This window comes from Pecten maximus, chromosome 13 (assembly GCF_902652985.1).
Source record: "Pecten maximus chromosome 13, xPecMax1.1, whole genome shotgun sequence".
Lineage (NCBI taxonomy): Eukaryota > Metazoa > Mollusca > Bivalvia > Pectinida > Pectinidae > Pecten > Pecten maximus.
This window is the reverse complement of record NC_047027.1, coordinates 17263745-17407923: the sequence shown is the minus strand read 5'-3', so window position 1 is coordinate 17407923 and position 144179 is coordinate 17263745. Positions and strand designations below refer to the sequence as shown.

General features: G+C 36.0%; 2 protein-coding genes and 3 long non-coding RNA genes across 8 annotated transcripts; all 5 read right to left on the bottom strand.

The window, feature by feature from the left end:
* Positions 1-12377: 12377 nt before the first annotated feature.
* Positions 12378-14847, bottom strand: LOC117340196. Of its 2 annotated transcripts, none has more exons than XR_004535393.1 (3): positions 14493-14847; positions 12843-12959; positions 12378-12540 (listed from the first exon to the last, which is right to left on the bottom strand). It is a non-coding gene; the product is annotated as an uncharacterized LOC117340196 (long non-coding RNA). The 2 variants fall into 2 exon arrangements; XR_004535392.1 differs by having other exon boundaries at positions 14488-14845.
* Positions 14848-49962: 35115 nt separating this feature from the next.
* Positions 49963-52531, bottom strand: LOC117340151. The gene is made up of 3 exons (XR_004535370.1): positions 52407-52531; positions 50941-51049; positions 49963-50211 (listed from the first exon to the last, which is right to left on the bottom strand). It is a non-coding gene; the product is annotated as an uncharacterized LOC117340151 (long non-coding RNA).
* Positions 52532-59597: 7066 nt separating this feature from the next.
* LOC117341493 lies at positions 59598-61474 on the bottom strand. The gene is made up of 3 exons (XR_004535646.1): positions 61352-61474; positions 60731-60863; positions 59598-59908 (listed from the first exon to the last, which is right to left on the bottom strand). It is a non-coding gene; the product is annotated as an uncharacterized LOC117341493 (long non-coding RNA).
* Positions 61475-87472: 25998 nt separating this feature from the next.
* LOC117340510 (cytochrome P450 4F6-like) lies at positions 87473-110265 on the bottom strand. Its single transcript, XM_033902269.1, has 11 exons — positions 107726-110265; positions 106789-106987; positions 105907-106034; positions 105415-105539; positions 92243-92369; positions 91723-91858; positions 91245-91368; positions 90352-90547; positions 89208-89290; positions 89010-89075; positions 87473-88143 (listed from the first exon to the last, which is right to left on the bottom strand). Exons 1-11 carry the CDS (start codon positions 107879-107881, stop codon positions 88041-88043), a joined length of 1443 nt encoding a protein of 480 aa, XP_033758160.1. The 5' UTR covers positions 107882-110265; the 3' UTR covers positions 87473-88040.
* Positions 110266-121485: 11220 nt separating this feature from the next.
* Positions 121486-142400, bottom strand: LOC117340860 (cytochrome P450 4F6-like). Of its 3 annotated transcripts, none has more exons than XM_033902635.1 (13): positions 142228-142400; positions 139197-139355; positions 138255-138453; positions 136169-136296; positions 135645-135769; positions 134497-134559; positions 133418-133544; positions 132893-133028; positions 132357-132480; positions 131606-131801; positions 124006-124088; positions 123808-123873; positions 121486-122989 (listed from the first exon to the last, which is right to left on the bottom strand). In XM_033902635.1, the coding sequence occupies exons 2-13, from the start codon at positions 139350-139352 to the stop codon at positions 122887-122889; spliced, it is 1506 nt and encodes a 501-aa protein (XP_033758526.1). In that variant the 5' UTR covers positions 139353-139355; positions 142228-142400; the 3' UTR covers positions 121486-122886. The 3 variants fall into 3 exon arrangements, with proteins under 3 accessions (XP_033758526.1, XP_033758524.1, XP_033758525.1); XM_033902633.1 differs by lacking the exons at positions 131606-131801; positions 132357-132480; positions 132893-133028 and adding exons at positions 125361-125556; positions 126113-126236; positions 126650-126785; XM_033902634.1 differs by lacking the exons at positions 131606-131801; positions 132357-132480; positions 132893-133028; positions 133418-133544 and adding exons at positions 125361-125556; positions 126113-126236; positions 126650-126785; positions 127174-127300.
* Positions 142401-144179: the final 1779 nt, after the last annotated feature.

The following is a 144179-nucleotide window of genomic DNA, read 5'->3' as shown; positions in this document are numbered from 1 at the left end:
CCCCAAAGTAACCGATGATGTAGATTTTAATTTGATTGCAGATCAAATAAATGAGCTTGGAAACTATACATGAATGATTTGGTTTGGTTTGGTTTGGTTTATTTTGTGTAACGTCCTATTAACAGCTAAGGTCATTTAGGGACGGCCTCCCGTGCGTGCGACATACATGAATAAGGTTTTCGCTCGCCCTACAAGATTTTCTGAAAACTAAGTAAAACTTATGAATCCATCGATTGAGTTGTAATGGATATCAACATTAATAGTAAACAGTCCTATAAGAATTACACAATACCAGGCCATCTATCGGGATATTTCAATTAAAATCCTGTGTTAGAATCAGTAAAGGCAATCATGAATTTATCTGCACCATACTGATTGTTCGTCATTTCCTTACCTGTTGATAGGACGTTAAACAATACTAAACCAAACCAAACCAACAATCGTCCTTTCTTTTAGAACTTGTCAACGATATTAGGGTCTTAAGCGTTGGTACATAGAGGGGGCGGATGTAGCTCAACAGAGGTCTAGTAAATGTATATAAAACGTTGATTCATTTAAAGAGCTGCGTTCAGCACACACAATGTACATAATGTTTGTATATTCTGAACTGTCGACATGCGTATTACGGCAAATGTTCTTGGCATTTATCCTGGTATTGCAGAGTAATACGTTAATAGATTTTCATATTAAATATTATGAAACGATGTTTCTTTTAAGAAGCGCTCAAATTGAAAATTCGAATTTCATAAATTTTCATATGAAATGAAAACAATTTTTAAGATACATTTTATAACATTATTGAGAAAACAGAATACATCGTAAAGGTTTTTAAAGCTAAAATGGAGGAGAAAATCGAACGGCAGCAGCCATATTTATTGCGCGATTTCACGATCTTACGTCATTGTCAATATTATAACGTAACAATCGATTTCTGACTGGCAAAGCCAATGGAAAATGATCCAGGATATATTACACTATAGGGATGTACTACACCGGAAAATTGACTGGATAACAGGTAGATAATGTGACAAAAACATACTGATTGAAACAGAAAAGTGTACATGTTGCATAAGTTCAGTGAAAAGGATTTTTAATACCTACATATTTTAAGTAGTCCGTAACTTCACCGAAGCTTAAATATCTCTAAATACGAGATGGCAAGTCTGTGTGTACAATCTGGAAATTATTGTAAACGGAAAAGAAACTTTTGTGAAGCCTGAAATATCTAGCTTGAATATCACATAAACGTTTAAAAGCAAAACTCAAATTATTTATACAGGTGATATGTGACAAATGAATATCTTAAGGTGTCTGAATTACTTTCATCTGAGATTGGTTAAAAAATACTATCTAATACTTCTAATATGTCTTAAAATGTGACCGATATCATTTTGACACAAACTCTGTCTACAAAAGGTCGATAGTTTCCATGAAGGCGAGACCTTCGAAGGTTGATATGAAAGTTTGTCTACCTTAAGTAGTAATATTCCCCCCGTGTTTTTCATTATACCGAAAAAAATTAGTTTAAATCAAGTTCAATCAACAAGTCAATTAGACCTTTTTAATTTAATCACATTATATGTACAAGTTTATTATATTTGAAATTTTAGTTTTTTAACAAAACTGACAAGAACGACAACTCTTACTAGAATTAGAGAGAGGGTCGTCATGGGGACACGCGCTCCATGGAGTTATGTTTTATCCCCCTGTCACACGCGGCGAAGGGAAATATGTTTTATTTCCAGGCCACGTGATGCGTTTCGGTTAATTACGGGCACTGTTATAAACATGAGGTATAATAATAAGTATTGAAACTAGCATTTCTATCTTGCAACAAAAATGTAAACAGATATAAACTGATACCAAAACGATAGGTGAGGTCCATTGTATAAGTTAGCGTAAGTACATTAATTCACAATCTAATTAAAATCAAGATGGCCATTCTCACTCCGTTACATGAACATCTAACAACATCCCATAAGGGTCACAAGGGGTATACAAAAATCGGATCGCCTTCACCCGATGATGTTTCGGACCGAATTGGATTTGGTTTTGCAATGTTAAACGTGCTATCAACAGCTTATTTTGGAATGAATTATTTCATTATTCCCTATATCTCACCCATCAGGCTAAAACTTTTCTCAAGGATGTTTCAGACGAAATACTTTCATTCCTACAGAAGATATATTTAACTATCAAATGATTTTTTTCCTTATTGGGTCTCGCCCCTCAGGCCCCTTGGGGGACCCGCCGTTTATTCAAAATTAGTTCCGCTGCATACAATGATGCTTCAGACGAAATGTTGACCATTGTCTTGGATCATTTTGGCCAATGCTTTCCTGTATTTCACCTATTGAGTCCCGCCCCACCAGCCTAAGAGGGTTCTTGCCAAATTTGGTCAAAATAAATTCAGTCCTTTATTATTGTAGCGATTTGTGTCTGACGACGGAGGCCATGTCATAGTATATCGAGCTAAAAACGACATTATTTCAATCAAATAACTAACCGAATTTCGTATATTGAAGTCGTTGTTCAAGCAACTCTCTAAAACGCTATAAATAGACATAGCTGTTCATATTCGAGACATGATGCCATATATGTTGAAGTTGCAAAGGTATTATTTCAAAGATATATATACCAAGTCATATTTACTACCTCAGCAGCACTAGCAAGTGGTGTAATAAGTACATGTACACTGTACGTAATAGTCCTTGCATGCTTTGATTTCGTAGTATCATCCGCCTTGTCTTGTTTCTTCAACGTCGAAGAAGATGATTATCATTTGGAAAAACCCTGTTGTACTTTCCTTGTTCCTTCTTCAAAGGTATTTATGCTAATCGTTAACATCTAGGTTTGCAGACGGATGGGGAATTATAGCACATTAAGTTATATTGGGGAAATCGGAATTCAAATACATACAGATATATCTTCTAGGAGTGACAACATCATTGTATGAAGCCTGCATATCCGTTTAGACCTAAAAAGGTTCATCAATAGTACAAACACATCTAATATACATGTTTGTAAATAAACTGACAAAGAGTTTTCTTCCTGATCTGTCGAGCTATGTGCTGGAATCTAAAAATGGCGACCTACAACCCTCCCTGTGTTCCGTCTGTCAATTAAACTAACTCTTCCCTCTGTAATTGACCACAGATATATGTTAGGTCATAAAGGTTTACCACATTAGTACGTAACCATGTAGTGTATGCCCTGAAGCTACATAAGCGCTGCAGATACCTGACAGTTGTACACTTCAACGTAAAAACATCTTCGTTTATGATATTTCAGTATTTGAGCAATAAATTTTTTCCAAATTTTAAGACATTATAATGCTCAATGGTCTAACTATATTAAAAATATTTTTGAAGAATGTAATTTATTAGATGTTTTTGAAAACCATGAATTTACTAGTATACGCTGCTTGAAAAATACTGTTTTTCATACCCTAAGAAATTTGTTCATATGTAATTGGAAAAATGACGTTTTCAATTCTCCGAAAGGGACCAATTACAGAATTTATAAACATGATTTAAGTTTAGAAAAATATCTACTTGACCTCCCTCCTAAGCTAACTAATTCCTATTGTAAATTTCGAACTTGTAACATTAAATTACCAATCGAATACGGAAGATGGAATAACATCCCATCCTGTGTAACCTGAATGAAATAGGAGACGAATTCCATTATCTATTTAATTGTAGCGATCATCAAATAGCATTAAACAGAAAAATATATATATCTAGATACTATTATGAAAGACCAAGTACATTCAAATTTAATACACTTTTTAATTTTGTAGTAGACGATGAATTGAAATCACTTGTGAAATTAATTAAAGAAATAAGTATACGACTGAACAATATTTAAGATAATCTCTTGCTTAACAAATGTATCGATGTATTATATCATATGTCCTGTACAAATTTTGTATGTATATAATTCTCTACACTTTATATGTTTATGAGAATAAAATATTGTCATTGTCATTGTCATTGTCATTGTATAGATGTTATATGGGATTCAAAAAACATTTTCTACATGTGCAACAAAACCACATCAATACAATATAACATATTTGTATCGATGATATATTAGAAGAGTAGAGTCATATTTTGGTTATTTGTGATTACTTACACACCCCAGTGTCGGACAGACTAGCAACACTGTAAATCGCTATACGTCCCTGGTAAATCGCACTAATGTGACGTACATTTGCACCCGTCTAAATATTTTAATATTGGTTTCATTGGCAGTCAGCGCAATACTGAAAGTTACATTATACGTGTATGTCCACATCCTTGATACTATAGGGAACGCAAATCGACTACATTAGGGTCACCTACAGCATCAGGAAGTTTCCGCCGTGTCTTCTGTTTAGGAGAATTACAAAATTTGATTTCAAGTTTCAAGCTTGACCACGCAATTTTGTCGGGAAAACCTCTCTCAGATATCGCGCTTATAGTTGTGGCAGTTATTTGATAACTTAAAAGTAAAGGATTTTGTGTTTACAGGTGTGCAGTGTGATATATGTATGCGTTATCATATATGACGAAACATAGCATATCTAGACTGTTTATCAACAGCGGAATCTTGGTGTTCAGCGAAATCCAATTGGCATTGTTCATTGGGTGATTCATTTGATACATATATAAAATAGTAATAATAACAACCTGTTACGAAAACCGTTTTGCCTTGATGACGTTTTAAACACCAACACGATCATGTACAAACAATCGCTTGGGTCTTCCACACCCCTAGGAAGTCTGGACTCTGGGTTACACCTTTGACGCAGTTGAGAACGCCATCCCTTAAAACTATATGAAATATCTGTACATCAACTAATAAAGCTATTAGCGAATAGAACATGAACATTGATTTGATCAAATTCAACCCGAGCGTTTTCGCTATATATTTTAACTCTATTAAGCTACCCTCTCTTTACGCGACCAGCGACCACAATTTTTCGTTCCCGTGATAAAAATAACTCTCCAATAAGCGACCAGAAGTCTCCAAAATGCCTTACATAACCATTTTCGCCTTAATAACACCCAAGTAGTTTTACTTTTTGTGCAAAAGGACGGGAGATGAGGCGAAGTGACCGTCTGGAATTCTGACGATTTTCAGACGTTTTATATACGATATATCAATTTGCATGCGAAATATAACAATGAAGGAATGCATAAACAGTTAACTTACTGTTAAATCGTGATTTGCTATCTTTTTTTGAGACATTAAAACAGATATTTGCCAAGTAGTAAAATAATTAATACGGCAGTTTCACTCTCAAGGGAAACCAATGTGCTTCAAGTATAAAATCATAAAGAGAAATCTCAATTCGACACGAAGAATGACTAATTACCGCAAAGGCAGACGGTATGTGTGTTCTAAACGTCATTTTTCTGTATATTTCGGCATTACGTGCATTACTGGTAGGCACAAAAACTCATATAATCCTCATTCGGGCATAGATTTGATCAAAAAACGTTTCTGATGTCCGAACGAAGGAATGCCTCTTTAAATATCGGTTTGGTTTGGCTTTATTTGTACGTCCTATTAACAGCTAAGTTCATTTAAGGACAGCCTTCCGTGTTTGCGATATGCATGCGTGTGGCGTGTGTATATGTGTGTTTTGGGAGGCTGCGGTATGTTCGTGTTAAGTCTCCTCGTGATAGGCCGGAACTTTTGCCGATTTATAGTGCTACCTCACTGAAGCATACTGCCAAAGACACCCAGCAGGACACCCCACCCGGTCCCATTATACTGACAACGGGTTAAATATCGGTCTTGGACACAGTGGTAGTAGATTGTCCAGCAAGGCTAGTGGTTAAAAATGTCGGTAGTGCAGCTGACTAGTGGAAATCACGTTTTACTTTGCATGGTAAAGTTGTCGGGCTAGTAGATATCGGTCCCAATTCCGACAATATCTACAGTTCAAACCACTTACCAGTTTGGCATTTTTTGGATTTTGCTAAAAAAAACGTGATCGCACTCTTTAAGTTTTCACACGACCATAAGTTACTGAGTATATATTAGTGCCGAAGAAAGCATATCAAATAAAACTGATTTTAGAAGATGTTTTAATTATTAGTTTGATTAAACAGGTTGGATGGATGGCAATTAGACACACGGAACTAATGGCATTTGGAGAAAAAAAACACTATGTGTCGACTGTCATACTATCTCTGGCAACGCTGTTAATTCAGCGAAAGCAAAGACCATATTAAAAGATATGAAATCGCAAAAATTTGTAAAATTCTTATACATGCTTAATGTCGCCAAGATCTTGTCAATGCTAAGTCATAGCAAATATACACGTGTACGCTGTATTTTCCCTACAAGATAAGTTCTTAATAATAACACTGTCTTTTGAAACATTTCTATGAAAACCTTCGATTAGAAGGGTGAATGATTTATTGCATTTTATATCGTCCACAAAAGTTCTGATTTCAAATAAGATGTTTCACTTCCACATCATAAAAAATGTGAGTTCCTGGAACAAATTGTACTTTTGCCGCTAGAACTGGGATGCTAAGCTACTCTACCTTTTTAATGTCAGATTCTTGTATGACGAGGATTTTCTTTTGGATAAATTTCCCTGATTGCCGATGATTGGTTTGGCTTGGATTATTTTGTTTAACGTCCTATTAACAGCTAAGGTCATTTAAGGACGGTCTCCCGTGCGTGCGACATGCATGCGTGTGGCGAGTGCGTGTGTGTGTTTTGGGAGGCTGCGGTATTTTCGTGTTAAGTCTCCTTGTGATAGGCCGGAACTTTTGCCGATTTATAGTGCTACCTCACTGAAGCATACTGCCGAAGACACCCAGCAGCACACCCCACCCGGTGAAAGGATATCTTCCCTCCATTGCCGATGAGAGTGTTCACTCCACGCCAAACTGTGTGCCATATTCGCCGATACGTCATTTAACCATTGGAACTCCCGGTCCAATTCGCAAATATAGATACATTCATCCTTTGTCCTTAATAGGTTTTACTTGTATCGTTTAGACTGCAAACATAAATCAGTTCTGCTAACACGACCTTATGTGACTCAGGTTGCCATTGAACACCTAAAACAAAATATTGCTGTTTTCCCATGCACCAGACACTTCAATCTTTTGTCATTGATAGTGAAAAAACAAATTCTGTATCGTTCGCGGATATCAAAGACGCACAACCTAGGAATTTGTAACCGTTTTTATTTTTTACGAATTCGGTGACTTTGGGCCATTGGCGAATTATAGTGCTGTCACACTAAAATGCCAACAACATCAAGTCACTGTATACATAAATACAATGGGGAAATAGGCATGAAGTCAGCAGGAAGAATAATCCAGAATCTATATCTGAATTTAGTACTTTCAACTTCTCTATTGTAATTTGATTGGGTTTTTTTTTTTTTAAATTTCACTTGCCTAAAGTTGTGCAGAAGTAATCCTCCTTATTCCTTACAAATAAGATGGTTTAAGTGATATGACAGGGGTAGAATTAGTATGACTTATTCGTATAGCAATGTAATGATAATTGAATTAATGATAACATTTAATTTTAATATGTATATCATATAGTTCCTGATAAATTGAAAGTACTTCATTGTTCATATTGATTATGCTTTACCGTTTTCCTCCAATTTAATGAATGACTTCTAATGCAGAAATAAAATGTGTTATTGATTTTCTAATCGTTATGAGTACATTGTATATTATCAATATGGAGGATTTATGATTGATTTAACACTTTAACTGTTATAAATTACACGATACGGATATTTATTTAATTATTTACATATTTCTAATCGTAAAATCGAAATGATTCCTTTTCCTGACTACGATAAAACTTTCATCAACACTTCCTCCTCGTATTTCGAAATAGTTTGAAGCTCTAAATCACACTCTGGTTACCAGTAGTTATTTCCTATAAAACGACCTATCAGCGCCACCATGTGACAGTTAATTGCGAAATGATAAAGGTTAATGGGGGAGGTCAGGGGTTTAGGTACATTCCTGATAATCCTTAGGCTAACACTATCTGTATGACGTAAGGGAAAAATTCAGATGGTTAACGAAGAGGTGCAGCCATAGTCCAAAATCCATTTAGTAATGACATGACATCCGATAGTGTAAAAGCAAGGTGCAGTAACGACAATTATCAAACTTGTTTATTTGTTTTAAGATACTGGTAAATGGATGTATAAAATAATGAGGAAATTAGCGTGTAGACAGTCAAATATCCTAATCGTTAGTAATATAGCAACAGTTAAGCGGCAAATGTTATACATGACTATGCAAAAGGTGAAAAATTCATTGGCAAACTACCGTCAATTTTTACTGTGAATGTAGAGTGGTTATACAAAAACAAGTCTTAAATCATATAACAAATAACCTTCCCATTTAATATGTACCTCCCAGTGTATGTCCACTTCATCATTTATCTAAATCTGGCTTTCTGATCACAGATAATTATCATTATCATATGGTGGCTCGTTGGGGCCAAGTATCAAATCTCGCATTCTCGCACTCTCGACCTTAGGTCGAGAACGCGAGAATGCGAAAACGCGACGGCGAGAGAGCGAAAACGAGAGAATGCGAAAGAGCGAAAACGCGAGAATGCGAAAACGCGACACCGAAAACGCGAGATTAATCTCGCACTCTCGCCGTCGCAATTTCGCTCCCTCGCCGTCGAGTTTTCGCATTCTCGCGTTTTCGACCAAAGGTCGAGAGTACGAGAGTGCGAGATTATGCTTTAACGGCCGCCCTCGCACTCTCGCTTCCTCGCATATATATATATATATATATAACCAACGTAATGTATATCATTATGTATGTTCCTTACGAGAGTGTGAGGGCGGCCGTTAAAGCACAATCTCGCATTTTCGCACTCTCGACCTTAGGTCGAAAACGCGAGAATGTGAAAACTCGACTGCGAGGGAGCGAAATTGCGACGGCGAGAGTGCGAGATTAATCTCGCGTTTTCGCCGTCGCGTTTTCGCATTCTCGCCGTCGAGTTTTCGCATTCTCGCGTTTTCGCTCCCTCGCCGTCGCGTTTTCGCATTCTCGCGTTCTCGACCTCAGGTCGAGAGTGCCAGAATCCGAGATTTGATACTTGGCCCTAACGAGCCACCATATTATCATATTCTTTTCAACAGGTCATTAGTTCTATAAATTGTGAACAAAAAAGGTGTACTTAATGAAATCAACAAACGAATTATATAAATATGTAAAAATATGTTGGAACAACCCACGTTTGGTTTGATTTTGTGTTATTTAACGTTCGATCAACAGCTATATAATGTCCTTTTAGGACAAACTACCTTGTGTGCGAGATGCATGTGTGTTGTGTATGTGTGTGTACTTGTAATAGTGCGAATCTTGTGTCACAGTTCTACCTAATTGAAGCATAATCCAAATAGAACACCCCACACGGTCACTACTGACAACGGCCGAACCAGTCGTTCCTGTCCTAGAAGGCTGAGCGTTAAGCAGGAGTAGCAACTAGAAATGTTATAGCTTTCCTCACAGGGGCGAATTTTAAAGTCAAACTTAGCAATCCTAAATGAGTTTATCATTTTTATCATTTAATATCTGGGAACCTTCTCAGTTACGTCATCAACTCATCATTTAGGTAATAAACATCTCAAATAGAACGTGAACCTACCCTGCGCGCGCCGATTATAAACAGAGAAGCATGGGTATGTTTATAAAAAAAGTTTGACTGCCCATTCATGAAAGCTGATCACGTTAAACCTATCTTTAATTTTTGCCTAGCAGACTCCCGTTGGCTCTGTAAGTCGGAGATAATGTGAGTTTATCCAATCTTTTCATTGCCTTCGTGGCAACAACCAGAGCATCTGATCGACTTTGGCTTCTGGTGTGTGGTTTTGATCGGAATCTCCTACAATATTCCTCAAATGAAATATAGTCCACACGCTCATTCCTTGAAGCATTTTTTTTTGGAAAATTGTCAGACCCACGGACGCTGCGCCCTGATTTATGCTCACCGGGCAAATTGAGCTAGTAAAATTCCAATTGATTCATGCAGCATCAGTTCCACGGTACGTTTTCTGAAGTTGAATATCACAGATCAATATCAATTCACCTCTCGAATAAAAAGTGAACAAATAAATGAAAAATAATGTCGAATTTGATGTTAATGTCGAAGACATAAAATTTTTATTTTTTTTTCAACAAGACTGAGTGTATTCTAATTTAAGTAAGACAATAACTATCGAGTCTGTTAAAGCTTCGTCAGCTTAATGGTGCTTCGATTGACATCATTGTTACTTTCCTGTTAATTAGGGAAAATGTTATGTATGTCTTAGATATCAATTGATGGTGATCAATTAATCAAACAGTAAATTTGGTGCAAGTTTAAGTAAGATAATAACAAGTTTTCAGAGACGCTAGCGAATTATTTTACATGTCCTACACCGACAAGTTTAGAGGATGTAGGTTACTTTATCACCCTGTAATATCATTAAACTTAAGTCGTAGACAGGTAGGAAGTATCGCGAAGTACGTAAGATAATGTGAACGTCACTCCTAAGTGTGACAAATTACAACTGAAGATTTGGGGACAAAGGCCATGGAAACGCACGCATGATGCTGTTGATATAGAAAACAGTTTACAACATAAGCGGAAAGAGAATGTCTGTGACGTAAATAATACCATTTAATGGTGTTTTTTTAGCTAATATATTGTAATAAGACATCAGACGTACTTAGTTGAGCTTTCTCCCATGTGAGGCAGGATTTGGACACTGTTCCCTGGTCGAGACATAACAGTCTATGGTAGGTGTTACCCCTACCGCGACTTCAGTTACGTCCGTTATAAACTTCCTTTTTTATTTTATGCTTTACAAGTTCAGTAAACCCCGCTATAAACTTTTTTATTTTACCTTACAACTTCAATTACGTCTGTTATTAACTCTTTTTTAATTTTATGTTTTACAAGTTCAGTAAAGCCCGTTATAAACTTTTTATTTTTACTTTACAAGTTCAGTTAAGCTCGTTATATATTTGTTTTAATTTTTACCTTACATCTTCAGTTAAGGCCGTTTTAAACGTTCATTTGTAGTGAAACAGGGGCGTGTCGGGCCCAGTTTGCGTACGTCAAACTGCACCCGACTCGCCCTTGTGGACCAACAACCCAGGTTCGATGGGTAACTTGTATCTTTCGCATAGAGAGAGAACAAACGCCTTGAACTACAATTAACCATTTATTAATGATGACATAAACATTTACAACACGAAATTACATAGAAACAGACAACAGCATAGGCCTAGCTATATCTAACATCCTAACCTAAAACCAACCCCCATACCTGTACGACCTAACTAAACCCAACATCCCGACTAATACTACCCACCCAAAACCATAAATACCCTAACGCTACATTAGAACTGGCGAGGAAGACGTGACAGCACACAGGAAACTAATCCATCAGACTGCCCAGTATACGATATACTACCCTGAATTTATCCCACTTTTTAACAATACAAAAAACTATAAGGACCAATCACGACAGAGGATACACAGGCACGACAGACACTGACGAAAAAGCAAGCGACTACGAACAATGCACGACAAAAACATCGACCAGAGACAGCACACGTGAACAGAGGACTAGCAAAGGTCAAGGTGACACAGGTAGATAGTACAGACACAACATATAGACATGACATATAGTTATCGTTAAGCTTAACCCTGTTAGCTTAACCTGTCAGTACATACAGTATACGATAACATCCCCCGCTACAGTAGTAACACCTGACTTCCCTGCATGTAGGAGTTGATTCGATTTCAATGAGGTATCCTGTATACATAGCCTTTCGTGTTAGATGTCAATCATAATTAGCCACTTGATCACAGATATAGGTTGATTAACAAAAAGGTCATAATAACTAGCATACGGTACTACTATTATACTAAAAACAGATTTACTGATAAAAATTAAAATTATAGAAGGCATGCAAATCAAATGGTTATAACAATCTTTGCTCATCATTCTGTGTGTGCATGTCTTCCTGGTTGAGAAATCCTAGACTTAATTCATAGACAATAGACATGAAGAAATATAGACAAGTGAAGAAAGTCCAAGTTCCCCAAAGGAACATAGGTATTGATGAAAATTTCAGTTTGAATAATCCAGTTTGGCAGACAAACAAGTTGATTGATATAAACACTTGAACTTTGTTGGTTACATGTTTATTATGGATTATAAAGAATTCTCAACTATATTTATTACATGGCCAGGCAAGCCATATTTGGTATGTAAATGATATATTTATGTACCATGTTTTTGAAAATAATAATTCACTTAAGATCAAAATTACATGATTCAACATGAAAGCAGTTGAAAAACAACACCAACACAAATATTGAGTTATGTAATTTTAATCAATGACACAGAACAGTGGGAGATGGTAGCTAAGGGAAACTATGCCTAAATCTGCTGTCTCTGGTGGCAGGGGATGGCATTTATCCTCTAGTATTGGTCACACCACAAATATCCACATAAATAAAGTCCTAAAGCTGATGTACCTGAAATTTGAAATGGGAGAAAATCAATATCATAAGCATCCAGATACATGTATATACACTAATAAAATATCTTATTTGCAAGGCATTACAGATTTATTCTAAAGAATATGGTAATATATAATGCTCACTTCAAAATTTCAAATGAAACAGTCAATAATGAAGTATAGGAAATGAGCTCACATACATATAGAAAAGCAGAAAATAATGATCAATTTAAACAAAACCAAATATCCTCAGAAGCTATAATATAATAAACATTTTAATTGTAGTGAATTTGTAATTAGATAAATCTATTAGCTTACCTTTGATGTCATATATTAGGCAGAATCATCACGAAGCCAATGTTCACATTAAATTTTGTACACCCAGCTTGCTAGTAAAATTGAGACAGCTCCAGAACTTACAAGTAAGGGGAATACCTGAAACACAAAATGAACTTTATTCAAATGTTGTTGATTGCTTGTTTCACATGGTCCTGTTTAAAAAATACAAAAAAAAAAAAAAAAAAAATTGAGATATCATTAATGTGGAATATTTTAAAAAGCCTTAAAATGAACTTTTAGAAAGTTAAACAAACATGCCCACCAACCAAATCTGCATTTCAAATATTCATAACATTCTGAAAATCCAAATAAGCACACCAATGAGTTTCTTCTTGCCCTACTGCCAGACATTAGACATTTTGATGGTAAGATCATTATGTCTCATAAAGGACATCTCTCCATCTAAGTGTCTTATGTTTGGTGTTTAGGTCAGAGGAAACTCGGGTTACTCTCAAACAGAGAAATACACGTTATAACCCTGCTTCAGTGTCCCACTCCTCACTAATAATAACTGTGAAAACTTGTAATTACTTATTTTTTCTGTCTTGTGTGGATCCTTAGAGGATTAATCATAATAAAGCATAAAATGATAATTACTAGCTAACCAGCATTATATCTGCCAACACAAGTATCTGCCTATCTTTGATTTATTCAAATTATTTGCTTTCAACAATGTTCCCAGCCTTTACTGGCATAGAATACTTACTGAAACATGTACAACTACACATATCTCTACACCTGTATACATGTATACATGTATCAGTCTATTTCACATAAAAAAGTCTGACACAACATATAATGCTTGAATTCTGACAAAAGCTGGGGGGTGTCACATGTTGATCCTCATCCATTTGTAGTAAGCACAGTAACAATAAAAACACTTTATATATATGGGGGTAGGGATATGAGCCCTAACATGAATATATATATAAGAACCCAACCTATATCAGCACACCATGATCCAAACAGTGTAGAATTCACAACCAGCTAAACTCAAGAACAGCAATTTGGTATTTGCAGTAATCCTCTATCACCTCTTTTATCAACCATACCATGTGACTTTTTTTCTGAATTTATATACCACTGTTGCAAAACTGAAATTTTATGAATAGGTCTCACTTTTTCATCTCCCATGTATTTTTCATTATGTGAAATGCAATAAAAGCAAATTCATCCAATTTTAGTTGATACATGCATGTATAGAAATTTGGCAAAAACATTAAGAACGTTTTACTATTTGTACACACAAACATATTTAATATACTGATGTAAAGTCAAAATTAGAAATTAAATTCATAGAGATAAATACTGATAATTCTGATACAAAATACTGTAATGATAAAATTTATTGTAACCTCCCCCCCACCCCCCCAACAAACAAAGAAAAAAGAAGAAGAAGAAGAAGAAGAAGAAGAAAATCAAATAAAAAATAAATGAAACAAGAACTAAATTGTTGTTTTAATGTGAATATTGTTTTAACTGGTCATATTTCATTTGGAGCCAATATACAAATGTAGGCCTATCTTGTAACACAATAAATGAAATATTTGTAAAAAATGCATATAAGATATTGCTTGTACTTTTTGTATTCTCGTGTCTATAGAACTTCACTTTATGTACTTACCTTACCTACGTTATGTTCATCTGTAGGCCTATCTATGATTGTTTGTCTGTTTGTGTCCATATACAGGGTACGTCCGCAGCTCTTCATAATGCCCAGTGTCACCTCACAGTTTGTTAGTTGAGTTGACAGTGCATGGTCACTGCATATTGTTTTGGTGACGACTTGTATCGGTAATATGTTCGGTCCGCGAAAACAATCGGCACCAGGCACATGTCTATCCCACCATTTAGAAACCGAAAGTGATCATCTAGGAAATACCCGATTACTATAAATAGATTTTGCTGTCGTTGGCTTTATTTTTATTTATTCATTTTTTTTATTATTATTTGTATTCAAAATATGTGCTATCACAAAAGTGCCACAAAAGTGATGTTTCTGATGAAACCAAGACCATATATTGCGTTATGAAAACAGCAGAAACTAAAAGTTGTCGATCGTATTCGCGCAGGTGCTTGCGTTATCGACTCCTCTTGCACGACGTCAAGTTACTGTGGTGTTTCGTTAAAATAATACGGATTTATGGAAACTTTTAATCATTTATTTGGTACTTTATGACTAATAGAATTGTGTATTTTGGTCAGTTTTTTCTTGGCTTCAATTGTATATGTCATGATTACTATTTTTTATGCAAAAAATCATTAAAATTTGTCGATGTGTGCTGCGTACGGTATAGAACCATACATCACATGTACTTTATTGACAAAAAACATCACTTTTTGGAGGATTCCTGTAAGATAGGGGAATATACATAATATTGAGAGTATTGACTACCACTGTTGTGAATTACAGGCATTATTTCTCGTTATATTTTAAGTAATGTGAGATACAAAATCGAATCCGCGCTTTGACGATTACGCCGGCTGAAACACGACGTCAACAATTCAAAATAGTCGAAAAAAAGGTTGGCTTGTTTTTTCAACTCATAAAATGTATCAGAAAAGTTTGTCAAATGAAATTTTACAAAGAACAAATGTTGTTGGATATTTTCTCCCGTTTTACTAGGTATATTCGGTATCTCAATAGGTAAACAAACAAGGGAGATACGACCATTTCCCTAACACCGACGTGCTATTGGCGTAGTTTGGCGTAGTTGGGAGTTAAGGGGTTAAACATATTGAAATTGATGAAGTCTTAAATCAGTAGATTTCTAAAATTAACCAATAAATAACAATAAAAATGGAGTATAAGTGGAGGTTTATTTTAAAATATGTATATGAACACCTAAATCGAGGGCCGTTGTCAGTATAATCTGTCCTGCGTTAGGTGGGGTGTCCTGCAGTTTGTCTTCGGTAGTGTGCTTTTCAGTGAGGTTGCACTATAAAGTCGGCATCAGTTCCACACCACAAGGAGACGAACATACCGCAGCATTCCAAAACACACACATATTCACCACAGGTATGCATCTCATACACAGGGGAAGCCGTCTTTAAATTACCTTTACTGTTGATAGGACGTTAAGCAAAGCAAAATTTAACTAAACTGGTCATCTCAATTTCTATATTATCCCAGAACACTTGTTTAATTTTATGGTTTAATGCATCAGATAATATCGTTGATTGATATAATGGTTACATTTTACGTTTTGTGGCGCCTTGAAATTGTAAACAACAATTTTTTATGATTATCGAATTCACCAGACAAGAAAAGATAGTGAAATATTTATATATGCATTTTTACGACTAGGAAACAAAAAGACGAGAGTTACACAATATTGTATAGTGCATTTGCCAAACACGACCGATTGTGTATTATCACTGGTGATCGTACAGGATTTTAGGTATGTAATATATTTCTAGATCAATTATGTCTATCATTTAAGTGTACAAAGGCAAAGCTCATGTTAGGTATACTAATAAAATCTATTTTAAACATCATTTATATCACAACTCGTAAAAAGATGAAAGTTGTTCGCATATAATACTCCAACATTCACTAGTTACGGAACACGATGTATTTGAATTTGTTTTAAAAAAAAACAGACGATGACATTGCTGGTTTTCAAAATATTTTTAAAAGATTCATAAGCAAGGTTTTATCATTCAAAGAAAGCATAATAAATTTGCATTCGGAAGTTGTTTCTGGGAGGGATTTGAATCCAAGATCCATTTATAAATATATCAAAGTTTTATTGAGGTGTATGTGAAGTAATATGTATCTTTACTACTTAAAAACTACAGCAATTTAATATATTTTTGAATCGTGTTAAGCTGACTCTGCACCGGTCTCCATAAATGTATATTACTGTTTAGAGATAAAATCAGTAGATCTGATAGAATAGTTTAGTTTTTATGAGGCATAACTCGGTTTATAATATACTCTCTCTCTCGTTCGTAAATAACCATGTGATATGTCCAGTAGAGACTACTTAACGTCCTATCAACAGCTAATGTCTTGGATGCAATGTTCGGGGGTGATTTGGGAGGCTGCGGTATGTTATTGTTTAATTGTCTGCTTGTAGGACGCTCCGCCCCTACAGCAGGCAAACCAGCCGTGCCACGACGACTGCCGAAAGGCCTTTGGGTCGGGTTACCTAAAGTAGAATTGTTCTCTATTTTCTGAACGGTCTCTTACGACCTTGCTTTTCACAATCTCTAGCCACTAAGAAAGGGAAATGTTATTATCGTTGAAAATTATAGACTTTTTTATATACGCTTTTGTTTTTTTACCAACAACATTACTTTCTTGGAACGAACTAGACGTTGAGACGAGATATTCGTTTTCAACTTTCAATTAAAATCCACGAATAGTACTTCAACATAGAGCACCATCTTCTTACAGCTTTAGAGACAAAGTTGAGGTACAAATATAGCCCGATAAACTACAGTTTTAGAGTAAATCTGAGTGAGAAGTCGGAATGTCATTCCTTGTGAGAATGTCTATGTGTTCTGTTTCATATCTCATCTTTATGAATTGCAACGACGAACTCCTGCTCAAATATTAATTTGAATCAAATTAACTGCCCCTAGGAAATAAAAATATGTTAGTAGAAACAAAATAGTATATTGTTTTTTAGAAATCCAGAGTTTATGGACGAAACTGGCCTTGTATTCAGCTATTTGAAACACTGGACGTTGATATTCAATATTAAAGACTTTGATCGGTCAGGGATTATTTCCCATAATTGTCCACGCTTTGGGAGAAATATCCAATTCTATATTTAGCTATAAAGAACATGGCTGAACTCATCAGTTTTATTATAGGGGTTACGTTCAAAATATCAGACAATATCATTTTTGTATTTTGATTGTGTCTAGAGACAAGCATACCGTTCAAGTCGAAATTGGCCTGTTTTGTACAGAAGTGTGTTTGAGAGGTCTATTACCATAACTATAAATAGACGATAAATAGAGTCTTACACTTGTGACTATGTCACAAGGGATGTCACAAGGGAATTAGTGTGCTCGATAAATATCAAATTATTGAACTCATTAAATAAATTCCGTGACTACCCATGTAAGTTCATCTAAGTTGTTCGAATTACGAATGTGTAAAAATAGAATCAACACGTGTTCGTATCGAATTTGTTCGATTCGTTTATTTCATAATTATGAATTGATAAACTCATTTAATAAATACAATATTTCACAGACTATCCGTGAGAAAGCATAAACACACCTTACCTGAGATGAATCCAGAAATCAATACCTTGTCGCGTTGTGTCTTAAGTTTGTTGCTATGTTTATAGTTTCCGATGACAATAAAAACCACACCTCTCTTATTGGTAACTCGTTAACATAGAAAGCCTGCTAACTTTGAGCAGTACATCGGAATGTCTAGTATTCTAAACATGTGAGGTGTAAAAAAAGGCACCCATTGCAAATATAAGAAGCTTATTACTATGTTTAACAAATATTTGTAAAGAGGGATTACATACACTTACAGAAGACATATTGAAGATCTATAATACTGAATTGTGGTTTACACATTCTTTATTTAAATGTTTTTATTTCCTTTTAATATTACCTCTGTATGCATACCTATTAATATATTGATTTAAGATCGAAAGCGATATAGATTTATATTTGGATTCATGTGTATGATAAGGGGATCCGCTTCAACTACATTGAACAACTGCATTTGCATAAAATCTAAAGTACCAACGCCCGGAATGTGGACGGAGTATTTCACGGTTTGTATGTGTATATTATTTCTCCAGGGTAATCTATAGCAAAGTTTATGTGTACCTACATGTACACAGCTGTTTCCAAGGGTGCTGTCATAATTATATCTATATATACCTTACAAAGTAATAATAAGTAAACAGTTTCATCACGTGAAAGCAGGACTCGATTTTAGTGGATTATATAAATAGTTTACATCGTAATAATAAGTAAACAGTTTTATCACGTGATAGAATGACCCGATTCTATTAGTTGAATCAGCGTTTGATTATTTTCAATATAAAAAACACAGTATTCAAACCAAACAGAGGCAGTATCTAAGACGTAGATTTTAATAAAAATAACGATTGCATATGCAACAGTGATTTGGTAGGATGTATTGAATAAGAACATATACGAGGGCTTCCCCTTATATTTACAATATTACGGTGTTGATTTTCTTCCGTAGTTGTAAATAATAAGAACCAAAGTCGATATTTCTTATTATCAGAAATGCATCCCGCTTTGGTGTCGACACAAAATTCGGTTTAGAATCGTTCAATCAAGGACGGGCTTCACTGTGTGTACGAGACGCATGGGTATAGTGAGTGGATGTTCGTGTTTATTTCCTTGCGCTGCCCTGCAGGTAGGGCGTAAGAATTGCACCTGCTGCCCCCATTGCATGATCGTAAGAGGCAACTAAACTTGGGATCTTATCTTTTCTCTTCTTTCTTAACTTTCTTCTTCCTAATATCTCCCTTGACAATGCCTCACTTTTGGCCTTTTGTTGAGCGTTCGCCCCTGTGAGGAAGGCTTTGGGTTCTGTCCCCTGGCCGAGACATACCAGAGTCTTTAAAAACGGTAGTTGCTGCTCCTGCTTAGCGCTCAGCAAATGAGGAGTGGGACGACTGGTTCGCCCGTTGTCAGTATAATGTGACCGGGTGGGGTGTGCTGCTGGGTGTCTTCGGCAGTATGCTTCAGTGAGGTAGCACTCTAAATCGGCAAAAGATCCAGCCTATCACAAGGAGACTTAACACAGACATACCACAGCCTCCCAAAACACACATACGCACTCATCACACGCATACATTTCGCACGCACGGGAGGCCGTCCTTAAATGACCTTAGTTAATAGGACGTTAAACAAAATAAACCAAATCAAACCAAATTATTTCCTTGCGATCAGTAGAAAGATAAAACAACAGATGGAACGAAGATACGAGATTGGTGCATGAGGAACACAACATCCATGTATCCGTATCAATTTGTTAAACGGTATGAATACATAATGTAAAGAGCTTCTTAATATCGTAAAATTAAATAAAATGCCTCCATCGCTCACCTGAATATTTCAGTGGTTACGGCAAAGTGCTCTAATTTATATTACAAATACTTTTTCCCAGTTTAGGATTTGGCACTCTGTGCCAAGCAAACACGCATATACCTCACACATGCATGTCGCACAAAAGGGAGGCCGTCCATAAATTACCTTAGCTGTCGATAGGACACAATGCTACCAAACAAAACCAAAACTAGGCACTGCAGTCGACACTTTAACTAACACTTAGCTTTCTGGTTCCGATATTTAAAAGCCAATTAAGTTGAAGAGCACTTGAACGTTCTTCAAAGAATTTAAATATAATATCTCTTATGGATCAGCCCCTCCAACCTAAGGGCAGAAGATATCAAATTCATTGTTTAGACATAATAAGTTTCTGTTAATAAAAGGACCGAACCGATTTCTTGTTATAATTCCACTATTTGGTTCCCCGCCCCTCGTGCCCATTCGGCCTAAAGCAGCAAATTATACAAAATTGTTTCTTAGGCCCATTAGGTCCAAAATAGAAACAGAAGTTTATACCAGCATTGATTCTTAGGACCCTTCGGGCCCAGAACAGTTGTAAATACATAAATTGTTTCTCTTCATCATAGTATGTCAGCCCAAATATGGAACAAATCATTCCATTCCCTAGGTAGGGAGGAGGGGGGAGGTGCGGCAGAGACATCGTTGATACAAATTCAAATCCCTTCATAGAAGGATGATTCAGACTTTGTTAAAACACAGTCTTTCATGAGAAGTAGCTGTCACTGGTCATTCGGACTAGGCGAGCTAAAATAATTGTTCGGTTGGTTATTTTAATACATTTGTATATTTTGTACAACTGTATCTGCATCATGATTCACACGAACCGTTGGTGATGTAATAAGTGTGTCAAGAAAAAATAAAAATATGCTTCAGTAAAAAGAAATTTGCAGATATGGGACAGACGACAAAACAGGGATAGAGAATGGAAGTCTTTATGTTACAATGGGCTTAGTGTGGTTTTCTATTGTTTAATGTCATACCAATCCCCATCGATGTAGCTCCGAATTCCTTAAAACACCAATATTGTCTTGATTTAATAGGCTAAGGGCATCACGCGTCCTATGATGAGTCTTCTACACGTGAGTCAGACACTAAAATGAATATAATGTTTACTTAATCCGAATTTATCTCAGATGTGTCATAATGATACTCCGACCATATCAATTGTTGTTGGATTTCAATTCGACGGTGTATACATACCTTACTACATGTATATTTTTAACTTGTATTTGTATTATTTCCTATTTGCTAAACTCATGAGTACTAAGAGTCGATAGGACTCTGATGGACACTATCAAATTTGGCGCGAGATAGAACTTGAACCTATTGTGACGTCACTATTACTATTAATTTAAGGGTTAACTGTAATATTTTTTTTACGTTATTGAGCAATAACACAAAAAACTGCGGTGTACTCTGAATAAACCGCGAAGCGGTTTATGAAAAGAGTACACCCCAGTTTTTTTGTGTTATTGCTCAATAACGTAAAACAAATATTACAGTTAACATGTTAAACTTAATGAAAATGTTTCTTATCGTTGTTAATTAAATTATAAGGGTTAACTGTAATATTTTTTTTACGTTATTGAGCAATAACACAAAAAACTGCGGTGTACTCTGAATAAACCGCGAAGCGGTTTATGAAAAGAGTACACCCCAGTTATTTGTGTTATTGCTCAATAACGTAAAACAAATATTACAGTTAACCCTTATAATTTAATTAACAACGATAAGAAACATTTTCATTAAGTTTAACATGTTTATTTTGCTCCAGATATTTAAAAACACATCGATAAATACAAAATCCCTTGAACAACGATTACTCCGCTGACGTCACAGCTTATTTTTTTTTATGTTATGAGATGATAACATAATTTTTTGAGCCAATGAAAATGCTTGTTACAAGCAAAATTAAATTATATTGAAATTATCGATGTAAATTGTAAGTAGGATTTACTTTTTTTTTTAAAAGTATTGCCTTTTTTGATGGCATTATTGACTGATAGGTTTGTCTCGAGATAAAACAGTACCCTCGCTAAATATGAAGCGTTCAATGATTCTGAGGGTGTAGTGTAGTGTAGTGTAGTGAAGAGTGTAGTTTGGAAATCCAGAATGATTCGGTTTGATCGTAATTTAACTCTAGTCTCACAATAAGATCATTTCCGTCGAAAAGGTATGATGTTTAACGTCCTATCAACAGTTGCAGTCATTTAAGAACGGTCTCTTCTGCGTGCGATGGTTCTGTATTTTAAACGTCCTTTCAATAGCCAGGATTATTGTGCGAAATGCGTGAGTGTAGGGTGTGTGTATATTCGCGTTTTCTCCATGTGATAGAGCTTCTTCAATAAAGCATATTGCCGGAGTCATCCGGCAGGACAACCCACCCCGCTCTCGTTATACTCAAACACGCGAACCAGTCGCCCGACTCCCCCGGCCATATTATACTGACAATGGGCGAACCAGTCGTCCCACTCCACCCGGTCACATCATACTGACATCGGGCGAACGTTTTGTCCCACTCCACCCGGTCACATTATACTGACAACGGTCGAACCAATTGTTACACTCCCTATTCGACATTAGTTCCGTTAAGCAATACTAAACCACACCAAACCTATTGTAAAAGTTCTTCGACAATAATTTTCTTTTGTGCATGTGAGATTTAGATAATCGAGTACATGTTTAAAGAAAGAACGATATTGACAGCGGAGTAGGCTTATTGAACAGGCAAGGGGTTGTTGGTATAAATGATAATGAAACATGTATATTTTTAAAGATATGAGTTAAAAAATATTCACCTGAATTGTATCGGCGTTCTTTTTGTTTGCCCAAAACGGTAAATTTAACACAAATATGTAAAATAATGGAAAAAAATAATTTGTAACGACGTGAGTAAGTAGCTACGTTGTAGTAAAGTAGGATATAGTCTAGTTTGAATCCATGTCGATCAATACTTATTCAAATATGCCCTTTCAGGTGTTGAAGTTTTTGTGTAACAATAATATAAACATTAGTAACCAGGCAGATTACACTGATAATGGAAAAAACGAGAAGTCTTATCATTTAATTCCGTTCCGCATCCTATTTAAGTATATTTGTTAACATCAGAAAAACGTCAATCGGGCTTTAGTATTTAAATTTTCATTAAAATCATTACTCATTTATGTACTTTTGCTAATGTATACAAAAGTGTGTCAGAAATATGTTTACTGTTTGGCGTTACCAAGGTTACATTTGGTATGTCGAAGGAATCTCTTGCGAATCGGTGTCAACAGGTACGTCTATCACGTGATTTCCAAGATAATGACGTCATGCACGATTGCTGCTGAAACTGTACCAAACAGTAACGGGCATGAATACATTGTATATCAATTTTAATGTCTCCAAATGAACCTCAATATTGATTACGGGACTGTCTATCGCCTATTGTCTAATAATTTTTTTTAGAGCGTATCAACTGCGATGAGTAGCTCTTAACGACGGGTGGCGACTTGATCGAATCCCTCTGATAGCAATGGGTATACCATGGGAGGAGGGGTAGGAGTGTACCCACAATATTAACGTGTATGGGGTATACTATGAGAGGAGGGGTAGGAGTGTACACACAATATTAACGTGTATGGGGTATACTATGAGGGGAGGGTAGGAGTGTACCCACAATATTAACGTGTGTGGGGTATACTATGAGAGTAGGGGTAGGAGTGTACACACAATATTAACGTGTATGGGGTATACTATGAGATGAGGGGTAGGAGTGTACCCACAATATTAACGTGTATGGGGTATACTATGAGGGGAGGGGTAGGAGTGTACACACAATATTAACGTGTATGGGGTATACTATGAGGGGAGGGGTAGGAGTGTACACACAATATTAACGTGTACGGGGTATACTATGAGAGGAGGGGTAGGAGTGTACACACAATATTAACGTGTATGGGGTATACTATGGGAGGAGGGGTAGGAGTGTACACACAATATTAACGTGTATGGGGTATACTATGAGAGGAGGGGTAGGAGTGTACCCACAATATTAACGTGTATGGGGTATACTATGAGAGGAGGGGTAGGAGTGTACCCACAATATTAACGTGTATGGGGTATACTATGAGAGGAGGGGTAGGAGTGTACCCACAATATTAACGTGTATGGGGTATACTATGAGAGGAGGGGTAGGAGTGTACACACAATATTAACGTGTACGGGGTATACTATGGGAGGAGGGGTAGGAGTGTACCCACAATATTAACGTGTATGGGGTATACTATGGGAGGAGGGGTAGGAGTGTACACACAATATTAACGTGTATGGGGTATACTACCCACACTATTAACGTGTATGGGGTATACTATGAGAGGAGGGGTAGGAGTGTACACACAATATTAACGTGTATGGGGTATACTATGAGGGGAGGGGTAGGAGTGTACACACAATATTAACGTGTATGGGGTATACTATGAGAGGAGGGGTAGGAGTGTACACACAATATTAACGTGTATGGGGTATACTATGAGAGGAGGGGTAGGAGTGTACACACAATATTAACGTGTATGGGGTATACTATGGGAGGAGGGGTAGGAGTGTACACACAATATTAACGTGTATGGGGTATACTATGGGAGGAGGGGTAGGAGTGTACACACAATATTAACGTGTATGGGGTATACTATGAGAGGAGGGGTAGGAGTGTACACACAATATTAACGTGTATGGGGTATACTATGAGAGGAGGGGTAGGAGTGTACACACAATATTAACGTGTATGGGGTATACTATGGTAGGAGGGGTAGGAGTGTACCCACAATATTAACGTGTATGGGGTATACTATGAGAGGAGGGGTAGGAGTGTACACACAATATTAACGTGTATGGGGTATACTATGAGAGGAGGGGTAGGAGTGTACACACAATATTAACGTGTATGGGGTATACTATGAGAGGAGGGGTAGGAGTGTACCCACAATATTAACGTGTATGGGGTATACTATGAGAGGAGGGGTAGGAGTGTACACACAATATTAACGTGTATGGGGTATACTATGAGAGGAGGGGTAGGAGTGTACACACAATATTAACGTGTATGGGGTATACTATGAGAGGAGGGGTAGGAGTGTACACACAATATTAACGTGTATGGGGTATACTATGAGAGGAGGGGTAGGAGTGTACACACAATATTAACGTGTATGGGGTATACTATGAGAGGAGGGGTAGGAGTGTACACACAATATTAACGTGTATGGGGTATACTATGAGAGGAGGGGTAGGAGTGTACACACAATATTAACGTGTATGGGGTATACTATGAGAGGAGGGGTAGGAGTGTACACACAATATTAACGTGTATGGGGTATACTATGAGAGGAGGGGTAGGAGTGTACACACAATATTAACGTGTATGGGGTATACTATGAGAGGAGGGGTAGGAGTGTACACACAATATTAACGTGTATGGGGTATACTATGAGAGGAGGGGTAGGAGTGTACACACAATATTAACGTGTATGGGGTATACTATGAGAGGAGGGGTAGGAGTGTACACACAATATTAACGTGTATGGGGTATACTATGAGAGGAGGGGTAGGAGTGTACACACAATATTAACGTGTATGGGGTATACTATGAGAGGAGGGGTAGGAGTGTACACACAATATTAACGTGTATGGGGTATACTATGAGAGGAGGGGTAGGAGTGTACACACAATATTAACGTGTATGGGGTATACTATGAGGAGGAGGGGTAGGAGTGTACACACACTATTAACGTGTATGGGGTATACTATGAGAGGAGGGGTAGGAGTGTACACACAATATTAACGTGTATGGGGTATACTATGAGAGGAGGGGTAGGAGTGTACACACAATATTAACGTGTATGGGGTATACTATGGGAGGAGGGGTAGGAGTGTACACACAATATTAACGTGTATGGGGTATACTATGAGAGGAGGGGTAGGAGTGTACACACAATATTAACGTGTATGGGGTATACTATGAGAGGAGGGGTAGGAGTGTACACAAAATATTAACGTGTATGGGGTATACTATGAGAGGAGGGGTAGGAGTGTACACACACTATTAACGTGTATGGGGTATACTATGAGAGGAGGGGTAGGAGTGTACACACAATATTAACGTGTATGGGGTATACTATGAGAGGAGGGGTAGGAGTGTACACACAATATTAACGTGTATGGGGTATACTATGGGAGGAGGGGTAGGAGTGTACACACACTATTAACGTGTATGGGGTATACTATGAGAGGAGGGGTAGGAGTGTACACACAATATTAACGTGTATGGGGTATACTATGAGAGGAGGGGTATGAGTGTACACACAGTATTAACGTGTATGGGGTATACTATGAGAGGAGCGATAGGAGTGTACCCACAATATTAACGTGTATGAGGTATACTATGGGAGGAGGGGTAGGAGTGTACCCTAAATATTAACGTGTATGGGGTATACTATGAGAGGAGGGGTATGAGTGTACCCACAATATTAACGTGTATGGGGTATACTATGAGAGGAGGGGTAGGAGTGTACACACAATATTAACGTGTATGAGGTATACTATGAGAGGAGGGGTAGGAGTGTACCCTAAATATTAACGTGTATGGGGTATACTATGGGAGGAGGGGTAGGAGTATACACACAATATTAACGTGTATGGGGTATACTATGATAGCAGGGGTAGGGGTGTTCACACAATATTAACGTGTATGGGGTATACTATGAGAGGAGGGGTAGGAGTGTACACACAATATTAACGTGTATGGGGTATACTATGAGAGGAGGGGTAGGAGTGTACACACAATATTAACGTGTATGGGGTATACTATGATAGCAGGGGTAGGAGTGTACACACAATATTAACGTGTATGGGGTATACTATGAGAGGAGGGGTAGGAGTGTACACACAATATTAACGTGTATGGGGTATACCATGAGAGGAGGGGTAGGAGTGTACACACAATATTAACGTGTATGGGGTATACTATGACAGGAGGGGTAGGAGTGTACCCACAATATTAACGTGTATGGGGTATACTATGAGAGGAGGGGTAGGAGTGTACCCACAATATTAACGTGTATGGGGTATACTATGAGAGGAGGGGTAGGGGTGGACACACAATATTAACGTGTATGGGGTATACTATGAGAGGAGGGGTAGGAGTGTACACACAATATTAACGTGTACGGGGTATACTATGAGAGGGGGCGGGTAGGAGTGTACACACAATATTAACGTGTATGGGGTATACTATGAGAGGAGGGGTAGGAGTGTACACACAATATTAACGTGTATGGGGTATACTATGAGAGGAGGGGTAGGAGTGTACCCACAATATTAACGTGTATGGGGGTATACTATGAGAGGAGGGGTAGGAGTGTACACACAATATTAACGTGTATGGGGTTTACTATGAGAGGAGGGGTAGGAGTGTACACACAATATTAACGTGTATGGGGTATACTATGGGAGGAGGGGTAGGAATGTACACACAATATTAACGTGTCATAACAATTTGTGGGCAGAGATTAGTGTTCAAAGGGAGGTAACCGCAACTTAAGTTCAGATTTTAATTATCGATTGATGGCCATGAAACACATTAGGAGAACATTGATCAATTATAAAGCGTGTGAGGAATCTGTTAATCCCTAGATTCCGTCCAATTAATGTGTACTGAGGGCGGGGCAGAGTATAGGTATGTGGCATACCGGCCAGACATCTACACACAAAATCTCCAGAAGTATAAATGGACAATTTGATTGATGAGGATCGCTATGGAATTGAGTACCACCCGTAATACTTAACACTAACTATTCAAACTGATCTCTGTATTCAGAGAAGATTAGTACAGGAATTGTTCGCAACGTTAAAAGGGGAGACAATTATTGATATTCAATTAATGATAGAAATCAAACAGTTACAAATGGGTGTGTCTTTTTTCCCTCAAACCTTAACCCAATTTTACCTATGTTATCGTTATTTGAAAATAAATTCTTTCCGTTATTTAACGACATATTCTTTAGTCGAGAAAAAAAAAAGAATTAAATGCTTGTCAATATCTTTTCATCTGTCACAAGTCCTTGATTTAACAATAGCTTACTGTCAGTTTCCTGTAATTAAAACGTCATCAGGTTCGATCACAGAACGTGACTTCATATAAGTAACTTTTAAGTTCAATATTTCGTCTGGTGACTGGCGTAATTCCAGACGAGCATTACTAGCACCGTTAAGTGTTTGTATTATATATAGGGAGAAGAATTTAATTAAATTTAAAGGTATTTTCGGTGTTCCTTTCAGCTCTTTTCTTTTGTAAATACAATATTATGGTACTAAATATAATTACAAATATATACATGTATGAGGGATTAATAAAAAGGTGAAAATATATACTGCAGTAGTTTATTTTTGGTATGTTTACGTCATCGGTCTGCCAATTTACCATTGTATCTCTGTACATCGTTAGTGTGTATGATTAGTGTAAACAAAATCTATTGACGGTAAAAAATATCATGATACATACTACCATTGATACAATAATCGTTATAGACATAAAGCACGTCCGACACATCGTATTTGTCGCAGCTTCACACGGACATTGTGGAGATGTTGTAACGTGCAGAGAGGGAACAACCGAGCGGTCACCCATCCAAGAGCTGACCACGCTCGACGTTGCTTAACTACGATACACAGACACGACACTCAACCGCACAGCCACAAAAGCTAGCTATTGGACTAATCAGCTGAAATGCCCATATCCATGAACCATCACAATGTCCATATTGAAATGATTGTATGCTTGTTGTATCGTATGTGTTGATCACACAGGTCACCTCTTAACCTACCCATACAGCCCTCTATCAGCAATAACAGTTATCTTTTGTAAATTATATAAGATACCAACATTATATCAAAACAAGAAATATCTCTAAAAAAAGATAAACGGCATAATTTTAATCCTGGTTGTTATAATGTAAAACTGCAAGTGAAATGAATTAACGAACTAATGCGTTTGAGCACGGATAACAAAATTATATCAGTCTGAATCATTTTTGGTGATAATAAGACTGCATTTGAATCAGGAATATAATTTTACTAATGTGTCATTTTAAAAGATACATCCACTTATTCAGCTTGCATTCAATCTTAACTTTGTTTCGTTTTTAAAAAAGCATATATGCATTTTGCATTTACCGCTTCATTGACCAATCACATATATTGTACTTCATCTTGACCTGTAACGCCGCCTGTCGCGTCATATCCGGGACCAAACGAATATTATACGGCTATGCCGAAAAATAAATAACACACACACACACACACACACACACACACACACACCATCCACCAACCCACCCCCACCCCAAACACAAATAATAATAGACTATGAAACAGGCAAGAGGTCTATCGACCCGGTTACCTGACCAGAAAAAATTATAGTACTAGTGCAGTAATGCTAACCAGCAGTATAGTGGTGCTAAGAACAATTGGGATTCAATACGTGAACTTGGACCAGTTTGCTAGATAGCGCTTGACAAGGTTTGATTTGGTTTGGTTTGGTTCGGTTTGGTTTTGTTGAGCGTCCCATTAACAGCGATCGCCATTAAAGGACGGCCTCCCCCTGTGTGACCTGCGTATCGTGTACATGCGTTTTGGGATACTGTTGTATGTTCGCGTTTGTCGCCTTGTGATAGTGTCAATCTGATGTCGACTTTATAGTGCTAGCTCAATGAAGAATACTGCTGAAGACAGCTAGCAGTTCACCTCATCCGGTCGCATTACACTAACAACGGGCGAACCAGACGTTCGACCTGAAAAATAACAAGCAATACATGTCACCTACCGGGCCCAGCTAAAATGATAACGGTGACCTTGACCTTGTGATCTTGACCCCAAAACCCTGAATCTTGATTTTGCCGGATATATAACGGTTATATCATTGTTTGAACTTTGATAAAAAAAAATCCCTCGCAGAATCAAGCCGCTAAAGCACTGACAAATTGTTGAGGAAAACCGTATTCCTATTGGTGACTAATAACACTTGGTAGATTGAACTGAATCCCACTAATGGAAATTGAGAAGTTTAAAATAGGTGTACTGTCCTTTCACAAGAAGACGCACACACAAACACACACTCACACACACCACAATCATCAACTCGCACACAGAGGAGGCCATCCTTAAAAAATGAGGACATAAGGGAAGTTTGGTTTGGAAAATCACTAGGCATAGGAGAAACGAATGGTGTGGCTTCCTGTGGCCGAGTGTTTATGGGCCCCCTGGGGCCCAATAGGCGAAATAAGGCCATGATAATAAAAATCCTTCTGAATTAAGAACGACAAGTTTTAGTTCACATCTAGTTTAACTCGTCGTTGGGAGAGTCCGTCCAAAAAGCAGAAAAAATCTGTATGTAATATAACTTAAATGAGAGCATTTTGATATGCTATGATGTCGCCGCTTTTGACCTCTTGTCTTGTAAAAATAAAAGTTTTTTGAGTTATAATTATATAAACAAATTGTCTTAAAGTTATTTACATTGAATACGAGATTTTTTATGAAACTCATACCGAAGTTTTATTCGGCAGGGGTTAGCATAATAAAATCTTATATAAACTGAAAACGCATTTAAAATCGTATATTATCGTTAACGTCTAGGATAATTAAAGCCATTATCACGCTGTACATACGAGTAACTCACTTGCGATTTTGTAAGTTTGGCTTGGTTTGTTTTTGTTTAACGTCCTATTAACAGCCAGGGTCATTTAGGACGTGCCAGGTTTTGGAGGTGGAGGAAAGCCGGAGTACCCGGAGAAAAACCACCGGCCTACGGTCAGTACCAGGCAACTGCCCCACGTAGGTTTCGAACTCGCAACCCAGAGGTGGAGAGCTAGTAATAAAGTGTCGGTACACCTTAACCACTCGGCCACCGCGGCTCCTCGTCTTTGGGAGAGTCGAAAAGCAGAAAAAATGTATATGTAATATAACTTAAATAAGAGTATTTTGATATGATATGATGCCGCTCCTTTTGACCTCTTGTCTTGTAAAAATAAAAGTTTTTTGAGTTATATTTATAAAAAAAAGAAAATGTCTTAAAGTTATTTACATTAAATACGAGATTTTTATGAAACTCATACCGAAGTTTTATTCGGCAGGGGTTAGCATAATAAAATCTTATATAAACTGAAAACGCATTTAAAATCATATATTATCGTTAACGTCTAGAACAATTAAAGCCATTATCACGCTGTACATACGAGTAACTCACTTGCGATTTTGTGAGTTTGGCTTGGTTTGTTTTTGTTTAACGTCCTATTAACAGCCAGGGTCATTTAGGACGTGCCAGGTTTTGGAGGTGGAGGAAAGCCGGAGTACCCGGAGAAAAAACCGGCCTACGGTCAGTACCAGGCAACTGCCCGACGTAGGTTTCGAACTCGCAACCCAGAGGTGGAGGGCTAGTGATAAAGTGTCGGGACACCTTAACCACTCGGCTACCGCGGCCCCGATTTTGTAAGTAATGTGCGATTGAGTAATATATAAAGCAACCTAGAAATAAGCATGGAGGCAAACAAAGGCAAGCACTATTTCATAACTTTATACAATGTAAATATTTGTTACTTTTTTGACCACACATTTTCATCTACGGACAGTTATACGTTGGTTATAGAATTTAAAATGAAAAATAGTGGCTTAAAGTGATATTGAAACCAAAGAGAGAATAATTACCCTTCCTTTCTTCGTTTATACCAGATTTTGTGACTGTTTTGGCGATTTTTATATCATTAGAAGTATACATTCGCAGAGACTGACGGTATACCAAAACATAAATTGTTAGTGAACAAATATGATAAAATGCATTGTAATATAGAAAACGAAAAATGAATTAAACATCAATGTAATCAGTTCACACTGAGAACCGTCGAGTAAAATATTAAGCGGTTGAGAGTAAAGTATCCATGTGGTTTCAATTCGATTTTCGTAATATTTCTTATGGTGGTAAATTCGAATGCTTTGGATTGGACACCCAAAAAATCCATCAAGTGCCGTTAAAGCAAAGATATTCTGCAGACTCTGTCATTTTGTGATATGTAACATCTTCTTGCATCATCGGGCTCGTAACAGTTGAACTGAACGCGCTGTACCAGCGTTTTTCAAACGTACCAGTTAAATCCATGATGACGGAACTGTGATTCTTCATTCGATATGAAAAAACTTTTTGTTAGAAACAAGACGGACCATGTTCCTTTATTTGGGTCGTACCAGTCGTACTGAATAGGAACGCAACTTCATCGCAAGGGAGTCCCAAGATGGCGGCGGTCTCTACAAACTACAATACCTAGATAGTTCCGTCGTACATGTATATCAACACGTCTAATTTATAAAATTTCCTCACAAATGAATATTTTTCGTCTCGTTTTAAACAAAACGAGCATTGATATGATGAATGAAGCATCACAGTTCGGCCGTTTTTTATCCAAGTGGTACGTTTCAAGAACGAACCACGTGAACCGGTTCGGTTCTACTGGTACACCGCGTTCCATTACGAGTACAGCAGATTCGTACCGGCACAACTGGAACGAACCCGATAAAGGAACACACGGAGTGATTACTTTCATTATATGTCACACAAATGTACCTTGTTAAAAACGAGAATGGAACTCTTCATTTACTATGAAAACTGATGAGTAGATCAGATATTGATTGTACACCTATTAAGTTGTAATAACATGACATATGTGAAGCCAGCGACGGTCGGGGTTGAGGTCAAGAGGCTTTCCGTTTTCATTTTATAAAGACAATATATATTCAATAATTGCGCATGGAAGCTGTTGTTGACTATTACTAGTTTTGAGGAGGATCGAGAACAAAATCTGCGTGTTGATATACCTAATCAAAAGGTAAAACTATGGATGAAGAAAGACACCAATCAGACGCATGCTACGGGTTGTTCCTGTTAGCTAAGTTTTAAGTTTTTAAGATAAGATGAGATAAGATGAATCTTATTACCAGTGCAGGACCTTTTGATCCTCTATACCGGACTCCGAAATATGATTATTACAATAAATAAAATCAATAAATCGTGACAACAGTTACTATTCCTATATAATTTCATACTTATAGTTATGTAAAGTTCGTACTTTTCCCAATGATTATCTAGTCTGTTTTTGAAAGAATTTACTGTTGGTGCTAGGACAACATGTTCTGGGAGATCGTTCCATATTCTAACAACGCGCAGACCAAAAAAGTGTTTCCTTATATCAAGCCGAGAATGGTGCGGATATAACTTTTTATCATGTCTTCTTGTTCCTTGTCTTTGAACCTCGTCGCTGCAGAGCTTGAGAAATTCCGCAGCTTTGATATCGCCGATATTGCTAGTCAATTTGTAGACCTCTATCATATCGCCCCTCATCCGTCTGAAAGCGAGTGTAGGTAATTTGAGCCTTTTCAGTCTATCGGAATAAGACATGTCCCTAATTCCAGGTAACTGCTTGGTTGCCCTCCGTTGTACTGCTTCAATCATATCAATGTTCTTAACTTTATATGGGTGCCATACAGCATTGCAATATTCGAGATGGACTCCAACTAGAGTCTTGTACAGCAACGGGAAGTTGGATTCATTTAGAAAATTAAAAGACCGTCTTATTAATGGGTACATTTTTAAATTCATATTTAAAAATAATTCAGTATTTTGATGAATACCGCTCAAAAGCGCTTGTTTTATGACCATCTGATAAATGCATAACACTTTATTCGAAACTGCACATTATATTACTAATTGTATTCCTCAACCACAATTTACTTAACTTAAAACGTTCACTATAACTTTAACAAAGCAATTTATTTACATATTTTCAAGATTCTAAAAGCCATGTAACTGTGATCGTTTCAAAGTAAGAAAGTTGAAAATTAAAGAGTCCATATGTTTATTATAAGTTTTTGTCTTTCTTTAGCTTATAATATACGTAGAAACCAAAAAATAAGTTGAGAAAATATACTTCCATGTGCATGTAAAACCTTTTCTGGACGCAAATGCAAGTGTATAAATAATATCCTAGAAAATTGCGGTGACAAATTTCAAAGCAATTAAACCTCAAAAACACATAAATCAACGGTAACTCTTACCTCTTAAAGATGTATACACACTATTTCTCAGCCGCTTTACATGTTACTCAACCGCAGGAGTCTCGTTAAAATACAGTATGTCGGTGTACTGCCAGTGAGATTTGCCTCCCTTTGAATATAAAGAGGACATGCCACTTACAAATATCGCATTCTAGCCACTTTGGAATGGAATACAATTAGGTCATACGTGATAACAAGCTTATATAACGTTTATTTTTTGTAACGATGATCAATCTTTATTTAGTTTATATAGTACCTGTCAGTTTCACTGTGTTTATGAGTGAACACGTAAAATTCAAAGCTTTGTTCAAGCAATTTTAGCTCACCTGGCCTTCATTCGCAGTCCTTCCGTCAACCTTTCCTATAAGAACACTAATGTGGACTGGTAACAGCGGTTATACATACTCCATCTTTATTGCGAGTACTCAACACGAGCAAGAGCAATGATAGCTAACTGAATGCGCCGAGCGGAGCGCAAACTAACAAAACTACAAACACGATACACACATGCAGATTTTAACTAAAAACTAAATTAAAATGAAAATCAGCATCATCATTGTAAACATTTGTACCAGTTAACACAAATCTGCTCTCGTTACCGATCATAATATATCGTTTCAAAATGCACTGGTGAAATAGTATACGCTGATTAAGTCCTATATGGGACAAAATCACAATATAGCTGTTGTTTGTCCATTTATTATAACTAAATCGTAATTACGACAGACTAAGTCGTAAATACGAGATAACTAAGTCGTAATAACAACATAAGAATGGACTTCATGTAGCACTCACCGTCTTTTATAGGTTTGTGACTTCCACATCTACGGAAGCCAGTTAGGGTCACAGCGAAAAAATATATTATGTCGTAATAACGACTTAGTATCTCGTAATAACATTTTTCACTGTGACCCTAACTGGCTTCCGTACTCATCCACTTAAATTATGTAACATAGAGGATTCCATCATAAACGTCACCAACCCAGACTGACCCACCATTAGTTTAATTTCAAGTCGTCTGTCTAACGCCTGTAAATCTGACAAACAGACGCTGTGCCGTTCCTCAAAATTCGCGAATTGCGTATATTTATAAATAGCATGCTTGGAAACAGGTCAAGGTCAAATTCGATTTCAGCAGGGTAAACGTACCCCGATTGGCACCCTTAGGTTTTGTTTTTGTTTACCGTCCCATTAACAGCCAGGGTCATTGAAGGACGTGCAAGGTTTTAGAGGTGGAGGAAAGCCGGAGTACCCGGAGAAAAAACATCGGCCTGCGGTCGGTACCAGGCAACTGCCCTACGTCGGTTTCGAACTTGGAAATCAGAAGTGGAGACCTAGTGCTAAAACCACTCGAGCAGCGCGACACTCCGATAAATCAAGCAGAAATTACAAGAAAATGAGGGCATACCTGTCGATAGGTGTTCGTTTGAAAATGTAGAGAAAAAGTCAACAATTCATGGCAAATCCATGTTTTTCAAAAGGTTATCTTCTTTACTATATAGGCATGTAACTTTCGTCCACTAAACTCACGTGTTAACCTTACGTCGCTGACTGTTTCATCAACCATAAGAGTCCGGGATCTAAAAATCCAAAATATTATACATTGTAAGAAGGCTTTGTCATTATATTCATTTCTATACCCGTGCATGTGTTGTATTCACAGCTCTCCTATGCGAACGATTACACGTGCTTCTCGCTGTTAGTGAACATATCATTTTCAGATAACAGCTGTTAAAATTTAAATTTGGGTATACTTTATTATATTGTATTAAACAATTACGTTTTCAGCTGCTGTTGTCTTTTTAAAATTTCCCTCAATAATTTACTGGGCGGCATATTTACCCCTATATTACTTGGCCGTCCACCTTTTGCAACAATAAATCTTGCAAAAACTTGAATCACCTTAACTTGTAGTGGACGTGATTGCACACTGTAGCCTCTTTTCGGGTGAAACCTTTTGTGGGTTGACGCATTAAAAACATGTCTCTTCAGCGTGTTGACTCTAATTTGTGTACAAGGGTTACTTCCCTTAGTGGCAATCCTTTTCAAACATCTGTCAAAGCATCATTTTTCCTTTAACTTTTCTTGGAAATATTAAGAAATTAGTGAAATAATTAGTTTCGTAATGGTATTTTTAACTACTACGTTAAATGTTCAGCTTACCATTTTTTACAGAGCTCAAGGTACTTTCACAGATTTCCAAATTTGAAATAGTCAGCGTAATTCTCAAGGTATTATATTCAATTTCAAGAGAAAATCAGAACAGTTTTAAAAGTGCATTGCTCACATCTGAAATAAGCAGAAGTGTAAAGAATTCGGGGCACACATACCCATCGTACAAATGCAAGATGTTAACAAAAAGTACTTTTGTGTTTGTTGTTGTTTAACGTCCATTCATTTAAGGACGGCCTCCCGTGCATGCACGAGATGAGTTTGGATATGTGTTTTGCGAGGCTGCGTATGTTTGTGTAAAGTCTCCTTTACTTGGTCTTATTGGCTTGTGTAATACAATCAGGGTTTTAGTAAAACAACTCGAATATCTATTGGACTGAGAAATTCAGTTTCCTGTTTATTTATTGCATTTTCAAACCTATCTAACGAGATCTGTAATACGATGAAGCAGATTGAGAATGGATCAAAACAAGAGTTATACAGTAGGTCACATATATTTTGTCCAACATACTGCTACATAAAAATATATCCGTTGTAGGACGTTACAATTATCCCAAATCAGTGGTCTTCTGTTACGTTTGCTGGATTTGCCATGGGTGGTAACCAATTTTAATTGTGTGCCATTCCCGGTACCGTGCCAGTCTGTTAACGTGACTTTATGCTGTAGATGAGTCCTCTTACTTTCGGACTACCTTCAATGTTGGTTTAGTGTTGCTTAAAGTCCTATCGACAGCGAAGGTCATTTAAGGTTGTTTGTGCTTGTCTCCATGTGATGCCGACAGATGCCGACGTTACAGTGCTACCTCATTGAAGCATACTACCCAAGACACTCAGCATGTCAACCCACACGGCCAGATTTTACTGACAACGGGCGAAGCAGTCGTCCCACTTCCATGTCAACCCACACGGGCAGGTTAAATTGACAACGGGCGAAGCAGTCGTCAAATTTCCATTTTAACCAAGACGACTAGCATATATTGACAACGGGCGAAGCAGTCATCCCACTTTCAAAAAATCTGAGCGCAAAGCAGGAGAATAAACCATCATTTTTGATTGTATGTCTCGACCTAAATGACCTTAGCTGTTGATACTAAACCAATCCATATCTGTACCCCTTACACTCTGCCTGCCTCTTACTGGTAGCTTACATGCAGTGCAATAATGTACGAACTTGCGTTCCCCTGTTCCTTTCCTGACAAATTCGTCTATTCTTTCAGAACTCGTCATTCAGGAAAATTAAAAAAGATACAATATCTATGGATTGGCTAAGTACTATTCGTATTTGATCGATATTCATGGAATTTACAGTTACCACACGGAGCGGTTAATCTTAGCATCCGATAAGGAAGTAACTGCCCCGTGTGGTACATTATATGGCTTGAAGCCTTTCATGGCGTGATGAATTGCGGACGATTACTCTCGCTTGAAGTTGTTGGGGATGGGAAAACTCGACTGGATGACACTTGCTGATTATTTTAGAACTAGATTGTGGGATCATGATTCGAAAGCACTCCAAAAGAAATATTAGTAAAAGAAAGGATTCAGAGCGAAAAAGACTGGATATATGAATTTAATCCTAGTTATCATGTGAACAAATGCTGAAAGTGGATTTGATATGGACCACAAATAGGCAGTTACTAGGTATTCTTTTAGGATCTTATATTCATTAGAAATGATTGAGTTTCAACAGATGAATTGTGGTGAATTCTACCCGTTGGAATTTAAACGCGTGTATCTCGTAGAACGTTTTGTAGTCCGTTTTTTGGATTTTACAGTTTTTCAAGAGGCTGCTCCTGAGGGAAACGAATATGATACGCTATTATGTGATGTATAGCTTGAATGTCAGAAATCCGTTGTTTATTGTTCATAGACCTAGCAACAGCGATGACCATTTAAAGGCGGATTCCATTCGTACGAAATGTAATATATTCAAGAAAACATTTCCTTTTAGACGTAAATTGACAGTACTTTGTAAGTTTAAATGACTAAGATGATAACAGTATATAGGCTATAGATGACCAGATCCGACAGTTTCTTCTGAAACTGCATTTTATGTTTTGTTTTGTAGGGGTTAAACGTCCTCGACACAGCTAGGTAATATGAATGAGGATCCCAAATGTTGTAATGGGGACAGAATATCTATTTTGGTCTCTTCACTTCACTCAATAGAAGATGGAAGACAAATCCCAATTCAAAGAGTGGACCACTTTTGGTCGCCTTTTACGATCTACATGCGATGGGATACAGCCGGCCATATTTTTTGGCTCTCCAACATCTTCTGAACAGAAGATAAAGAGAAACCATCCGAACCCTCCAGGGAGGAGGGCATAATTAAGGGATTTTTTTTTCACAAATCAATACGCAACGGCTATGGTCGTATTGTGACGTAATATTTTTTGCCCATTTTTGGATTTTTCTTCAACCAATCAGAAAGCAGCATTCTACGTAGAAAAAAAAATTACCAAATGAAAAAGATGTGATCAAACAACAAAACCAATTAATCACAAAGCACAATAATGTTATGTAAGTACCATTTACTGCTATATGGATATCTTAATCCACAAGCAGGATTCATCTTTCCAAATATCATATTAGTCAGTTATTGTAATATTCTACTCAAACGAACAAAATAAAATAAATCATCAGTTTTAGAAAAACAGTATTTCTTTAACAACGTGTAGTCAATGCGACCTTACGTTACTAACCGTAAACAAATGACTGTCATGGAGGCACAATGAATCCTCAATTGTTTTGTGGACATTTCATTCGGAACCTACAAACTTTCCAAAGTAGAAACTCTTTGAACAGATTCTGTTAGGACTGAAATCTTGATTGGACAAACCAGCCTTTCAATGTACTAGGAATATTTTTTAGTATAAACCTGGTGGTAATGCCTGAACTAAACTACAGAGCCAAACTTAATGAAATTAATAATTCTCTAAAACACTGGTATAAAAGAAGAATAAGTGGATTAGGTAAAATTACTGTGATAAAGTCACTTATCATTCCCAAACTAACACATTTATTTACAAGCATTCCAAAACCTGACCATAAATTGAAAGAATTGGAGAATATTTGCTTTAAATTTGTATGGAATTCTAGAGATAGAGTTGCCAGGAGTCAAATTGTACAGGACTACAAAGATGGTGACTTTAGAATGACACATAATTCTTCATTTATAAAATCCCTGAAATTAACTTGGATACGTAGAATTGTCAACTCGGATGCCTGATGGAAAACATTGCTGTTAGATGTATGTGGCACAAATATTAACAAGTTGTTAGTGTTGGGAGACAAATATTATATAAACCTTTCAAGGAAATAAAAAAAATCCATTCTGGAAAGAAGTAGTTTCAACCTTTGGGGAATATATTAGAAACATTGAGATAAAGCCACATGACCTAATGAAAATGCCAATCTGGTATAATACCAGTATCAAAGTGAATAATACCCCGGTTTTTGTATCAAACTTGATTTGATAAAGGAGTAAGATATCTGTCGGACTTGATTTGTGAAAATAATAACTGTTTATATTCTTAAGGAGAGCTTTGATAAAAAAATATACGATTTTCCCCCACCTCATACACTGTTTTACGGGCTGAGACAAACTATTAGAAATATAGGGTCTGAGTTTAGTCAAAACCACTCCATAGCCGACTTTGCACATCATTTTATTCCATTTTATTTGGAAGCTATTATAAAAAAAACAAGAAATGCTGTAGAGATATGTACGACATTTTTATTTCTAGACACAATTTAATACTAAGTCATTGAAAAATGGTCCAATATATTAGAAACTATTGAAATTGAACTAAAAAAATTCAAATAACAGTTTTTAAAACAACGAATGATGTCTCGTTGAGATGGCTCCAATACAGGCTTATACATAGAATATTGGCAAAAAAAGACAACCTTACAAAGATAGATATATATGAGGATCCGTCTTGTACATTTTGTAAAGAAGAAGTCGAAACACTTTTACATATGTTTTATGAATGTTACATGAAAATTGGATATTTGAAAAAAACTTCTATATATTTAATCTGTCAAAAAAACAAATATTGTTTGACAAAATAGGTAAACAATATGACATACATAACCTGATTATACTCATTGTTAAACAATATATCTATAAAAAGCGTGTTAAAGGGGAACAACTCATGATTGAAAGTGTAAAGAGAATACTTGTGGACTATTACAATATGGGAGAATATACATCAAACATAAATGGTAGGTACACTTTATTCACTCACAAATGGAGGCTTTTTCGAAATCTTTTTGATCAATAGACAGAAAGAATTGAATCATGCATTTTGTCATCACCTCTGACATATTATTTTATACCATATGCTGCCTTCTATGAAAGGTTTTTTCCCATGTATTATTCACCTTTTAGTTATAGCTAAGCTACATACTCTGTATTCAAGTTATACATTGTATATATATACAGTCTGTGTGTGTGAAAGTTGTCTTTGTTTCTTTCTGTATCATGTAATTACGTTATGTGGAAAATCTGAATAAAAATGTCAAAAGTAAAAAAAAAAATTCCAAATTAGATTTTGACACATGTAATAACATAGCTAAATTCAAATTTAAAACATTCGTGATTATGGACAGGTCTATTTGAGTGTCAACAATCATCATCGTTACTGACGTCCAACCTTCAGGTTGTTACCACATGCGGTGATCAAATTTCTATTTCCGCAGTAGTTTTGATAAAAGAGTCTCGGAATCTGTTACTATAAACTTGTAAGTGTCGGTTCATGAAATCTCATATCAAATAAAAACTTCAATAAGTATTTTATATATTCGTGAAGAAAGACGTTTGATGTATGTTGCGTAAACATTTTTTATACAGGTTGTAATGAGGCCCGCGGTATCCAACTGCATGTTCATTGTAGAAGCTGAATAAAAATGGCCTCCTGAATAATCTGGGTTTTCTTCCGTGTCTGATATTTAGGGGACATTGAAGAGACCAACACCGATCCGCGATAGTCTACCCAATACACTAAGGATCTTAAATTATTCTTCACTGCTCTGTCTTTCTATGGAATATGCTATCTTTTCTTATTCTAGGTGTCACCATGACACCCGTTCTCATGTCACCCTAGCAGTTACGAAGACAACAAACAACACATCACACATGCTCATTTCATTCCATTGAGATGTACAGTTGCTCTGCCACGACAAGTGATCAATTTTGCGATTGCCTTCGAAATGGAAATACGATATTGTATTTGTATAAAAAAAAGCTAGGTTAGGTAATGAGGGCGAGTCGACTGCCCTCAGTACAACTAGTATGTTGCTACATTCCTATGTCATTGATGTGTATCAAACAGTTACCAATCCCTAGTATACATGATATGTATACTTACAGGATAAAGAATCCCTACTTTTCCAATTGTAAAATATTTTATATTGAACGTACATAGCCGCATAAAACGTAAGGGATTATTGAGCGCCTTACCTAATACTACTCCATTAAATAGTCAAAATTCAGTTTCCGTGACAAAAAAATCCACTTTCGGTGCACCAAAATTAACAACATTCAGTGACAGTATAAATGCATGTGCTTTTTCCTTTCAAACATGATTGTTTTTTACAGTTATGTCACGGCTATCCTAAGTTGAAAGAGGACAAGCTCTCGTGATGCGCATAGGTGACAGCGCTCAGCTACAGGTTGCTACTCACTTCCGAGTTCACAACTCGGCTATAAATCGGTAAGGTATTCGTCTAAACTCCACGAGAAGAGTTGATGACAGACCGAGATCTGGATGTCCACATGTTATGTCGCGACATAAAGATCGGCTCATTACGTATGTCCATTTGTGTGATAGGAGATTAACGATAACGTTTGTTTGCTACTGACACTTGCGTCGTATGAGATGGTTGACGACACATAAGCCCAGACATTTCACAATGAAACGCCGGAGGTTCATGATTTTCACGGACTGCCCTGCAAGTAGGGCTTACGAATGGTACCTGCTACCCCATTAACATGATCGTAAGAGGCGACTAAATTTGGGATCTTATCTTTACTCTTCTTTCTTAAGAACTTTCTTCCTATTGTCCCCCCTGACAATGGCCTTTAGTTTAGCGTTCGCTCCTGTTAAGGTTTGGATTCTGTCAAGATATACCAGAGGCTTTCAAAATGGTAGTTGCCACAACAGCTAAGCGCTATTCATTTTGGAGGTAGGACGACTGGTTGGCCCGTTGTCAGTATAATGTGACCGGGTGGGATGTCCTACTGGCTGTCCTCGGCAGTATGCTTCAATGAGGTAGCACTATTTAATCGGCAAAAGTTCCGATTATCTCAACGAGACTTACTACGAACATACCACAGCCTAAAAAAACACACATACGTATTCACCACATGCGTGCATGTCGCACGCAGAGGAGGCCGTCATTAAATCACTTTAGCTTTTGATAGGACGTTAAACAATAATAAACCGATCCAAAATCTTCATGCATCTTGATTAACGATATTTTGATCAGATGGCCGTCAACGTGAGAACGCACGTTGCGAGAGTTTGAATGATTCAATCCAGAACATAATTCCTATTAAATGTCCACAATATAGCCCTAATTTGTACTCGAATTGAACACTCGTGGGATGAATTAGACAGTTGCGTTTGTTTATTCTTTCAGTATATGTTGTCCTTTAAGCACTTCTGTCCCCTGAGATAACAACAGTTGGAATTAAGATTCATTTTAGCTTAGCTGATGTCGTGACGTGGCATCCGTCTGTCAACTTTTCCGAAAAATCGCTATTTCTTATGAACAGGTAATTGAATATTGAACAAATTTGGTCTGAAACATACTTGTAAGGAGAAGGGTCTTTGAGTTGGGACCAGATAGGGAAAGATTTGATCCATATTTGGCCTGAAACACCCTACGGTAAAGGAAAATCCATTTTGTATAAATCGTTGACTCAAGTTAAAGTTTAAAGGTCATGTCAGGGTCAAATTGTTTTTTTTAATGATACATTTTAGTTTAACATTATTAAGCAAAAATGATCGGATAAAACGAAAGTGTAAAGGCTCAATGGTGAGGCCAAATTTTCCATTATTTAACAGATCAATATTATGTACCAATGTAATTATAATCTAGATGGTCATTCTCACTACGCTACATAAACATCTAACAACATCCCATAAGACGACGGGAATACAAAAATAGTAGACGACGGGAATACAAAAATAGTAGACGACGGAAATACATAAATAGTAGACGACGGGAATACACAAATAGTAGACGACGGGAATACACAAATAGTAGACGACGGGAATACACAAATAGTAGACGACGGAAATACATAAATAGTAGACGACGGGAATACACAAATAGTAGACGACGGGAATACACAAATAGTAGACGACGGGAATACACAAATAGTAGACGACGAAAACTGACAAATAGCAGACGACGGAAATACACAAATAGTAGACGATGGGAATACACAAATAGTAGACGACGGGAATACACAAATAGTAGACGACGGGAATACACAAATAGTAGACGACGGGAATACACAAATAGTAGACGACGGGAATACACAAATAGTAGACGACGGGAATACACAAATAGTAGACGACGGAAATACATAAATAGCAGACGACGGAAATACACAAATAGTAGACGACGGGAATACACAAATAGTAGACGACGGGAATACACAAATAGTAGACGACGGGAATACATCAATAGTAGACGACGGAAATACACAAATAGTAGACGACGGAATACACAAATAGTAGACGACGGGAATACAAAAATAGTAGACGACGGGAATACACAAATAGTAGACGACGGGAATACACAAATAGTACACGACGGGAATTCACAAATAGCAGACAACGGGAATACATCAATAGTAGACGACGGGAATACACAAATAGCAGACGACGGAAATACATAAATAGTAGACGACGGGAATACACAAATAGTAGACGACGGGAATACACAAATAGCAGACGACGGGAATACACAAATAGCAGACGACGGAAATACATCAATAGCAGACGACGGAAATACATCAATAGCAGGCGACGGAAATACACAAATAGTAGACGACGGGAATACACAAATAGTACACGACGGGAATACATAAATAGTAGACGACGGGAATACACAAATAATAGACGACGGGAATACATAAATAGCAGACGACGGGAATACACAAATAGTAGACGACGGGAATACACAAATAGCAGACGACGGAAATACATCAATAGCAGACGACGGAAATACATCAATAGCAGGCGACGGAAATACACAAATAGTAGACGACGGGAATACACAAATAGTACACGACGGGAATACATAAATAGTAGACGACGGGAATACACAAATAATAGACGACGGGAATACATAAATAGCAGACGACGGGAATACACAAATAGTAGACGATGGGAATACATAAATAGTAGACGACGGGAATACACAAATAGCAGACGACGGGAATACACAAATAGCAGACGACGGGAATATACAAATAGTAGACGACGGAAATACATAAATATTAAACGACGGGAATACACAAATAGCAGACGACGGGAATACACAAATAGTACACGACGGGAATACACAAATAGTAGACGACGGGAATATATAAATAGTAGACGACGGGAATAGAAAAATAGCAGACGACGGGAATACATAAATATTGGACGACGGGAATACAAAAATAGCAGACGACGGGAATATACAAATAGCAGACGACGGGAATACACAAATAGCAGACGACGGGAATATATAAATAGCAGACGACGGGAATATACAAATAGCAGACGACGGGAATACACAAATAGCAGACGACGGGAATACATAAATATTAGACGACGGGAATACAAAAATAGTAGACGACGGGAATACATTAATAGTAGACGACGGAAATACACAAATAGTAGACGACGGGAATACAAAAATAGCAGACGACGGGAATACATAAATATTAGACGACGGGAATACAAAAATAGCAGACGACGGGAATATACAAATAGCAGACGACGGGAATACACAAATAGCAGACGACGGGAATATATAAATAGCAGACGACGGGAATATACAAATAGCAGACGACGGGAATACACAAATAGCAGACGACGGGAATACATAAATATTAGACGACGGGAATACAAAAATAGCAGACGACGGGAATATACAAATAGCAGACGACGGGAATATATAAATAGCAGACGACGGGAATACACAAACAGCAGACGACGGGAATACACAAATAACAGACGACGGGAATACATAAATAGTCGACCACGGGAATACAAAAATAGCAGACGACGGGAATATACAAATAGCAGACGACGGGAATACATAAATATTAGACGACGGGAGTACACAAATAGCAGACAACGGGAATACACAAATAGCAGACGACGGGAATACACAAATAGTAGAGAACGGGAATACACAAATAACAGAGGACGGGAATATACAAATAGCAGACGACGGGAATACACAAATAGCAGACGAGGGAATACACAAATAGCAGACGACGGAAATACACAAATAGCAGACGAAGGGAATACACAAATAGCAGACGACGGAAATACATAAATAGCAGACGACGGGAATACATAAATAGTAGCCGACGGGAATACACAAATAGCAGACGACGGAAATACATAAATAGCAGACGACGGGAATACACAAATAGCAGACGACGGGAATACACAAATAGCAGACGAGGGAATACACAAATAGCAGACGACGGAAATACACAAATAGCAGACGAAGAGAATACACAAATAGCAGACGACGGAAATACATAAATAGCAGACGACGGGAATACACAAATAGTAGACGACGGGAATACACAAAAAGTAGACGACGGGAATACATAAATAGTAGCCGACGGAAAAAAACAAATGGGACGACGGAAATACACAAATAGCAGACGAAGGGAATACATAAATAGTAGACGATGGGAATACACAAAAAGTAGACGACGGGAATACATAAATAGCAGACGAAGGGAATATACAAATAGCAGACGACGGGAATACACAAATAGTAGACGACGGGAATACATAAATAGTAGACGACGGAAATACATGTACACAAAAAGTAGATGACGGGAATAGAAAAATAGTACACGACGGGAATACATACATAGCAGACAATGGGAATACATCAATAGTAAACGACAGGAATACACAAATAGTACACGACGGGAATACACAAAAAGTAGACGACGGGAATACATAAATAGTAGCCGACGGAAAAAAAACAAATAGCAGACGACGGAAATACACAAATAGCAGACGAAGGGAATACACAAATAGCAGACGACGGAAATACAAAATAGTAGACGACGGGAATACACAAATAGTAGACTACGGGAATACATCAATAGTAGCCGACGGAAACTCACAAATAGTAGACGACGGAAATACATCAATAGCAGACGACGTAAATATACAAATAGTACACGACAGGAATACACAAAAAGTAGACGACGGGAATACAAAAATAGTACACGACGTGAATACATACATAGTACACGACGGAAACTCACAAATAGTAGACGATTGGAATATATAAATAGTAGACGACGGAAATACACAAAAAGTAGACGACGAGAATTCATAAATAGTAGCCGACGGAAAAAAAACAAATAGCAGACGACGGAAATACACAAATAGCAGACGACGGAAATACATAAATAGCAGACGACGGAAATACACAAATAGCAGACGACGGAAATACACAAATAGTAGACGAAGGGAATACAAAATAGTAGACGACGGGAATACACAAATAGTAGACGACGGGAATACACAAATAGCAGACGACGGGAATACACAAATAGTAGACGACGGGAATATACAAATAGCAGACGACGGGAATACACAGATAGTAGACGACGGGAATACACAAATAGCAGACGACTGAAATACACAAATAGTAGACGACGGGAATACACAAATAGTACACGACGGGAATACACAAATAGTAGACGACGGGAATACACAAATAGTACACGACAGGAATACACAATACAAATAGTAGACGACGGGAATACACAAATAGTAGACGACAGGAATACACAAATAGTAGACGACGGGAATACACAAATAGTACACGACAGGAATACACAAATAGTAGACGACGGGAATACACAAATAGTAGACGACGGGAATACACAAATAGTAGACGACGGGAATACACGAATAGCAGACGACGGGAATACACGAATAGTAGACGACGGGAATACACAAATAGTAGACGACGGGAATACACGAATAGCAGACGACGGGAATACACGAATAGCAGACAACGGAAATACACAAATAGTAGACGACGGGAATACACAAATAGTCGACGACGTAAATACACAAATAGTAGACGACATGAATACATAAATAGTAAACGACGGGAATACACAAATAGTAGAGGACGTAAACTGACAAATAGCAGACGACAGGAATACACAAATAGTAGACGACAGGAATACACAAATAGTAGACGACGTAAATACACAAATAGTAGAGGACCGGAATATAAAAATAGTAGACGACGGGAATACACAAATAGTAGACGACGTAAATACACAAATAGTAGACGACGGGAATACACAAATAGTAGACGACAGGAATACACAAATAGTATACGACGGGAATACACACATAGCAGACAATGGGAAAACAAAACATCGATAATTGGTATGTTATACAGTGTCGGAGAGTATGGGCGAGGATGACGACGCAGAAAACGGACAAAGATGCATATAGGTACAGTCATTCAGAGGTATAAAATGGCAATAATACGAGAATATCTGTGAGCACAACCAGGTTACAGAAAAGAAAACAATAAAGGTCTTTATGACTGGAGCCCTCAGTTTCAGCTCACCTAGCCCAAAGAGCCGGTGACCTTATGGCATGGTGCAGCGTAAGTCGTCCGTCAACATTTCCTTTAAATCCCTACTAGTCCTTAACGCCTAGATTTTGATGAAATTTCGTCTGAATCATCATTGGACAAAGGGGATTATCGAATGATGTATAAACGGAGGGTGTGGCTCTCCTGGCGCTGGAGGGGTGGGACCCATAAACGGAAAAAAATAGGTCCCCTGACGCTGGATGGGTTGGGCCTATTAGAGGGGAAATTTAGGTTAGTCCTTAAAATCCCTACTTGACCTGAACGCTTGAATGGATTTTGATGAAATTCAGTCAGGAGCATCATTGGTCAAAGGGGATCAAGCTTTGTATAAATGGAGGGTGTGGCTCTCCTGGGGTCGGATGGGCAAGGGCCAGTAGGGGAAATTGAGGCTTCTCCTATAAATCACTACTAGTCCGGAATGCTTGAATGGATTTCGACGAAATTCGGTCTGGAGCATTATTGGGCCATGGGGACCAAATGTTGTATTAACTGAGGGTGTGACTCCCCTAGGGCCGAAGGGGCGGGGCCTAATAGCGGGTATTGAGCTAAATCCTTTAAATTGCAACTAGTCTAAACCCTTAAGATCCCCACCCCATAACCATATATAACACTGCTGGTCTTAGTGTCTTGTTATGTTTTTGAAATCGTTGAGATCCCAACTCCATAACTATATAGCATTGTTTCCCATCAACAAATATAGATATTAACAAATTGAACATGAACATTATTTTGGCGTTTGGTCAAATACAACCAGGTGAGCGATACAGACCCTCTTGGCCTCTTGTTATAGTTGTGTTATAACCAGCTATTAAACACGCACCGTGTTGCTTCAATACAAATTGGGGTTTATGTGTAATATATACATGTAACACGCGAGAAAGCAAATATGCATTGGATGTACACAAATACACATGTATGCATTTAATATGTTGGCTTTTAAATGTACAACATCATAGCAAACGAATAATATATATATATACGTGTGTGTGTGTATGTACCAGCACTATTCATAATGTATTGCCACTGAAGTGTCCGACGGGTTCTTTAGATATGTAGAGTAACTTGAGAGTACCAGTTGACCTGATATCCAAAGTTATACGTAAATTATTATATTTCCTCTATTTTCAGACTGATGGAGTGTTGAAATTCATATTGCAAATACCAAAACTTTTGGTATGACAACAAAACGTCTGGTATGACAGGTACCTTCGTTTGAAAAAAAAATTAGCTAAATATCCCATGTGATGATTGGTTCGGTTAAGTATTGCTTATCGTCTAAAGTTTGGTTTGGTTTGGTTTTATTTGTTTAACGTCCTATTAACAACTAAGGTTTGCGACATGCATGAGTGTGGTGAGTGCGTATGTGAGGCTGCGGTATGTACGTTTTAAGTCTCCTTGTGATAGGCCAGATTTTTTGCCGATTTATAGTGCTACCTCACTGAAGCATACTGCCGAAGACACCCAGCAGGACACCCCACCCGGTCACATTATACTGACAACGGGCTAACAAGTCGTCCCACTCCCAAAATGCTGCGCGCTAAGCAGGAGCACAGCCTAAAGTCATTTAATGGCGGTCTCCGATATGTGCGAGATGCATGTACATGTGTTTTGTGAGGCTGCAGCAGCTTGTTCGTCTCTTTGTTATACCTCGGAACTGATATCGACTTTAAAATGCTACCTCACTGAAGCATACCGCCAAACATAGCAGTACACCCGACAAGGCTATGTTATACTGATACCCAGCAAACAAGTCATCCAGTTCTCAAATGTTTATAGACTTTTGTGCGAAAAAAAGAAGACAAAACCTATATAATATAAGTAATCATGAAACATCTTTATTGATATTAACGTAAGCAAAAGCAATCATGCTCCTGTTTTCATAAGCCTTAAGCGTTTGGGGAGAGTTGAGGGTTTCATTAGCAGTCACACTTGCAGTAACTCCCAGTTATGGTAGAACCGTTGGTATCTGTCTCTGCTTCTTCTGTACATGGCGGCCGTTTCGTTGCCTGGTCCCTGCATTCTTCTAGCGCTTTCTTTGCTCCTAACCAGAATCCTAGCACTGGAAGATTTAAATATGAAATAAGTTATATCAGGAATGTTTTTGATTATCATTGCTTGCGTACAATTATCACAACGTAGATATTCAAATTTCATTTTGTTTGTTAAATGTCCTATCGATGTCTGGGATCATCTAATGACGACGTTCCCTGTGTGCAAGATGCATGCGTGTAGTGTATGTCACTGTGTTTTAAGAGGCGGTAGTTTGATCATTGTAATTAAGGTTATTAAAAAATGGTATTACATTGTATTGTTTTACGACTCATCGACAATTTAAGTCATTTAGAGCCAAACAATCTTTGATGTAAAGGTCCTAAAATGACTGGAGCCAAAAAATGAAAGCAAATTATACACGATTTAAAACCAGTTATATCCTTGCCAGATTTCCGATAGATATTACAAATTTGCAAGCCATCATTCAAAATAAACTGAAGATCGACGATAACAAGCCTCAGTGATTAGCATGAGTGAAGCAGTTGTATTCACCTGCAGTCTACACGTTAGCTGTAATAACATTTTAACGGCCCATCAACACCATGAAGGTCATTAAGGCCAAACATGTGTGTTAAACGAAACAACATCAAACAAACGAAGTATGTAAAAAACATATTGGTACGCTCACGTATATGATTAAATTAATAAACATAAATTACGTGTGAACGATTCCTTCTGTCGATGGGCCGTTAAAATATACAAAAACAAAATACCGTGTTCATCCATTAGTACGTACCACCGACTAAAAATCCAGCGGTCAAAAAAGTACCCTGCCGGGGAATAATTTGAGCATGTGTAACAGCTACCGAGGTTGCAACTAACAGTATGAGGATGATGGTAGTTCTCTGCAAAACAAAAAGAATGTTAAATATTTTCATCAACCGTTCATGTAAAAAAATAAATCATGTTTTTTTTCCATATAATTATAGCCAGGTGAAGGCAAAGGAATGTCTCCGGATCCTATTCCTGTATATTTTGCCTGTACTGTAATCATTTGTAATATTAATATTGGAATGAAATAAAGCTTATTTGAATGCCGGCTGTATCTCACTGCCTCTCTAAGGAAGCGATTACTTGTGGGGCTGACTGCCGAGTTTGCATGATGATCGCAGAGGGTGTCGTAACAGTGACCCACCTGCAGAATCGTGGAAACTCCGTTTGTGTGTTTTATGTCTAAGAGACATAAAATGACAAATTACAACGCTTGGCTTTATCTAACACCTTTGGGACAATCACACCCGTGCAGACAAATAAAGTATAACTACATTTGTACATCGTAGTTTATGAATCCAGAAAGAAACAAAAACACATTTCGAATTCAATTTGAGTCAAGAAATGGGTTTTAAAAAAGAATCAACCTCAATCCAACGGAATTCATAAAAGACTAAAGCGACTGGTAAGTCGTATCTTGTAGAACACGCGGTTTATTTTTAAGTATTCTAAAATTGTATATAAGTTAATAATATCGAATCTGATTGTCAGAATGATTCATGTCCATCAATGTGAATATTGATATGAATTAAATATAATTAAGAAAACAAATACATATATAGATAACATGAAGGTATAGTAAAAAGAAATACAATTTTGAGATGACTGTATTTGGGAACAATTAACAAAACATTTCTCTATTAGAACTTTATAATAACCGTAGATGATGTTATTAATGTAAGATCCACTAATGTGTTAAAATAATTTGGATTTATGCGGCATTAACTAAAGTACAGTTATAAAGAGTATCCATAGGGAATTCTAAGACCATACTGTTATTCTGAAACAAAATACTACACACGGAAACAAATATTGATTCCTGTCAACAAGGTATAAACAAAAGAAAAAAATCTTAATAATAGCTCAGACGCCTTGTTTTTATCCAAAAATGGAATCTAATTAAATAGTGTTTTGGAATTGGGTATTGCTTCTACTAAATATGTAAATCATTGATAACATTTCCATTATGTTAAAACTGTATTGAACTCAAACGAAATGTCGTAGATATTTATGTGAATATGAAATTTATCTCAAAAGTATATTCGATTAATATGAAACATTTAAAACTATGTTTTGTATTGCTGTAGAAGGAGCTATATATCTTGAATAAAAATACGGGATTTCTTTCACAAGTGTTCTAGATTGCAATACTTAAAAAACAACAACAAAAAATTCTTGGCAACCATATTGAAACGCCAGTTAAGTGCTTACCATTTTGATGGCCGTACTTTCTACCGCCGTCCCCGTTGAAAGCTGCTTGAACTCTAATGTCTGTCAAGTGTCTGAATGGTTTTATACCCGGCTGTCACAAGTCTTGCTACTCCTCAGGACAAACACACCCACCGATCACTCAAGCACATGACAGTGACGAAATACATTCTAGGCTCTCGACTGGCATGGGAGTGGACGAGCTACCTTAAATCCAACCACTACTTAATATGAGAAAATATGCGTGATCAGGCGTTTATCTACTTCATTATTTTGGTATATATGAAAACTAATTCATCCATATCGTATGGAATGGGAACTTTATGACAGTTGTCTGTTTAGGGGTTTAGCGTTCCAGGAACATTCATGATCACAGGAGGAAGGAGAATATCTTTTCAACTCCAAGCATTGATCTTAACATCGGGCATCATGTCATGTTTTTAATACTCAAGGGTTTTCCTCTGCTTCTCGCACATACGGCCTAAAAATTACCGTAGCTGTTGAAATGACGATTAACAATACAAACTAAAACAAAATTACAAAGATACTCACGATATTATAACTTTTAATTTTTAATTGATATACAACATATGTCAAATAAATTCGTCATGATAATTATAACGATATATGTCAAATAATTCAATTATTATTATAATACAACATATGTAATCATTATAGTAATACAAATATATCAAATAGATTAATCAAAATGATAATAAAATTTGTCAAATAAATTAATCAAAATGATAATAAAACTTGTCAAATAAATTAATCATAATAATAATTATATAATATATATCAAAGGAAATAATCATAATAATAATAACAACGATACAACTGTTTCATCTTTCTAGGGGTTTCACCGATATCAGGTGTAAAAGTGATTGAAATCATTGAGGGGATAACTGATAGAAACACGAACAAAAATTGATTTAGACAACAGAGATACACTGCCGCTGTGATTTAATAGCTTGAGTGAATCTAGATATTGAATAATAAAAGTACGCATTCTGAAACGGTGCCAGTTTTCATTGCCATTGAATATTATGTCAGCAAACTCCGTTTTAGTATCGTCTACATTTAGCGATATTTGTTTCTCTCCAGAACTATTAATATTATATACAGAATCCACTGAAAGAAAAAAAGTTGATGTTAAACGAAAGGACGGTCATCGCACGACGGTGTAAGCGTACTCGTTGTAAATCATCAAAATCACTCTTCGCATCGATGTAATTGCATGATGACTTGTTTTTGTAATGGTTAATTCTTAATCAAAATCAATAGAACGAGAGCAGGAAGACCTTTAAAGTGTATCAATAAAACAAGCATACCATTTATCCACCCTTACCGACCCCCGCTAGCAATTTCATATCAAAGATATATAACGATGGCGACCTTTAATGCTAATGTTGGAAAACGAGTAGTTAACAATTAGCTAGTAATTGATTTTTAATTTAATAATAGAAGAAATCGTAATGTTATTATTATGACAGAGGAATTATATAGAATGGAACCAATATATATTATAAATACTATCAAGGGTACAGACAAAATAAGAGTAATTATACATTACACATGAATATTTCAATTTTAAAATAAATCATTTTCACATTACCTATTTAATAAGAAAATTTTCTATCGTTTATTGTCTTCTCTTTCTGATAAACTAGCTCGGGATATCCCTTAAAATCAAAACAGAAAAGATCTCCATCTTTCCGGAAAGTCCTGGACACATGAAGAATGAAATTGATTCAACATTTATAGATTTCTAGGGTCCAATCTTTGAACACTCTTATAGTTAACAATCTGCTCTTGAACTTTGATAAGTACATGTATCTCTTTATCTAAAGAATGATGATTTACGAAACAGAGTTTTCCTTCACACTGTCAAAATCTATTTCTTCTGGTAAATATCAATCTAATTAAAATCTAGATGGTCATTCTCACTACGTTACATGTAACGTAATGAGAATGACCATCTATATTTTAATTAGATTGGGCAAATATGAAATCAAAGACTCTTTCACTGCCATCAAAATGTTAGCAACTAGTGTACATTCTAAAAAAAGATGTTCATAAGTTTTCTGTTGAACATCTGCAGAAGCTCTAATTTGGAGACTCAACCAGTTAAAACTTGTGTAAAAAGAATTGGCCGGCAATGTTCTGTGAATTAATATATACTGAAATCACACATTGATGTCTTTAGTTACTGTAATGGGAAAAAGAATAAAACATTTTCAACCAATCAGAACAAAATAAAAACTCTTTTCCCGCCAATCAGAACCTTAATCTGAGCAAAGCTTTCTACATCCTCTTGAGTCACTAAAATGGTATCAAGACCCTTGGCCAATCAGACCAATCTACAGGTAGGTATATTGGATGTGCCAAGTTTTGGCCAAATTTTGAGTATAACCTTTTTAATTAAAATAATAATAATAGAAATGGCGGGTGAAAAAGTAATCTTCCCAGAACTTGTCATACATATAATATAGCCTTCATATAGAGCTGTCAAACAGGTCGAGGATGATGTATATATCATATTCGTTGCAGGTTTTGTAATAATGCTAGTTTTACGAATCTTAACAAGAGTTATATCATAATGGTTCACAGACTATGTCCACTGTTTTGTCTAGCCGTTCTTTATTGCAAAATATATACAACACATTAAACACGTCCTTCCAAAATGATTGGATATCCTTTCCACACATAGACGATAATAGTGATCTCCTGCACCATATAGGTTTTGGAAAGGGATTTCTTTTAAAAATATAACACGTCATGTTTACTGTAAATAACATAGTCTTCTTAGCAATGTAAGTAAGTTTCAATGGCTTGCAAAATTAGTATAAGTTTATCATTTCAAAGCCTCTCCCGTCATAGGGATGAGAAATGGTAGCGCAAGATAGTATATTAGTGGAACCCTTCCAAATATATGTATTTTTTTTAATCCAGCACTCACATGGATTAGGAAAACTAGGAATTAGATGTCCAATTTTGCTTATACCTAGAGATTTTACAAAAGTTGTTCTACCCATAAATGTTAATTGTCGTTTGGGCCAAAGGGTCATTAGTTTTTCTGTCTCAATAACGTTTTCCCTGGTGGTTTTACTCTATCATGTCCATAAGGTAAGTTTTCTCAATCCACATTATATCTTTTTCTGAACATAACCTTTTGTTACTGTCGGTTCCAGGTTCTTTCCATATATCTTTGGTTTATAGCTCACGTGGGCCGAAGGGCCGGTGACTATATGGCAGGGCGCAGCGACCGTTGTCCGTCCGGCGTCCGTCAACCCTCCCTTTAAATCCCTACTAATCCTAAGCACCTAAATGTATTGTGATGAAATTAGGTCTGGAACTCTAGTAGTTACGGGATGTGCGATTCCCCTTGGGTCGCAGGGGTGTTGTCGAAAAGGGGAAATTGGGATCAACTTTTAAATCCCTACTTTTCATGAACGTCTGTTTTGATTTTGATGAAATTTGATCTGGAGCATTACTGGGCAAAGGAGATATAACGTTGTATAAACTAAGGGTGTGTCTTCCTAGGTTGGTTTGCTTTGGTTCTATTTGTTTAACGTCCTATCAATATGGTAAATTGAGTTTAATCATCTGAATCCCTACTAGTTCTGAATGTATCAATGAATTTTGATGAACTTTCGTATGAGGTACTACTGGCCAAATGTGATCTACTGTTGCATAAACAAAGGATGTGGCACTCTTGAGCAGACGAAAGGGAGTCCAATAGGAAAATGTAGCAAAAAACCTGTAGTTTTTTCTTTCAAGAATGACAGGATTTGGTCCACCTGTAGTTTGAATCATTGTTGGGAGAGGCAGTTAATAAGAATGAAAATATTTGAAATATTACTGTAATGAGAGTATTTTGCCATATTTACTGAAATGTCAGGGTGAGCGATGTAGGCCCTCTGGGTCTCTTGTCATATATAAGGTTTCAATTGATTTTTTTGTTGAAAACTGGTAAAGGGGACACAAGGTACTTCTCGGTGATTGTTCAGTTTCATCCAGGGTAATACTAGTATCACCTGCAAACTGCTTCAGCTTATGTTCAGGATACGAGAGTTTAATACCTTTGATATACTTGTTATTTATGATTAATATAGCCATTATTTATACACAATAGTTCTAGCCTCCGCTAGACTTAATTCATCTAAAACTGAGTCATCCTCTTCTTGATCTAACTTCGGAGGGGGACTGAAATGTTCCCTAATGAATTTTCTAGGTCGACATCCTGTAACTCATGGTCTCGGGATCTATAGTGTTTCTTTTAAAAACTACATCACTTACTAAGAATTTTGTTTGTTCTACAAGTCCACCGCTCGATCCAGGAAATATTTGCTGGGTTTCTCATCTGCCTTAATCCAAAATGCGCTACTTCTTAATATTTGTCCTTTCAATTTCTCTTTTCTCAGACTTTCTCTTTCCATTGTACTCTCGTCCAATCTATTTGAAATATTAACGTCTTCATGGTTTTCATCATGTAATTTTCCATACTGGATTATCAATTCTTCATCTTCCGAGTAGTATCATAGCAATTATTTCCATCGGTAATGAATAAAAACAAAGGTGACCAATTGTAAATGAAATTTCACTTAAATCTGTACCTGTCACAGGAACACACTGCATTTTTTTACAGTATCCAAAATAACTGTTGTTACTCTCTCTGAACATTGTTATCCTATAAACCTGAGAAACATTTATCCTTCAGAAATTCGATAGTTTTATTGATAATAGAATTGCATTGTCATTGGCTTTGTAACCTGATATTATATCACTAATGCCGACCTTGACCCTTAAGAACGAATCTAATCTAGCTTTCTTAATTGGAGATTTCCTGGGCCAAGTTTATCTTTTTAAATCAGGATTATTGGTTCTGCAAGGGTTAGACAAGCCATTGATAAGTCCTAGGACTTTCGCTCTTGACTGGGGATTGTTTAATTTTCTATAGTTACAAACATAAATTTCAGGATCAGGAATTCAATTTAGAACCTCCACAAAGTGTTTCTGAATTAAAGTTTGATATGACTTCAGAGTTCTGAAAAATATAGAAATCATTATTTTGAGTGTATCAGTTTATTAATGTGAAAAGTAAATACTTGTAACTATCTCTTGGTTCATACCTTGCAATGTAATTAAAATCGCTGCAATATACCAACAATTGATATTCGGAACCTTATTTATTTAAAATGCTCCGTTAACCTTATGATTAAAATTTGCATGCATTGAATTATTCGAGGTTAAATGCACAGATACAATCTCAAAATATCTATTAATGAAGGCTTAAAAATCAATAAAAAGTTAATAAACAATAATATACCTGTTTATAGAGATTTCCGGGATGATGTTCATTACTTATACTTGAAAGTTCGTAAGGGTGGTAATAGGGTACAATCTAACTTTTGGTAGTCAATATGTTATATATTCTAATGTATAAAATATAGAACAATCTATTCTTGTTTTCTGTCGATTGACCCATGTGGGTTACTGTTGCACCTGCTCTTGAAAAGTCATAATTGTAAATTAAACCTATTAACTACCCACTGATTACGGGGGATCTGTAATGCGGTACGTCATTCTTTATATGTAAATGAGTCACGGTAAACTGTATGTGTCATGCATGGATGTGCGAGCTGGCTTGTTTTTAATAATGGCGGACTGGCGAACAAAACCACTCATCAGATGCCCAAACTCGATTAAACGTAAAAGGGTTGGGTAAAATCACATCATCACGATTACAGAGTCGACATGAGCTTAGTTTGTTTGTTTTAACGTCCTATCAACAGCTATGGCTATCTAAGGGCGGCCTACTTGCGTGCGACATGCATGCGTGTGGTGATTGCGTATGTGTGATTTGGGAGGCTGTGGTATGTGAAAAGTTACCGTGAATTGGCAGTTGAAATTTAGATAAGCAAAACACCTTGAATTTTTCAGATGATTATTAGGTATTTTTCTTAGGATTTTGATGACGTAACTAAGCAGATTGGACGGAAATTAAAGAATAATCCACTGGGGATTATGAAATTTAAGTTGACAAAGCATTGATTTTGAGTAAAATAGTGCACTCGAGCGATTTTTGATCAAGTGTTAATATTCATGTTTCGATAGCGCTTCAGTGCTATTAGAAAGGAACAAAGGCTGATGCACGAATGAAATGTATTGTAATTAATTTTTTGAAAAATGCATATAATTTCCAAAAGCATATAGCGATCTTGTAGAATATTCGGTTATTATGGGTTTTTTTTTATCAAAATTCATTTGAATTATGCGCCGTTTGCACGCATTGGGCCCCCTGAAGAATCGGAGATTTTCTTCCGTGTCTTTTATTAAAAGGACTTTAAACAGACAAAAATACGGCTTGGAACACTTTTAATCCGAAAGCTTTGCTTACTTTCCTCAAAAGTTCGCCTTTCTGTTGTTTGTTTTAATACTCTAAGTGTTGACGCCCGTTCTCGTATCACCCTGGCTGTTAAAACCCCAAAGCAACACAAAACGCATTCCAATTCAGAACTTTACATTTCTTTCAACCTCTTTTTATCTTTTCGGTCACATCCTAAATATTTACACTTACTCTAAGCATCTGTGATGAGTCCTAAGAGGACAAAATATCTTTATCGAGCAGTTTGATTCATTTTATTTAGATCTACTTGAAATTCAATTTTGTTTTGAAAGGTGCTAATACCTTGTATACGATCCATTTTAGAGCCATTGATGCTGGCGGCGTCTCTGAGAAGAAGCAAATGTGATTATAAGACACTTGACAATATTTTGTTATGTCTACATGAAACATTTTAATATTTTGTATTGTTTAAATTCTGTGATTCATTTTAGGACGGCCGCAAGATGAGTGTGTGTAGTGTATGTGTGATTCACACACACACACACACACACACAAATACATATATATATATATATATATATATATACATGTATAGCTAAGGTCATTTAAGGACGGCCTCCCGTGCGTGCGATATGCATGCGTTTGGTGAGTGTTTATGTTTGTTTTGGGAGGCTGCGGTATTTTCGTGTTATGTCTCCTTATGATAGGGCGGAACTAATGCCGACTTCATAGGCCTACCTCACTGAAGCATACTGCCGAAAACACCCAGTAGGACAATCCAGCCGATTATATAGTGACAAAGGGCGGAACATTAACACCAGAAGAACAATGATTAAACACAGAGATAAAATCAATTTGAAGCATCTTTTATTCTAAAGAATCGCATGAATAAAAACAATAAGCACGCTCCTGTTTTCCATTTTAACGAAGCTGCAAGCACACTCCATTTATTTAAAGATATCCAAAACGTCGTCAGTGCAAGTACATATGACGTTATTTGGTGCTACTCCGGTGGGTTGAGTTACAAGTTCACACCCTTCCTCATCAGTACAGTCGGCAGCAGTGTTATCATTCTCCTCGCTACAGGAATGACAGTGATTACATGCCAGGAATTTGCCAAGGATGTAACCGACGCCGCAACCGACCAATAGTGGGACTGTCAATAGAACGTTGATGTATTTCCATTAGTTTATGAAAATTTAAAACAGTAATCAATTGAAAACTGGTAAAAGCAGTTTGCTAAATTGGAAACGTTAAGATTAAGAAAAGATAAAACCATGTGTTTTTGATGAGTTCAAAGGGCAATTGCCATTCTGCCATTATACTCAATATTATAATATTGATATAGACCTATGTCATGTGCTCAAATATTTTCTGACCTTTACAAGTTCTGGAAATATAGAAATCTTAAAAAGTAGACCCATAATTTTAATAAAACTTAGAAAAATGACCGAACTAAATAAAATATATAGATTGTTCACGACTTCAAACAGGGGGTGTAATACAAAAAAACTGTCAGGTCTTTCTATGGAGAAAGACAAGTAACTATACAAACTCGTTATGCATATATTAATGACACGTGACTTTGCTTGATTTGTAGTCATGATTGTGCATGTATCTCAAAGTGCAATTAATCTGTGACATTTGCACAAATTCTTAAGATAAATTCATATTAATACGGTTATCTCAAGGCAAGAACACATTTTAAGGCGCATTGATATGGCGTTGGTTTTCATACCTCAAAAGGACATCTAAGATAACTTCACATGGATAATGCAGCTTTGTTTGTCAAAAGAATATCACTGAAAATGGTTGATTGTCAGTTAAGTAACACTATCTGTGTAGCTTCAAATAAATCACTTACATGATTCCTGTAATTATATGGTGCCACACATGTCATTGCACTACGAGTTTGTTATTTCTCAAAACCGATATATCAGAACATGATTTATACATTTGCAAACAATTTGTAACTTACGAAAGCGACTAATTGGATTAGGATTAATCCTAGGCCCAAATGAGTTATATAGTCCTACTTGTCCCGCCACCAGGTATTGGGACACGATCAGGCTCAGGAACACGGCGACGTATAATGAGGATTTTGACGGCTTCTGAAATTCATAAAATGTAGGAAAATTAGACACAAACTACAATTTATATATGTATCTACAGAGTAAAATTGTTTAGGCATGATCCCTACGGACGAAGTAATACATAAAGATAAAGGAAAATTCAAGACAACACATCTTTAGTAAATTCATCGTAACTTAGTGATTCTTCAGACCGTTTAGTTCAATGAAATAATGTGTGAGCAGAAACAGTCCGAAGAATCGCAAAGATTCGATGAATGTACTAAAGACGTTTTGTCGAGTGTTTTTCTTTTTCTTATATATATATTATATATGTATGAATATAGAAATATAAAAAAGAACAGTTCTATTTTTCAAATTATTTTTAAAGGAATGATTTTTTAAGTCTCATTCGTGTCATAATCAAAAAGAAGACTTTTGTATTACTTAACGTCATAATTCATATATTTTATGTTTACAGATAGGCCACTTATTTGAATATATTGGTAATTGGTAATGTAGAAACTTACCATGATTTGAAGTTAGGATACCCGAAACTGTTCTGGTCGTATGAACAGTACTTAAACCGTCTGAGGTATGACGCCGTAGCGCGACATTCAGCTTTTATACGACTCGTACTTCCCCGCGGGTGACTACCGTTGACAGGAGATCTATAACATGTGAGGTGAAAGGATGGTATTCTGGTATAGGATAGGTTTAGGAGCCTTTATTTGAATGCTCGTCAAGTATTTCTGTACTGTATTTCTGATTCTATTATGCCAGTGTTATTTTGATAGGGTGGGATGAAATGCTGGTACTGCAGCCATGATAACAATTGCATAAAACCACATACCTACGAACAATATTCCATTCATTCATCCAATTTAAGATTTATCAAAACAAAGGATGCTGAATTATTGTTCATACGTCCAGCCAACACACAACGGTTATATAAGTGTTGTATTATATTGAATGGGGCCAATTATAGGGATGAATTATAGTGTAATTTCACTGAAATGTCATGAGGCAGATACATTGGCAATTAGACCAATCTGGACTGTTGAAAAATGGAAAAGTTATAAATCCATGTCAAGAAGGGACAATATTTATGTAGTATATATTACAAAATGAGATATGTAAGCAGTCATAGTTAATCTACTTATATTAAATGTTCATACAGTTTGTTAAATTACTTAGACAAAAAGTCAATCTAATTCAAATATAGATGCTTATTCCCATTATGTATGAAACATAGTGAGAATAAGCATCTATATTATAATTAGATCGATAAAAAGTGAACATTACATCGTCAGATACATGTGTTAAAAAGTTTTGTTGTGAGTAGATCTATACACAAAACACCAACATTGACGTGCATAATGGTGGTCGGGTGGCACAGTGGTAACACTATTGCCTTTCACCTAGGCGGCCGATGTTCGATTCCTCGATCGGACGCGAAAAGGTATGGGTCACCTGCCAGACCACGTGGGTCGTCGCCGGGAACTTCAGTTTCCTCCCACAGTAAGACCCCCCGCGCGCTTCCATCCTGGCCAACAAGCGTGATTAATATAAGTTGATATAATTTGTTTCGCAATTGTTGTAAAAAAAAGTTTACAACGCACATATCATCAATTATTGATTAACTATATGAAAGTGCCTCAATGCGAACTTTTCTGTAGTACCATATGAAACAAAAACACGACCATTGTATGTTTGAAAAACTCGGCACATAATGAAATGGTTGGCCAGTATTGAGTCACGTGATAAATCAAAACTTGAAGCGAGAAAACCAAGAGGTCAGATTGGCAAGGAAACGCAATCGATTATGTTTTATTTTACTCCGCTGCTTCAAGAAATTGCTTTCCTGCATGCAGGGCGAAGAATTGTTCCTTGCATGATCGTACGAGGCGATTACATTTTTGTCTTGTCTTTTGTGATCTTTTCTCTTATTTAAAACACCTTTTTTCATTATGTCTCTCTTGACACTGCCTCATTTTTGGCCTATAGGCAGGCTTTGAGTCCTGTCCCCTGGCCGAATCTTACTAAAGTCTAAAAAATGGAGGTTGCTATTCCTACTTGACGCTCAGCATTATGGGGGTGTGATGACTGGTTTCTCTGTTGTCGGTATGGTTAAATGTCCTGCAGGATGTTTGGGTGTTCTGCTGGAAATAATGATCATAGCTTTGTTAAGCATACTAAACAATACAAAACCAAAAGTGCTAGATATCTTTGGCAATATGCTTCAGTGAGGTCGCACTATAAAGTTGGCATCAGTTCTCAAGATGACCGACCTACAACAGCCTCCCAGAAGCCGCACATACACTACACGGATACATATCACACACAGGAAAGGTATACTTTAAATGGCCTTTGCTGTTGATAGGACATTAAACAATAGGTTACTAAACCAATCTTATTCGGAGTAGATATAGAGTCTAAAATGAGCCCTACACAGTGACAAAAGGAATTGAGTTTATATGTCGACAACAACTAACACCCTATAAAGCAGCTGTCGGTGAATGGACAACATGCTAGAGACAATCGCCGAGACGCAGTTTGTGTCTGGCCCGTCTTAGGGTGGGTAATATATATAACGCATTCTTACTTATTGATCACGCGGACCACCAGACTTAGTGCATCCGAATCAGTGAACCGTTTACAGGTCAGCATATAGTATTGGAATGCTTTATACAACCAAGGAAAGAATGTTTTTTAACAGTGTAACAAGACTGTAACTACTTTCAGAACTGTGATTGAAAGCTGTCTGTCACTTATACAAGAGTAACACAAGATATCCATTTCATGTTGTTTCGTTTTCTGCCTATTTTTGATCACCATGTTTGGCCTAATGACCTGTACACGATAGATTTGAAATCTGGATGGTCATTCTCACTACATGAACATCTAACCACATCGCATAAGGGGTCATGTAACGTAGTGAGAATGACCATCTAGGTTTTAAATCAGTTGACCTATACAGTGTTTATGGGCAGTTAAGAATGGAAATAAATATATTCAGCGAGCACAGATAAAAACTAAGAGACAAGTTTAAAAAATGAAAACGAATTTTCATCAAATTAGTAATGTAATGTTATTTTGGTATCGATATCATTCGAAGGTGTTTTGTCTCTGTTTTATTCCGTAATTTTTATAATGAACATATTTCATTTCAACATATTTTATTGGGAATCAAATGGATTGAACATCAGGCTAAGCCTATATTAAAGTTCTCTCCATAACATATTACATTTATTTCAAATAATTAGTATATGGTTATTAGTCAAGAATGGAAATTACAGTATCTATATAGAAAGAGTATTTGTGAATAATATATAATGATAATCTTATGTATTTTCTTTTTCTTTATAATAATTTACAAATCATTGTTAAATGTATATCAGAACTTGTTTACTACGCAGGAGAGAGACAAGTGTCTGATCAACAACAGAGTTTCAGACTTTAATGTCCATTTGGTAAATACCAGTAGTCTTCTACTCATGTGTTGACCAAACACGCATCTCCCTACCGCGTATAAATTGGTACCATATAAGAATTTAAAATAAAACATACAATTGTATAATTCTGGTTAAGCCCAAATCAAATAAGATTATCAATTGAGATTGTTCTTAGTAAGGAGATAAATCAATTATATATAACTAGCAAGTCACCACATCTCACCCAACTTTACCCTGTAAGGCATGTAATAAATATAATGATGCTTAGTGTAGAGGGTTACAATCACATTGACACTATTCACTTTTGTTTATATATATATTATATATATACATTTCTATGTGTGTGTATGTTGATAATATTATTTAATAGATGTACAGTGACTACTATAGAAAGCAGAAAATAATTAGTGACAGCGTCCGTAATTGAATATTTATATGCATATTATATGATTATTAAATTATAAAGTAAGAGATAGTTTGCACAGATTCATAGTGATATGTATATGTGTATATGTATACATTTTTGTATGTTACCTGGCACTTTGGGATGATATTACTTTACTAGTGAATGATGATTATATGTATATGATCATAATAACAGAATACATGTACATGTATGCTGTTATTAATATTCTCAATAAGTGTATATACTTGTCACCGGTACATTATTAACATAGGTATACATGTTCAATGCGAATCATTACATAGATTGATAGACAGTTATAAGGATAGACAGACATAGCAATTACATATACACATGTATACCTTAATTCAATTAATGTATTCCATGTACTTATTTATGATCATAGATAGTGAATCTATATTTGTATAGGTATATTTTCAGCAGTACATGAACATATACATGCATAATTAATGTTCGCCTCGTTTTTATATGCAGGCACTTTCATTTGTTAAACATTTTTTACTATCTACTTAGCATACATTGATTTTCATTAGTTATATTGTCGTCATATGGAGATAAATATAAGAAGCATATAAATATTGTTCCAGTATCCAATATTTTTTTCATTATTTATATTTTCATCTAATGAGATGAATAAAAGAAGCATATAAATATTTTTCCTGCATCCAAGTTTTGTTTTCATTAGTTATATTTTCATCATATTGAGATATATAAAAGAAGCATATAAATATTGTTCCTGCATCCATTGTTTTCATTATTATTTAACATTTTTATTCTATCAGTTCTCTCTATACTGTTTCACATAGGCACATTTTTTTATTTTCGTCCTGTCCGTAGTAAAAAATGTTTAAAGTAAGGACCTTTGTCAGTAGTTGCCATCTGATCATATGTACCAGTTAACAAGTGGTTGTGTTCTCAATTGTTTTATTACATGAATCAGTGTATCGTTTCACCTGTTTACTCTCAAGATTATTGTAATTGGTATATTATTTTATTGAATAATTTTGGATTTTGTTCTTTTTTTTCAAAGCCTTTTAGGTGTTTTGCGTTCCAAGTTAGCCATTTCGAGGGAAGTATAATACGATTACATTGTTGGTTTATAGTTTCATTATTCTCGCAATATAGCCACCATAGATTTATTTTTTGGTCATTTTAATTTACATTACAATACATGCATTTACATATTCAAGTTGTTACAACATAATATATTAATACATCCTGATCATACTGGATTCCAATTGTCTAAAATTGTTATTTATCATGATTGTAAATTACTTGTAAATATTATTATTGTTAAAAAAATTGTAACAATACAGCTGGTAACTGCAAGAAAAAGAAACGTGTATTTTAACGTTATGATCTTAGATGGGGTAAAATTGATAGATTTAGATAACACACAAACAAATAAACAAAAATGACACAATAAACAACACATAAACATAAAACAGAATGTACATATTTGAAATCACTAACTCCACTGACTTCGGAGAAAAGTAACCCACAACGAAGAAATTTCAAGAAAAGAATGGTAATAATAATATTTCAGAAAAAAAAATTTAAAGCTAAAAATTTAAATTATAACAATTCATTTATTTTAGTAAATAGCTGACCTTTATGTTTTATAATCATTAGTTGAAATAATAATTTTATGAGCTCTTAACTCAAATTTAATTTGATATTTTAAACTGTCGAGGTTAAGATCTATTTCTAAATATTTACTTTTGTATCAATCTAATTAAAATCAAGATGGTCATTCTCACTACGTTACATGTACGTTACCAAATTAATTTTTCTATCACCATGGCCGCACTTTGGAACTTCGATCTTTTCTCACTTTCTTAGCTGTTTGTATTTCTGCACTTCGTTTTCCTCTAATGGTGTCTCCTTGACATCCGTCCTCATATGACTCTGGCTGTTGGTGTCTTCATGACAACCGTCCTCATATGACTCTGGCTGTTGGTGTCTCCTTGACATCCGTCCTCATATGACTCTGGCTGTTGGTGTCTCCTTGACATCCGTCCTCATGTCACTCTGGCTGTTGGTGTCTCCTTGACATCCATCCTCATATGACTCTGGCTGTTGCGAGGACGTTAAACCTAAAATCAAACCAGTGAATATCCTTGATTGGATGGGACGCAAATCTAATATATTTACATCCTGTGTTGCATGTGGCTATATGTCGTTAGTAAATCAAATTATATTCATGAGACATGATTGTTTATTACAATTTAGTGATTCGGTCAGTGTAGGAATACAGCTGCAGGTGTTGTAGGTTTAAACAATGACTGCCTATTATATTCAGCTAGAGAACTTTCGAAAGCTATTTTTTATATTTATTTACATAAACCACCACAAAAACAAATAATGTAACACAAATTGTGAGAGTAAATTTAATAATGATAAACAAAATGAAGTCGACACAGAATTTTTGTAAGCGCAATTCTTGATCTATACGAAATTTAATCGAATTGTCAATGTCGTCACACACACAGGGGCCCGTTGCCGAATTTTCGGAAATGCTAGACAAGACAACATTAAAAGTCCAGCATTTATAAAAGCACACATAGTGAAAAATCGGCAGTATCGACATGGTTTCCGGTTGTGTTTGCATACTGAATTATAGTTTTATGGCTATTCACTGATGTCAAAGGCCTATCTTACTCCAAAATCGAGCCCTGTGAATTTGAACATTGTCTGCTAAGTTAGCGACACTGATGTGGCGGGTTAGACTGGAATCGTGTTCACGTACTGTCAAGACAACTTTCATTTAGAAATTAAGAGCTGATATTCCTCTGAAAATAACGTGAATCCAGTCGATAGAAACCTAAGTGTTTCCGAGGAATCGAGTCCGCCTGTGCAATACTCGTTCAAAGCCGCATCACTTCTTAATGTTAACTGTGTATCATTGTACCGAAACACGGCTTTATTTTTGAAAAATCATAATTTATGCAACTGTGAACAATTTGAAGATATCTACAAACGTGTATGAAACATAATATCAAGCCAAACTTGTGCAAAAACTTGATAACGTCAGTGATAGGGGAAGCGGCAAATTTAAACGCGTCGTAAGCTACAGTAAATAAAACAAATTATGAATGTAAATATAAGCAATGAAATGTTACCATATGGTAGTATACAATCGATATGAATACAATTTGTGTGACAGATAAATATTTCATGTCGCCCGTTAAGTGAACTGTATTTTGGTTTAAAATAGATTTAATTATTCCGTGCCAATTTATAAGTTAATTTAAATTAAATCAGATTGAATGATAAAGATTTGTTTCCTTCCTAAGACAAATTTCTCAATTTCCATGTATTTTTTAGACTATATCCATGAACTATTCCTAGAACCTTAGTATTTTCTCTGCTCCTTAATATATCCATGGAGTTAGGTTGTCTTTGCTTCCAGCTACCGATGTATAGACGTGTTGCTCTTTCTTATTTACCCGTGTACTTGATGCTTTTGTATATTGTTCTAAAATTTTATTGAAAATGGTAGTGAGTTTTCTATACTTAGAAACAATTGTGAATCAACTGCAAACATTTGTATTTTAGTCATTTGAAATTTACGTCTGGAAGATCAATACCTTTTATCCATTTATCTTTCCTTAAGGAGTAACCGTGTGCCCATACCTGCATTACGTATAAAAAGCTCAGTGGACATCGTTGTTTCACTAAACGTGATATTTGAAAAAAAGTCGGATTTAACCTTAAGTGTTAACATTGGCGACATCCATTGCATCGACACCTCGGACGTTGTCTGTTCTTTTTTACTCCCGGTTCAGTGACTGACAACACTGACGTGGTCTGACCTGTGGTTTGTTTTATTCCTGGTTTTGTGACTGACAGCTCGGACGTTGTCTGTTCTGTTTGGAAAGGCAGAGAAAATTACAAATTGTCTGTAGCTCGACTCAACGATTCCATATTAACAATTTGATTGCACGAAGGATCCTTCTAACGCATCGGCATTGGTTAAAATTCCGCGCTGTTACGTTTACAAAGTTTAAGTCCGAATATTTACGCATTCACAGCGCGTGCCCAGTTGACGACCATACTAGAAACACGATGACTTTTCCCATACATGATCGACATTTTTCTTTTGTTGTCAGGACATAACTTTTGAAGAGTAAACGGGCAAATTTTTAACAGTTAAAGCCGGTCATAATGTTTATGACCATGATAATATATATACATCACCTATAAGCAATATGAAGTGTTCTATTTTCATATCATTACAATATTACTTTCAGGTCAAATATTACCTGAGTTCATTGTATACTCAATGCGTAGTACAGAAGGGGGAGTGGGGCATATGCTGCTGTTCTTTTTTATATTGACACGAAGATTGTTGCAGTTGAAAGACTTTTTAATGATCTTGATATGGCATATGCAATTGCAATAGAGCTTTCGCCATTGCTAGGTGGTTTGGTTTGGTTTGATTTGGTTAACGGCCTATCATCAGCTAAGGTCATTTGAGGACGGCCTCCTGTGCGTGCGATTTGCATGTGTGTGGTGAGTGCGTATGTATGTTTTGGGAGGCTGCGGTATGTTTGTGTTAAGTCTCCTTGTGATAGGCCGGAACATTTGCCGATTTATAATGCTATCTCACTGACGCATACAGCCGAATACTCCAAGCAGGATACCCCACCCGGTTACATTATACTGACAACGGGCATACCAGTCGTCCAACTCCTTATATGCTGAGCGCTAAGCAGGAGTAGCAACTACCACCTTTAAAGACTCTGGTATGTCTCGGCTAGGGGACAGAACCCAAAACCTTTCTCACAGGGGCGAACGCTCAATTAATGGCCAAAAATAGGCATTGTCAAGGGAGACATTAGTTGTTAAGAAAGAAGAGAAAAGATAAGAACCCAAATTTAGTCGGGTCTTACGATCATGCTAGAATAGACCGCCATATTTATTCATTTGACTTGTTTATGGTCCTTTTAACAGCAAGGGTCATTTAAGGACATGCGAGGTTTCGGAGGCTGAGCAAAGCCGGGGTACCCGGAGAAATACCACCGGCCTACGGTAAGTACGAGACAACTGTCCCACGTGGGTTACGAACACCCAGAGGTGGAGTGCTAGCGATAAAGTGTCGGGACACCTTAACCATTCGGCCACCGTTGCCGCTCATAGTTTAACATGACACAGCTCAAGATGATATAAACGCGCATGGATACCATACTCGGGAACATGAATTATATAAATATATACAAGAGACTTGTCTTACAATAAATAGTAAACAGATACTTCGCTTGTAATAGATAGTTAATATTGAATTCACATGTAAAAGCATACAACTATTGACTGGGGCTGAGGGCAACAGCGTTTTTATTGGACTTTTCCTCGACGAGTCAATAATTGTTTTGTTCTATTAGAATTACTCCATCAGCTGGAATGTTGAGAACACAACACCAAAACTCCGTAACTCAGCATAAAAATTTCTTAAGAAAGTTTTCATCCAATATTGATCTTCAAGGATGCTGACAGCAACCTTGATAACATTGACAGTCTTTTTGCAGTCTCTGTCATTCAAGATTTGTGTCAACTGTTCTTCGTCGTAAAAAGAAAATCAGATTGAGCTTCCCATGAAATCGGGAACCAGATGGCCATAGCAGACGTCAACATTAAGTACAAGGTCTCAGAGACGCTTGAAACATCAGCAAATCAAACTGCATGTTTAAATCCGGATCGTGGGAAATTCGAAATGCTACCTTGGTAATCACGCGAGGGCGGATAGTAAAAATTAAATGACCGGGAAGCTGTATTCTGTTTACATATTTACATACATATAAAAGCAAAACTGTTTGCTTATTTCTTTATTATAGATTGTATAGGTAACTTTTCACACTAATATAACAAAAAGTTAATATTGGCTTTCACATGTAATAAATACAGTCTTTTTGTAGTTAATAAAATCATTGTATGTAATAAAAAAGTTGAACATGACTGCGCATGTAACACCTAATTAGTTAATAGAGATTTCGCATGTAATAAATAGTTAGACAATTCGCAAGTAATTAGTTAATGGAGACTTTGAATGTAATAAATAGTTGAAGACACATCGCATGTAATAATTAGTTAATAGAGATTTCGCATGTTTGAAAATAGTTTAAAGTGACTTCGCATGTGATAATTTTTTAAGGGATATTACGCATTTGATAAATAGTTAATGAAGACTTCGGGTGCAAAAAATTGGTAATTAAGACTTCGCATGTAATAAATAACAATGGGAACTACGCTTAAATAGACAGCTACCGATAATTCGATAATGGCGCAGTTCTCGAAAACTTTAGAACTCTTAAATGCCGAGGATGGTAATATATTAGCGACTAATAAAATGGACTCATCATTTCCGTCACTCGGAATTTGGCTGTCAAAGTCGCTGGTGGTTAGCCAGGAGAGTATGTAAGGCTCGCCGTATTTTAATGTTTAATGCATTCGTTTTAATCATTTCATTTAAACATCATAAAAAAACGTTCAACTAGGGTTAAATAATGGACATTGGTGAATGAGAGGAATGTTTTTGAAGAATTCACAACAAAAGTATGACTCGCCATGTTCTGGATTTTACGTATCGTCAAGTAAAGTCTGGTAGTCAAAATATATTATGTCAAACTCATGTATTAGTTTAGCATAAAAGTCCATTCATAAAGCACCTCTATACATTTACTATTGTAACTTTCTAAAATGTCGGTTTAATCTTCCCTAGAATAAATTAACTATCCTAACACGGGATAAAGAAGTTCACCGAGTATACGAATATTGTTTGTGAACTAATGCATTTTCTGTATCCGATTATGATATATTCTGATCATTAATACTGTTTACTGTAAACGTACATATTTTAGTGGAAATATCGTTTTAGCGGTAACAGCATTTGTAGCAGTATTAACATTTTAGCAGTAATATTGTTTTAGCGGTACTCGCATTTTAAATGAAATATCGTTTTACCCTGTTAAATTATGTATTTTCGGAAAGACAATTTTGTTAACATTACAACTGTATTACGTTTATTTTCAAACATTTTGTAGAATGAAACATGCTCCTTGAAAGTTATGGTGCTGTTTTGTTCCAATACAGTCCTATCTGTGTACACACCTGTCGCAAATTTATCTTCATTAATCACCCTGAAGACTTCAATCTACAAACTCATCAGAAACGAAGATAACAGACCTCCCTAATCACAAATCAACAAATTCACTGATAAATACTTCACTTTTTATCCGTTTTATTATGTAATCGTTCTGCCGGACCTCGCAACATATGCAATAAGTTTCTGTACATGTAACTATGTATGCGAGTGTACCAGCGTATTTTACATGCCTAGCGAATACACATGCAGGACACCCCACCCTGTCACATCATTGACAACGGGCGAACCATATCCAGCTTAACCAAAACCACGTTGTCAGAGGAAATCATCTAGCTAAGGCAAGAGCATTATTTTTAACGAATAGGTTAGACGAGTACCTTCTACTGTGTAATCGATGATGTAGGCAGGAACTGATATCTCTGAACACGGATGATTGATAGCGGGAGATAGTGAATGCAAATCTCTTGAGGCAGGGGTAATGATCCAAAGCGTTCAGCTCAGAAACGCGTGACTACGCAAGTCGGCTTTGGGCTGGGTTTTAATGTATGTATATGTTAATTTCTGAAGGGAATGAATATCTGAAATCGCGTAGCTAATGTTATTTCGTAGCCGGATATTCCTTTGTGCATTAGTGATAAAATGAAATACAACTATATTTTGACGCTCAACATTCAGCCTGTTGTTGACGGTCTAAAGTCCTTTTGATGTATATTATCCATGGGTGGTGAGAACTTAATAACCACAAACACATGAAAAATAATTTGAATAGAATCTACTTAAGTTTTTGTACAATACTTCAGAACTTATACAGCGCATGTATATGAGATTAATTATCAAAGTGTCATCTACATAATTTTGTTGCGATAGAGTAGAAACACAAAGAATTAGTCAGTACTTCTGGGCACTATCGGACACCATATAAGTTCAATATCACATTATCAACTTCAGGGAAGGCCTATTAAGTATGTTCAAGCAGGTTTTGCTTGTAAATAAAAAACGTTTATTTTTTGGATAGCCTTTTTTTTTAGGACGGCTTGTTTTCGAGATTTTAGGGTATGTCGTTGAATTTTCCTCGACGGGATTTTGATTAAATTTTGTTTTCAGAGTAACTGCCTTATGTTTATTTCAGTGTTAGATTTTGCCTAGGGATCTTATTCCAAATCCTACAAACCTGGCAGAGGTCTTGTTATGTAGCGTTTCATTTAGTGATTTGGTTTAATATTGATTAACGTCCTATCAACAACTAAAGTCATTTCAGCACTGCTTCTCCTGTGTGCGAGAAGCATGCGTATGCAATAATGCATTAATGCTTGGCATTGAACGGGCGTCTATTGTTTCCTTCTGTGGCTCGTTGTAAGGGTAATTTTTCCTGCTCCTCAATATACGAGCATACCGCAGACTCCCTAAAACGCCCGCGCGCACACACACACACTTTTATCACATGCATGCGTTTTGCACACAGGGAAGGTCGCCTATAAATGGCCCTTGCTGTTCATAGGACGTTAAGCAATGCAAAACCAAACCCCATTGCACAAATCAGGGGCAAAAATTGGGACTCTCTCACAATATCACAATAATGTTTTCTTCTGCTGATTGGCCATTTATGGTAATTCAATGACGGCTTCCCCTGTGTGTGCGAAACATGCCTGTGGTACGTGTGTGTTGGATGTTTGTGTTTGCCGCCTGGGATAGCGCGGAGATGATGCCCACTTTAATATGCTTCCTCATTAAACACTGTCTGAATGTACTGACGAAGACATCCGCACCCGGTCACATTATACACAATACGCGAACCATATTTATAAGGATCGGTATGCTATTTTCAAGATATCAATCGGTAGGGATGCCGCAGTATCGTGTAAGAGTGTGACCCGTCAGTTATTTGTGGACATCATGATAAAAGTCTCTTTATTGTGTTGAAAAGATCAAAAAAAAAATACCGAAAATGTCTTCGGAGTCACTCGAGGTTTGTTATCGTAGAAGTGCCGCAGTACCGTACCAGGTTGTTGTACAATTGCGATCGACGATTCTAAGGAGCCTACTTTCAGCCGGCGAGGTACAGTACATATGTCTGCGGCCTCACAAAACACATACGCACACGCATGCATGTCGCACGCACAGGAGACCGTCCTTAAATGACCTTTGCTGTTAATACGACGTTAAACTAAATAAACCAAACCAAACCAAACCAAACTCCATTCCTGTCATGGCCCATGGATACCCTAACACGCTAAACGCGTATCTCAAAGAGTAGGATAGTATCAGAAAATCAGTAAGAAAACTGTTTGCAAATAACGGAGACCAATAACAGAGAATTGAGCTTTGGACCTTCGATACCACTCTATAGCTCAACTCTAAGGAATGCACTTCAAATTGTAAACCAGGTTGTAACCTTGCTGTAACCTAATTAATGTGATTGAGAATTGCCATACTATCGGTGAACAAGTGTGGATAAATTGAATCAATGTTGCATGAAACTTAAGTAAAATGTTATGGCTTTTCTTCCCTTCGCCGCTTCGGTTCTCGCAAAGGTGTCACCGTTTTACGCTTCGGGACAATTCATATTTGACTTGGAGGAAAGTACGTCCAACCCTTAACCAATCTTGAAGAGCATGTCATTGGCTATGTATTGCTGGCGTCATTGATTTATTTCGGTAAACGTGTGGGTAGGTGTACCACGCCAGATTTTGGTATCTAATGGATGGACATACATCAATGTAATGCGGTTAAAGCTAGGTATGGAATAGGTGTGTTTATTTATCAAATACGACACCTGTGTCAACTTCCTGTTCGAAGTGTCAAATGAATTAATCACATCGATAACGTTAACACAAGTTGAATTTCTAACATCTACTATTGTGCATGATTGCACAGAAACACGGGGTTTTATCAGCGTTCAATTGAAATTCAGAGCTATATAAAATACGATAAAATATAGCGATCAAATACAATGTATCTTACATTTTTGTTGTCCTTTTTAGAGTTCGACACAGATGCATGGCATTTCAAACAATGAATTGTGTTGATAAAGCAATAAGAATATAATGATTATTATAAGTGTCAGTATTGTTAAGGGCTTAGGTGTTGACACCTAGGGGATAACGGAGAAACAGAAACTATGCCGACGGGAGTATCACAATATTGATGGCGAGGTGTGATAGCCCAACATTTCAATGAAATCAATAAGTTATAGTATCAGATTTCAAAACCAATACTCTCACGAGGAAAAAATGAACATACCACAGCCTCCCGAAACACGCAACTTACGCATGTATATCTCGCGCACTGGAAAGACTGTCTTTAAATGACCATAGTTGTTGATAGGATATTTAATGTCGAGAATATATATAGTTGATCAATACAATTTTCATACCAAAACAAATGAAATTAAAAAAATTACGCAGTTGTGACAAGTTGTTTCCTACAATGGCAGTGACTTAGCTAGTAGATTTATTCAAAGTTGCACGTCTCAGACGCCATGTTGCAGACAGCCTCAACTTTTCATAACATGTCCCCCTCGTCCATCATAATGACCCTGGAGTGAACTATGTTAACTTTTTATTCCGTCGAGCATGGAGCATCCAACATGTTTTTTTCGGTGACGTTGATTAGTCACAACAAGGGTTAGAACCCATAGCCCTCGGTCAAACATAATTATCTTGGTAACTGTCAGGCATTATTGTATTGTATTCGTGAAGTCATAACAACATTCTTATGAGAGGAATTGCTCAAAGTAAATACTGTATTACAGTATATATTTGGGATGGCAACGAATCCTACAACGTATATCGTTTACAATGATTGGTTTAAAATAAAGTCAGAATATTTAGTTTAAACACTAAAAGCAAATGAAATATACAATTGATAATAATCCTAACATTTGCGATTGTGTCAAATCGAAATGCACTTCATGGAAACGTAACTGTATATCATGACTGATCGATTGAAATATGAAGGTCTCCGGACAGGATTGAATACCGGAAATAAACAAAGGGCAATTAAAAAAAAGTGGAACCACACAGTCACTCATAACAACAACTGTTTACGCCAATCATAAAGTCTACCATCTTCCAAATATAGCGGTTAAAATTGTAGATCTTCGGTTAAGGCTGTACGGACGAAAGCATCAATGTATTTTATAATCAATATCAACAACAGGGATTTCCTGGCTTCTGAGAAAGAGGATGCTGTTGTGTATATCATTACCAGCCATTTTGCACGGTTGCATAATATTCCAATCAGACGTACTTAAGGAATGAAATATATATACATTTGTTTCTGGATATATTCCATCAATCGCGTTGGTAAATATGTCAAGAAAGCCAATGTTGTTACGACCTCGTGCATGTTGAAAAACAAAGTTATTCCTCATATTTACATTATGATTATTTTTTATGTTATATGTTAAAGCACACAATAATAAAACAAATTGCATTTTTTCATATTTTTACCTAGGAGTGACGTCAGAAAAAGAACAGCTGTTTTCGTAGGTCGTGACACTGTCTTAGGAGCCGCCATAACAACAAAACATGTAATAAATAAGACGTTGTAAAAGTTTATCTTCCCATGCGCTCTATGTCAAAAAATGATTTTAATGCGGGGACACCCCCTCGAAATAGCGCGATGGTGCAGATTTACGATCATTTATTGGAAATATCCACTGCAATTAACAAACACATTTTTTTTTCAAAAATAAGAATGGTAATATGTCATAGATTTAAGTTTCGCATCCAAAAACTCAGTTTTTAACATGTATTTTTTATTTTGAAAACGGTTATCCTAAGATCGAACTATGCCAATATGCGCCCTTCCCCTTTTCTAACAGTAAAACATGAAACACATAATATTGATACCATATTATTTAGCCCCTATAAATCAAATTCAAGAGGTGTTGCAATATGCTTTAATAATAATTTTGAATTTAAAGTGTACAAGGAAAAGAAAGATAATACTGGTAACTTTTTGGCGCTAGATATAGTAATTGAAGGATCCTGAATGACTCTTATAACTGTATATGGCCCAAATCAGGATAATCCCGATTTTTATGATATTATTACTCAGACTATTGACGATTTTGAAAATAATTATGTTGTGATATGCGAAGACTTTAATTTAGTATTGAGTCCAGAGATTGATTATGACAGTAATTATAAAAATGTAAATAACCCTAAAACGAGAGACAAAGTATGTGAACTTATTGAAAATTATAGTCTTATTGATATATACAGAGAACAGCATGAAGAGAGTAGACGATATACATGGAGAAAAAGCAACCCTGTTTAGCAAGCCAGGCTAGATTTTTTCTTGATTTCAGAAAATATGCTTTCTAATACTGAAAGATCTGATCATTCCTTTCCTAAAATTCAGATAAAGTTCAATATTTTGAAAAGAGGGAAGGGATTATGGAACCTAAACAATTCTCTGTTACATCTTTTGGAATATCTCAATATTATAAAAGATCTTATCAATGAAGTAAAACTTCAATATTGTTTGCCAGTTTATAATTAACTTACAATCACAGACACGGATTTATAATTCACTATTACAGACCAGTTATTTTTAGAAGTTCTGTTGATGGAATAAGAGGAAAAACAATCTCGTACTCGAGTTACATGAAAAAACAACAAAATCTCAGAGAGGATAGTCTGAAAAAACCATACAGGAATTAGAAGATAAGGGATACTATTGATTTAACTGTCCTTGAAGATAAGAAAAAAGAACTTGAATCAATTAGATTGCATAAAACAAAGGGAAATATTATTAGATCGAGAGCCAAATGGATAGAAGAAGGAGAGAAACCTACACAATATTTTTTTTGGTTTAGAAAACAGAAACTATACTTCCAAATCATTCCTAAGCTGCAGAAGGAAACAATGAAGTTATATCAGACCAGGGGGACATTTTGAATGAAGTCAAAGATTTTTATGGAAAGTTATATGATGATTCAGATGACATAGTAGATATTAATTTAACAATTTTTTTGTCTCACTGTAATGTCCCAAAATTAAATGTTACCGAGTCAGAGAATTTAGAAGGAATTATTACGCTTGAAGAAGCAGGGAAAACTCTTAGTAAAATGAAAAGTAATAAAAGTCCTGGTTCAGATGGATTTACTGCAGATTTTTTAAAAATGTTTTTGGAAACAATTAGGCACATTTGTTTTAAGATCTTTAAATTATGGATATTTTAATAATGAACTCTCTGTCACACAAAAGCAAGGCATTATTACTTGTAAAGCAAAAGGGGACAAACCAAAATACTTCATTAAAAATTGGCGACCAATATCACTTTTAAATATTGTCTACAAAATAGCATCTGGAGTTATAGCGAGTAGGCTAAAAACAGTACTAGGAAAACTTATTCATAATGATCAGACAAGGTTTTTAGAAGGGCGTTACATAGGCGAAAATACTAGGCTTACTTATGATATTATGAGTTACACTGAAGATCATTATATACCTGGAATGCTTCTCATGGTTGACTTTGAAAAGGCTTTTGATTCAGTGTCGTGGCAATTTATAGACAAAACTCTTCTATACTTTGGTTTTGAGGGATAGTATCAGAAAATGGATAAAAACACTTCATAATAACGTTAATTCAGCCATAGATCAGGGTGGGAATCTTTCTAATTGTTTTAATGTAAAGCGTGGTTGCCGTCAAGGGGACCCTGTCGCACCTTGTATTTTCATATTGTGTACTGAAATCTTAGCAACCAGGATAGGAAATAATAGCAATATAATGGGTATAAACGTTGATGACTTTCCTATTCTTCTTTCACAGTATGCAGATGTCACTTCATTAATACTTGACGGATCAGAAAAATCTTTACAAGAGTCCATTCTGGAATTGAAATTATTTGCTGAAATTTCCGGTCTTAAAATCAATACAAATAAAACCCAGGTAATATGGATTGGGAGTAAAAAGTACAGCAATGACACCTTTTTACCAGATTTAGGTTTACAATGGGGTAGGGACAAATTCACACTTCTGGGGATATATTTAGTGTTAATTTGCATGAAATACCTAAATTGAACTTTGACCCAAAACTTATTAAACTCAAGTCTTTAATTAAGTCATGGAACAGAAGAAAGTTAACTCCTATTGGTAAAATACATGTAATTAGATCTCTATTAATATCACAATTTAATTACTTGTTCATTTCACTTCCTAATCCAAGCAGTAACTTTATCAATAAGTTGAATAGTATTTTATACAATTTTCTATGGAATGGTAAAATAAACAAGGTGAAAAGAAAGGAAATAATCTTTTGAAGGGGGACTAAAAATGTTTGATATAAAAGCCTTCATAGAAAGCTTAGCTGGTTAAAAAGATTATTTCAAAGTACTTCTATTAAAAATTGGCAAGTGATCTTCATGAATATTACTAACGTTGATTGTATTACTAACTGTGGAAAAGACTTCTTACATAAATGTGAAAGAAGAAGTAAAAACTTATTTTGGTGTGATGTTCTTAGGGCATGGGAAAAACTTCTTGACTTAGATATACTCAAGGGCAGACAACTCTTTATTTTAAAGCACCTCTGTGGTATAATCCACTTTTGAATATTGGGGGACATTCTGTTTTTTTTATAATAATTGGTATAGAAAGGGTGTTAACATAATAAATGATATGTTGAAACACACCTCTCCAGTTACTTTCTACTCCTATTAAGAATTTATTCATAAATATGGAGTAGTTACCAACTTTCTTCAGTTTCAATGTATTGTCAATGCAGTTAAACTAAATAAAGATATACAAAGTATCCAAGATACAAAACGTGTACTCCCCTTCAGTCCTTTTAACATAGAACCATTCATTAACAGGACAAAGGGAACAAAACATTTATATAAAGTCTTGTCTAAGAATGATGAAATTCCTACTGGCAGAAAAAAATGGGCTGATAATCATGATTTTGATGATTCTGTCTAGGGAAATATATTTTCTCTTCCTTTCAAAATAACCAATGATTCAAAACTTCAGTGGTTCCAATACAGCATTTTACATAATATTTTGACAGCAAATTAATTGCTTTTCAAGGCAAATATTGTTATAAACCCTCTTTGCACATTATGTAATTCAGAGTCCGAAACCTATAACACATATTTTTTGGGATTGTCAAAAAGTACAGGATTTATTGCAGAGTCTAGAAATACTTCTGGATACACTTTTAATTCCCTTTACTATGAATAAACATTCTTTTATATTTAGACTACCATCAGTTAGAAATGTGTATAATAAAGTTGATAATGAGATTAACATCATCATTAAACATTATACATGTATCTATAAAACCAGATGTCTGAACACTACCCTAAATTAAAATGCTCTTATCAATTCAATAAGAGAAAACCACAATGTCAAAAAGTATACAGCAATTGGGAAGGGTGAAGCTTCTTTTGAATGTTTTAACAAAGGGTGGGAAAAATGGAAAAAGGTTTTTCTTTTGTAAGTATTTATTACATTGAATGTAGTTTTCTTCTCAAACTCTGACTGTTTGCAAAAGGCCAATGACATTTATGCAATTTTATCATATATTTTCAGCAAGTATATTCTTAAAAGTTTTTTTCAATTCACTTATTCAATTATTTTTTCTTCCGAAGGCCTTTTTATGTCTGATGTGTCTGTCTTGTGTTTGTCTATTTGTCAATCTGTCTGTCCTTCCAATTATCTGTTTGTGTTTGGATATCTTTATAGTTGTTAGTCGGGTGTCTGTCTGTCTAGCTGTTTGTCCTAATATATGTCTGTATGTGCTTATATTTTGTCAATCTGTCTGTCCTTGTAGTTGTCTGTCTGTGGTGTCTGCCTGGCTTGTACTTTGTCTGTATCATGTGTCTCCCTCCTTTAATAAAACAAAACTACACATTTCTATTTTTGTTTGGATTTTACTTCACTGTACATGTAAAGAAACATATAAAATATATTTCTTTCTCTAAGAAAATAAACGCATACAAACATAGTTATGTAAATGTCAGTCATAATGATGTGTGTGTATATATATACTTCCATACTATACAAATATTCAGATATGATTACTTGAATAAGTATGAAAGGAAATAGTATGAAAGGAAATAGTATGAAAGGAAATAGTATGCAATGGATGCTTATATGTATCAAGAGTGTTTGAATTTGTGATATGAAAAAATGGATGTAGGAAAAAGGAACGAATGAATTATCAAATTGTGTCATGTGTATGTTTTTTGAAAACTGAATAAAAATATAAATTATAAAGAAATAATAAAACCCTAAACAAATTTGATTTTTTTATACCGTATTTAATTGAAGTAGATAAATAAAACGGGTTACTTCGAACTGCAAATGTGTGTATTTGTAGTTCATAAAAATCATAATTTCAACCTAAACATCGTAATGTTTATCAATCTATTTTAAGTGTCTTTACACTTCCCAGATTCTACGAACCTCTTCGGGAATGTAATTCTCACATTTTCACCAATTATTATCTGGTTGTGTCAGCCTTTAGTCACTCTGTTCACAAAAGTGACAGATTCATTCCCACTGCTTGCTGTCAAGGAAAACCAAATAAAGGTATCTCATCTCATAGGAGCCATGCTGTTTAGATATTTTAGCCTGCGGCCCAGGTGAGTGACCACTGCACCATCAGATATGAGCGATATGAATATAAGGTCTCAATTAATTTATCACCTCCTAGTAGACTTATATTCCTATGTATCAGAGACAGAAACTATAAGTAGCTGTTTACCTCAGTTATATTTTATTATATTATATTGTGAAGTAACCTAAAAGTAAGTGTGTACAAAATGGTAGCAATAAGTGTGTACGAGATGGTAAAATAAGTGTGTACGAGATGGTAACTATATATAGATATACGTACGAGACGTTAACAATAAGTGTGTACGAGATGTTAACAATAAGTGTGTACGAGATGGTAACAATAAGTGTGTACGAGATGTTAACAATAAGTGTGTACGAGATGGTAACAATAAGTGTGTACGAGATGGTAACAATAAGTGTGTACGAGATGTTAACAATAAGTGTGTACGAGATGGTAACTATATATAGATATACGTACGAGATGGTAACAATAAGTGTGTACGAGGTGGTAACTATATATAGATATACGTACGAGACGTTAACAATAAGTGTGTACGAGATGTTAACAATAAGTGTGTACGAGATGGTAACAATAAGTGTGTACGAGATGGTAACAATAAGTGTGTACGAGATGTTAACAATAAGTGTGTACGAGATGGTAACAATAAGTGTGTACGAGATGGTAACAATAAGTGTGTACGAGATGATAACAATACGTGTGTACGAGATGGTAACAATAAGTGTGTACGAGATGGTAACAATAAGTGTGTACGAGGTGGTAACTATATATAGATATACGTACGAGATGGTAACAATAAGTGTGTACGAGGTGGTAACTATATATAGATATACGTACGAGATGTTAACAATAAGTGTGTACGAGGTGGTATCTATATATAGGTATACGTACGAGATGTTAACAATAAGTGTGTTAGAGTTGGTAACAATAGTCGACAGGTAAGCTTGTAGTGATAGTGATAGTGAAAGTGGCTTAACTTCCAAAGATTGGCTGTGTTAGATTACCTTTTATATTGTAATCCTTACCAAGGAATATGTTTCACAATATATCTAAGTCCATTGATGATTCACATTGAACGATACACACGACACGTTTTCCTGTACTAAATCTTAATTCGCATGACTGTACACGTTCGTGGTTTGACCAAACTTATTGAAGTAAGTGTTTTATACTTTATATATCCGATAACGAAAAACGGTCTTTTAATCTTTATATATTTCTTCTTCCAAAATATTTTCGCAGGTTTTATTCTATCCTTGTAAAATACCTTGATAAAACAATGTGTATTGTTATCTGGGTCGTCTGATGTCATAATGGTAACAAACCTGCCTTTCACATATGATAGATGCTCTTGATCGTAGTACTGTATTGCATGTATATTTCATCAACAAATAATACAATACTCAAGAAATAAATCACAAGGTTTTCCCGGGGTTTCTTTGCCGTTTTTCTATTAGAAAGAGGTCGATTTCAGAACTAAACAGTACATGGTAGAATAGAAATAATCAACTTTGACTCGTGTATTGTTGCAGGATATACAACTCGGACTCGGATATTTTGCAATTTTAATTAATAACTCAGGCTTTGGGCCTTCGTTATTAATTTAATTGCAAAATATCCTCGTCCTCGTTGTATATCCTGCAATAATACACGAATCATCGTTAATTATTTCTTAAATATATGTTAATAGTAGTGTGAAATTGAAGTAAAATAAAGTTGACATTATCTATAGTTATTTTTGATATCACAGTTGTATCAGTTTCACTATCTGTCGCCTATATCCTATCCACAGTTTTCCGTTTAATTCACAATCTAAAGCACATGGTCTGACATCAGTGGATAGTATTTTGACCATGGAATTCTCCAGTAGCGTTGACAGAAAAGACCATCTTATTTTCATAATCAGCAATAATGGTTTGACCTTGAGGACCAAAACACATATCCCGTGGATTGAATGTTGTCGTTGGTGTAAAAATGTTAACGAAATCATCAGGGATAGCACTTCCCGTGTGTTGGTTCGCGATCTGCTTTGGTGATGATGTTATGGTGTTATTGATATCCTCGGATGTCCTATTAACCGCGGTAGGTGGTGAAGCTTCCTCTGAATCCCTGCTAGACCCTACATGTTGATAAGAACTGAACTGATTCATGTGATCTAAGCTGGAATAGCGGAACTTAAACTTAAAATCTTCATGTAATACTAGGACTCCAGGTCTTCCATTTCCTCCCCAAGCTTCAAACGCACGGTCCACTATCCCTATTTGTCCGGTCTTTTGACAATGTCGGATACGTTCAGGATAAACTAGTGGAACTCCTCCCAAGTCTAGCTTATCTACTGTTTGCAAAACCCGACCATTCAAGTCGAATTTCGTGATACTGTACTCCATACCAACTAAAGCTGATCCATCAGCAAGCATGCACAAGGAAAGAGGAAGGTGTTTCGTTTTGAAGGCAACTCTTGCAGAGTCTGGTAGCTCTCTTTCTCGTACACTTTTGTCTCTGCAGCACATCCACAATTCCTTAGTAGCACTGGAAAAACTTATATCTGTAATGATAGTATCCAAAGAGATGACCTTTCTTACTTCACCATGCCGGCTCACCAACACTACTTCGTTGTTGTTCCAGTAAGATATCCACGCCCTATTTTTAGTTAACGTTATATTGTTGATGTCCTTTCCTTTCTTCATCGAGAAATTAAACGATCCCTTTTCCGCACATTTTTGGTCTGTATTTGCTGAAGGTATTCCGTTTTCTTCATCATTCTCGTCATCGGAAGATGATACCAGCAACTGACTATCGCCAGGTTGATCATTCTCCAGATCAATGTGCCATTTCCCTGAAGGGTAACTATCTGTGTTTCTCAAACTTCTTGACTTGTTCAGATTTCTAAGCCTTGTCTGGTCACCCTGATTCCTTGCGGTTAAGGATCTTTTAAACAAAGGCATATCCGTATCCGTTTACCTTTCCCTTTATAGTATATAACAACAATATACTGTGGACATTACCTCCCTCGCATGCATTTAATAGCCAGTGTATCAAACACTTACGACATCAATAACGATATGTTATACAGATTGTATATATATACACCAGCTCAACTGCTGTAATATCATTAAAGTCACATGGTGTTAAGATAACGAGTATCAATGTATTATCACACACGTTACACGTGGATTATACTATCTACGGCCTTTAAATTGGGTTTTTATCAGATAACGTACATACAGGCTAACGCGATACGTTAGCACTCACAGTCAAACTATATATTATTGTTTTCACAATTTCAAACCATATTATTGATATTAATTAATAAATTGAAAGAATATGCCTGGTGTATCTAACAATATTGTGGGAGTCGAATGCCTTGTCAGTACGGATTGTACGTAGAACGGCTTTAACGATAATAACTACAAAGTGACACAATTATAAAGTTGTACTGTCCCACTGTATAGATACCCTGTACTTGTATACCTATATAATTGGCACATGACTGTGAGTAAAAATCGTGTTCATAATCATCACTTACCGTCAGTATCGGACATATTGAATATAACGTAAAAATAACTTGCAAACATGTGTGAACACAGCTAATACACGAACTACCAGGGCAGAGCAATAATTCTAAAATTTATTTAGGCGAGGTCAGTTACTAAATTGACAAGTCAGGATCAGCTATTTATATGAATTAATGGAATGAGAGTTCATGTAGAAATGAAAGTTTAATGTTTAGTACGGGATAATGACAGACTGATTATTGTATGTTTCAGTGAGGTGGCACTATAACTTTCCGCATTGTCGCTAAAACAACAAATTCATGGAAATGTGTGTAATTGCAGAGTAGCCGAATGGCTAGCGAGCTGGGTTTTCTGCTATGGATAAGTGTCTAATTAGGTTCGAATCACAGTAGAGTGAAAAATATATTTTCATATTTGTTACAAAATTAAATATAATCAGTCTGAATTGCCATTGGTTACTTTCTTAATACATAATGCACAATCGAAAGTTATTTCCTCTGAATCAAATTTTGCATGTAAAGAAAAGAAGACTCCGATACCATCAGGAGCTAACATTCGGATATGTACGAGGAGTATATGTAGGGAACGGAAAATAATGACATATTGATCACTCGAAACATTTTTTTCCGATGTTCCGAATTTTGAAAAAAATACTAACTTGTGAACGTGCTCCAAACAGGTTAGTATTTTGATACTAACATGTGCTCGTGTGATGTGTGGGGTAAGACATCCAATATTAACTGTAATCAAACAAAGGAACTATGCGGTATGAGTAGAAATCAACCGATTGTTTTAATACAAAAACATCTTGCACATATCTCTGAATAACTATCGATCTGTTCAGTGCACGGAATCACTAAAGTGTAACTGTTTTACTGTGCCAGTAGAAATGGATGTTTCCAGTCTCTAAAAACAAGAGTATTAGTGAGTTCCACGACGACCAAAGTAGTGATTTAGAACGTGTGTATATCATATAATATGGCGGTATGCAAGGGTGGCAAACTTACCCGAGGAAATTATTAAGTGAGGAAATTCGTTATGGAGGTTTAGTTGTTGGTAGGCGACTCTGACAATAGGTCAAGGAGCACTATATACAATGAAACAACCATTTTGTCCCAATTTGATCTTACAAAATACTAATTTAATCTTTCCATCGAATATTTCACACGCTGCAATAACAAGTGTTATTGTCGCCATATTGAAGTACGTGTTTATTGTAGTTTAGTGATCGGGTATTTTCGACACATTCATGTATCCCAGGCATGTTATGCAATTAAGTCCATTTATTTCGTAAATGAAAATTCGTCGTCTGCCCTTACCAGTTCGTGTTTGACAGATGTAACTATCGAGGTATCGCCGTATAACTTATCTTTAAACATGGGTTAGGGTCCAAAGCGATTACTAAATGTCAACCACCCTCTCCCACTAGTATTCATAATGTCGTCAATCTTGAATAATATTCCTGGGCTGTGTTCCATGTTAACGGTGTCGGACATGTTTACAGTAACTGTCAACCTGTCGTATATATGTGTAAAGGTCAAAGGTCAGGAAGTGTGAAATGCACGAGTTATAACGTCATCACGTGTACCAGTTCACTTTCCCTATCCCATATTAGACAGATTTAACCCACCCCGAGCAACAAGGGGACTTGCCAGAATGTGATAAGTATAAAGCAGCATTTGGAAAAAGAATATAAGCGTTAAGCATGTTTCCGATCCAAAATTATAACAAGAGCTGTTGGAGAACAAAAAATCTTGTTTGTCAATAAATAATTAAAATATATTTATTGGTATGGTTTCCCAAATTGCATTGATAATATTTATATTATTTACTTGATCAGATTGTGTATTGTGTATTCATGCAATTTTCAAAACCATACCAATTATATATGTAAATTATTTATTGACAAACATTCGGGAGACAAGCTATGCTGTTGTAGGTTGAATAAATATATGTAATAATTGCTTTTGGACCCTTTTCTTCATTTTTTAGATAAAATATTATCCTAATGAGAGTTGTCTCCATTGAAAAAATGTGTAACGGTATAAATTGCCTAATACGAGCATTCTCACATAGTTTTGTTTTAGTTTTACACTCCTAGAAGGGATAGTGTAACTCCATAGGAACTCTTTTACCAAATATCAGCACCCTACTACAATTATAAAGTGATGTGTTAATAGCTTTCAACACTTGCACAAAACATTTTAAAACTTTAAGGCAAAAATGTTATAAGTCCCAAGATTTGAAAAAAAAAACCAACAATTTTTAAAGTTTAACTCCGCTAGGGGATAGTTTAAATCCAGAGGGACTTTATTGCCAATTATCAGCACCCTAATACAATTATAAAGTGATGTATTAAAACCTTTTAACACTTGCACGAAAAACTTAACGCAGAAATTTCCAAAGTCCAAAAAAAATCCAAAAAAATCTGTTTTTTCCCCAAAAAATCTTTTAGTTTAAGTCCGGCAGGGGATAATTTAACCCCCACAGGGACCATATTACAATAAATTATTATGCTTTTCAACACTTGCACCAAAAAATTAACATTTGAAAAGCCAACGCCGACGCCGACGCCGGAGTGACAACATAAGCAAAAGAGACGAGCTAAAAATGTGTTCTTTAATGAAAAATGAATAACAAATATCAAACTAACTAACACTTGGCGTAATTTGGATTGGTATTAAACACCGATTCAACTAGAATTCGACATGACATTCGAGTTTTATTGTTGTATCGATACTTTGGCCCTTAGCAACAGTAAACCGATTATCTCTCCGTCTGTCTGTCCGTCCGTCCGTCCGTCCATTTAGTTTTCCGCACTTTTCTAAACCATACTTCAGGGTATGTTGTTGAAAGAATTAAACTTCAGTATCAGTAGCTACAGGTCAAGTTCTAGTTTCAGGGTTTTGGGGTCAAGGTCATGGTCACTACAACTATTTTTATCGGGGACCGGTAGGGGACATGTATTGCTTTAGCAATATCAAGAATCCTCAGCAGCATCAACTATTCGTTTGTGCGTTTATCAAATTTCTTAACAAAACTAAGATGCATCATTTCATCAATAAAAGGATTTTCACCCCGATCCTTTTGAGCTACAAATAAATAACTGGTCCAGTCCGTCAAGTGTCTGTAAATCACTGTCGCTCCTCGAAGCGGATCTTGATTCCATTCTTTGGTTCTATCACCAATTTGATCAAATCAATCACCTCGTGATCCTCGTCTAATATCACTTTGAACCTAAAACGTAAAAACAATCAGTAAAGATACGTAAGCTAAGTTGTACAAGTTTTACTTCTGTGCCAAGTACATATTTTCCTAGATTATGTCTACTAACAGGTCAAGGGACATAACTCCAACAAGAGTTGGCGGATTTACACAAAAGCCAAGGTGCACAACTTTATTGAGGGACGATTTAATTAGAATAGTTTCAAAAAGTGTTATTGAAAATTTAAGTTGTCCAGACAAGATTTGGTGAGGTACCCTAACTGAAATTGGTGGATCCAAATATCAAGACGTATGTGCAAAATGTGGGATGCCTACATTCATGATTTTTTTTAACGTAGATAAAACTACACGATGATTTGTCAGGACAGGATTATGACAGACAGACGGACAACCATACTGAAGAAGTACCCACACAATATTATTACAGCACTTAGATATAGTCACTGGAGAAGCCGGAACTTAAAAGTGTCATTTGATCATAGATTAAGTACGATGTATTTACTTATGATTTCTGCAGATATTGCCATTTCATTTCCTGGTTAGGCTTATTTCTTGTCGATTTTAAAATTGCAATGTTCAGTTAATAAACCACACACCTGTTGTGACGCAATCAGGGCCGTGCAAAGTTTATAAATCCATCGTTCCATTTTCTAAAATATCTGAGGCTTATTTGGTGAATTGATGCGAACAATTGCATAAGAATATAATTACACACGTTGTGCTTTATAAAAAGAATATAATACAAAACTAGTGCGGAATGGCAATCTGTCCGGAAACTGAGTTCTTTTTGTGACATAAAATTATTGTTATTTGGGGTATTTTGATAAAGAATATATTTTTTACTTTGGATATTCTGATGAAGAGCCTGTTTTACTTGCCTTTTTACGATCCTGGAGAGGATCACTTTCTGCTCGTTCATTGAGAAGTTTTGCCCGATACAGTTCCTGAAACGGATGACAACATAAACAATCTGATGATATTCGAGAATAGAAAATAAAGCATTGTATTGTAGATAATTAACATTCGTGAACATGTGTAACAAATATGAGATATGGATAGAACATCATGATACAAACCTTGAGCCGGCTGAGAACGGTATAAAAGCATATGGACTTCTCTTGGCTACATTTTCTGGAAGGAATCTTTCTGGACGAAATTCCTGAGGAAAAAAAAAAAATTCCTACAAGTTGATGACAATCTCACCTGACCAGCCATTACATCGAGTTGTTGTTCCATGCACTAACACATTTGTCAACGGCGAAAATGTTTCCAATTTTTAATTTTCTTAATCATCTGTTCGGTACGGCACCAGGTGAAAAGATTGACGAATCAAATTGTACACAGAACTTCCGACCGAGTTTATAAGACATGACAACACCAGCTGATTGTCTCGTTATTTGCAATGCAATCGGCATGGGCAGCTTATATCTAAAATCTATCGATTGATGTAAGCATATTGATTGCAATTTCCCAATTGTTGATTTTGATGTGTCTGAATAAAAATATTCCTGTTCTCCGTACATATAGTGTTGGAAAAGACGGATTAGTGTATCATAATTTGTGTTTGCCATGACAACTCAACAAAAATTCGAAACACTGATTCTAATTATCTTCAAAACCACATGCTACATTGTCGGCATAAGAGAAGAGACGGGTGTACATTTTTATAAAAAGAGCGGTTTTCCCTCTAAATTCAAAGTTAATAAATTATCAATTATATCTCGAAGAAGAGGTTTGTCCACCTCCGTATTTGATACGTAATTTTGCATCTAGTAAGCAATCATTATATTGTAAATGTTTTGCTTCCTCTGTTTGTATTAACCAATGTACATTACTATATACTGTATTACTGTATTGGTAGTTTTGTCAAGCAGTGTATACCCGACACTGTTGCATCTTAAACATTTTGCTCTAAAGTGCCCTTCATTTTTAATTAAAATTTTGTAACATTGTTTGTTAGAAATAATGAATAATTCCGTGGTTTTTTTTTATTTGTTAAACAAAATGCTAACAAATAGAAAACATCTTTTTAACTTGTACTGCCAGCTTTAAGAGACTTCTAAGTTTTACCTTCTGGACATTTTTCTCTACCTCCTGAACTCGTTTGAGCTGTACTGCGGCTCATTATCGTTTCTTTTTTGTCAGAAAACATATCCGTTTAATATGGATTAAAACATTAAGAGGATTTTTTTCCCCAATAAAATCACAGATTATTCTTACTGCAGGGTTCTCGAACACATCAGGGTGGCGATGTAGTACGGCAAAATTGATCCCAATAGTAGATCCGACAGGAAATGTTTGTCCCTCCAGCTCAAGGGGTTTTGTGAGTAGCCGAGTCGTGGTTACTGCAGGGGAATAGAGCCGTAAATTTTCCTTGAGGAACATTGTCGTCTTAGTTAACTTAGAGAGGTCATCCCTGCAAAATTTAAGATAAAGCTGGTACTGATTATCTTAAATATTTCGAATTTTTTTTTTTATTTCCCTGTATCGCTCACCTGGTATTCAATGTCTTTGACGGTTATACGTTAACCTTCACTGAATATCAGCCAATAAATATGGCCACGTAGTGTAAACTTTGTTTATTTTACAGCACTTGCGAAACAAGTTATATAATCGATGATAGGTGCTCTGACGTCATTTTCCTTGTTGCCAGCATGTGCTACGTGTCATACTCTAGGGGTTGAAAGAGAAATCACACTATGGGCGAGGGAGAAATATTGAACAAGTAAAAGGGGGGGCGGGGGGGGGGGGGGGGGGGGGGCAAATATGTACATTTTAGGAAGAAATGATGACCCTATAAGTTTCCACAACCTCATTAAGGTCATTCCAGGTTCCTACAATTAAAACAAAAATCGTTCGTAACTTGAGCAAATTAAATGATATCACTATTAAAAGTACTTGACCTAAAGTACGTTTTCCTTTGGTATCTCCCAAATATTACTCCAACCAACAACATCTTATCTTACGGAGGAACCGGACCTTGTAGGGACCATCCATTAGACGTATGGGCACACATACGGACAAATGTTGACGAAATACAGCAGATTGTTTAATATACTTTAAAACGTTTGTTTACGGTGATATTGGCTTATGTTTCATATAGCATTCCTTACCATTCGATATACTGCCGATCTCCAGTGACGTCACACACCTCCTGGTACACGATTTCCTGTTCCTTTGGGTACTTTCCCAGGTTGTACAAGGCCCATGTGAGTGCTGCGTATGTCGTATCATGACCTACAAAGAAGTTAATGATTACACGTGAAAATTGAGTAGCTTATACATGAACAATAAATACCAACATCAAGATGAGATGAAGTGAAAAATGTTACGAGAAAATGTATATGAGTTCTCGAAATCGATATCCTCTTTAAAAAGTACACTTGCAGGCAGCATTTATGAGCAAATTGTCAAACCACATAACTGTTCAAGAAATCACTATTACAAATAATGATTGCTAAGTCTATCAATTATCAAAAGGATCTATTGAGCACTGAGATACTTCCTGGAAAATATTTACGCTGGACAAACAGTCGAGTAACACTTCACGTACAAAAATAATAATATCTAAACAAAATGAAAAACAGTTACCTGCAAAAAGGAATGTATCGACCTCATCCCGAATTTCCTCGTCTGTCAGTCCTGCCCCGGATTCGTCTTTTGCCGTCATCAATATATCTAAGAAATCCAATTTCTTCTTGTTACTGAGAAGTGAAGGATCCTCCAGCTGATGCATAGAACAAAGGTGATATATTCAGAACAACAAAAACGAGTACAAGTAGTCAGACCGACATTGGTTATTCTGTATTAAATAAAGATGAAACCCCTCAGGAGAAATCTCTGTTGTTCCATTTTGTATGCACATACGTCATGCCTAGCTAATATACCTTGGAAAAAGGAACATGCTCCAGTCATCTCACCTGGAGTCGTGTTTAGTTGAAGATAAAAGTGTTCGACTAAAGATGACCGAAAACACGTGCTGATCATAATTATATGATAATTTACTATCAGGACTGATTGTATGAAAGCCTGGTTTACAGAATAAGAGATTTTAACATAACTTGAATTCTTTACGATAGATTAAACACCCAGAAAGAAGGGGCATGCCTACCAACACCTTCCTCCTTTTAGCTATGATGTCCTCCGCAAATCCGTGTACATAATCAATGTGGCGTTTATACTCCTTCCCGTCAGCAGACATCATGTACAACCTCCAGGACAGCATGTACCATGGAACACTGTACCAAGATAAAAGTGACCTCCATAGTCTACGTCAGATTGTTACTTATACGAGATGGTATTTTTTGCCAAAGAATAGTTTTGTAACAACCAACCGGGTAAAGGAATTTATGAAACTGGCATTTTTATGTGGCATATCACGACAATTTTGATATAATGCCTTTTGTTTATGTATCACATAGTGATCGTTGTTTGTTTATACCTGTCCCTGTTATCACAATGTCTTGCCAATTATTAGATGAATCTTTGCTAATTCACATCAATGTGACACTTTGTCATTTATTGTGTAGGTCCAGTTTTTGTGGAAAACAAATACCAGTGACCGAAAGAAATCTGCCAGAAATGTCATTTTCAGATCATCTGTTTATAGCATCATATGTTTCTTTTATCAAATTACTGGCTGGCAAGGAATTTTAATTTGTCATTTTTATTAGGTCAGTCATCGAGCTTCGGCTGTCGTCGTTCGCTGTGCACCGTGCATAAACTTTTCACATTTCACAATTCTTCTCAAGTTCCACTCCTGAGAATGAGCTGCAACTTTCCTAGAATACTCATCAGATGGTTCTGACTAAGTGTTGTCATTTTCAGGTTCGGTCCGAAATGAAAGATTGCCGCTATGACAGCCATCTTTTAAACTTCTCCGGTTCCACTGGTGCCATTGAGCTGGAAATTGGTGAGGATGTTTTGAAAGGGGAGCAAAAAGTGTTGTTATTTTGTAATCTCGTAAAAACTTACATGGCAGCCACGGCGGCCATTTTGTAACATGATTGAGCAATCCTGGTTTTCCTTAACAACACCTATTTCAAACTTCTCAAGTTCCACCAGTGGGATTCAGCTCTGACTTACCAGAAATGATTGTGCGATGGTTCTGACCAAGTGTTGTTATTTTTTGGGTCGGTCCAAATCAAAGACGGCCGCCATGACAGCCATCTTAAAAACCACATTTTTAACTTTTTCTCTAGTTCCACTTGTGCCATTGAGCTGGAGATTGGTGATGATGTTATGGAAGGGGAGAAAAATAAGTGTTGTTATTTTTCGACATGGTAAAAACTTTGACATGGCAGAGATGGTGGCCATTTTGTAACATGAATGCCCAATCACGGTTTTCCAGAACAACACCTATTTTAAACCTCTTCTCAAGTTTCCCTAGTAACATTGAGTAAAATTGGCTGTAATGATCTTAAGATGGTCCTTACAAAATCCAATATGGCCGCCATGGCGAACAGCACCACTGCCACTGTACATGAATGTTTTCTTGTTAGCGCTCTCTAGCCTTTATTCATCAACCGATTTTTATGAAACTATCTTCAAATATTCTATGGCACAATAGCCCATGCGAGCTCGATAACTGAATTTCGTGATTATTTAACCAGAGTTATGCCTTTTTTATTGCCGAATATGGGCATTGTGTAGAACATGCAAGAAGTTTTCTATTTCTTATTCAATTCCTCCAAGATTTTGTTTACTTCAACAAGAAGCAATTATGTACAACATACACTAGGTGTTTTTATACGCCCGTCACCGATGTTACATTTTCCTGTGGTAGAATTTCCGATGACGGGCGTATCATGCTCCCGTTTTCAGAGCCCTTGATATTGGATAGGATGATGTACAACCTAAAGACTCTAACAGCATAACAAGCATATACAAATGTAACTTCTTTTCCTTACTATTTTTGAAATATTGGGGAATTATTCACCCAACTTTACAACCCTATTAATGTCTTCAAAGGGTAAAAGAAAGAAAAAATTTTTTTCCTTAAAAAAAAATAAATTTCCAAAAAACCCAAATTTTTCCAAGAAAAAATTTTTAAAATTTTTCCCAATTTTTATTTGGGGGTTTAAAAGGGTTTTAAAAAAATAAAAAATTTTTAAATATTAAATTTAATTTTAAAAAGGGGGGGAAAAAATTTTTTTTAAAAAAAAAAAAATTTTAAAAAAAGGGGTTTAAACAAAAAAAATTTTGGGGTTTTTAAAAAAAAATTTTTTTTTAAATTAAATTTTTAAACATTTAAAAATTTTTTTAAATGGTTAAAAAAAGGGGAAAGGGGAAAAAAATTTTTTTTAAAGGGTTTACGTTTAAATTTTTTAAGTTTTTGAAAAAAAAATTTTTGCCGGGGAAAAAGGGGAAAAAAATTAAAAAAAAGGGGGGAAAGGCCCCTTTTGTTTTGGAAAAAATTTTAAAAAAATTTCCCGATTTTTTTAAAAAGCCCTTTGTAAATTTTTGGGGGTTTTTCCGGGGTTTTCTTTTTTGGTGGGTTTTTTGGTTTTTGGGGGAAAAAAATTTTGTTTTTTAAAAAAAAAAAGGGTTTAAAAAAAAAAGGGGGAAAAATTTTTTTTAAAAATAAAAGGGGAAAAAAAAAAATTTTAAATTTTTTAAGTTTAATTTAAAAATTTATATAAGTGTTTTTGTAAAAGGTTTTTTAAAAAGGGGGTTTAGGGGGAAACAGTTGTTATAAAAATTTTAAAATTTTAAAGTTTTAATAATTTATAAAAAATTTTTTTTTAAAAAAAAGGTTTGAACTTTTAAAAAGGGGTTAAAGGGGGAAATGATAAAAAGGGGGGGGAAACATTTATAAAGGGGGTAAGGGGGTTAACTTTTAAAAAGGGGTATATTTGAACAGTTGTTTTAAGGGTATATGTGGGAAATTGTATATAGGTTTAGGTGTAAAAGTTGTAATAAGGTGTAGGTTGGGGTTTTTTGGGTTTGGGGGTTTTTTTTTGGGGGGGAAAGGGGTTTTTAAAATGATATAAGGTTGGGGGTTTGGGGAACGTTGATATGGGGTTTTTGTAAATTGTATATAAGTTATAGTGTGTGAACAGTGTATATAGGGGTTATTTTGTAAAACAGTTGTATATAAGGGTAAGTGTGGACATTTTGTTATAAGTGTTAGTGTGTAAAACAGTTGTAATAAGGTGATAGTTTTTGTAAACCCGTGTATTAAGGTGAAATGTGTGAAAGGGGTTATAAGGTATAGTGTTGAAAGTGATATAAGGGGTATTTTTGTGGGTGAACGTTGTATATAAGGAAAGTGTGGCTGACAGTATGTTAACAGGTAATGGGAATGTTGAACATTTTGTTTTAAAAGGGGATTGTGGTGAAACAGTTGTTTATAAGTGTAAGTGTGAACAGTTGTAAAAGGTGATAGTTTTGAAACATTATAAGGGTATTTAAAGTTGTGGTTTTGCGTTGGGTATAAAGGGTATATGTGGAACAGTGTATTAAGGGGGTTAGTTGTGAACATTTGTATATAAGGTATGGTTTAACAGTGTATATAAAGGGTATAGTGTGTGAACAGTGTTTATAAGTGTTAGTGTGTGAACAGTTGATATAAGGGTAGTGTGTGAACAGTTTATAAGGGATAGTGTGTGAACATTGATATAAGGGAAGTGTGTAAAACAGTGTATATAAGGTGTAAGTGTTGAACAGTTTTTATATAAGGGTATCTGAACAGTTGTTATAGGGTATAAGTGTGGAAAGTTGTATATAGGGTTTATTGTGTGGAACATTTGTTATAAGGGTATAGGGTTGTGAACGGTGTAATAAGGTGTATAGTGTGTGAACAGTGTTATAGGGTAGTGTTGAAAGTGTATTAGGTGAAAGTTGAACATTTTGATATAAGGGTGTATAGTGTTAACAGTTTAATAAGGGTTTGTGTGAACAGTTTATATAAGGTATAGTGTGTGAATGTTGTTAATAAGGGTATAGTGTGTAACAGTGTAATAAGGGATAGTGGTGAACAGTTGTATATAAGGGTTAGTGTGTAACAGTGTATATAAGGGTAAGTGTTGAAAGTTGTATATAAGGTGTATAGGTGAACGTGTATATAAGGGTTTATATGGAACAGTTGTATTTTAGGTTAGGATGTGTGAACGTTGATAAAAGGGTGTATAGGTTGACAGTGTATAAGGGTTATGTTGTGACAGTTTGTATATAAGGGTATATGTGTCAACAGTTTATATAAGGTATATGTGTTGAACAGTTGTAATAAGGTTATTTTGTAACAGTTATATAAGGTGTTTAGGTGGAACAGTTTGTATATAGGTGGTTATGTGTGACAGTTGTATATAAGGTGTAAGTGTGTGAAAGGGATATATAAGGGTAAGTGTGAAAAGTTTTAATGGGTAATGTGGAACATTTGTATATAAGGGATAGTGTGTGAACAGTTTTATATAAGGAAATAAGTGTGTGAACAGTTGAATAAGGGTATAGTGTTGTAAACAGTTTTATAAGGGTTAGTGTGTGAAAATTTGTATATAAGGTGTTGAGTGTGAACAGTTGTATATAAAGTGTATGTGTGTGAACAGTTGTATATAATGGTAACAGTTTTAAAGTTGTATTAATGGGTGTATGTTGTGAACAGTTGTATATAAGGGTATAGTGTGTGAACAGTTGTATATAAGGTGTTGAGTGTGTGAACAGTTGTATATAAGGTGTATAGTGTGTGAACAGTTGTTATAAGGTTAGTGTGTAAAAACAGTTGTATATAAGGTGAAGTTGTGAACAGTTGTAATAAGGTGTAAGTGTGTGAACAGTTGTATATAGGGTATAGTGTTGGAACAGTTTATATAAGGTTATAGTGTTGAACAGTTTTATTAGGTGTTATTGTGTGAACGTTGTATATAAGAGTGTTTGTTCAGATATAATTAAGTTGAATTCAGTTGTTTTAAGGTGTAGTGTGAACAGTTGTATATAGTGTGTATAGTGTGTGAACAGTTGTATATAGTGTGTATAGTGTGTGAACAGTTGTATATAAGGTGTATAGTGTGTGAACAGTTGTATATAAGGTGTATAGTGTGTGACAGTTGTATATAAGGTGTATAGTGTGTGAACAGTTGTATATAAGGTGTATAGTGTGTGAACAGTTGTATATAAGGTGTATAGTGTGTGAACAGTTGTATATAAGGTGTATAGTGTGTGAACAGTTGTATATAAGGTGTTGAGTGTGTGAACAGTTGTATATAAAGTGTATAGTGTGTGAACAGTTGTATATAAAGTGTATAGTGTGTGAACAGTTGTATATAATGGGGTATATTGTGTGAACAGTTGTATATAAGGTGTATAGTGTGTGAACAGTTGTATATAAGGGTATAGTGTGGAAACAGTTGTATATAAGGGTATAGTGTGTGAACATGTTGTATATAAGGTGTATGAGTGTGACTCGTTGTATATAAGGTGTAAGGTGGAACATTTGTATATAAGGTGATAGGTGTGAACAGTTGTATATAAGGTGTATAGTGTGTGAACAGTTGTATATGAGGGGTATAGTGTGTGAATAGTTGTATATAAGGTGTTGAGTGTGTGAACAGTTGTATGTAAGGTGGTGAGAGTGTGAACAGTTGTATATAAGGTGTTGAGTGTGTGAACTGTTGTATATAAGGAGCATAGTGTGTGAACAGTTGTATATAAGGTGTATAGTGTGTGAACAGTTGTATGTAAGGTGTATAGTGTGTGAACAGTTGTATATAAAGTGTATAGTGTGTGAACAGTTGTATATAAGGTGTATAGTGTGTGAACAGTTGTATATAAGGGGTATAGTGTGTGAACAGTTGTATATAAGGTGTATAGTGTGTGAACAGTTGTATATAAAGTGTATAGTGTGTGAACAGTTGTATATAAGGTGTATAGTGTGTGAACAGTTGTATATAAGGGGTATAGTGTGTAAACAGTTGTATATAAGGTGTATAGTGTGTGAACAGTTGTATATAAGGGGTTTAGTGTGTGAACAGTTGTATATAAGGGTTTAGTGTGTGAACAGTTTTATATAAGGTGTTGAGTGTGTGAACAGTTGTATATGAGGGGTATAGTGTGTGAACAGTTGTATATAAGGTGTATAGTGTGTGAACAGTTGTATATAAGGGGTCAATTGTGTGAACAGTTTTATATAAGGTGTATAGTGTGTGAACAGTTGTATATAAGGTGTATAGTGTGTGAACAGTTGTATATAAGGTGTATAGTGTGTGAACAGTTGTATATAAGGTGTATATTGTGTGAACAGTTTTATATAAGGTGTATAGTGTGTGAACAGTTGTATATAAGGTATATAGTGTGTGAACAGTTGTATATAAGGTGTTGAGTGTGTGAACAGTTGTATATAAGGTGTATAGTGTGTGAACAGTTGTATATAAGGTGTATAGTGTGTGAATAGTTGTATGTAAGGGGTATAGTCTGTGAACAGTTTTATATAAAGTGTTGAGTGTGTGAACAGTTGTATATAAGGTATATAGTGTGTGAACAGTTGTATATAAGGTGTATAGTGTGTGAACAGTTGTATATAAGGTGTATAGTGTGTGAACAGTTGTATATAAGGTGTATAGTGTGTGAACAGTTGTATATAAGGGGTATAGTGTGTGAACAGTTTTATATAAGGTGTTGAGTGTGTGAACAGTTTTATATAAGGGGTATATTGTGTGAACAGTTGTATATAAGGGGTATAGTGTGTGAACAGTTGTATATAAAGTGTATAGTGTGTGAACAGTTGTATATAAGGTGTATAGTGTGTGAACAGTTGAATATAAGGTGTATAGTGTGTGAACAGTTGTATATAAGGGGTATAGTGTGTGAACAGTTGTATATAAGGTGTATAGTGTGTGAACAGTTGTATATAAGGTGTATACTGTGTGAACAGTTGTATATAAGGTGTTGAGTGTGTGAACAGTTGTATATAAGTGGATAGGTGTGAACAGTTTTATATAAGGGTATAGTGTGTAAAACAGTTGATATAAGGTGTATAGTGTGTAAAACAGTTGTATAAAAAGGGTGTATAGTGTGTGAACGTTGTATATAAGGGATGGGGTGGAACAGTTGTATAAGGTGTTAGTGTGTGAACAGTTTAAATATAAGGTTATTGTGTGAAGTTGTTAAGGGTATAGTTGTGAACAGTTGTATATAGTGATGTTTGTGAACATTGTTATTAGGTATTGTGTGTGAACATTTTATATAAGTGTATAGTGTTGGAACAGTTGTATTAAGGGTTTGTTTTAGTGTGTGAACATTGTTATCTAAGGGTATAGTGTTGAACAGTTTTTATACGTGTATAGGGGTTGAACAGTTGTTATAAGTGTATAGTGTGTGAACAGTTTGTATAAAGGAGGCGGTATTATTGTGAAACAGTTGTATAAAAGGGTTTTGTATTAAGTGTGTGAACATTGTATAAAAGGGTTTGTTAGTGTGTTAACAGTTGTATTAAGTGTAGTGGTGAACAGTTGTATATAGGTGTTTTTGTGTGTGAACAGTTTATATAAGGGATAGTGTGTGAACAGTTTATATGGTTATAGTGTTGTGAACAGTTGTTTATAAGGTGTTAGTGTGTGAAACAATTTGTAATAAGGGGTATAGTGTTAACAGTTGTTATAAGGGCTTATTGTGGTGAACATTGTTATAAGGTGATATGGTTGAACTTTGTATATAGGTATATAGTGTGGAACTGTTATAAGTGTATAGTGTGTGAACAGTTGTATATAAGTGTATGTGTGTGAACGTTGCTATAAGGTGTATGTGTGTGAACAGTTGTATAAAAGGTGTATAGTGTGTGAACAGTTGTATATAAGGTGTAGAGTGTGTGAATAGTTGTATATAAGGTGTAGTGTGAACAGTTGTATATAAGGTGTATAGTGTGTGAACAGTTGTATATAAGGGATATAGTGTGTGAACAGTTGTATATAAGGTGTATAGTGTGTGAACAGTTTTATATAAGGTGTATAGTGTGTGAACAGTTGTATATAAGGGATATAGTGTGTGAACAGTTGTATATCAGGTGTATAGTGTGTGAACAGTTGTATATAAGGTGTATAGTGTGTGAACAGTTTTATATAAGGTGTATAGTGTGTGAACAGTTGTATATAAGGTGTTGAGTGTGTGAACAGTTGTATATAAAGTGTATAGTGTGTGAACAGTTGTATATAAAGTGTATAGTGTGTGAACAGTTGTATATAAGGTGTATAGTGTGTGAACAGTTGTATATAAGGGGTATAGTGTGTGAACAGTTGTATATAAGGTGTATAGTGTGTGAACAGTTTTATATAAGGTGTTGAGTGTGTGAATAGTTGTATATAAGGTGTAGAGTGAACAGTTGTATATAAGGTGTATAGTGTGTGAACAGTTGTATATAAGGTGTATAGTGTGTGAACAGTTGTATATGAGGGGTATAGTGTGTGAATAGTTGTATATAAGGTGTTGAGTGTGTGAACAGTTGTATGTAAGGTGGTGAGAGTGTGAACAGTTGTATATAAGGTGTTGAGTGTGTGAACTGTTGTATATAAGGAGCATAGTGTGTGAACAGTTGTATATAAGGTGTATAGTGTGTGAACAGTTGTATGTAAGGTGTATAGTGTGTGAACAGTTGTATATAAAGTGTATAGTGTGTGAACAGTTGTATATAAGGTGTATAGTGTGTGAACAGTTGTATATAAGGGGTATAGTGTGTGAACAGTTGTATATAAGGTGTATAGTGTGTGAACAGTTGTATATAAAGTGTATAGTGTGTGAACAGTTGTATATAAGGTGTATAGTGTGTGAACAGTTGTATATAAGGGGTATAGTGTGTAAACAGTTGTATATAAGGTGTATAGTGTGTGAACAGTTGTATATAAGGGGTTTAGTGTGTGAACAGTTGTATATAAGGGTTTAGTGTGTGAACAGTTTTATATAAGGTGTTGAGTGTGTGAACAGTTGTATATGAGGGGTATAGTGTGTGAACAGTTGTATATAAGGTGTATAGTGTGTGAACAGTTGTATATAAGGTGTATAGTGTGTGAACAGTTTTATATAAGGTGTATAGTGTGTGAACAGTTGTATATAAGGTGTATAGTGTGTGAACAGTTGTATATAAGGTGTATAGTGTGTGAACAGTTGTATATAAGGTGTATATTGTGTGAACAGTTTTATATAAGGTGTATAGTGTGTGAACAGTTGTATATAAGGTATATAGTGTGTGAACAGTTGTATATAAGGTGTTGAGTGTGTGAACAGTTGTATATAAGGTGTATAGTGTGTGAACAGTTGTATATAAGGTGTATAGTGTGTGAATAGTTGTATGTAAGGGGTATAGTCTGTGAACAGTTTTATATAAAGTGTTGAGTGTGTGAACAGTTGTATATAAGGTATATAGTGTGTGAACAGTTGTATATAAGGTGTATAGTGTGTGAACAGTTGTATATAAGGTGTATAGTGTGTGAACAGTTGTATATAAGGTGTATAGTGTGTGAACAGTTGTATATAAGGGGTATAGTGTGTGAACAGTTTTATATAAGGTGTTGAGTGTGTGAACAGTTTTATATAAGGGGTATATTGTGTGAACAGTTGTATATAAGGGGTATAGTGTGTGAACAGTTGTATATAAAGTGTATAGTGTGTGAACAGTTGTATATAAGGTGTATAGTGTGTGAACAGTTGAATATAAGGTGTATAGTGTGTGAACAGTTGTATATAAGGGGTATAGTGTGTGAACAGTTGTATATAAGGTGTATAGTGTGTGAACAGTTGTATATAAGGTGTAGACTGTGTGAACAGTTGTATATAAGGTGTTGAGTGTGTGAACAGTTGTATATAAGTGGTATAGTGTGTGAACAGTTTTATATAAGGTGTATAGTGTGTGAACAGTTGTATATAAGGTGTATAGTGTGTGAACAGTTGTATATAAAGTGTATAGTGTGTGAACAGTTGTATATAAGGTGTATAGTGTGTGAACAGTTGTATATAAGGTGTTGAGTGTGTGAACAGTTGTATATAAGGGGTATAGTGTGTGAACAGTTGTATATAAGGTGTATAGTGTGTGAACAGTTGTATATAAGGTGTATAGTGTGTGAACAGTTGTATATAAGGTGTATAGTGTGTGAACAGTTGTATATAAAGTGTATAGTGTGTGAACAGTTGTATATAAGGTGTATAGTGTGTGAACAGTTGTATATAAGGTGTATAGTGTGTGAACAGTTGTATATAAGGTGTATAGTGTGTGAACAGTTGTATATCAGGTGTATAGTGTGTGAACAGTTGTATATAAGGGGTATAGTGTGTGAACAGTTGTATATAAGGTATATAGTGTGTGAACAGCTGTATATAAGGTGTATAGTGTGTGAACAGTTGTATATAAGGTGTATAGTGTGTGAACAGTTGTATATAAAGTGTATAGTGTGTGAACAGTTGTATATAAGGTGTATAGTGTGTGAACAGTTGTATATAAGGGGTATAGTGTGTGAACAGTTTTATATAAGGTGTATAGTGTGTGAACAGTTGTATATAAGGTGTATAGTGTGTGAACAGTTGTATATAAGGGGTATAGTGTGTGAACAGTTGTATATAAGGGGTATATTGTGTGAACAGTTGTATATAAGGTGTATAGTGTGTGAACAGTTGTATATAAGGTATATAGTGTGTGAACAGTTGTATATAAGGTGTATAGTGTGTGAACAGTTGTATATAAGGTGTATAGTGTGTGAACAGTTGTATATAAGGTGTATAGTATGTGAACAGTTGTATATAAGGGGTATAGTGTGAGAACAGTTGTATATAAGGGGTATAGTGTGTGAACAGTTGTATATAAGGGGTATATTGTGTGAACAGTTGTATATAAGGTGTATAGTCTGTGAACAGTTGTATATAAGGTGTATAGTGTGTGAACAGTTGTATATAAGGTGTTGAGTGTGTGAACAGTTGTATATAAGGGTATAGTGTGTGAACAGTTGTATATAAGGTGTATAGTGTGTGAACAGTTGTATATAAGGTGTATAGTGTGTGAACAGTTGTATATAAGTGTATAGTGTGTGAACAGTTGTATATAAGGGATATAGTGTGTGAACAGTTGTATATAAGGGTATAGTGTGTGAACAGTAGTATATAAGTGGTATAGAGTGTGAACAGTTGTATATAAGTGTATAGTGTGTGAACAGTTGTATATAAGGGGTATAGTGTGTGAACAGTTGTATATAAGGGTATGGTGTGTGAACAGTTGTATATAAGGGGTATAGTGTGTGAACAGTTGTATATAAGGTGTATAGTGTGTGAACAGTTGTATATAAGGTGTATAGTGTGTGAACAGTTGTATATAAAGTGTATAGTGTGTGAACAGTTGTATATAAGGTGTATAGTGTGTGAACAGTTGTATATAAGGTGTATAGTGTGTGAACAGTTGTATATAAGGGGTATAGTGTGTGAACAGTTGTATATAAGGGTATAGTGTGTGAACAGTTGTATATAAGGTGTATAGTGTGTGAACAGTTGTATATAAGGTGTATAGTGTGTGAACAGTTGTATATAAGGGGTATAGTGTGTGAACAGTTGTATATAAGGTGTATAGTGTGTGAACAGTTGTATATAAGGGTATAGTGTGTGAACAGTTGTATATAAGGTGTAGAGTGTGTGAACATATATATGTAAGGGGTATATTGTGTCAACAGTTTCCATAAAAGGGGTAAATTGCGTCAATATTTTTAAGCAAAAGTGTATATTGTGTAGACATTTGTATATAAGGGACATATTGTGTCAACATTACTTTGTAAGGGGTATAGTCTGTGAACATATCTATGTAAGGGGTATATTGTGTAAATATTCAACCTTAGGGGGTATATTGGGTCAACATTTGTACGTAAGGGGTACATTGTGTCAACATTTGTTGATAAGGGATAGATTGTGTAAATATTTCTGCAATAGTAGGTATTTTAAGCATTGAACTGTTACCAAATGGTAGTATACAGTCGATATGAATACAATTTGGGTGACAGATAAATAGAATGTCGCCCGTTAGGGCCACATGAAATATTTATCTGTCACCCAAATTGTATTCATATCGACTGTATACTACCATTTGGTAACAGTTCAATGCATTCATAAAGATTTTTTATTTACTGAAGGTTATGACGCGTTTAAATTTGCCGCTTACTCTATCACTGACGTCATCAAGTTCAAATACCGGAACAGCCGAAATTTCCAGAAGGAATAATAAAGTCCCTGATGACGTTATTAATAATTAGCAAGCAGATAAGATCGTTTTTGTACAAATTTGGCTTTATTTTTTATTTCATATACATTTGTAGGTATCGTCAAATTGTTCATAATTGCATAAGTTCTTATTGTTTAAAATCGAAACCGTTTTTTCTGCGCAATGATATACAGTTAACATTTAGAAGTGATGCCGCGTTGAACGGGCATTGCCCAGGACAGACTCGATTCCTCGGAAACATGTTTCTATCGACTGGATTTACGTTATTTTAAGAAGAATATCAGCTCTTAAATTCTACATGAAAGTCCTCTTGACAGTAGGGGAAAACGATTCCAAGGATAATTCGTTCGAAACAGATTCCAGTCTAACCGGTCAATTCAGTGTCGCTAACTTAGCAGACGATTTTCAACTTCACAGGGGCTCGATTTTGTAAGGTAGGCCTTTGACATCAGGGAATAACCACAAAACTAAAATCAAGTAGGCCTACACATACACAACTTGAAACCATGTCGATACTCCCGATATCTATGCAAGATTTTTTTCATAAATACTTTACTTTTATTGTTGTGTCTTGCATTTCTGAAAATTCGGAACGAGCCCCTGTGAGTGTGACGACATTGACAATTTGATCATATTTCGTATAGATCAGGAATGGCACTTATAGTAATTTCGTGTTGACTACATTTTTCTAATTATAAAATAATACTCTCATAACTTGTGACGTTGCTTTATTTTTCGTTGTGGCTTCTGTAAATAAATGATAACATTCCAAAGCTCTCTAGGCAGCCTAGACCGAAAGTAACTGGCGGCCATTGTTGAACCTACAACACCTGGAGCTGTATTCCTACACTGACCGAATCACTGTAAATTGTAGTATACAGTCTCATGAATACAATTTGGTTTACTAACGACATACAGACAAATGCAACAAAGAATGTTAATATATGTATGTAAATGGTACATTAGGGATATGTTTTGCAAAATAGATATATACATGCAATTAAAGGTATATTGGGAACAGCTCTATGCGATGTAATGAGTTGAGAGGACCAATCAACAGTGTAAGCAAACCAAAATATTCCGACCTAAAACACACAGTCAGTACTCACTGTTCCTGTACATTTCCTTCATAGGAAAGGGAACATTTCAGTATGATGTCCAGAAGAGCTAGCCCCAAATCCCCCGTGATATCAACACTCTTCGCTCCGTCCGCCATCTTCCTGGCATATGTATTCTGTAATTAAGAACAAGAATAATTCTTAATGGGTTTTTTTTCAAACATGATAGCTTACTCTATGGAAAATGTTTGTTTTGAGTTGAATGTCCTCGTTTTTAATGAAGCATGTTTATTTGTTGGTTACATTTACTGAGGTACATGTAATTGTATTTTAAATGTGTGCTGTGTTTTATAAAAAGAATACGCAATAGATGTGCTACCCTAGGGTCCAAGGGGAACCTGTATAGGAAGTTTGAGATTTCTAGTTCTAGTACTTCTTAGGAAATGACGTAAACAAGGATTGTTTACGGTTTGGGGACGACGGACAACCGACATATTTGAATAGCTGATTATTTGTAATGAATGGTGAAAAATGCTAACTTACCAACAGAACATCCGCAGCTTTATTATATACTTTGACGTAAGGACGAAGTATGTCGTAATGGAAGGCTGGAGTCAGTAACTTCCGGTTTCGCTGCCACTTACTTCCGTTACTGGTGACCAATCCTCCTCCTATACATTCAGAGATGACAACATGACATCAAAGTTATAATGGTTTTGTGTGACATGCTATCCTACAAATCCTATTTCATACAATCTAGATTTTATATCAACTCTCTAGAAAAAATATTGATCTTATGTAACTTTAAAAAAAAATATTTTTACCTACCCGTTTACCAATTCAAATTTGTTTAATCATGTCACAGGAAACAAAGACATTTGTGTTCGGTCTTATTTTCTTCTCTCAATCGCAAATAAGTATGCTCCTCTGTGAAACCCGTTTTCATGGGATATCAAAATTGGGACATAACTTGAAAACTATTCAAATGATATGTACCAAACGTTGTACACATTTTGTCAAATTTGTGACTTTTACTTCTGAGGAAATATCATTTTTAGTTACAGAGGAATTTTTATTTTATTTTATTTTTTTGTTCGGGCTTATACCTCAAAATAGTTTCAATGACCTCTAAAGAACTTTGTACACATGTAAGGCCCCTATCGTTTACTGTTCTTTTTACTATTGGCAAAATCTCATTTTTGATATTTTCTACCACGTTAAGGTTGAAGATACCGCAGCCTCCCAAAACACTCGCAAGCACGGGATGCCGTCCTTAAATTACCTCAGCTGTTGATATGCCCCCCCCAACCCCCCCCCCCCCGACCCCCCCCCCCACCCCCCCCCCCCCCCCCACCCCCCCCCCCCCCCCCCCCCCCACAAACACACACACACACACACACACACACACACACTATGGTAACTAACCTAAAAATGACATCAGGATATTGTATGGTTGTCCAGGCGCATCAGGTTTCGGATTGGAAGACTGGAGGATGAGCTTCGCTGTGTCTGGGTGAACTGCATGTATTAAAGGCATAAATGTAATCCATAATCCAACCATCTTCGACTGACTCCTCTCAGCTACCGTATTATAAATACTGGTTATTGAGTCGTTATCGTTGAACTGAAAGGAAAACAATATGCCATATAAAAATGAATATTTTTAAAATCTAATAGTATGATGCTTATTTCTTTAAAATTATAATTCATTTTATATTTTAAGATAAATAATAGTGATCGATACGATATAAATGACAATCAAGTTGATATCTTACTATAGAATGTACATGTAAACAAGTCAAATAATGACAAAAATATAACAATGCACACAACATATTCTTACACATACGTACATGTACATAAATTAATTTGGGTGCAATTGAACGCTTTCAATAAGCTTCCTCCAATATTCTACTTGAAAATATGAAACTTCATGAACGCCTGACTGATTTAGAGAATACTATTGACAACGTACAAAGACAATAACATCATGTGTTTCTGGGGGATAAATATCCTCTACTTTATCCACCACCATGTAAGACCATGTTATGAAAGCCAGAAACGTTTATACTCCGAAGCGTTTGGTCTTATTACCCCCTTAACGTTTTAAAATGTATTCATGCGAATCTATATTTTTGTTTATAACTTGCCGTCGTTTAATCGAGTTTGAGCTTGAATTGTGGTTTCGTCATTATCTCGACAGTTATTGTTGTTTAATTTCGGGCAATGCAAGCATCTCAAAATAAGAACCGAGGTAGTGGAATCAGGGGTGAAATATTGACAGCTTATTAATACCTTAACTCTTCTGCAAAACACTTCAGGTTAAAGATGACATAAATTAAAATTACATTGAGAAACTTACGTATCTTGCGTGACCCCAAAATGGATGGGCGGGGCCTGGGTTTCCGTATTTCTTCATCCTCTGACAGAGGGCGTAGTATCTCCACAAGGCAGGAACAACAACCCATAACGCATAGCCAACGACTATCGCTAATATGATCTGTAGTGAGGTTTCCATCGCTTGAATATAATAAATTATAATATGGTTATATCGAAGCTAATCCTGCGTAATCAAATCGGACAGGTGATTATCATGATAGCCTTTCTATCTACTTCCGTTTTTTTACAATCTAAGTAGTTCAAGGTCATAGCAGGTCATATCTGGTAGCACTTTGCTATTCATGTCACTGACCGATATCTTGACCCTTGACCTTGCGATTATTGTGAACGAGTCGTTTAAGCTTTCAGCAATCTTGCATGTGTGGCTTTGAAAGAAGGTGAGGGTCGTTAATCGTATATCATGACCATGAGTCTATTGATTACTAAGATTCGTTTCTAATATTTGACCCCTTTGATTTGAAAATTAGTCAAAAACCATTCATTTGAACAGTCATGTACAACCCATGTATACAAAATAATGAATTTTCTCATAGCAAAAGTCAGTAGTTGGCCACAGTTTTGATACAGATATGAATCGGCATTAACGATAACATTTCTCTATGATCAGTCGAATTGGCAATGTTTCCTCGAGAACAGAAAAAAAACAAAGAAAATGGTCATAGTAAATGGTAATTGATTAGCGCACAAACGAGGGTTTGTGAAATGATCTTCAATGTATGAGGGAGGATCGGTTGCAGAGTTTTACATTCGTTTTTCACTTGTTTAGATTTCCCGACATGTGCTCGCCATCCCCCCACATTGATTTTCTACTGGTATGCCGGTCTGTCTGAAAACTTGTGGAATGCAACCGACATTTTCAAAATCTGTTTAAATTCCGTTCCTTTCGTCGCTAAATAGCACCAAGCAGATAGAGGTCTATCAGATCACTTGTGAACAAGGCAGTTTGACGTAATGAATCGATTATACACCCCACAATTAAGTTGACTGACTACGGGCAGATGAACGGACGGGAGGACGAGAAAAGGAAGCAACCTTTCTCCAACGCCACCAACACCATCAACACCCCCATCCACTTTATAAACCCGTTATACCGTTCAGGCCGTCTCTTAAAATGACCAAAACATCATCCCAGTCTCCAAAGTTCTGGCCGTTCATTAAAACAGACCATAGTCGCAGGCTCCGAAATTCCGACATGTTAAACAAATAACGGTCAGAATTTTAGATGCGGTAATTCGGCCTGGTACAGACGTATTAATGCCGGCCCAGAGGTAAATAAGGGTCAGGTGACAATTGTGAACAATTTATTAGTAAGTTTAAAATTAATGATTTTTAAGAATAATTTTTGTGCCTTCGATAAAACAATTCAATTTGAGATTTATTTTCCCAAGATGGTGACTGAATTCCAAAAACCTTGTACAGTGATGTCATCCGTAGTTGCAAACTGACTTAGTTATGTCATAACAATGTCTCTAGATTTTGGATCTAACCAGAATGATATGTGAACAGTAATTTACTTAAAACATTTAACAACGGTTTGATTGACACATTTGTACAGAACGTGAATAATTGTTTTGAAACATATTCTATGTTTTTGTATATATACATACATATTTGCCTGGGTAAATTGCCCTCAGAACGACATAACTATGGTTAAAATTTCATTTGATCCACGGGGATGTGATGCAGTGGTATAAGCTGCGGGTATTGCTGGCTAGGCGATTACGTTCCGTAGATAGTGAGTTTGAGGCAAGAGTCATGAATAAAACGTTATGTGTATCACTACAAGATTGTAAACATTGATCAGGCCCAGTGTGTACACATGTGTTATCATCTGTTAAGTAAACATGTACCTCTATAACCTGACACCCAATCCTGACATATTGGACGATCCAACGACTAACTACACCCTGCACTTGAAAACAAATATTTAAGTCGGACATGGTTAACGACCATCCAGTTTATGAGAAACAAAAAAAAACAGAGAAAAAACGAGTTAATAATCAAAAGGCATTTTACAGGTAACTGGCATTACATAGAGTTGAATTAACTTCCGGATCGAATGTAATAGAGCCGACAGTATCGTTTAGTACTCACAGTAGATGGCTAATTGCGATATCTTAATAAGTTAACTTGCATACATACATATTGCCAATTTTTACTGTACATTCCTTGTCTGATAAGAATAGAAGGTCTAATTAATTTGTGTAATGTTCGTGTTCTTCCTCGGTTAGTAAACTTTGTAGAACAAGAGGCCCATGGGGCCTGTATCGCTCACCTGGTTGGATTTGACCAAACGTCAAAATAATGTTCATGTTCAATTTGTTAAAACACATATATTCTTTAAGGGACTGAAAGACCCTACGGATTATTTTTACAACATAATTGTGTTTCAAGAAACTAATTCCCTTAGGGCGGGTAAAGACCCTTGGGCCTATTTTTACATAAGAATTGTGTTTATCCCTTAATGTCCAGCGATGTTATACATAGTTATGGGATGGAGGATTACAGTTACCATTTATGCAAAATCTGTTCCCCTTTCACCAAGGATGTTTCTGACCAAATTGGGTTCAAATCCATTTAAAACTTTATGACTAGTAGCGATATAAAGACAAATCTCTATTTCCCCTATTTGGCCCCACCCCTCAAGCCCCTTGGGGGTCAGAGTCAATATTTATATAAACTCTCTTTCCCCCTTCCCCCAGGGATATTCCAGACCAAATTTGGTTCAAATCCATTCATAACTTTATGATAAATAGCGATTTAAAGGATAAACCCCTATTTTCCCTATTAGGCCCCGCCCCTAATGCCCCTGTAGGTTCAGAGTAAAAATTGATACAAATTCTGTTCCCCTTCTCCCGAGGATGTTCCTGACTAAATGTGGTTAAAATCCATTCAAAACTTTATGATAAGTAGCAATTTAAAGACTAATCTCTATTTCCTCTATTTGGCCCCACCCTCAGGACCCTGAAGGGTCTGAGTCAATATTTTTACAAACTCTTTCCCCCTTCCCCCAAAGATGTTCCTGACCAAATTTAGTTAAAATCCATTTGTAACTTTATGATTAATAGCGATTTAAAGGATTAACCCCAATTTTCCCTATCGGACCCAACTCCTCAGTCCCCTGGGGGTTCAGAGTAAAAATTTCTACAAACTCGGTTCCCCTTCTCCCATGGATATTCCTGACCACATTTGGTTAAAATCCATTTAAAACTTTATGACTAGTAGCGGTTAAAAGACTAATCTCTATTTCCCCTATTTGGCCCCGCCCCTCAGGCCCCTAGGGGTTGAGAATAAAAATTTATACAAACTTTGTTCCCCTTCTCCCAAGGATGTTCCTGACCAAATTTGGTTCAAATTCATTCATAACTTTATGACTAGTAGCGATTTAAAGGAGTAACCCTATTTCCCCTATTTGGCCCCGCCCCTCAGGCCCCTGGGGGTTCAGAGTAAAAATTTATACAAACTAGGTTCCCCTTCCCCCAAGGATGTTCATGACCAAATCTGGTTAAAATCCATTAAAAACTTTATGACAAGTAGCAATTTAAAGACTTATCTCTATTCCCCCTATAGGGCCCCGCCCCTCATGCCTCTTGATGGCCAGACCAACCGTTTATACAAAATTGGTTCCCCTTCACCTAAGGATGTTTCAGACCAAACATGGATCAAATCCCTTTATTCCTGCAGAAGAAGAAGGATTTTAAAGAATATGCTATATTCCCCTATTGGGCCCCACCCCCCAGGCCCCTGGGGGGCCAGACCCACTGTTTATACAAAATTGGTTTCCATTCACCCAAGGATGCTTCAGACCAAATTTGGTCAAAATCCACTGAGTAGTTTAGGACTAGTTGCGATTTAAAGGAAAAGTTGACGGACGGACGACGGACGCCGCGCCATGCCATAAGCTCACAGGCCCTTCGGGTCAGGTGAGCTAAACATTTTAAGTGAACATTTTTGTATACATTATATTTGAATAAGTCGTGTTAAGTATATAACATGATGTTGTAACAGTAATATATATATAATTCACATGAAGTATATAAGTTTGTTGCCGTGTTCCGTCATTAGTACAATTTTACATAATGACTTCATCTTACACATGTGTGTCCGAGCAAAAATCAACATCTTTAAAATCTTTTCCATACACCACGAGACGATATTTAGAAAGACAAACCAAGGCGTGCAAATAAATGTTGTTACATAATTCTATAATACCATACCTATAACTCCAACACAATCCAACCCTACGTATCAAACACTACAGGTAGGACAGTTTTGGTTTGGTAAACTTTTCAACCTAACACCTGTCAATGGATCTAATATTTGTGATATTTAGGTACTTGTGCTTACCGTTATCACTGATTGTTGTATTTTGATTTACATTCCCTGGTCTAGTAGGTTTTAAACTTCCATGTCGTGCTGACCACGTTCGTTCTAAGGTGTAATTACATATATGTAGTGGTAAAAAATAAAAATAGAACGGTCCCGGTGAAGGGGGAAAATCTTGCCCTGAATTAAATGTCCTTACATTCCTCTGTAGTGCCTGCCCGTTATTGGTTCTAGATTTTGACACGAGATGATTATTGAGAATTTAATCACGTGAGTTTATATCTACTTTGAGTTGTCCTCCGTTTACCTTTTACAGTAATACTGTGCATGGTCTAGTGAACACTATATATTCCATGTATTTACATGACTTCATTGTCTGACACAAGATTCATGATGATTGTTTGTGTTGTATGTGTACAACCAGCAAACATTATCTCTGAAGAGCTATTTTTACGACGGAATGTGTAAATTTAGATTAAAGAACGAACAAAGTATAACAATAGTCAAATGTTACAAGATGAAATAAATAAAACAGGCATAAAAGATTATCAAAGCACATGTCATAATTTCACAGAAATAAATTCCTTTGGCGATAACAACCATAATATACTTATACATGTATACAATGTAGCAATATAGCCACGCACGATTTCTCCCATAATCACGCCTCTAGCGCTCTGCTCTTAAATAAGTGTAATTAATCAATTACATTTAAGCAATTTTATTAAAAGCAAAAATACAAAATTGTATAAGACTGATATTACAATTGATTTCCAATATATGATTAATTAAAAATTATTTTTACAGCATTTTAAGGTTAATGTTATTTTCTCCCATACTTCACGGGGTTATGCGGCGGTTGCTAGGGAAAAGATTTATAGAATCTTTCACCCCCTTGGGGGTGAGACAGGGGAATCTCAACCCGAGGGGAGTATTCTAAAGTTGCCAAACACGAGGCTTGCCGAGTGTTTGGCAGCTTAATTATCTTACCCCGAGGGTTGAGATTCCACAGTCTCATTTCCATGGGGGTGAATGATTATTTTTCTTTTACCCTATTTACCCTATTTTGTATCTAATATTGACGTTACATCAATACAAGGAAATGTTGACGTGACGTGATTGAATTGTCGACGTAACGTCATTGTACTGTTGTCGTGACGTCATGGTATTGTTGACGTGACGAAATACAATTGTTGAGAACGTGAGAAGAGCATGTGTTCCCTAGGGTGAGATAAGAAAATCTCGCCCCGGTAAAACTACGGATATCCCTGTCCAGGGTGAGAGAAAAATCGATCTTACACAGGGTGGGTAAAGACAGCCGGTTTAACGTTGAAAATGGACCCCCGTGGAAAATGGAACCCGGGTCCATTTTCAACGTTGAAAATGGAACCGGGATGCTATGGAAAACGGAACCAAATATTAAATTGTCTTTACATACCCGTTGAAAATGGACCCCGTTGAATATGGAACCACATAAAAGTATTGGATCTCGGTACCAGTTTATATTGTCATAGACGTTGCGATCAGATATGCTTACATGCTACAATGTATAAACGATATTGAAGGACAATGATAAAATAAAATGGCCCGTGACCTTTGATATCACATTAGGCTGTTATGAGAAGTGTATATAAAATGTATATAATAATTATGTACATTGATTAACACTTTAACTCGTGACATCTGGTGACCCAGAAAATGACCATTGGCATCACTTTAAATAAGATGTCCCTATACATGTATACCATTTATCAACATTAATTGATAATTTGACCCGTGACCTTAATTGAACCTGATAATGACCTTTCGTATAACTTTACACTGTTTTAAAATATGCATATAAAATGTATACGACATTGATCGACATTGATTAACAATTTGACCTGTGACCTTTGGTGACCCATATAATGACCTTTGGTAAAACTTATCACTGTTTAGGGGATAGTAATTTGTTTTGAGTGGCTTTACTAGCGATTAGAACATGAAATTTGGTTTGAACTCGAGACCGATAGGTCGAGAGTTTAAACCAAATTTCATGTTCTAATCGCCAGTATAGCCACGAAAAACAACGTACTATCCCCATTCTAACACGTTTACTATCGCATATATTTAGAAACATTGTTTTACAGTGCTACAAGTACGCTGTTAAGTACTCTGTGACCTCCGCTAGTGACGTGTCATACTGTGGAAGACTGACAAATCAGAGTGAAGCTATCAAAGTCGGTCAATTGGCCACGCCCATACTGGCGAGAGTGCGGTCTGTATGTTGACGAAGCGGTGTATTTGGATTGTTGTGAAAGTCCTGTTTCCGAAGAGTTAAAGACATATTTGGATTTGCGCAGTATGCATAACGACATGTGCATTTTAACAAAGTCATAGTTGATGTGTTTCTACAGGCTCAACCGTTATGTGAAGTTGTGTGCACTTGTTCCATTTCATTTCGGATTTTACTTGACCTTAGATGCCTCCACACGGACGAAATGAACGTTTCAATCAATAAATGACGGTAAGAATGATGTTAACGATTTTTGTTAAATTTATTTAGTTAATTCATTCTATTCGATTTCTTCACGTTTGATTCCAATTTCATGGGTCATCAATCATAAATGGTGCAGAGTGTTGAATTTCGCTACGAGTCGAACTTGACGCCATATTATTTTGATTAGAAACGGGGCGTGGCTTAATACGATAGATCATGGTTCTATCGCAGATAAGACGGTCCGCAACCAATCAAAACACGCGTTGCAGACGAATCGTGTTAGAATATTAGATATTCATATGGCATGTACACGATATTGATCGACATTGATAAACAATTTAACCTTTGACCATTGGTGACCCAGATAATGACCTTTCGTATAACTTATCACCGTTATAAGATATGCATATGAAATGTATACGACATTGGTCCACATAAATTAAGAATTTTACCTGTGACCTTTGGTGACCCATATAATGACCTTTGGTATATATTCAAACTAAATTATGATATGCATAGTGAATGTATACGATATTGATCGACATTGATTAACAATTTGACCTGTGACCTTTTGTGACCTATATAATGACCTTTGCCATAACTTATTACTGTTATAAGATATTAATTTAACATGTACACGATATTGATCGACATTGATACACAATTTGAACTTTGACCTTTGGTTAGCCATATAATGACCGTTGGTATATATTCAATCTGTAATAGGTTATATATATGAAATGTATATGATATTGATCAACATTGAAACACAATTTGACATTTGACCTTCGGTAAGCCATTTAATAACTTTGCTATAACTTATCATTGCTATATACTATTCACATAGCATGAAAACGATATAGATCGACATTGACAAACATTTTGACCTATGATCTTTGGTGACCCATACAATGACCTTTTGTTTAACTTTCAACTATATACGCATATGGCATGTTCACGACGTTGGTCCATATTTTCGAAGAATCTGACTTGTGACCTTTGGTGTCAATTTTAATGACCTTTGGTATAAACTTCAAACTGTTATTTGATATGCATACTCTTACGTATACGATGTTAATCGACATTGACCTTTGAAGTTTGGTGACACATATAATGATATATTGTATAGATATTAACTATCATAAGGTACATAAAACATGTGTACGATATTGATCGACATAGATTTGTCCAATTATGTTTTCGGTAATTTATTCATTAACCAAGATGCACTGTAACGTTTAAATATGGAACTGGTGTCATTTTGAAAATCTAATAACCGGGGCAATTTTCAGCAAATAGTATGGAAATGGGTCAGTATATCGTGGGGTCCATTTTCAACGTTGAATATGGAACCGGGGTCATTATCAGTAGATAATATGGAAATGGGTCAGTATGTCGTGGGGGGACCATTTTCAACGTTGAAAATGGAACCGGGGTCATTTTCAGTAAATAATATGGAAATGTGTAAGTATGTCGTGAGGTCCATTTCCAACGTTGAATATGGAACCGGGATCATTTTCAGTAAATAATATGGAAGTGGGTCAGTATGTCGTGGGGTCCATTTTCAACGTTGAATATGGAACCGGGGTCATTTTCAGTAAATAATATGGAAGTGGGTCAGTATGTCGTGGGGTCCATTTTCAACGTTGAATATGGAACCGGGGTCATTTTCAGTAAATAATATGGAAGTGTGTCAGTATGTCGTGGGGTCCATTTTCAACGTTGAATATGGAACCGGGGTCATTTTCAGTAAATAATATGGAAGTGGGTCAGTATGTCGTGGGGTCCATTTTCAACGTGGAATATGGAACCGGGGTCATTTTCAGTAAATAATATGGAAGTGTGTCAGTATGTCGTGGGGTCCATTTTCAACGTTGAATATGGAACCGGGGTCATTTTCAGTAAATAATATGGAAATGGGTCAGTATGTCGTGGGGTCCATTTTCAACGTTGAATATGAAACTGGGGTCATTTTCAGTTCTCTGGGGCTATTTATAGCCCCGAGAACTAAAGCCAGCGGTCGACAAAATTGCTGTTTTGCACCTTGTAAACAGATTTTAAGCCTAGCTGTGCATTCATGGCTGTATGTGGTGATTATAGGTATTGTGTAGTTGCCGTGTTGATAACAATCACAATATTGGATATCAACAGGAATTCTTTTAATTTAAGAAAAACTAAGTTTTAATGTCTATTTTTAGTTCTCTTTGGCTATTTATAGCCCCGAGAAATATAGCCAGCGGTCGGAAATTTTGCCGATTTGCACCTTGTAAACAGACTTTTAGCCGAACTATGCGTTCATGACTGTATGTTGTGATGCCAGGTTATAGGTATTATGTAGCTGCTGTGTTGAAAACAATTACATACAATATGCATATCTAATAACAGTGATAAGTTATACTAAAGGTCATTATATGGGTCACCAAAGGTCAAAGGTCAAATGATCAACCAATGTCGATCATTATCGTGTACATGTCATATGCATATCTGTTAACAGTGATAAGTTATATCAAAGGTCATTATATGGGTCAACAAAGGTCACAGGTCAAAATGTCAATCAGTGTCGAGCAATATCGTGTACGTGTTAGATGAATATCATAGTGATAAGTTATACCAAAGGTCATAATATAGGTCACAAAAGGTCAAAGGTGAAATGTTGATCAATATTGTGTACATTTTATATGCATATCCTATTACAGTTTTAAGATATACCAAAGGTCATTATATGGGTCACCAAAGGTCAAAAGTCAAAGTATCAACCAATGTCGATCAATATCGCGTACATGTCATATGCATATCTGATAACAGTGATAAGTTATACCAAATGTCATAATATGGGTCACCAAAGGTCAAAAGACAAATTGTTTACCATTGTTGATCAATATCGTATACATTTTATATGCATATTATACTACAGTTTGAAGATATACCAAAGGTGATTATATGGGTCACCAACGGTCAAAGGTCAAATTATCAACCAATGTCGATCAATATCGTGTACATGTCATATGCATATCTGATAACAGTGATAAGTTATACCAAAGGTCATCATATGGGTCACCAAAGGTCACAGGTCAAATTATCAATCTGTGTCGATCAATATCTCGTACGTGTTAGATGAATAATTTATCATAGTGATAAGTTATACCAAAGGTCATAATATGGGTCACCAAAGGTCAAAGGTCAAATGTTTTACCAATGTTGATCAATATTGTATACATTTTATATGCATATTATACTACAGTTTGAAGATATGCCAAAGGTCATTATATGGGTCACCAAAGATCGAAATGTTAATCAATATCGATCAAAATTGTATGCTTGTTTAATTGTATACAGACTTGTATCTTATAACAGTGCTATTATTCAGAGAAACATGTACATGTGGCTCACTTTTCAACGGGTTCCGTTTTCAACAGGCTACACGTGGAAAAGAGAGACCTGATGGGGTCCATTTTCAACAGGAGGGTCTGTTTTCCACGGCATCCCGGTTCCATTTTCAACGGGTTATGACTAGTAGCGATCTAAAGGATTAACCCCTATTTCCCTATTTGGCCCCGCCCCTCAGGCCCCTGGGGTTGAGAATAAAAATTTATACAAACTCTGTTCCCCTTCCCCCAAGGATGTTCCTGACCAAATCTAGTTAAAATCCATTAAAAACGTTATGACTAGTAGCAATTCAAAGACTAACCTCTATTTCCTCTATTTGGCTCAGCCCCTCAGGCCCCTGGGGGTTCAGATTAAACATTTATACAAACTCTGTTCCCCTTCTCCCAAGGATGTTCCTGACCAAATTTGGTTCAAATTTATTCATAACTTTATGACTAGAAGCGATTTAAAGGATTAACCCTATTTCCCCTATTTGGCCTTGCCCCTCAGGCCCCTGGGGGTTCAGAGTAAAAATTTATACAAACTAGGTTCCCCTTCCCCCAAGGATGTTCCTGACCAAATCTGGTTAAAATTCATTAAAAACTTTATGACAAGTAGCAATTTAAAGACTTATCTCTATTCCCCCTATTGGGCCCCACTCCTCATGCCCCTGGGGGTCCAGACCAACCGATTATACAAAATTGGTTCCCCTTCACCCAAGGATGTTTCAGACCAAATATGGATCAAATCCCTTTATTCCTGCAGAAGAAGAAGGATTTTAAAGAATATGTTATATTCCCCTATTGGGCACCACCCCCCAGGCCCCTGGGGGGCCAAACCCACCGTTTATACCAAATTGGTTCCCCTTCACCCAAGGTTGCTTCAAACCAAATTTGGTCAAAATCCACTGAGTAGTTTGGGACTTGTAGCGATTTAAAGGAAAAGTTGACGGACGGACGACGGACGCCGCGCCATGGCATAAGCTCACCGGCCCTTCGGGCCAGGTGAGCTAAAAATTATAAGTGTACATTTTTGTATACATTATATTTGAATAAGTCGTGTTAAGTACAGTAAAACTCGGATAAGTCGAAGTCGACGGGACCAAGCAAAATATTCGACTTATCCGATGGTTCGACTTATCCGTGTTTGTATACGGAGACAAAACCCAACTATCATCGGTTGTATGCAGAACAAGTGCTTGCATGATAAGATAGTCGAAAATAAGCAATACATAATAACAAAGAAATTAATTAATTGTACATGATAACAATTATTCCTTTATCTAAAAACCAATATTGTGCACATGCAGTTACAGATAAAAACAAAGTTCATGCGTAAAATAGTCTTTGACATAGACACACGATTTACACACGGGAGTCGCAAATGACAGCATAATATTCTATGAAAACGTTACATATATTATAAGAATATAAATATATATATTGTACTCATATTATCTATCTTTAAATCCGTTTATATTGTTCTCCAATTTAAAATCGTTTCCATATACCACGAGACGATATTTAGAAAGACAAACCAAGGCGTGCAAATAAATGTTGTTACATAATTCTATAATACCCTACCTATAACTCCGAACACAATCCAACCCTACGTATCCAACACTACAGGTAGGACAGTTTTTGTTTGGTAAGCTTTTCTACTTAACACCTGTCAATGGATCTAATATTTGTGATGTTTAGCTAATAATGCTTACCTTTATCACTGATTGTTGTATTTTGATTTACATTCTCTGTTATAGTAGGTTTTAAACTTCCATGTCGTCCTGACCACGTTCGTTCCAAGGTGTAATTACATATATGTAGTGGTAAGAACAAAAAATAGAACGGTCCCGGTGAAGGGGGAAAATCTTGCCCTGAATTAAATGTCCTTACATTCCTCTGTAGTGCCTGCCCGTTATTGGTTCTAGATATTGACACGAGATGATTATTGAGAATTTAATCACGTGAGTTTATATCTACTTTGAGTTGTCTTCCGTTTACCTTTTACAGTAATACTGTGGTCTAGTGAACACTATATATTCCATGTATTTACATGACTTCATTGTCTGATACAAGATTCAAGATGATTGTTTGTGCTGTATGTGTACAAACAGCAAACATTATCTCTGAAGAGCTATTTTTTACGACGGAATGTGTAAATGTAGATTAACGAACGAACAAAGTATAACAATAGTCAAATCTTGCAAGATGAAATAAATAAAACAGGCATGAAAGATTATCAAAGCACATGTCATAATTTCACAGAAATAAATTCCTTTGGCGATAACAACCATACTATACATATACATGTATACAATGTAGCAATATAGCCACGAACGATTTCTCCCATAATCACGCCTCTAGCGCTCTGCTCTTAAATAAGTGTAATTAATAAATTACATTTAAGCAATTCTATAAAAGCAAAAATACAAAATGTATAAGACTGATATTACAATTGATTTCCAATATATGATTAATTAAAAATTATTTTTACAGCATTTTACGGTTAATATTATTTTCTCCCATACTTCACAGGGTTATCCGGCGGTTGCTAGGGAAAAGATGTATAGAATCTTTCACCCCCTTGGGGCGAGACAGGGGAATCTCAACCCGAGGGGAAGATTCTTAAGTTGCCAAAAACGAAGCTTGCCGAATGTTTGGCAGCTTAATTATCTTACCCCGAGGGTTGAGAATCCACTGTCTCACTTCCATGGGGGTGAATGATTATTTTTCTTTTACCCTATGTACCCTATTTTGTATCTAATTTTGACGTTACATCAATGCAAGGAAATGTTGACGTGACGTGATTGAATTGTCGACGGGACGTCATTGTACTGTTGCCGTGACGTCATGGTATTGTTGACGTGACGAAATACAATTGTTGAGAACGTGAGAAGAGCACGTGCTCCCTAGGGCGAGATAAGAAAATCTCACCCCGGTAAAACTACTGATATCCCTGTCCAGGGTGAGAGAAAAATCTATCTTACACAGGGTGGGTAAAGACAGCCGGCACGCGCAATATGACGCTGCTCACAATAACGTAACGTCATCATTTTACGTTCAGTAGCCAAGTCGTAAATGATGTCGTCATAAATTGTGAGCATTGAAGATGGCGCGATGAAAAACTTTCCTTAACTTACGTTTGGTTGCAAGTATGTGAGAAAAATAATCAATCATGGGTCTGTTCCACGAATAAGGATATCTCAACCCTCGTGTAAGAGTTTGGCTGGCCAGGCCTCGGCAAGCCTCGTGCTGACTGGCCAAACTCTTACACTCGGGTTCAGGTATCCCTGTACACGGAACAGACCCATGATAGATTCTATTAATCCTTTACCACCGTGCCGAATTTCTTTAGGGTATGAACGTTACCATTCGGAACTCCTCGAGGAATTTACTATTTCAGGGACAATACCCGATGAATTCAGGATGATACGTTACCCGATTGTCACGCACGAGTGGAGGTTGAGTACCAAATACTAACTTGTGCGCGTGCTCCAAACAGGTTAGTATTTGGATAAATGAGATAATTAATTCACAATACTGATGTACATCTTGTTTTATAATGTAGTTTTATTATCCATTTGTTAATGTTCATATTCTCTGCGCTGTACTGTTTTTTGAGAATAAACAATTTCATTGTCATTGACATTGTCATTGGATACTAATCTGTGCTCATACATTGTATGGGGTAATACATCCAATATTAACAAAAACATCGTGCACATATCTCCGAATACCTAGACGAAATCACTGGAGCGTAACTATTTTACTGTGCCGGTAGTATTTACATAGAGTGTTCCACGACGACCAAAGTAGTGATTGAGAACGTTTATATATCATATATGGCGAATAGTGGTATGCAAGGTGGCAAACGTACCACAGGAAATTATTTAGTGAAGAAATTCGTTATAAGGGTTTAGTTGGTGGTAGGCGACGCTGACCATAGGTCAAGGAACACTCTTTCCATCGAATATTTCACACGCTGCACTAATAAGTGTTATCGTCGCCACATTGAAGTACGTGTTTATTGTAATTTTGTGATCGGTATTTTCAACACATTCATTTATCCCAGGCAGATGATCTGTAAACTTGGGGTAGGTTCCACAGCGATTAATAAATGTCAACCACCCTTTCCCACCAGTACTCATAATGTCGTTAATCTGGAATAATATTCTGGGGCTGTGTGCCATGTTTACGTTGTCTGTCTTGTTTACATTAACTGCCAACCTGTCGAATATGTGTAAAGGTCAAAGGCCAGGAAGTTTGAAATGCTATAGTTGTAACGTCATCACGTGTATCAGCTCATTTTCCTTTTCCCATACTAACTAGTCCCTAGCAACAAGGGGATTTACCATGTGAAGAATCTGATAAGTATAAAGCAGCATTTGGAAAGGGATCGATATAAGCATGTTTCCGATCCCAAATTATAAAACTGTATGAATTTTTAAATGAATAATGAACAATAATAGTGTTAAACTAACTAACACTCGGCGTCATTTGGATTGGTATTAAACATCTACTTAACTAGAATTTGACATTACGTTCTTCACTTGTCGACTTTTATGGATGTATCGATACTTTGGCACTTAACATCAGTAAAATCTTTTATATCTCCGTTTTTCTGTCTGTCGGTCTATCCATCCGTCCATCCGTCCATCTAGATGTCCGCACTTTCCTCAGCTATGTTTCAGAGTATGTCGATACAAGTTGGTATATAACTTCAGAGTTGCTACAGGTCAAGTTTGAGTGTCGGGTTTTGGGGTCAAGATCAGGGTCACTGCAACTGTTTTTATGGGGGACCGCTAGAGGACATGTATTGCTTTAGCAATACCCAGCATGCGTTTACCATATTTCTTAACAAAACTAAGGTGCATCATTTCATCAATAAAAGGATTTTCACCCCGATCCTTTTGAGCCACATATAACTGATTCAGTCTGTTAAGTGTCTGTAAATCACTGTCGCTCCTCGAAGCGGATCTTGATTCCATTCTTTGGTTCTATCACCAACTTGACCAAATCAATCACCTCGTGATCCTCGTCTAATATCACTTTGAACCTAAAACGTAAAAACGATCAATAAAGGTACAATAATTTAATGTACATGTATGTGTATGCTGAGTACTTACATTTCTACATTCTGTCTACAAACAGGACAAGGGACATTACTCAAACAAGAGTTCGCGGATTTAAAAGTGGGACGACTTAACCAGAAGAGTTTCAAAAAGTGTTGATGATAATTTAAATCGTTAAGACAAGATTTGGTCAGGTACTGTAACTGAAATTGGTTGATCAAAAAACAAGACATATGTACACAATGTGGGATGACTACATTTATGAAAAATTTCTACAAAAACGTTGATAAATTACAGGATGATTCGCCAGGACAGGATTCTGACCGAACGAGGACAACCATACTGACGAAATACCCACACAATAGGATTGGAGCACTGGAGAAGCCGGAATTTAGGAGTCATTTGATGTACGATGTATTTACTTATGATTTCTGCAGATATCGCCATTGCATTGCCTGGTTAGGCTTATTTCTTGTCAATTTTAAAATTGCACAATGTTCAGTTAATAAAACACAAACCTGTTATTGGCGCAATCAGGGCCGTGCCAAATTTATAAATCTATCGTTTCGTTTTCTTAAATATCTGAGGCTTATTTGGTGAATTGATGCGTACAATTGGATAAGAATATAAGTATACACGTTGTGCATTATAAAAAAGCATAATACAAAACTAGTGCGGAATGGCAACCTGTTGTCCGGAAACTGAGTTCTTTTGTGACATAAAATTATTGTTATTTGGGGTATTTAGATGAAGAATATATTTTTTACTTTGGGTATTCTGATGAAGAGCCTGTTTTACTTGCCTTTTTACGATTCTAGAGAGGATCACTTTCTGCTCGTTCATTGAGAAGTTTTGCCCGATACAGTTCCTGAAACGGATGACAACATAAACAATCTGATGATATTCGAGAATAGAAAATAAAGCATTGTATTGTAGATATTTTACATTCGTGAACATGTGTAGCAAATACGAGATATGGATAGAACATCATGATACAAACCTTGAGCCGGCTGAGAACGGTATAAAAGCATATGGACTTCTCTTGGCTACATTTTCTGGAAGGAATCTTTCCGGACGAAACTCCTGTTGAAAAATAAACATATATTCCAATATTTACCATTGTATGGCACTGCCACTATATAACCCTACCAATTCAGTTGCGAGTTCACCAGCTTATGAACTGCCAACTGAAATTTGAATTTGAAAATTTCAAAAAAAAAAATCGCACGACAAATAAAAATATCGCAGATGGTAAATATAAGCATTGAACGGCTTTCAGTTGGTATTCATAGTCAATATGAATGCCAACTGAAAGCCGTTCAATGCTTAAACAACGTTAATGATATTCTCACCTGACCAGCCATAACATCGAGTTGCTGTTCCGTACACTAACTAACACATTTGTCAACGGCGACAATGTTTCCAATTTTTAATGTTCTTAATCATCTGTTCGGTTCGGCACCAGTAGAAAACATTGACAAATCAAATGTACACAGGAGAACTTCCAATCAAGTTCATTAGACTACATATCATCGGCTGGGTGTCTCTTTATTTGCAATGTAATCGGCATGGGCTGCTTACACCTTGGATCTAATAATTGATGTTAGCGTGATGATTTCAATTTCCCAATTGTTAATTTTGATATTTCTGAATAGGAACATTTCTGTTCTCCGTATATATAGTGTTGGAAACGACGGATTAGTGTATCATAGTTCCGTTTTTGCAATGGTAACTCAAAGAAGTTGATACTTAATATATTTTCCAAATATCACATGCTACATTGTCGGCAAAAACATATTTTGTATAAAGAAAAAACTGTTTTCCTCTTTTTTCATGGTTAATAAATTATCAATTACATCTCGCAGGAACTAAATGTCCATCTCCGTATTATGTAACTTTTAATCTCATTAGCAATCATTATAGCCACTGTAAGGTTTTGCTTCCTCTGTTTGTATTAACCAATGTACATTACTATATAAAGGGTGTATTCTGTATTGGTAGTTTTGTCAAGCAGTGTATATCCGACACTGTTGCATCTTAAACAGTTTGCTCTAAAGTGCCTTTCATTTTTAATTAAAATTGTGTAGCATTGTTTGTTAGAAATAATAAATAATTCCGTGGTTTTTTTTTTATATGTTAAACAAAGTGCTAACAGATAGAAAACATTTTAATAACTTGTACTGCCAGCTTTAAGATACTTTCAAGTTTTACTTTCTTGACATTTTTCTCTACCTCCTGAACTCGTTTGAGCTGTACTACGGCTCATTGTCGTTTTTTTGTCAAATTTTGTCCATTTAATATGGATTGAAACACTAAGAGGATTTCTTTCCCAATAAAATCAAAGATTATTCTTACTGCAGGGTTCTCGAACACATCAGGGTGGCGATGTAGTACGGCAAAATTGACTCCAATAGTAGATCCGACAGGAAATGTTTGTCCCTCCAGCTCAAGGGGTTTTGTGAGTAGCCGAGTCGTGGTTGCTCCAGGGGAATACAGCCGTAAATTTTCCTTGAGGAACATTGTCGTCTTAGTTAACTTAGCGAGGTCATCCCTGCAAAATTTTAGATAAAGCTGGTACTGAGATCAACGTAAAATAGATTAGGCCACGTTTGTCAGCACCTACAGGTTGTCATAGGGACAATCTATGAAATATGGATATTTTTCTGTTTTTTTTTTTTCTTATTCCTCGTAATTATTTACTGTATTGTCTGGTAAATTCATTAACTGTCACATCATCATACAAGAGCAGATGACAAATATTAACGACCCCCCTAACTTGATGGTGTGATAGAGAACTCTCTAGTCCGAGAGGTGATATTCTGTGACGTCTAACCCGAGGATTCGACAATTTAGAATGCCGTTCCCAGGGTTGGAGATTTATTTGTCACGCCTTCAAAGTAGCTGATGATTATTTTACTCCCATTATACTAATTCATTTACGCAAGGGCCAGTTGTTCAAATATTGAAACGAACATTGTAATGCAACACAAAATATAATGACGTATGGGCACAGATATGGACAGATGTTGACCACAAATACACCAGATCTCAATATACTTATAAACATTTGTTTACGGTGATATTGGCTTATGTTTAGCATTCCTTACCATTCGATATACTGCCGATCTCCAGTGACGTCACACACCTCCTGGTACACGATTTCCTGTTCCGCTGGGTACTTCCCAAGGTTGTACAAGGCCCATGTAAGTGCTGCGTATGTCGTGTCATGACCTACAAAGAAAATACTGCTATTAATATCGAGGACAAGACGTTAATACTTACACGTGAAAACTGACTAGCTCATACATGAACAAACAGTAACAAATGCAAAAATTCTATCCCAGGTCTTATGCCAAGATCAAGATGAGATAAAGTGAGAAATGTTACGAGAAATAGTATATGAGTTCTTAAAATTGAAATACACTTTACAAAGTACAATTGCAGAGAGCATGTTTGAAAATATTGTCAAATCAAACAACTGTTCAAAATTAACTAAAAATAATGATTGCCAAGTCTACCAATTATCAAAAATATCTATTGAACACTGACAAATTTCCTGGAAAATATTTACGCTGGACGGACAGTCCAAAAACAATGTATTAACACGTACAATTATAAATTATATAAAAAAAAAACACAACTACCTGCAAAAAGGAAAGTATCGACCTCATCCCGAATTTCCTCGTCTGTCAGTCCTGCCCCGGATTCGTCTTTTGCCGTCATTAATATATCTAAGAAATCCAATTTCTTCTTGTTACTGAGAATTGTAGGATCCTCCAGCTGATGTATACAACAAAGGTGATATAGTCAGAACCACGAAAACGAGTAAAGTAGTCAGACCGACGTTAGTTCTTCTGTATTAAATAAAGATGGAACCCGGGGTTAGGAGATATCTTTGTTGTTCCATTTTGTATGCACATACGTCATGCCTAGCTAATATACCTTGGAAAGAGGTACAGGCTCCAGTCATCTCACCTGGAGTCGTTTGCAGTTGAAGATTAGAGTTTCGACTAAAGATGACGACAACACATGCTAATCATAATTATAATTTTACTATTTATAATTTACTATCAGGACTGATTGCATGAAAGCCTGGTTTACAGAATAAGAGATTTTAATATAACTTGAATTCTTTACGATAACTTAAAGAAAGAAGGGGCATGCCTACCAACACCTTCCTCCTTTGAGCTATGATGTCCTCCGCAAATCCGTGTACATAGTCAATGTGGCGTTTATACTCCTTCCCGTCAGCAGACATCATGTACAACCTCCAGGACAGCAAGTGCCATGGAACACTATACAAAGATAAACGTCACCTTCATAGTTAACATCAATTTGTATACGACAGGTCGTATTATGGCGTCATCTGTGCTGTCCGAACGTCCGTCTGTACGTCCGTTAGTTTTTTCTTGTTAACGCTCTATAGCCTTAATTAATCAACAGTTTTTTATGAAACTTCCTACAAATATTCTATGGCACAATAGCTCAAGCGAGTTCGTATAACGGAATTTCGTGATAATTTTAACCAGAGTTATGCCCCTTTATTGTCAAATCAGGGCATTGTTTAGAAAATGCGAGAAGTTTTCTATTTTTGATTTAATTTCGCTAAGATTTTGCAAAATACAACTAGAAACAATTATGTTTATCATATACTATAGGGTTTTTGACTCGTGTTTCAACTATTGGCATAACGGCATTGTATATTTGCGCAGGTAAAGCTCATTCATTAACAATTCTTTGTTATCACTCTCTTACCTTTATTTATCAACATATTTATATGTAATATGCTACAGATATTATATACCACTAGAGCTCGAACCAGTTCGTGTTACGGAATTTCGTGGTTATCTTTACCAGAGTTATGCCCCTTTTATTGCCTAATGTGGAAATTGTGTAGAATATGCAAGAAGTTTTCTATTTCTTATTCCATTCCTCTAAGATTCATGTGGTAGACATTTCCCTGTGGTAGAATTTCCAGTGATAGGCCTATAATTCTCCCTCTTGTTATTGGATTGATGTACCACCTAAAGAGTACGTTTCTTTAACAGCATAACAAGTATATAACTTCTTTTCCTTACTATTCTTGGGGAAGTATTCACCTAACTTCACAATCCTATAAATGCCGGGGATTTATTCACCAATAATTGGTTTCCTGTAGATGTATTCATACTTACAGAAATCGCTTTAATATAAGATCAGAGATCCGTCCAATGGCATGAGAATACGGGTGGTTCTCTCTGAAACAGTTTATATAAATGGTTAATGAAATATTAATAAACATATAATAAATAAATTATTAAATAGTTTATCAATAAAACACAGGTTTCATTCGTCATTAAACAACACTTATTCTTCACAAATGAGGCATACAAATCAGTCGTCCAATCAATCGATGCGACTTTTATCAATAACATATTGTCTGATGACGTAAAATACAGATATCTTGTATGAGAATTTCGATGTTTGCAGTTTATTGTGTGAACGATTCATGCTATGGGCATCTTAGAAACATTTGTATGTAAGGGCATATTGTGTGATCAGTTGTTTGTGAAATGTATATTGGGAACATTGGCATGTAAGAGATATGTTCAATTTCAAAACATTTTATTGACACGACATGACAATAGGATTGGACAGCAGGCAAAGCCTATATAAGTCTTCTCCCAAAACAGTAACATACACAATGGTACGAACATGGACATAATATAACACATTACATATTACAATCTCAATGCTTAACAAAGAGATATGTTGTGAGCATTTGGATGCCAGAGGTATTTTGTGTGAACAGTTTGTGTATGTAAAGGACATGTTATGGGAACATTTGTATGTAAGGAGTACATGGTGTCAATATTTGTATGTAAAAGGTTATTGTTTGAATATTTGTATGTGAGATGTATATTGTGAACTTTTGCATGTAATCATTATATTGTGTGATTATTTGCATATAAGATGTATATTTTGTCAACATTTGTATGCAAGGGGAATATTGTGTGATCATTTTTGTATGGAGTGCATTGTGTAAACATCTGTATTTACGGGATATAGTGTCAACCTTCTTTATATAAGAGGAATATGGTGTCAATATCTTATAAAGACGTCTATTGTGTCAACACTTGTATGTAAATGTTATATTGAGTCAACATTTGTATGCAAATGGTATACTTTGTCAACATTTGTATGTGAGGCTTATACTGTGTCAATATTTGTATGTTGGGGTATATTGTGTCAACATCTGTATGTAAATGGTATATAGTGTCAACATGTGCACGTCAGACGTATATTGTGTCAACATTTGTATGTAAATGTTATATTGTGTCAACATTTGTATGTAAATGTTATATTGTGTCAACACTTGTATGTAAATGGTATGTTGTGTCAACATTTGTATGTAAATGTTATACTGTGTCAATATTTGTATGTAAGGGGTATATTGTATCAATATTTGTATTTAAGGGGTTTATTTTTTCAACATTTTTATGTAATTGGTATATTGTGTCAACATTTGAATGTACACTGTAAGTGGTATATTTGTCAACATTTTTATGTGAGGCTTATACTGTGTCAATATTTGTATGTAAGGGGTATATTGTGTCAACATTTTTTGTAAGGGGTATATTTTTTCAACATTTGTATGTAAGTGGTATATAGTGTCAACATTTCCATGTTAATGGTATATAAGGGATATGTTTTGTAAATTAAATATATACATGCTCTTAAAGGTATCTTGTGAACAGTTGTATGCGATATAATCAGTTGAGGGGACCAATAGATACTGTAATCAAACCAAATTCCGACTTAAACCACACTCAATACTCACTGTTCCTGTACATTTCCCTCGTAGGAAAGGGAACATCTCAGTATGATGTCCAGAAGAGCTAGCCCCAAATCCCCTACGATATCAACACTCTTCGCTCCGTCCGCCATCTTCCTGGCATATGTATTCTGTAATTAAGAACAAAAATAATTCTTCTTGGTTTTTATCGAACACAATAGTTATCTATGGAAGATATTTTGTTTGTTTTGAGTTGAACGTTCTCGTTTTCAATTAAACATGTGGACTTGCTGGTTACATTTACTGAGGTAGATGTATTTGGTTTTTAAATGTGCGTTGTGTTATATAAGAGAACACGACAGCCATACCGTGTTCTCTATCTGACTCGAAATTAAATGTGCAAAACTAGGGACCAAGGGGAACATGCATAGGAAGTTTGAGATTTCTAAGTTCTAGTACTTCTCAGGAAATGACGATAACAAGAATTGTTTACGGTTTGGGGACGACGGACCACGGACCTATTGGAATAGCCGATTATTTCATGATGAATGGCGAAAAACGTAGTCTTACCAACAGAACATCCGCAGCTTTATTATAGACTTTGACGTAAGGACGAAGTATGTCGTAATGGAAAGCTGGAGTCAGTAACTTCCGGTTTCGCTGCCATTTACTTCCGTTACTGGTGTCCAATCCTTCGCCTATTCAGAGATGAGATGACAACAAGGCATAAAAGCTAGTATGGTTTAGTGTGACATAGTATCATACAAGTCCTATTTCATACAATTTAGACTTTGTATCAACTCTCAAGAAAACTTCAAAGCATTGATCCTTTGTAATTTTCTTCCAAAAACCTTTTGCGTATCCTCCTAACAATTCAACGTTGTTTAATCATGTCACAAGAAACAAAGACATTTTGTGCGGTCTTATTTTTCTCTCAATCGTAAATAAGTATTCTCCCCTGTGAAACCCGTTTTCGTGGGATATTGAAATTGGGACATAACTTGAAAACAGTTCAAAGATCTATACCAAACGTTGTACACATCTTGTCAAAGTTGTGTCTTTCACTTCTGAGGAAATTTCATTTTTGGTTTACAGAATTTTACTTTTGCATTTTTTTCGGTCTACTAGCTCAAAACAGTTCCAATGACCTCTACAGAACTTTGTACACATGTAAGGCCCCTATCGTTTACTATTCTTTTTACTATTGGCAACTTTTCATATTTGATACTTTCTACCACGTAAAGGTTCAAGACAGTTGAATGAACGAAGAACTTCAGTATAATGTGCCCGGGTGGGGTGTCCTGCTGGTCGGCTTCAGCAGTATGCCTTCAGTGAGGCAGCACTATACATCGGCAAATGTTCCTGACTATCACACGGAGACTTATCACAAACATACCGCAGCCTCCCACAACACACATACGCACTCACCACACGCTTGCCCATCGCGAGTGAAAATCTCATTTCTCCTTTCAGTCAAAACATGATTATGTGTAGTCCTTAAAATAGGCAGGCAGGAAGAGACTGATGAGTTTTTAATTTTTAATTAAAATTGTGTAGCATTGTTTGTTAGAAATAATAAATAATTCCGTGGTTTTTTTTTTATTTGTTAAACAAAGTGCTAACAGATAGAAAACATTTTAATAACTTGTACTGCCAGCTTTAAGATACTTTCAAGTTTTACTTTCTTGACATTTTTCTCTACCTCCTGAACTCGTTTGAGCTGTACTACGGCTCATTGTCGTTTTTTTGTCAAATTTTGTCCATTTAATATGGATTGAAACACTAAGAGGATTTCTTTCCCAATAAAATCAAAGATTATTCTTACTGCAGGGTTCTCGAACACATCAGGGTGGCGATGTAGTACGGCAAAATTGACCCCAATAGTAGATCCGACAGGAAATGTTTGTCCCTCCAGCTCAAGAGGTTTTGTGAGTAGCCGAGTCGTGGTTGCTCCAGGGGAATACAGCCGTAAATTTTCCTTGAGGAACATTGCCGTCTTAGTTAACTTAGCGAGGTCATCCCTGCAAAATTTTAGATAAAGCTGGTACTGAGATCAACGTAAAATAGATTAGGCCACGTTTGTCAGCACCTACAGGTTGTCATAGGGACAATCTATGAAATATGGATATTTTTCTGGGTTTTTTTTTCTTATTCCTCGTAATTATTTACTGTATTGTCTGGTAGATTCATTAACTGTCACATCATTATACAAGAGCAGATGACAAATATTAACGACTCCCCTAACTTGATGGTGTGATAGAGAACTCTCTAGTCCGAGAGGTGATATTCTGTGATGTCTAACCCGAGGATTCGACAATTAAGAATGCCGTTCCCAGGGTTGGAGATTTATTTGTCACGCCTTCAAAGTAGCTGATGATTATTTTACTCTCACTATACTAATTCATTTACGCAGGCCAGTTGTTCAAATATTGAAACGAACATTGTAATGCAACACAAAATATAATGACGTATGGGCACAGATATGGACAGATGTTGACCACAAATACAGCAGATTGTTTAATATACTTATAAACATTTGTTTACGGTGATATTGGCTTATGTTTAGCATTCCTTACCATTCGATATACTGCCGATCTCCAGTGACGTCACACACCTCCTGGTACACGATTTCCTGTTCCGCTGGGTACTTCCCAAGGTTATACAAGGCCCATGTAAGTGCTGCGTATGTCGTGTCATGACCTACAAAGAAAATACTGCTATTAATATCGAGGACAAGACGTTAATACTTACACGTGAAAACTGACTAGCTCAAACATGAACAAACAGAAACAAATGCAAAATTCTATCCCAGGTCTTATGCCAACATCAAGATGAGATAAAGTGAGAAATGTTACGAGAAATAGTATATGAGTTCTTAAAATTGAAATACACTTTACAAAGTACAACTGCAGAGAGCATGTTTGAAAATATTGTCAAATCAAACAACTGTTCAAAATTAACTTAAAATAATGATTGCCAAGTCTACCAATTATCAAAAATATCTATTGAACACCGACAGATTTCCTGGAAAATATTTACGCTGGACGGACAGTCCAAAAACAGTATATTAACACGTACAATTATAAATTAAATAAAAAAAAAACACAATTACCTGCAAAAAGGAAAGTATCGACCTCATCCCGAATTTCCTCGTCTGTCAGTCCTGCCCCGGATTCGTCTTTTGCCGTCATCAATATATCTAAGAAATCCAATCTCTTCTTGTTACTGAGAAGTGAAGGATCCTCCAGCTGATGTATACAACAAAGGTGATATAGTCAGAACCACGAAAACGAGTACAAGTAGTCAGACCGACGTTAGTTCTTCTGTATTAAATAAAGATGGAACCCGGGGTTAGGAGATATCTTTGTTGTTCCATTTTGTATATACATACGTCATGCCTAGGTTATATACCTTTGAAAGAGGAACAGGCTCCAGCCATCTCACCTGGAGTCGTTTGCAGTTGAAGATTAGAGTTTCGACTAAAGCTGACGACAACACATGCTAATCATAATTATAATATTACTATTTATAATTTACTATCAGGACTGATTGTATGAAAGCCTGGTTTACAGAATAAGAGATTTTAATATAACTTGAATACACTACGATAAATTAAAGAAAGAAGGGGCATGCCTACCAACACCTTCCTCCTTTTAGCTATGATGTCCTCCGCAAATCCGTGTACATAATCAATGTGGCGTTTATACTCCTTCCCGTCAGCAGACATCATGTACAACCTCCAGGATAGCAGGTGCCATGGAACACTGTACAAAGATAAACGTCACCTTCATAGTTAACATCAATTTGTATACGACAGGTCGTATTATGGCGTCATCTGTGCTGTCCGAACGTCCGTCTGTACGTCCGTCTGTACGTCCGTTAGTTTTTTCTTGTTAACGCTCTATAGCCTTAATCAATCAACAGTTTTTTTATGAAACTTCCTACGAACATTTTATGGCACAATAGCTCAAGCGAGTTCGTATAACGGAATTTCGTGATAATTTTAACCAGAGTAATGCCCCTTTATTGTCAAATCAGGGCACTGTTTAGAAAATGCGATAAGTTTTCTATTTTTGATTTAATTTCTCTAAGATTTTGCAAACTACAACTAGAAACAATTATGTTTATCATATACTATGGGTTTTTGACTCGTGTTTCAACTATTGGCATAACGGCATTGTATATTTGCGCAGGTAAAGCTCATTCATTAACAATTCTTTGTTATCACTCTCTTACCTTTATTTATCAACAGATTTATATGTAATATGCTACAGATATTATATACCACTAGAGCTCGAACCAGTTCGTGTTACGGAATTTCGTGGTTATCTTTACCAGAGTTATGCCCCTTTTATTGCCTAATATGGGCATTGTGTAGAATATGCAATAAGTTTTCTATTTCTTATTCAATTCCTCTAAGATTTTGTTCACTTCAACAAGAAGCAATTATGTTCAACATGTATTAGGTATTTCTATACGCCCGTCAACGACGCTACGTTTCCCTGTGGTAGAATTTCCAGTGGCAGGCGTATAATTCTCCCTCTTGTTATTGGATTAATATACAACCTAAAGAGAACGTTTCTTTAACAGCATAACAAGTATATAACTTCTTTGCCTTACTATTCTTGGGGAAGTATTCACCTAACTTCACAATCCTATAAATGCCGGGGATTTATTCACCTAGAATTGGTTTCCTGTAGATGTATTCATACTTACAGAAATCTCTTTAATATAAGATCAGAGATCCGTCGAATGGCATGAGAATACGGGTGGTTCTCTCTGAAATACAGTTTATATAAATGATTAATGAAATATTAATAAACATATAATAAATAAATTATTAAATAATTTATCAATAAAACATAGGTTTCATCCGTCATTAAACAGCACTTATTCTTCTCAAATGAGGCATAAAAATCAGTCGTCCAAACAATCAATGCGACTTTTATCAATAACATATTGTCTGATGACGTAAAATACAGATATCTTGTATGAGAATTTCGATGTTTGGAGTTTATTGTGTGAACGATTCATGCTACGGGCATCGTAGGAACATTTGCATGTAAGGGCATATTGTGTGAACAGTTGTTTGTAAAATGTATATTTGGAACATTCGCATGTAAGAGATATGTTGTGAGCATTTGCATGCCATAGGTATATTGTGTGAACAGTTTGTGTATGTAAAGGACATATCATGGGAACATTTGTATGTAAGGGGTACATGGTGTCAATATTTGTATGTAAAAGGTTATTGCTTGAATATGTGCATGTGAGATGTATATTGTGAATATTTGTATGTAATCATTATATTGTGTGATTATTTGCATATAAGATGTATATTCTGTCAGCACTTGTATGCAAGGGGAATATTGTGTCATCATTTTTGTATGGAGTGCATTGTGTAAACATCTGTATTTACGGGATATAGTGTCAGCCTTCTTTATATAAGAGGAATATGGTGTCAATATCTTATAAAGACGTCTATTGTGTCAACACTTGTATGCAAATGGTATACTTTGTCAACATTTGTATGTGAGACTTATGCTGTGTCAATATTTGTATGTAGGGGTATATTGTGTCAACATCTGTATGTAAATGGTATATAGTGTCAACATGTGCATGTCAGACGTATATTGTGTCAACATTTTTTGTAAGGGGTATATTTTTTCAACATTTGTATGTAAGGGGTATATAGTGTCAACATTTCCATGTTAATGGTATATAAGGGATATGTTTTGTAAATTAAATATATACATGCTCTTAAAGGTATCTTGTGAACAGTTGTATGCGATATAATCAGTTGAGGGGACCAATATATACTGTAATCAAACCAAATTCCGACTTAAACCACACTCAGTACTCACTGTTCCTGTACATTTCCCTCGTAGGAAAGGGAACATCTCAGTATGATGTCCAGAAGAGCTAGCCCCAAATCCCCCATGATATCAACACTCTTCGCTCCGTCCGCCATCTTCCTGGCATATGTATTCTGTAATTAAGAACAAAAATAATTCTTCTTGGTTTTTATCGAACACAATAGTTATCTATGGAAGATATTTTGTTTGTTTTGAGTTGAACGTCCTCGTTTTCAATTAAACATGTGGACTTGCTGGTTACATTTACTGAGGTAGATGTATTTGGTTTTTAAATGTGCGTTGTGTTATATAAGAGAACACGACAGCCATACCGTGTTCTCTATCTGACTCGAAATTAAATGTGCAAAACTAGGGACCAAGGGGACATGCATAGGAAGTTTGAGATTTCTAAGTTCTAGTACTTCTCAGGAAATGACGATAACAAGAATTGTTTACGGTTTGGGGACGACGGACCACGGACCTATTTGAATGACCGATTATTTCATGATGAATGGCGAAAAACGTAGTCTTACCAACAGAACATCCGCAGCTTTATTATAGACTTTGACGTAAGGACGAAGTATGTCGTAATGGAAGGCTGGAGTCAGTAACTTCCGGTTTCGCTGCCACTTACTTCCGTTACTGGTGTCCAATCCTTCGCCTATTCAGAGATGAGATGACAACAAGGCATAAAAGCTATCATGGTTTTGTGTGACATGTTATCATACAAGTCCTATTTCATACAATTTAGATTTTGTATCAACTCTCAAGAAAACTTCAAAGCATTGATCCTTTGTAATTTTCTTCCAAAAACCTTTTGCGTATCCTCCTAACAATTCAACGTTGTTTAATCATGTCACTAGAAACAAAGAAATTTTTTGCGGTCTTATTTTTTCTCTCAATCGTAAATAAGTATTCTCCCCTGTGAAACCCGTTTTCGTGGGATATTGAAATTGGGACATAACTTGAAAACTGATCAAAGATCTATACCAAACGTTGTACACATTTTGTCAAAGTTGTGTCTTTCACTTCTGAGGAAATTTCAGTTTTGGTTACAGAATACAGAATTTTACTTTTGCATTTTTTTCGGTCTACTAGCTCAAAACAGTTCCAATGACCTCCTCAGAACTTTGTACACATGTAAGGCCCCTATCGTTTACTATTCTTTTTACTATTGGCAACTTTTCATATTTGATACTTTCTACCACGTAAAGGTTCAAGACAGTTGAATGAACGAAGAACTTCAGTATAATGTGCCCGGGTGGGGTGTCCTGCTGGTCGGCTTCAGCAGTATGCATTCAGTGAGGCAGCACTATAAATCGGCAAATGTTCCTGACCATCACAAGGAGACTTATCACAAACATACCGCAGCCTCCCAAAACACACATACGCACTCACCACACGCTTGCCTATCGCAATTATAGGATGCCGTCGTTAAATGACCTCAGCTGTTGATAGGACGTTAAACAAATAAAACCAAACCAAACCAAACTTCAATCAATTTGAGAAGAGACCCTCCTCCCCCTTTTTTTCGTCTCATATAGGCGATGGACATATTACGGACGAAAGGTGATTAGAACCGTCTATTATCTGATGGTAGTGGGCTTAACTTATCACAGGAAATAAACATGTTTTTCTTTGGCCTGATCAGCATTAAGATAGTTTTCTCAGAATCGCAAATAATATTTGGACAGTGTCTATTCTGCCATTATCATTCACATGACGGACATGATGACATTGTGTGGTCATTGCTAAGGTAACTAACATAAAGATGACACAATGATACTGTATGGTCGTTGCTATGGCAATTAACATAAGAATGACACAAATACTTTGTATGGTCGTTGCTGTGGTAACTAACATAAGAATGACACCAGCATGTTGTGTTGTCGTTGCTATGGTAACTAAGCTTAAATGACTTCCGGACATTGTTTCATCGTTGCTAAGGTAACTAACCTAAAGATGATACCAGGCCCAGTTGTCCAAAAGGTTATTAGCTTAATCACTTGATTAGTGAAAATCTCATTTCTCCTTTCAGTCAAAACATGATTATGTGTAGTCCTTAAAATAGACAAGTAGGAAGAGACTGATGAGTGTTATCGTTTCATAAAATTTTGTCAAGTTAGTTTTACAAGAAATGATTTTATCAGGATTTTAAAATTGTTGTTAAAATCCTAATCACCATTTGAACAACCGGGCCCAGGATACTGTATGGTCGTTGCTATGGTAATTAACATAAGAATGACACCAGGATACTGTATGGTCGTTGCTATGGTAACTAACATAAGAATAACATAACTACTTTGTATTGCCGTTGCTATGGTAACTAACATAAGAATGACACCATGACATTGTTTCATCGTTGCTATGGTAACTAACATAAGAATGACACCGGGATATTGTATGGTCGTTGATATGGTAACTAACATAAGAATGACAACAATACTTTGTATGGCTGTTGCTATGGTAACTAACCTGAGGATGACAATAGGACTTTGTATGGTCGTTGCCATGGTAATTAACATTACAATGACACCAGAACACTGTATGGCCATTGCTATGGTAACTAACATAAGAATGACACGAGAACTTTGTATGGTCGTTGCTATGGTAATATACCTAGAAATGACTTCAGGACATTGTATGGCTGTCCAGGAGCAGTGGGCTTCGGATTGGAAGACTGTAGAATGAGCTTCGCTGTGTCTGGGTGAACTGCTTGTATTATAGGGATAAATGTCATCCATAATCCAACCATCTTTGACTGACTCCTCTCAGCTACCGTATTATAAATACTTGTTATTGAGTCGTTATCGTTGAACTGAAAGGAAAACAATATGCCATATGAAAAATTAAGAGAATATTTTTTTCGAATTTAATATCTTATCATGATGCTTATTTTTTTAATTATATTTCTCATTTCATATTTTGTGATAAATAATAGTGATCAATACGGAATAAATGACAATCAAGTTGACATTTTACTAGTATGTCAACTAGTCAAACCCTAAAAACGATTCATTCGTAAAAATAATATAAATGAAAAATGTGACAAAAATATAACAAGGCTTGCAACATATTATACATACATATACATTGATTAATTCGGCTGCATTTGAACGTTTGCAAGTTTAATCAAATATCCCACTTTTAACAAATGAAAATATGAGAAATCATGAACGCCTTATTGATTTAGAGATTACCATTGATAAAATACAAACAAAATAACACCACGTAAGACCATGTTACTAAGGCTAGAGACGTTTCCACTTCCAAAGCATTTGGTCTTATTATACCTATATTTAAGAAATATACATGTAAAAACTACATTGTTTTAATATTTTTGCCGTCGTTTAATCGAGTTTGAGCTTGAATTATAGTTTCTTTGTTACGTCGGCAGTCTCTGTTTGTTTTCATTTTGGGCAATGCAAACCTCTCAAAATAAGAACCGAGGTAGTGGAATCAGGGAGGAAATAATGACAGCTTATCAATACCTTAACTCTTTTCTGCATAACACTTCATGTTAGAAATGACAAAAGTTATAAGTTACATTGAGAAACTTACGTATTTTACGTGACCCCAAAATGGATGGGCGGGGCCAGGGTTCCCGTATTTCTTCATCCTTTGGCAAAGGGCGTAGTATCTCCACAAGGCAGGAACAACAACCCAGAGCGCAAAGCCAACTACTACCGCTAATATGATCTGTAGTGAGGTTTCCATCGCCTGAATATAATAAATTCTAATATGGTTATATCGAAGCTAATCCAGCCTAATCAAATCTATGATCAACCCAAATTGGACAGGTGATTATCATAGAAGCCTTCCTACCTGCTTCCGTTTCTCTGCTATCTAAGTGGTTCAAGGTCATAGCAGTTCAAGGTCACTCATTCAACACATTTGGTAGCACTTTGATAACCATGTCACTGGCCGATATCTTGACCCTTGACCTTTAGGTTATTGTGAACGAGTCGTTTAAGGGTCATCTATATAGCAGAATAGTGTTGAATTTCAAACACGAATAAATACCTAAGATTTGCACAAAAAATGTCATGTAATAAATCAAAATGTTTGTTTGGACAGTTTCTTCTGTAGAGTAACTTTGTGGTAAGATTTGGCATGGAATAATTCTAAGTCACGCAAATGATCAAACCTGAAAAATAGCCATGCTGTTATGTTCACAAGTGTCTATAGCACAGGGTAGGAGCATTTGTTTGACCGGATTTTACTGTATGTATGTATAAACACTTATTTTGGTTTGACCTTGAAATGCAAATGGCAGCTGAGAATAATATTACACAAATATGGCTTAAAGGAGGCATTTCAGTTAATAACAAAACTCCTATATCGTACTTTTAAGACATCTCATCATAGTAACATGAACATTTGAATGTCAATTTGTTAAAATAGTGAGTTTGCAGCTTTTTTCAGAAATAGGCATATTTTACCCCAAACTCAACGGTTGAACATTTTTTCATAAAAGCAGTCTTCTTGCCACTTCAAGAATACTTTATATTGTCTAATAAGAGCATTTTTGATGTTTCAAATACTTCCTTATATGCCATATTTGTGTGATATCATTCACGACCGCCATTTGCAATTCAAGGTCAAAATAAAAACAGCGTTTATACATATAATAACGTCAAAGCTGGTCAAACCAATGCTCCTATTTTGTGCTTTAGACACTTGTGAGCAAAACGACATGGCAAGTTTGTGTAATATATTGGATACAAATGAGTTAATTATGTCCCCCTGAAACATGCATTTTTCTTACGTTTTGTTGAAATTTACAAACAGCTTAACAAATTACATGTCAACAGCAAGACCCACGGTTTGCCATGAAACATACTAAAAGTTCATCATGTTACTTCTGTGACATTGCACCATAATAGGGATCTATAGGCCTGTAAAATATCAATGTTTTGACTGGATTTGCTGTTTAGATGCCCCTTAAGCTTTCAGCAGTCTGGCCTGTATGGCTTTGGAAGAAGGTGAAGGTCGTGACTCGCTAATAACAAGCATGCTTCTTACCGAATATCCTGACCGTGAGCCTATTGATTACTAAGAGTAGGTCGTTTAAATATTTTGCAATGTTTCACCCCTAAAGACCATTCATTTGAACAATAACACAGTCCTAACCCTGGAATCCTACTGACGAAATACCACAACGCTAACATTTTAGATATTCCAGGAACAACAGAATTAACGACTTAAGCTACTAGGTTTCCTCGAGTAATTTCCGCTCTTTTCGTCGGTAAAAAAGCTGCAAGCGGATAGAGGTCTACCAGATATTTAATTGTGAGCAAGGCATTTTGACGTAATGAATCGCAACCTTCATCCAACCTCATCAACACCACCTAAACCCCCATTCATTTCATAGGCCCGTTCTACCATTCTGACCGTCTGTTATAAATTACCAAAATCCCAGACTCCAAAGTTCTTGCCGTCTATTGAAACTGACCATATTCGCAGGCTCCAAAATTCCGACAAGTTAAACAACCATGTGCAGACGTATTAATGCAGGCCCAGAGGTAAATAAGGGTCAGGTGACAATTGTGAACAATTTGTTAGGAAGTTTTAAAATTAATGATTTAAGAATATTTTTTGTGCCGTAGATAAAACAATTTAATTTGAGATGTATTTCCCAATGTTGGTCACTGAATACCAAAAACCTTGTAAAGTGATATGTTACCCGTAGTTGATTCAAAAGTAAACTGACTTATTAATGTCATAACAATGTCTCTAGATTTTGGATTTAACCAGAATGATATGTGAACAGTAATTTACTTTAAACATTAAACAACGTTTGATTGACACATTTGTACAGAACCTGAATAATTGTTTTGAAACATATGCAATGTTTTTGTATATATACATAACTGTACATACATATTTGCATCGGGTAAATTGTCCTCGGAAGGACATAACTATGTTTAAAATTCCGTTTGACCCACTGGGATGTGATGCAGTGGTATAAGCTGCAGGTATTGCTGGCTAGACGATTACGTGCCGTAGATAGCGAGATTGAGGAACGAGTCATAAAACTGTCTTCGGTCGCCTACAAAATATAGAGTTGAATTAACTTCCGGACGGAATCTACAAATTGTAATAGAGCCGACAGGAAGAAACTTCCTTCGTTTAGTACTCACAGAAAACAATAATAGTGCTGTCACCATTTCTCAGTCGATGGCTAGTTTGCGATATCTTAATAAGTTAACTTGCATACATACATATGTATTGCCATTTTTTACTGTACATTCCTTGTGTTCTGTCATCAGTACAATTTTACAGAATGTATGTGACCTCTTCTTACACACGTGTGTCCGAGCGAACAATACAATATTTAAAATCTTTTCTACATACCACGAGACGATATTTAGAAAGACAAATCAAGGCGTACAAATAAATGTTGTAACATAATTCTATAATACCCTACCTATAACCCAAACACAATCCAACCCTACGTATCCAACACTACAGGTAGGACAGGTTTGGTTTGGTAAACTTTTCTACCTAACACCTGTCAACGGATACGTTACGGATCAGTTGCGTAGATCTAACAATCTAATATTTGTGATATTTAGGTACTAATGCTTACCTTTATCACTGACTGTTGGATTTTGATTTACATTCCCCGGTCTAGTAGGTTTTAAACTTCCCCTGTCGTGGTGACCACGTTCGTCCCGAGGTGTAATTACATATGTGTAGTGGTAAAAAATCTGGACAGGGTGTACCAACGGGGAAGCTTATAGGACGGTCCCGGTGTAGGGGGAAAGTCTTGCCCTAAAATAAATGTCCTTACATTCCTCTGTAGTACTAACCCCTTATTTGATCGGAAATTGTTCGGGACGAGGTATTCCAGATATTGACACGAAGTGATTATTGATAATTTAATCACGTGAGTTTATATTTACTTTGAGTTGTCCGTTTTACAGTAATACTGTGGTCTAGTGAACACTATATAGTCCATGTATTTACATTACATCATTGTCTGATACAAGATTCAAGACGATTTTTTGGGTCGTGTGTGTACAAACAGCAAACATTATCTCTGTAGAGCTATTTTGGGAGAGACGTGTAATATAACAATCGTCAAATCTTGCAAGATGATTCACAGAAATAAATTCTTTTTGTGATAACAACCATAATATATTTATATATGTATACAATTTAACAATATGCCAACACACCCCACCCCCACCCCACCCTCACCCTATATACAAACAAATAACTTTACGTTGTTATAATAATATATTAAAAAGAAAAGATATAAAATCTTCAGCAGACATGTGTCAAGTGTATGGCATATGTTGGAGATTTGTATTTGAGTATAGGAGTGAAAGTAATGTAATATTGACAGAGACACGCTTATATTCCGAATACCCTCTAGACCGAAGGCCCGATAGTCCGAAGGCCCGATAGTCCGAAGGCCAAATAGTCCGATGACCCGATAGTCCGAAGGCCCAACAGTCCGAAGGCCCGATAGTCTGAAAATAGGTAAACATCAATGAATGTTTTATGGTAATGTTGATAAATAGTTTTATGTCAGCATTATTACTTACATTACTGAAACTGTTACTTTAATTTTGAAAATCAGAAATTAGTTTATTACAGGTCCAATGTCAAATGCGTCAAAGGAAACTTTTATAGATAAAGACTTGGCGCGAAAAAATTCAACAGAAATGGCGCGAATAAAAAGAAACAGAAAAATCCTGCGTGGCATTGGAAGAAAGAGTTCTTGGCGCGTAAACACAAGTGAAAATGGCGCACGTTATGCAAGAGATTATACTCTTTTTTTTTTATAAATTCTCACTTGGTGGTAAGTTTTTTTTTATCAGAAAACGCGAAAATTGTGTTTACCAGTCCATTTAAAATGGTGGATACCCGCGCCTTTTGGATTGTTTTTTCCTGTCGGTTTTTAATTTCATTTTTTCGTATGTAGATATTCTGTCATATTCGTGTTACACATGTTATAATTAAATGGAAACCATTCATACATTTATTTAGCCATTTATCCACGTTACAATTTTACCTATTTTCGGACCATCGAGCCTTCTGACTATAGAGTATTCGGGATATTAGGCGGTCATCCCCTCAGAGGGTCGGTCTCCATGTTTATCATACAACTCTAACCATGGAAGACCTATCGTCACGTGTCACTCAGAGGGTTAGATCCCTACACCATGGTATATCAGCACTAATTCTACAAGTATGATAATCAAGAAAAGCACATGCATATCTCATACGCACGCGCGCACGCACTCACTTCTCTGCAAAATAGAAATAAAAAGTGATAGCTTAAACCGGACAATTACTCAGCACAAAATGCACAAAAAGTACATGTATGGCTGTTTTCAGCGCATCTCGATTCATTTAACAGGGCCTGTTCTAGACCTGGGGGCCATCTCTTACCATACCTGGTGGTTCGAAACTTTTTGAGAGCTTATGTCTTTTTTATTTCTTGAAATTATACAAGACATTATTTTCCCCCACAAGTACACTAATAATATCAGATGTTATATTGTTTAAGATCTTGAAAAAAAACTCTTC

Excerpts from the sequence above, each read along its gene's own strand:
- LOC117340510 (XM_033902269.1), bottom strand. The coding sequence starts at position 107,881 with ATGGAAACCTCACTACAGATCATATTAGCGATAGTCGTTGGCTATGCG. Across the intron at positions 105,540-105,906 it reads AAGCTGCGGATGTTCTGTTG|AATACATATGCCAGGAAGAT; the intron begins GTAAGTTAGCAT and ends TCTTAATTACAG. Across the intron at positions 90,548-91,244 it reads GATCGGCAGTATATCGAATG|GGATGACCTCTCTAAGTTAA; the intron begins GTAAGGAATGCT and ends TAAATTTTGCAG.
- LOC117340860 (XM_033902635.1), bottom strand. The coding sequence starts at position 139,352 with ATGGAAACCTCACTACAGATCATATTAGCGGTAGTAGTTGGCTTTGCG. Across the intron at positions 135,770-136,168 it reads AAGCTGCGGATGTTCTGTTG|AATACATATGCCAGGAAGAT; the intron begins GTAAGACTACGT and ends TCTTAATTACAG. Across the intron at positions 133,545-134,496 it reads CTTATATTAAAGAGATTTCT|TGTTCCATGGCACCTGCTAT; the intron begins GTAAGTATGAAT and ends ATCTTTGTACAG.